Genomic DNA, 144,179 nt, shown 5'->3' with positions numbered 1-144,179 from the left:
AGACTAAAAAGCTGTTTTTCTTTCTGCAGCAAAATGAGAAGGAGAACTTGCTGAGGGAGAGAAACCACATTTTGTCAACTCTGGGTGAGACAAAACAAAATCTGACTGGACTTTGCCAGCAGGTGTGTAAGGAAGCAGCCTTGAGTCATGAGCAAATACAAATACTTGCAAAATATTCTTCCTCAGATTGTCCACTTTCATTTTTATTCCCCGAGAGAGAACGAACAGCTCCATCTGATAGTGAACTTGTGATACCATCATGTATGGAATTAGCAGATGGTCTTTCAGGTGTTACGTCTACAAATGAGCAGAGTTCTTGTTACCAGTGTGTGAAAAGTGTGTGTGATGCAACTTATAGTCAAGTACAAGAACTGCATCCAGTTTCTGTAACARCATTGGAGAAAACCTCACTTGTGGAACAATGTGGACAGAGTGGTGGTATCACAGACTTCTGTCAGCAAATGACTGACAAATGCACTACAGATGAGTAAATCTGTTCTCTTTCTATTGTCAGGCTCTCAACATTGCAACTTGGAGTGAGGATTGAGCATTATTGTAAAGTAACTTACTAAGTGATAGAAAAGATGAAACTTTATCTTTTGAAACTACATTAACAAGTACATGGTCATTATGTTACTTGGCAAGCTTTTGGGTTTGCTCTGTGTAGTTCTAGAAGATAATTTGTATGTGTCAGTCCTGGAGTTTTTCTGTGTGGGGATGCCAAGGACAGTTCAGGTAAGTTGACTGAAAGAATAAACTGTGTGCACAGATGTTCTTGTGAGGAAGCTTTCATTCAGGTACAGAGTAGACTTCACTCTGACTTATGCCACAATACCTAATGCAACCCTGCATCTCAAGGAAAAATCCTCTTAATAGATGTTTATGCACACTAACTTCTATATGTGGAGTTCTTACCTCTTCAGATTCCCCTCCCCACAGTAGACAAACCCTAAGAAGTGTATACAGCTCTGAAAATGTTTTTGCTGTCAGTGGGTTAGGATAACACAACATTATGAGGAGRCTCTGGCAAATGGGCTCTGGAACACTTCATTACTTTGCTGCTGTTCCCACCCCTGTAACAACTCCAATTTTACAGAATATATGCAATTTGCCTTAGCTCTCCAGTTCATAGTTAAGCTGTTTGGAATGGCTGAGGTGCAGAAGCCTACTCCCTTTGATTTTTGTGGAGGAGTGACAACAGACTGGGAAAGGCAAAAGTTTGAAACCAATGCAACTCTTTGCTCAGTGTGCATTGGATCCTCTGGCATCTAAATCCCAATGTGCTTGTTAAAATGCTGCTCATTGCTGTATAGTGACTTACAATCCTAGCACCTTCTAGCTCACTATTGTATGTGATGAGTTGGAGTCAAAGTATTGTGAAAGGCTAAGGGCAGATTTTTTTTCAAGGTATTTCAGGCACCAAATTCTTATTGACTTTAGTGCTTGGCTGTGTTTAAAGTAACCTACAAATGTATTTGTTCTCTGATCACTGGGACCAGTAAAGATATATTTCAGAATTTTAGTCTTCAGGATGCTTTTATGGATAAACTTGTAGTATATTTCAGATGGCTTGTGCTATAAGTATAAACATATTAAAAAAGTATAATAAGAATATGGGCTGGAGGGATTTCCTGCATTTACTTTGTGAGGAAGAAATTCAGCCACTAAAATAAGAGCAATGGAAAATAATCCCCGTTTGTAGATTTTACATTATAGTAGATGCATATTGTATACTGATGATGTTTTGTTATTTAGATGTTATTCTCTCATCAGAATTAAGTATTGAACCTCACAACAGAAAACTTTTTTGGTTTTGCTGGTTTACAAAACATGAAGAATTTTGTACAAGCCAGTGGAATTCTTCATCTCCTACCTCAGAATGTACATTAGCTTTTTGTGTCTTTGTGTGCATGTACAGTAGGCAGCAACTAGAGCAAAGGACTATTGTAAATACTGTTTTGCAGTTTTATCTTGCAATGAGATAAAAATTGCTAAAGAAACTTTTTGGTGAAGGTTTTTTTCTCTTTCTTCCTCTTTATAGATAACATAGCATTAATAAATATATTAAGAACATTAGGCCACTTATAAAAAGTAAATAAATAGATTGACAGATTTCGACAGTGCTTCTCATAACCAGCATGTAATACAAGTGACTACACTACCTCACCCATGGGATTGAAAGTTAATTCAAATCTCCAGTGATATCCTTGTATTTTCATCATATATTACTTTTTTAAGGGGAAAATTTATATTAATGGAGCATAGCTTGTATAAATCAGTGCTTACAGTAATTGAAGTTTAGAAGTAAATGCTGTATTACAAACTTCATGAGAGTTCTGTGGCTTTGGATGTATTTTCAGATAATTGAAGTGAAGTTCTTTTAAATAACTAGCATTTATCTATGTTGATCCTTTATAAGGTGTTACTCATGAACCTCTTTGTGTGTGTTCTCCAGCATCTGTGTATCCCCAGTTAACTTAATCCTTTTTCTCTCTCATACTGCCATGCTGGGCAGTATTTTGCTTCTAAGTCTGTTATATTATTTAAAAACAAACAAACAAAACCCAACATCATCTCCCCAACCCCCCTTCTATCCGTCCATATCTCTCTTAAAGTTGGTGATATTCTGAAATGACATGGATAATGACAGTAAATCATTGTCTGATCATACACATACTCTAAATGGAATTCCTTGGGTTAAATGCCCTTTGTTATAAAGGGGTGGAGCATATATTTAGAGAATAACTGGCTGGGGTCTTAAACATACCCAGTGGCTTTAAACCACTGACTTGCTTGGGTATGGATGATGGAAGACAGGTCAGTGATTACCAACTTTAGAAGCTAGAGTATCTACCAAAGAGCTGTGCTCCATTGCTGCAGTGTGATAATCATCCAGCGTCTGAATTCCATCCGGCAAACCTCGCAGGGCTTCCAGTGCAGAATTAATGGCTGTAATTTTGTGTTGGGGGTATGAGAATTTCGTATTGTGTATTTAAACCTATGATGAACTTGATGAAGTTTGATGGTCAGTGTTTGCCTAACCAGCTGCATCTAATTATTTTTAAAAATATTTATTTAATACAGTAGACCTACAAGTTGCATGTTGACTTCTGTAGGTGCAAACTTGCAAAAGTTAAGAATGAATGACAATTTTATGATACAGAATTCTCAGGTAAATGTTTTTTGGGGGGGGGGTCGGTAAAGAAATACTCGATTTTGAAATTGTAAAATACTTTGTTAAAGCATGTTTTAAAATACTTTGGACAGAATATCTTAAAGCCATAAGAGTATGATGGCATACAGATTGTAAAATAAACAGATAATTACAACAGTTCATTTTGTATCTTTCATAATCCAATATTTTTTAATTCTACAATAAAAACCACTATCCTTTCTGTAAAGGCTTTTCTTTTTTTGTACAAGTCTTTTTGCAGTGAAAATGTTTACTGGTGCATTACTCACTTATGTAGTACTGCTAAAACAGATTTCTGAAAATAATAGCAAAATTCCTTATAGCTTAAATTCCAGAATAATACACACATTAGCAAATATTACTGAATTGGAATAAAGGTCCCTAGGTTTATTTAATATTTGATGTGTTCTGGTCTGAGTGAGTTTTCTTTTCTGGCAAACTTTGAGCTTTTGATTTTGAGGGAGAGAAGAGGTGAATGGCTGATCAGTGGGATATTGTTGTGTTTTTTGGTTCCAGAAAAATTTTGAAATGATTATTACATGCACAGTATAGATCAGTGCACTAGGCTAAGCTTTATCATGGGGGAAGTTCTAATGATAGCTATGCTTATTAAACTTCTCAAGAAGTATTTCTGTAATTACAAGCTTGTTGGGTCCTGCTAATTGTTCAGAAAGATTGCAGAAGAATTAGCCTTTGAGAAACTACATTTAAGCTAATTTCCCTTTGACTGTAATACTGGCCTTTTGGTACAGTGATTTACCTTGTTTAGGGGCTTTTCGCTACAGGTCTTACTTCACTTAAAACCTTGTAACCTGTGCATTTGACTCCTAAATCTGAAGTTACTTCATTCTACAGCAGACCCTTCATTAAAAGTGAAAAAATCTTTTTAGGGGAAAAAAGTTGGAAAGCAACTTGCTGCCTGTAATTGGTAGGGCAGTAGAAGCTATATTTCCCTTTCTCAAGGACAGTTTTGTCCTTGGAACTCTTAGTCACTTGCATTTAGTTTGTAGATGTTTTGTATACTTCTCAGTATCTCCTAGGTCTGGACTTGAAGAATCAAGCTGTTGGCTTTCACAAGAACATTGCTGTGGTTCCTCTTTGGGGAAAATTAAAATCTTGATGCAGGATTCTGTGATGTGTGTTTAAAGCTCCTCTTGAATATTCAGCAAAAGCTGCAACAATAGTGAAAAAAGTATGTATGGCAGGGATCAGGACTGTACAACTAGTTCTGTTTCTGGATTTTTTTTTTTTAAGGAAGCTAGAGTGCCAGTTGCCAGCATTTTTTCATTATGTGGGCACTTGGTTTTTATCTAAAAATGACAGAGCTGAGTGAAGACAGAAAATTGTTCAAAGTGAAGTAGCAAAGCTTCTTCTAAAGCTGAAAAAGGCAAAAATGCACCTACTTTAACTGAAACTGCTTTTAGAACAAACTTCTTTAAATTGCTACTGTTCTGACAAAAGTTTCAATGTAAACAAAACAGTTGACTTGTACAAGTCAAAGTCAATTTTTGTCCCTTTCTGGCATTGAAATATAAACTGGACCTTTATGCCTGTTAGATATTCCATTGATTGCATATTGATTTCTTTTTTGTTTGGTTTTGTTCTTCAAAAGAATTAGCCCTGAAAGTACACAGTTGGGATTCACAAGCATGTATAAAGGTGGATTTAAATTTTTTTTCAGTCCATTAAGATTTATTGTCAAATGAATTTTTGTGCGCAGGACTAAAAGAAGAAAGGAGAGGAAAATGAGCCTTTTTAGCAGGTATTTGAGTAAGAGAGACTTAGTGACTGACTGTTACAAAAGCCTCTGTAAGCACCTGTTATGTTTACCAGGTCTTTCAAGTAATTTATATACACATCACTAAAAAATAAGTGTGTATCCTGTTGACTTGCAGATATTTATCTGTCAACATGCAGACAAGCTAATTCTGCTGGAAAAGCAACTTTTTTTTTTTTTCTCCACCTTCAGATATCTGGAGTGGGGTAGGGAAAGCAGTGTTCACCTTGGAGACTGAAGCTTTAGAAATGAACAGGATGTTTAAACAAGCACTTATGTGGAAAAGGTGTTGTGTGAAGGTCCAGATGATGGCATTTATAGCTAGAAAATTTTTGCTTATTTTTATGTTGGACCAGGAAAGAGTGGAGGTGGAACCAGTCAGGAACAAATGTGAAAACACTTTTTTTAATTATTATTATTATTTTGTAAATAGTTTAGAGAAGAAATGTTATAGAAAAGTCAGTTTGACTTTTCTGTCCCTTCTCCACAGTCTGGAGGAAAAATTGAAGAAATAAAAACATGCTTATGGGAACACTCATCCAGAATGCAGTAGTATCTAAGGATACTAATAGGATCTACAGATACTATTTAAGAGCACAGATATGTGTAATAAAGAAGTAGCTTGCGTATATTGTAGTAATAGCAGGATATCATGCCAGATATTCTAGGCACAGTACAGGTAGTGCCTTTCCAAAAGAGATTTTGATCAAGGAATTTGAGATAACACAATAACGGGTTTTGCAGAATTCAAGACAAAACTAAAATGAGATTATAGTTCAGGACAGTGTTTCAGCTTGTTACCTACAAAACAGTAGATAGTCATTCTAGGCTACAAGGAAGGATAGCATGACTGTGGGGAAAATGGCTTTAGAGTATGACTAAATGTAAATCTGGTTTTGTGGCAGATTATATTGTCTAAATACTAAATTTACTTTTTCCAAAAAAGCCTGCCAATGTTGCTTCACATATAAAGGTGTTTTTAATGCAAGCAACTGTACTGAGTAGTCAATAATATGTAAAAAATATATATTTTGCTAGGAAAATATAAATATGTATATATAAAAAATATTTTTCCTAAACCCATCAGAAATGCTATTATCTCTGTTTTGAAAAGGTACATCATCCACAGTTTTAATTGCTTCTAGAGTCACCTGAACAGTGTCTGTATTAATGCCTTTATTAAGCATTGCTCTTGTTTCTTTTCTTCAGGTGTTTTCTCCTGTAAAGCATTGTTTCAGTTGAGTCTCCAAAAAACAGTAGGATTTGGGGTCTGCTTTTGAGAGGAAACTGAGGAGTGGGGCATCTCCATACTGTACTTTATTCTGGCAATGTCAAGCAGAGAAAACTACATTGCATGACTGATATTCACTGGGAAGTCTTGAGTTTGTATTTGTAAAGTTCACTAGAAGCTGAATATTGCAGATAATCTTGAACTATAGTTATCAGATAAATATATTCTTTGTATGCATGCAGTGGTTTCCTCCCCCTTTCAGTTTGTGAGAAGCTTTCTCTCAGCACTACAGATACTGAAGAGCTTCCATGTCTGTCTGTCTGTCTGTCTGTCTATATATGGATGTATAAAAGAGTGTAGATATAAATGAAAGTTATCAGCAAGGACTTGGAGATTCTGGCAGTAATTTAAGAGTTCTTGTAACTAGCACATTTTTGTTAACAAAAATCTGACTAATCAGTGATTTGATAACATTCCAAAATTAGAAGGTCAAAATGAACGTATTTGTAACGCCTGTAGCAGACATCAGAATAGTGTCACCTGCTTTTGGAACTTTAGTCAGAATCAAATTAAACAAGGGGCCTTTCTGTGTTCTCTTTGCCTTTTAATGAACAATTAAAGTAAATAAAACCAGAAGGTGTCAGGTTCCAGAAGAAAAAATTCTATAGCTTAAAGGATTTCTATGTCAAAAAAGGTTTTTCCATTATTTTCTTAACAGGAAGCAGGGTTTCTACTTTGTTTTTATCAAATTTATCCCACTTTCACTTCTCTAAAACTGAAAACTTTCTCCAAAAACATACAATTTTACTATAAGCCACCTTGAGAATAGAAAAAATCTTGGTTCACGTTTGGGATGTGAAGATTTTATTTCTGTAACTTTTTCCTGCATGTTGCTCATACCTGCCTTGGAAGTGAGCACTAAAGAGCTTTTTATATGTATAATTAAGACTCATAGATCTCTGCTTCATACAGTTAAATAAAAGTTGATTTCTGAGAGTGCTGATGTCCTGTTGGTTGTTCTTATAGTTGTCCACACTGTGAAAATAGATACTTGGCTTTATTCAAAAAAATCTAGTGATATTTGAGGAGCGGGAAGGGCAGCAAACTAGGAGGCTCTAGTCTGAACTAGGACTTCTTAAGGAGGTCCCACTGATGTTTTAAATACGGCCCTGAATCTTTGTCACTGAGCTAGGATGTGGACATACAAATTTGAGACTGTGCATTTCTGTTGCTCACTTGCTCTCTAGGAAAGTCTGGATCACTTTCATTCTACAAATGCTATGGCATTACAATTTGAACTGCACAATATTTTCTTCTTTAAACTATAGATGGCAGCATAATACTGCATACTGCCTGCATTACTAGATGCATCAAAGTGAGAACAAATCAATCAAGTTACCGATTGTCTGTTGGTTTTTAAAAAAAAAAATAGTGGAAAAGTGAGTTTTCTTCAGGGAGATCACTTAGAATGTGAATTTCAATATGTTGCAAATTATATTTAATACTTAGCTTTTTCATTTCAACAGATTACTGATTCAAATGTAGCATACAGTTTACTCGTGTTGTTACATTGTAGTCAGATATGAATTCCAAAATGCATATATTCTGCCTGTAACTTTTCACTCTTGAAGTGTATAGTATCTTATGGACTTGAGGATAGAAATGAGAAGAATAGTAAAAACAACTAACAAAATATTTCAAGGTTTTTGGCTTTGTAAATGTCCTTAAGTGGAAGAGTACATTAAAGTTTGCCTTAGGCCCTGGCAAGCATTTTAGCACCTTTTTAATGTTAAATAAGCCATTAGTTCAGTGAGTTCATCTTCTAAAAGAGAAGAGTTCTTCAAATTCTGTGCCAGCATTGGGCCTTTTAAATGTAAACAGGGACAGAAACTATTTTCTGAATAGTGTAATTTGCTGTATGAGACTGGATCTAAGATTGTAGCTGAGAAATTGTGATCTTGCCAGTTTGAACATACTACACAGTGATGCACTGGGAGATAACTTCCACTAGCAAAGCTGAGAAGGAAGATTCTGTTCTGTCTTCCCCCTTCTTGGTGGACTATCTTCTTCCTGGATGCTGCTCTGAAAAAAAAACAAACAAACTGTTTTTGAACAAGCTAAATCATGCCAGATAATAACATGTATTTGGTATTTTAAAAAATTATAATAATACAAGGCAAGCTTTGGAAGAAGAGATTTGCTTCTGCACGTTTTACATAACATCAGCTGCAGTTTTTGGTTGATGCTATGTAACATGTCCACAAAAAAGGGAAAGAGAAAGAATTAGTTGAGATAAAATACATGCATGTGTTTAATTCTTTTGCTGGGAAACTATGGTAGTATCATTTACATTGATTTCAGTACTTCAGTCATAGGCTAAATCTTTGTGTAGTACTTAAATATTATGTACATATGCAATTAGAATCAGTAGCACATAGATATTAACAGTAACTTCTTCCATGTCCTTCCCCCCTCCATGAGCTTAAAAAAAAAAAAGCCAACATTATAATACTTGTTAGATCATGTGTACTTGGCAAAACTTTGTGTCATAATATTACCAAAAGTACAGTTACCTTGGTATATAACTTCTATAAACACAGTTATAGAAGTGCTTTGGAATCTTGAATGGCTTAAAAATAGCTAGTTAAACTGGAAAGCAATATTTTGTTTGAAAAATACCTGGAAATGTCTTTGTTCTCAATGTATTTAAATGCAAATATTAAAAGCCAGAATGTAAAAATGTTATAAAAAGATCCCTACTTCAAAGCTGCAAGATTCCTCTCTAGAGAGAGTTAGGAGAAACTTCTAGGTATTTCAAATGTGTTCTCCTAGGAACAGAAAATGATCTGTATATATTACCCCTCTCAAAAATAGTTTAAAAAAAATTATTTATTTGATCTGTCAAAAGTTATTTCTGCCCCATCTTAAAGGGTTATGTTTCATCCCAGAGAGGGTATTTAACACTGGACTATAAAACTCTGAAAATACAGGCTTACACTGAAACACTGAAACTAAGCAATAAAATAAGACAGCACATTAATCCTTTTTTCCTGTTACATAGATCTGAAGATCTAGTATCTGATCCTAGAAATATTCTTTGTTGATTGGATTCAGTTATGGAGCTCCCAACAGAAAGAAATAAACTAGGGGGAGGAAAACTCAATATTACACCTGGGGCACTTGTTGTGCCTCTGTACAAGTGTTCAGGATTTCTTTTTGAATGCAATTGTTCCAATACTTTTGGAGATAATTTTGTGGCTGAAAGTTTGCTTGCAGGCTGAAAAACGTAGAAAGTCAATCAATTAAAAAAAAAAAAAAAAAAAACTTGGCCCAAACTCAGTTGCTGTGGATTGCTGGGTGTTTCTGTTTGTTTCCTGAAGGAACTGTGACTTGAGGCTGAGGCTCAGAGATGCAACAGCTGCTGTTTGGGACTGCAATTTTTGTGGGTACATATTACAGGTTTTTGATAGATGAATTCTTCCAGCTTTTCCAGTGAAAACACCTTGTAGAGAAGGATGATCTCTCATACCCTTGCAGAGAATGTCAAACTGTAGAACTTGGCTTTTCATAGTCATCTTTTACAGGTTTCAAGCCTACAGGTTGAGAACAGACATTTTAGAAAGTGCCGACTGCATTGCAGCAATACATGCTAAGTTTATATCCTAAAAAGACGCTTCTTGTACTTTGTTCTCCCATTATAAAGCAAGTTGCAGCAGCTGGAGACCTAGTCACTCCAGCTGAGGAATTTATGAATGCTTGCAAAAATATTTTAAAAGTCAAATTATTCTTAAGCAATGGTGTTTTTTAACTTCTTAGATCCCAAGTCGGAGTGAGCAATACTGATGGGTAAGTTTGACTCTCGGTACTACAACAAGTTTTATGTTCAGAATCACTGATGGGATACGAACAGAACATAGACCTTGCTTCAATGTTGTTAGCTAGACAGGAAGAAAAAGCCCTTTGCACAAGTTTCCTCTTTTTATATCCTCTTTGCCTTTCCTCCCAATTTGTAGCTAGTCATATGATTAAAAAATCATAATTCTGTGTGTGCTGCAGCACTGTTCTATCTCATCATCACAAATCTAGTCCATGCATTAGCTGGATCCAAGACGATACTTTCCTCGTTCACTAAAATATGAACTGTGATTTGTTTTTTCTTAAACTGGGTAACTGGAGTGAATTGGGACAGTATTATGCAAGACTTGGTCTTGTGTTCTTCCTGATTTTCTTCTGCTATTTTTTTTTAAAATGATGGCTTAGGCATTTTAGTTTTTTACTACTGTAACCTCTCTAAGCTGTAAATTAGACTATTTTTACAAAATAGCCAGGGATCTAAATGTATAAACTACTGTGGCAGGGGAAATTACACATACAGCTTAAGAGCTACCGTTTGTTTCCAAATGCATCCCCAGGCTTCCTCTCCTTTGCAATGGTGACAAGTTTTCTGCATAATTTGAAGCTGTGGAAGCCAGCAGTAGTTGCTGTGACCAAAATTCTTGCGCTGCTTTGCAATCTCTGCCTGCCTAGGCCAGGTCTGTTCTGCAATGGTGTGAAGTTGTTGTCACCCCTCATCTGTCCTCTGAAGTGTATGATGTATGGKTTTTTTATTTATTATTTTATTTTCCCCCTTTTCCCCCTCCCCTAGGGAGATGCTAGCATGAAAATTAAGGTCAGGAAGCTTGTTTAGCTCTGCTCTGAGGCTTGAACTGTCTCTGTGGCTAAGTAGTATAGCTCTGCAACTGTTGCGGATCTGACACAGGAGGGCACAAAAATATAGGCTATAACAAGCCTTTATAACAATAATTATACACTGCAAGATAAGTATTAAGATAAACTGGAAGTATTTTACCAACTGGCAAGTATGTCCATGGTTGAGATGTGCTGAATGAACTGAGGCTAGCTTAAAGCGCTCAGTGTATTATGTCTTTTGGAATTCTTTGTTTTTCCAGGGGTAAAGAAATTCAGGAATGGTGCTCACTGTGGGAACAGTAATTGCAACAAATAGTTTGACTGCTGCACAGAAATATTCCTGTCTGACTGGATGTCTAGTAAACATCAAGGGAAAATACCTGTGATTGTGATTAATTATGCTACTACCATCAGTGGTGCTGATGGAGGGATTCAGTTGCACAAATATAGGCGTTTAGTGCCATTTCAGGTGCATGGATATTCTGTAAGTCATACCTGTTAAGCTCATACAATGTCTTGTATACTTGAAGGCATTACTGGTATACTTGAAATGGAGGAATGATTGAAAGAGGGTTTTTAGAGCACTGGATACCAAAGCCCCCTTTAGATACTGAAGAGAAAGCCACCAGTTAACTAAGAAAAGTTGGGAAGGATAACTTTAGGTGATAGTACTGAAAGCCTTGGCAGCTCTCAACCCTCCAGTCTTTTCAGCGAAGAAGTTCTGGAAGTGAATATAGGTAATACAGTTTTAGGTGTTAGTGGTTTGGGGGTTGTTTTGTTTTGTTTTTTCCTCCTTTCAGGAATCAGCTTAACCTAGGCAAAGGGAACTTCAGAATTTAGATGCACAATTAAAAGAAGAGGTTTTGGAGCACTGGACAACAAAGCATCCCTTAGGTATTTTAAGTGAAAGCCACTAGTTAACCCAGCAGAGTTGAGAATTATAATACTGGTGAAACAAATATTCAGGAGTCAGTAAGTATATTAGAAAAATCAAAACAAATTTGTGAGGAGAAATAAGAATTCTTAATAAAAAAAAGTGAAGCAGAAAATAATGGTGCAATTAGGGGAGTCTCCAAAATGCTCACAGGAAATAGTTCTTCCTGTGTTTAATTTGACACTGACTGTTTTGGTTTTGCATTTTAAAGGCTATTTTAAGGCTAGCCTTGAGACCAAGCTTCTTGAGCTTGGAAGCAGGTCTCAGTTGCTACTGGCTAATGCCTTCTGGAGTGCTTTGGTCCAAGCATGTATACACAGGCCTAGTAAGCTAATACACTGTTAGCTTAGTATCAGGCCAAGTGGAATTGCTAGGCATGTTCAGGCAACCATTTGTGTTAGATGGATGAGGTAAGTGGATCTGGAAGTCTGCTGAGCTTCTAGTCACCCTGAGACTGTTCCTCAAGAGCCTTGTAAACATAATCATGAAAACTAAAAAATTACTAAAAATCACAGGGAGACATTTTTATGTAGTTGAAGTATTTGTTTTAGCAACTGCGGATGTCAAATATCTTGAGGGTATTGGACAATGGGATGCAACCTAATGTGCAGAGCAGATTACTTTGTCTCCTAGTTGTATATTTCTCAGATATCCTTCAAATAATACTACATTGAATTAAATACATAGTCTTGCTTCAGGTGGAGATTTTGGGTAGTAAGATAATGCAAAAGTATTTTAGATATTAACAAACAAATTTTTAACACCAGTGTTGCAGAACCAGTATTAGCCCAGTTATATGTGTTGGCAAACTGAGCCTATAAACAGCCTAATTCAGTAGTTAAGGCTTTGCTGGTGCCTAGACAGTGCCCACCTACCTGATAAACCTCAGAGTTCATCATCTGGGCCTAGAAGCTGTGCTGAAGTTCTGAGTCTAAGCTTGACACACACACACACACACCCCTTTGCCTTCCCTATCTACAATTTATTTGGCTGATTTCAAGCAGAGCAAGGCTCTAGGGAGCAGTCCCGTAGCTCTCTGTTCTTGACTTCCTCCTACTCTCTGGCTATGTATGGAGTCATGTGTAGAGGAAGAGACAAAGATACAAAGAAGAAGGTACATGTGGAGGGTCATGACAGGGTTAAACTRGTGGAAAGTTGCAAGCAGCAAGCAACAGGAGCCTCAGACAAATGTACCCAAGGACACCGGTGCAGGTGGGAATGATACATCCTGAGAAAGTACAGAGAAACTAGCAGAAGCCAGTGGGAACCAAGGTTAWGGGCAAGACAGCCTTTCCAAACAAGTAGCAGAGTACAAGGCGTGACCGCTGCGTGCGTGATCGGTGCAATGAYTGGCTMCCTGTGACATAATCTGYAYGATGATTGGCCTAGCAAAGTGTGTCTGTGAAACCACTGAAGCAGCTAACTTTTTAAATATGATCAGAAATAAACAATAAATGTCTCAGGACTCAACTCCCCCTGAGTCTGTGCCATTCATCCRCCACAGGTACATATAATTTGATCTATTTTAATGCAAACTTTCAGGTAAGAAACAGGTAGAGAGAAGGAGAGCTCCTGCAGTTGCTTGAAATGAGTGAGTGCAATCCTTTAGGGTAATTGTAAACATCAATGAAAGCCTAATACATGTATTCAAAGAACTGTTTGGTTTGCAGTTTAAAGGGAATTGAGCAAAATGTTTTCTCGCTCATTCCTCCCTCCTCTTTGTAAAGAAACTATTTAATAAAATAAGATCCCCAAGAAAGCATTGGAGTGGCAGTGGTAACATAAAAGTGTAGGTGAGAAAGAAGCTATAGCCAGGAAGCATTGCTGGGTATTGAAATGGTTGTAATAGTAGAACCTGAATTCCAGAAAATGTCCTGTTTCAAAAACCAGGTGAGAGACCCCTGCAAAATCTGACTGTAGAGCAAGGATGGAGATGGCCAGTATTTGACTGGTTTGTTACTGGGTAGGCACCTCCTTTTCCTTCTGCAAGTTCCAGATTCTAACTAGACTGCTCCATTTTGCTCAAGCACACTGGAGCAACTGCATGTGTTTGCACTGATTTGTGTTGGTACAGCAACTGAACTTTTTCTCCTCTTTTTTGTGAAGGTGATGATGCTGAGAAAATAGAAGGTACTGAAAATTTGGAATGACAGCTATACTTTCATCTGAATTCAGGGGTGGGGGAAAAAGCAGTAGAATAATAGCAGTGTCCAAACCACTAATAAATATGGGCTTTTAATACTAGATGATTTTTGGTCCTATTTGGGACTGTATGATCACATGATAATTTCCTGACTTCACTGATAATGCTTTCAGAAATCATAAGAAGGTTATGGAAACACTTTTGAATATTTCCAGAACACTTAAACTTCATTTCTCACGTAATCTGGGTAGAAAAGCAATTGTAACTTCTAAAAAGCTGAACAGCCAGCTTCTGTTTTTCTGAATTCCTTTTTCATTCCAGTATTAAATTTGAGGATTAAAGATCTTCCTTGTTATTCACACTGATTTTTCTTGTTCCTTTCAAAGACTAAAAGTTGTAAGGCTGTAGTAGTAGCAAGAAAAAAAAATGAAAATTTTGGTGACAGTAACAGACCTCTTGCTAAATTTGGAGAATCTGGGAGCAAAGGATTTCTGAATACAGCATTTTCTTTAATGAGGGATCTGGCTAAAACAGAATGATTTTCCTGTCTTGTTAACAATGTTTTAAAAGAAATGCACGAACGCATGCACCCTCTGATGGATTTTAATTCTACTATGGGGGGGGGGGTGTCAGATTTTTCCCTGTAGGTGAATATTGACGTACTTTCCCTCTTTTCCTAAGACTTTCCCACAGCTTTGAAATGACTCTCTCACTTGCTACTACTGTGAGAATGAGAAGGAAAAGAGGAAGCAAGCAGCTGTTTACCACAGGCAGGTTAGGGTCCTCTAATCTTCTATTTTATACATACAAGATTAAAGATCTGCTTTGAGTTTTGATTAAAAATGCAAAGTTAAAAGATTAAATACCAGCAGGCCAAATTAAAGAGATTTAAGTCAATCTCAGAACTCATCAAAGTACCAAATTTTTAAGCTGTCATTACAACACAGGATTAGTGCAAAGCTTCCCTGAATCCTGATTTGATGTCCTTCAGTCAACAATGTTACTCTTCCTGCAGTTCGTGCTCTCGCCATAAAACCAGCTACTGTCTTGTGTTTAGAGCTCATCTCACCTAGAACTGTCTTTTTTTTTTTTTTTTTTTTTTAATACCTGTGGCCCAGTTAACCTAGGAACTCAACTCTTTTTGTGACCTGCAGTTTATACTCCAGCAACAATATACTGTTCTATGTTATGCATTGTCACGAAAAGCAGTAAAGCTTAGTAAATTTGACTATTTTAGAAAAAGGTCTTAGTCACTCAGATGATTATATAGACTACTCCTGTGGGTCTGAAGGAGTAAATATTTCCCACTTCCTTTATGCATTTCAACCTATTGATTCCAAAGATAAAGGAAGAAGAAAAATGTAATGAATAAGTAGGATGAGATGAGGTTAATATGGTCATCATCAGGTACCTGAAAATTAGTGTTAAAAGTCTGTAATCGATTTTCAGACCTTTATGTAACCATGAATCATTTCAGCTAAAATTAGTGAAAATTTGGGACGGGGAGAGCGGAAGTCTGGAAAATGATTGCATTCAGGAATCTGCTAATGCAAGTAACTACTTTGGTAATAAATTTTACAAACTGTCATAAATGTTATTTAAAGCTCATGCTGTAATACATTAAAGTAAATGTTCCCCTGCTTTTCAGTATAATAATTTGGGTCCTTTCTATTTTTATTTATAGAATTTGGGATGTCTCAGCTGCATTAAAATTATGCTTTCCAGGATTGTAACCACAAAAGATAACTCATTAATGTTACTAAATGCTGTACTAATTAAAGCTTTAATTTGAAGTTATTCCCCCTTGCACAATAGTATGTTAAATGATCTGTTTCAAAATTTTCATCTTAAGACCTAGAGCTGCTTTTTTTTTAGTTAAGAACAGCCATACAGCTTTTTGAACAGACCYGCATTTTACTATTACTATCTACCCATAGAGAATGTCTTATCTAAAATATCAAACTGATATGCTAAATTCCCTCTTTTTTGAAAAATGCAAATTAATTTTAATATTCTTCATTGAAAAATATTAATATCTGTATATTAATAAGGACTCCTTGCTTTCTGATCTCACTCTGTGTTCCTTTCTGAGATTGTTGTATTTAGGTAAGTGACATTAAACAAGTGCTGCCATACAATTTGCTGTGAACATGCTATACTGTTGTCAGTACCTTGTATCTTTTAGAAATATTCTTCAAGATCATGGAAGAAAAGGAATAAACTTTTCACCTTTGAAAAAAGTTGTATATTTTTTTTCCTGTAGTATATTTCCATCACTTCTCTGGAAACTACCTACTGATCTCATTTGTAGTGGAAATACTACATACAACCTGGAAATACTTTGTCAGCAAACAAAGTCCGAATTGGCTAGGTTTTCTGCAAGAAATTTAATATGTGTCTTGACTAAAAATGGCAAAGACTGAATGCAGAAGAACAAGGACCATCATGAAAGAGGAAAAACATTTATTGTTTATGAAGTTCCTGGCATCCTACTTTTGGCAGACGTGCAATTATTTTTCTATCTGAATTTCTCTTGTTCATGGTTTCATTTATTGGTATTCAAGTTTCAGAGAGAAAAGGAAATACAAGAGTGTGATTTCCAACGCACAACAATCACGACAGGTAAGGTATTCACAACAAACTCCATCTCCTGAAAATGATATTGGCAAATACATCTCTGGAGTAAGCAGATACAGATTAGGTAGAGTTGTGAGCTGGTAAAGCTGAGGTGCAGCTTATTCCTACCATTCTGTGTGAATTTGCTCCTGCAGTTTTGTGGATTTTTAAATTTTAGAATATAAGCATAGCCATACTGTCTATACACAGGTCCATCTGACTCTGTGTCTAGTTTCTGACAGTGGCTAAATCACTTTGGAGAAATACAGTGTTGTCCTGCCCCTGATATTTTTTTCCCAGTGATCAGCAGGTTATGAACTTCCTGAGCCCAAGGTTGTATTTGGATTTTTTTCCTTAATGGTTTAGTGGCCCGCTTGTTTTTTAGACATAGGGTACATTTGGTGTCTCGAATATGCTAGTGAGCATCACAGCTAAGTATGTAGCCCCCCCCCCTTTTTTTTTTTAAATCTGCTGCCTGGTGAATTCTTTTGGTACCCTTAAGTTTTTGTATTATGAAAAAGTATGAATAACAGGTTTGCTATTCACCTTCTCCATACTATCCATGATTTTGTAGAGCACTCAAACTTTGTCCCTTTTTTCCATGCTGAGTTGCTCTCTAAAGCTGCTTTCATTATTCACTTCACCTTTGTCTCTTCACTGTACATTTGAAGTTCAGCTGTATCCATTTGCAGATGCAGTGATCACAACTGCATGTCTCGTTTAAGATGTATATTTATATATTGGTAAAGAATGATTTCTTCTTTCTTCTCTATTTCTAATCTTTTCTAACCTTTTGTTTGTTGTTTTGACCCACCACTGAGCACAGAAATATTTTCAAAGAACAATTCACAATGGCTCTGAATTTTTTTTCTTAGTGATACACAGCTAGTTTAGAGCCCCTTTGCATGAATACTTAATTAAGACAATTTCTTCTCTATATGCATCACTGTTTTAACAGCATCAAATTTAATCTGCCTGTTTTACCATCCAGACTGCTCAGTCTTCTCCTGCAAGTCTTCATAGTCCTTTTTAGTTTTATTTTTTACTGTGCTGAATCATTATCATCAGCAATCTTTATGGTTTATGCTGAACACACAAATCCTTACTGGACCCATGTAGGAATTTCCTCTACAGTGAAGGCTAATTATTTATTGCTGCCTTCTCTTTCCTGTCTCTTAACCCATTATTCATCCAGAACAGGACCTCTCTCTTACAAAGAACCTTGGTTAGGTAGTATTACAAAAACCCATTTTGGAATCCCAAATATGGTTCACTCSAAGCTCTTGTAGATTTGTAACTTCCCTCTTCAGGTCATGCTGTCCCTTCTCCATCATATCTGTTATGTGTCTTTTAATTCTTCTCCTATTATAATTTCAAACAATTTGATCTCTGCAAGCAGCAGAAGTACTAAACTGCTCCCTACATCTTCCCATAGCTGTTTTTAAAAGAGCCTTCCTTTTCTCTGATGCTCAAGCTGYAGGAGGCACACCATGCTTTTTAGTTCAAGAATTACTATGAGATCCTGAAGACCTGAATGAAACCATCTGGTCCTGATCAATTGTTACTATTAATTTTATCTATTTGTTTTACAGCTCTTATGTTGACGCTTCTGTTCAGCAATTTCTTGAGCTGATCGACTAGATGCTGAAATAGGCAACTCCATACCCTTCCTCATCCTGAAGGGAGATGGAAAGAATTGATCCAGCATTTCTGCTCTGGCTTTAACTTTCTTGCATATTTTTCTTGCATCTATTTCATCTTCTGGTTCTGCATACACATAGGTTGATTTTCCACTTAAAAGTTTGAAAAAATCTCTTGCTATTGGCTTTTCTGCCTTGGAAAAAAAATGTTTGCTGTGTTTTTCTTATTATGGCTTTATATTTAATTAGCTTGAATCAATGCTCTTTTCTACTTTCCTTGTTTGGACATGGCTTCACCTCTGGAAGGATGCCTTTTTACTGTTAATAACTTTCTTTACTCTGCCGTTTGACCACACCAGCATTTTCAGGAATCTTTTGAGGGTCATTTTTGATACATGGTATGCTTATATTCTCTAAGCCTCTGATATACAGTCTTCAGACACACTCAGATCACCTATAAGCATTTTGACCCTTTAGATGCTGCTTTTAGTTTTATGACATGTTCAAATACCTCTGCCAGGCCTGTATAGTTTCAGTGTGCACAGATAAAAATTTTGCATAACAACTGAAACAAGCAGATCAGCAAATATCAAGATTAGTCTGGGCGAGGTTAAATTCTGAACTTTTGGCAAGATCAAGATCACCCTGTTCTTTGGATTGGGTCCTGCCTGTTACCAGAAACACATGTTTATTAGACCCTGCAGCCCCTGCCCTGCTGAGCTCTGCAGAAACGCCCATGTGCCCAGCGGGGCAATGACTGGGCTCCTGCTGTGCTGTCCTGCTGAAGGTAAAGTTTTCCTTTAAAAATGGTTTTTAGGGATTTCTCGGTGAAGACCGAAGGCAGGGCTAGCTCTGCTCTTCCTTGGGCCTGCAAGCAGCGCATTTCCCATGGGGTGGCAAGCCTGGGGTTGCCTTCCCCCTGGCCGCGGGGGCCCCGAGCCCTGAGGTCCTATTTGCACCTTGTATGCAGACAGGCCCTGGGCATTGAGGAGAAGAGAGGACTGGGGAAGCATCTGCAGGCGCTGGGAAGGACAGACTGAGTCTGCACAGTGGGAAGCCTGTCAGTGTCCTGCATTTTTCCAGCCCTAAAATAGGCAGGTGTGATGTGATATATATTTTGACCATGAATGTGTTGAATGCAAATTGATGTCAGGAAGGAGACTGAGTGTCTCATGCTGTCATGGGAAAGGGGACCCAAGCTGAAGACCCTGCAGCTTAAATGTGGAAGGAAAACATTAGTCAAGACTTTACAAGTGCTTTAGTGACTCCTGGCTGTCCGAATTTTGGGTGGGCACTTCGCTYCCCCAGGCAGAAGGTGGCTCCTCCCTCATCTGTACAGGGCAGGGACTCAGCAACATCTGCACAGGATGCCCAAGAGGCCTCCTGCTGCTGGCTGGCCTCTGCACTGGTGCTTGGACATGGCAGCCTCTCTGCACTGCCTCACACTTATTAAAAGCAAAACAAACAAACAAAAGGGTCCAGGGCATTGCTTACTTCTTCACACTTTTTTTTTTTAAGACATGGAAAATTCAATGATTAAAAATGAAAATAAGAAATGGAATAATGCATGGAAGAAGGGAAAGTGATTTGACTATTTCTTGTATGTGTTCCTGAAATTACCTTTATATTTATTATACAAAATCTTTACTGCATCAATGGGATTCCTGCAGCTGCTTGAGAGCAGAATAGAAGGGAGTCACTTGATGTCTCTGCTTAGCCTTTTTGTTTGTCCTTAAACAATCAATGTCACTGCTGTGACAAGGACATTCAATTTAATGATCTGAAAATCAACGTAAATAGTTGAGGGGCCCCAGAGAAAACAAACTGTGTTTAGAAGCTAATTGACAAAGAACAGAATAAATTGATCAGTTAACTCTGAGCTTGCTTGTGAGGATCAAAAGCCTGAACTGCCTCCTGTGTAAGGAGTGGGCTAGTAGGCTGCAGCCTGGAGGTGACATGAGAAGTATGAYGGAGGTCCAACAGGGTCACAGCTAGCATAGAGAGGGGCCATGTGTTCAACATCTCTTCTATGGGCCATCAAATGAAGTTGGTAGGAACCAAGTTCAAAGCAAACAAGAAGCAGCTCTTCTCTTAGTGGATGGCTTGGACTTCTTGCCAGAAGGTATGTATAGGTGTTAAAACATTGCATATGTTCAAAGAGAGGATGAACAAGTGCTTGGAGAAGTAACTCTCAGTGGAAGTCTAATATACAGTCATGTCTAGCTTAGGAATTTTCCTAACTGAATAATGGGAAGGAGATTATTGAGAGAGTATTAGGGGAAGCAGCATGCTTGTTTGTCCACTCTTCTTACCCTGGCATCTGCTCATGACCCCTGCTGCAGACAGTACGTTAGGCTCTTGGTCTCACCTTATGTGGCTGCTTTTATGCTGTTATCATTTCTGGCGCACAAATCTGTGTAGGAACATTATCATGATGTTAGAATCTGATTTCTCATTTTTTACAGTGGAGCTTTGTTGAGTATTTCAAAATCATGTGAGGAGATGTTGGTAAGATTAAGGCATAATCATGAGAGATGCCATAAGACTACCTCAGTGAAGTCTGTACCAGCTGACACTCAGCATTGAGCAGGTAGTTAGAGGGTCATTTTCACCCTGAGTATTCCCAAGGCAGATAAAAATGCAGTGTGGTCCTTGGGCTCCTTTTTAGCATTTTGAGGGGAGGAGAGGAATAGTTACACCTATCTTGCAGTATGAAACAGGCTACAGCACTGTAACAGTTAAGGCCATCAGCTTTTGTTTCCTCGGGCATGTCTTTCAGAAGGACACTGAGTAAGCGAGCAAATACTTCAGGAAGAAGAATGTATCATATTCTTTCATTGACTGTTTTAATGGTTTTTAAATAATTTGAAAATAAACAATTTTATAAGTCAAATCAGGCTACTGGACCAGACCCTTACATTGATATTTGAGACTATCATCACCACCAACTACTGCAACACAAGTGGTTGGTTATACAAAGTGAAAAAGTTACTTCAAGCTGGACAAGGTTCTTAGGGAATGTGACAGATTACACATATATTTTCTCCAGCTTCCTGCTGTCCCAACCTGTGAAACACCTTATTCTGGGTTAAGTGAGAGAGATGTAGGTGCATTTTGGATTGTGAGCAATGAGGTGGTGCACCTGCCCCAGGGTTTCTGTGATGGGGAGAGGCTGCTGTCCCACGGTATGCCTCCTGCTCTGGCTATGTGCAACAAGGGGTCCCATTAAGGCTTAGGTTTGCTGGCTCCACTGTACAGTTCCTCTCCAACTTCTTGTTTCTGTTCATCTTGCATCTGGTTAGCAGATCCTATGGACCAGCTCATCAGCTCATGGAGCAGGAGGGCAATAGTGGTGCTCTCCTGAAAATCTGTGAGGCACCACTGTGGAAAAACATGAGACAGGAGGAAAGTGCATGTGTCCATGCTCAGTGCACAAGACCTGACCTGTATGCCTCCAAGCTGCAAAGGTCTGGATTGAAGCCGAATATATGACAAAATCAGGAGTGTTCAACAATTCAAATGGAGAAGGTATAAATGATGATGTAATTCTTTGACATAAAGAGATCTTTCTAAACTTTAAAATCACGAGTCCTTTTTATTAAGGAAATATTAAAAAAAAAGTTTGAACTTAAAGACTAGAGTAAGTTAAATCCTTTGAATTTAAAAAAGGTAGGGTCATGGCTATGTTGTGCGTTCAAAAATTACTAGAATTTATATAGCTCTTTTCAACCATACATCTTGATGCTTCTGAAACTCATATGGGTGAGCATTATGTGCTGCACTGGGTTGTTGCAAAGCTTCATCTACAGTATGAAATACAAAGACACAGAAGTTATAGCTTATGGTTCTGGAGAATAAACTTGGCCAGTGGGCCATGCATTGGTTGAGTGATGAAGGAAAAGTGATGAAAGTTACACTTTGAAAAAGGAATTTATTAAGTGTAGTTCTTATTACTACTATATTTTTGATGTTAGAAAAATATAATAAAGTTCTTAATTATATTTTATTATTTTAATAATTATATGATACATAACAGTCAGCTGTCAAACTGAAGTGTCAGTTCAGTTCTTTCAAGTGTATTGGAGCCCACAACCTTACTGGGCACTAGAGGTCTCTTATTTACTCTTTTTCAAAAGCCCACCAGTTCATTTGTATTCTGAATACAACACTCACCATGTTGCACTTGCTTGCTAGATTGCTGCTTGTATTAGAGGTACATCATGTACCACAGACAAAAAAATATTAACACCAATTAAAAGTCTTAGTTATTGAATATTGCTCCTTCCTATCCAAGCAGCAGTACAGCTTTACTAGCAGGAACAAATCATGGAAATATGATTTATTTTTCTTTAAAAAACAAACAAAAAAAGGACAAGGCAGCTTTCTGTTATCTTTATGTCTTTGGGAAGAGGAGTCTGAAATTTTCCTTAATTGGCAGCATAGTGTTGAGAATTTGAGCTTGGATAGACTGTTTTAGGTAATTAATTGAGTATGAAGCTATTATTTTCAGTACAATGTTAGTAAAAGAATAATTGAAGAGGTTATAAATCATATATTTCATCTTAAATATGACTCCATTTAGTTTTTGTATATGGAAAAGCTAGGGAGTTCAAAATGTGGCAATACAAAGGAGAAATACACACTGGCAATAAATCCTCAAGCATTTTGAGGTATGCATTTGCTATGACTTTTATGATGCATTTGACATTTTCCTTCTGCACAGCAACAGTTTGTTAGAGCCTTTACCACAAGAAAGACAGTCAGTGGGAGGTTATCAGATGCTAGGAGTGCTACCGCAGAAAGATATCATCTGCAGATATTGCTTACATTTCTTTCCTTTGTCTATGTTTTTCTCCTCTCTTGTCCCTGGGGAAAGATAGAAAATGGATTAAAATTAGTTGAGCTAATGAGTTTTGGAGAAAATGGTGAGCTATACATTTTCCATAGATCTGCAAATGAAATACATGCTTGCTACAGTGGAGCAGAGGGACTCTGAAGATAGAAATGCTTGGATGCAAATTTCTCTTTGATTATCACAGGATAAACTTCTTGCCTCTCATCTAAGGGCACCTTCCATTGTGATATCTGATAAATTCCTTACAAACATTAACGACTAAAGCAGCAAAATTAAATAGCCGCGCTGAAGAGACAATTTAGTCTCTTTTACAGAGGGAGTATCCAAGGCACCCTAACCAGGTAAATTGTCCAAGGCATCTTTGGCAAGGGTAGGGTTACAGTCTAGGTCCCTTGTCAGCAAGCACTGCCTACCCTGTTTCCCAGCACACATTTTTCCTTTCTAATAGTTTGGATTGTCTGGCTGAGCATCTATGCTGAAAACCTCTTTAAGCACAATTCCCTGAAGCAGCCCAGCCCAGCCCAGCCCAGCCCAAGCGCAGGCTCTGTCCTCATGCAGGCTCCATCCATGGAGGTTTCTAAGACTTGCCTGGACCCGGCCCTGAGCAGCCTGGTCTGATCCCAGAGCTGGCCCTACTTTGGGCAGGAGGTTGGGCTGGAGACCCACCCTGGGTTTCCTCCCCACCTGAATTGTCTATGGTGCTACAAGATCTTTGCTGAGTCATGGTGGAGGCTGTCCCCACACCTGCCTGCGGTGGGGTAGAGCTGGCTGGGCACAGCGGGCTGCAGGCACCAAGTGATGGTTGCTGCCTCTCGGCCAGCACTGGTGCTCTTCTCTCTGGTTCCCAGGTTTGGGGACAAAGTGGAAAGAAGAGATGAGGTGACTCCTGAGGCAAGTTCTTCCTCAGGTGTGGCTGACATAGCTGATAAGCAAAGTTCAGGGCAGGGCAACCTGGGCTGATTTTTCAGCACAGGCTTGCATTTATCCTCTGTCCCCATTTATTGGTCTATAAAAGGCTGATAAATTATACTTACATACTTTAGAAGTGATGAGTCATTATTGAATTGCTATATAATGTAACTTTAATGTGGCATTGAAAAAGAGGGGCAGAGATTTACTCAGAATAAATGCTAAGTAGGAATTTTGTCTCATTCCACAAATATTTGTGTTTCTGCCTACTTTTACCTTTCTACCTCGGAGCTGGTTGAAGCTGAGAAAATGAGAGCTCCCAGCCAAAGCATCCACAGACCCTAGAGTCTGCTAGGTAGACTGATGGTGCCATCTTAAATCCTGCCCAGAAAAGGGCCCTGCATTGGAGGTGTGGGACCGATTGCATGTGGACCACGGGGTCATGCCACCCATACGTCACTGGTCCCGAGGCTCAGCAGTGCGGCGTGTCCACAGACGAGCAGACATCTCTGAGCTCCACTGAACACCTCGCCTCCCAGGTTGTTGGCTTCTTTGCAGTAGGGGTACTTACTCTGTTAGAGAAGAAATGGCCTGAAGGACTAAGAGGCTGGCATAGCCTGCAGCACATGGAAATCATGAAGTGGGAGAGGTTCAGTGGAGAGACCAATATAGATTTAAATAAAATCATTTTCTCTTTTCTTAACATCACAAATGCTACTAAATCTCCACCCGGTGCTACTAATGAAAGATAACTGATCAATAAGCCAAGACTGTGCCGCAGGATGCTGAAGTCTGCACTTTGTTATTTGTAGTACCTTGAGTGCTAACTTTAGAGGCTTGTATTCTTGACTCACTGCATTTGTAACTGTATTACAAGTCTCTTCACGTTTTTGCAGTTAAATTAAATGACTATTATTTCCTCCTCCTCCCTCCCCCACCCAACTGTTGTTGTTTAATTAACCATAACGTACTGCTCTTCAGTGGGTGTTTGTTTATGGCTAGATAAATGTCAGCAATATGCTGTAGTGTAAAGTCTTTTTACTGGGAATAGTCAGGTTTTTTAACAACTATTACATCTGTAAATAGGAAAAGTTGCCCTAAAATGTATTTCTCTAATGACTTTTCTTAATATTTTAATTATTCTTTTAAAAGAAACATAACGTTCAAATTGGATGTGAAACTTTAATCCCACACTGAAACCATATGTAACAGGAAAAGAAGATTATATGGATTTCATATAGCATTTTATTGAGAKGTTTACATCCCTAGAAATTCCAATCACATCTGCATTTCTCAGCTTTCTTTTTTCCCTCTTTTCTATTCTTTTTAAGCCTCCAGGAAGACATAAGTAAAATAACGCAATGACCAGCAAAAGATAAGGAACAGAGATGGAGAGTGATTCCTTTGATTTCTGATGCCTGTGTTTAGTTCCTCCAAGGTAAGTTTAGTATTTTGAACAATAAAGAGTTTACTTTGCCAAAAGTGCCATTAGGGCACATCCAAAAGCTGGTCTCTAAATGTTTTGTAATTGCTTTTCTAAAATCATCTTTATTTTCATACGGTTTCATATAACAAACATCTGATTTCACATTGTATGTGTCGAATGAAATGGATAGTCAATGGATATTTGGGATACAGTTTTGATATTCTAGTATCTGCCCTTTCTTGGTGGAAAGAGTACAAAGGGCTAGGTTTGGGGGGATTTCTCCCCCCACTTTGTAAAGACCTGGGACACAAATCCTGAGGTTACAGCTCAGTCCAGTGCCTAGAACAGAGATACTTCTGCTTAAAAAAAAAAAAAAAAAAAAAGCACAAGAGAGAAGGGTTGAAAACCTCAGCAAAGACAAAATGGGATTTAATGGTCAAGGACACTGAACTACATTTTACCCTGCACTAAATCAATAGACTTTCCTTTTCAGGCTTTCCAAAGTGCTCTTGACAGTCTTTTTCAATCACATACGCTAAGCCTGCCTCCTGTGGGCCCCACAGCCTGTTTATGGCCAGGCTGAAAGCTGGATTAAAATGTATGGTCCTATCCTGAAAAGTACCTCCAGATACAGTAGATTTGTCAGCCTAAATCCAAAGCTAGATCAGCTTGCCTGCATTAATGACAGTGCACTTCTATCCCTGCCAGTACTTGAAAATCAGCTAAGGTGTGAGCATGTGCCAAGTATTTTGCCCAGTATGCAGACTTGGGTGGAAAGCTCTTTGCTCCTTTATGAAGGAAACACATTTGATGCAAAAGACACTAGTATACTAAGTATAGGACTTTGCAAGACTGCTTTTGTCTTAGCTTACTAAAGAGCTGAATTTTCAAGGTTGGGTTTGTTCCCATTTAGGAATGAAGGCAATTGCTATGTCTCCTTACAGGCTTTCAGTGTGCTTCACTGTTGGTCTATCTGCCTTGGCAGTATTGAAGAGCTGAGGAATATGGGCACCAAAATCAATTTGTCTGAACAAAACTTCTCTAATTGTGCTGTAACGTTTACTCAAACTCATTCCCCGTCATGAGAACACTCTGAATGCTTTTCTACCTTGCAGAGCAGCCACAGTGCAGAAGCCCTTATCCAGTATCATGCTGTACTGCACTATGTGGCCAGGCTGCCACCAAGCTGGTCAGGGACCCCCATGCTGCATTGAATTATGTAGTCTAGATCAGCTTCTGTCTTTCTAAATGACTACTATATTTTATAGGTATTTTATATTTTACTTACATGTAGCACTGTTCCACGAGCTGTAGACTAAATCTGGAAGATTTATTGCCTGAATTGTCTTACTTGGAACTCTATACTGAGATTCAATATCTATGTCTTATTTTTGGTAGAAAGCTCCCAGGCCCCATTTTATCACTAGAAGCTATAGGCAGACGTCTTGGGGGATAAATTCCTCTTAAAACATAAAATGCAAATGGAGAAAAACAAACAGAACACCAAAACCCAATGTGATCACCATCAGACAACACAGGAAGAAATCATAACTTGCCCAATGTCACACACAAAGCTTGTGGCTGAGCTGGCTTTTGAAGTCAGATCTGCTATGTGCTTTTCAAAATATCTTCTTTCTTTGCTTTTTTCATTCACATGGTGGAAATCTGTGTGTTTTGAGCCTGGAGAAGAAAACCATATTTCCAATTTATCTTATAATGGTGTAGWGTCGTAAAGTACAAGCTATTTGCTGCACACACATTTATTTTTACTGGTTCTGAAAAATTTGGCATGTACCACATTATAGTTATAATAGCTGCTGAGAAAGATCATGGACCTAGAACTTTATGAAAAGGCAGAAAGGCAAGAGCTGGCATGCAATACACAATAATTTCCATTGGGAAATTAACTGGTGTCTACTGCTTATTTCTAGTGAAAAAAACTATTTCAGGCCAGGGAGGGTTGTTTAGCCCTGCTTCATAATTTTTGTTATTGCATGAAAAAGCTGGTTTGAGACTAAGGAAGTATCAGCTCTAGTTATTTAAGTTCTTTCACACACATATACATGTTTATATAAAAATGGCAAGTATATTTGTGTGCATAATATGTCTTCACTCAAGAATTCCATCTCTAGAATCAGGCTATGTTTTTTCCTAAGCGGATACACAAAACGCACCYGAAAACATAGCCTGAGTTTGGGTGAAGAAGTTCTGTCCAAGAGGAGAGAAGCAATCTATGCTGCTCTCATGCTCAGAAATGTTGGCCAATTGTTCTGCTACAGAGCAACTGCCTGAAATTAATTAATTTGCCTGGGATTGCTACCAGCAGTCTGGCTGGGGGGTGTCCGCCTTGCCATACCTCTGTGCCAGCCAAGTGGTCAGGCTGCACATGAGGCRGTCAGGCTGCCATACGTGTCCTCCAAGCTTGCATGGATTTGCTCTACACAAAATATGTGCTAAATGAGTTTCACTGCAAACAAATCAGCTGCACTGCCCAGGTATCAGTCACAATTTAACTGCACAATAGATTTGTGATGCTCACCTCTCCTGGGCACTTTGGATCTATAATGTGCTTATTGCACTGAACACGTGCACACATCACACATTTTGGCCTGGAAAATCATGAACAGAAAGGAGGTATCTCTGCATCCACCTCTGAGTGATTATAGTATATAGGAGGTGTGTAAGTACTGCAGATGGCCTCTAGATGACAGCAAGCTTATAAATGTGTTTCATGTTGCAAGTACAGGACATTTCACCCATAGTTTGTCCCAGGGGGTTGCTGAGCCACACCRAGCAGAGCCCACAGTGCCGGCCGCTGCTCCCAGGGCTCAGGAACTGCAGGCTCTACTTCTGTCTTATGACAGTATGATAGTACAGTTCTCAGTAATTTCCACAAGTAATGTACATTGGTATGACATTTAATTTTGCAGCTCTGTATGTGGCCTTCAGAAGACTCTCTTCCTCTCTATTCTCCATTATGGTTTTTGGTGTGTTTTTCCCCACTAAGAAACAGTTTCTTAAGAACTGTGGTCAGATACCGAAACTTAGTGAGCATGTTAAATGCTCGCTTAGGGAGCATGTCATTTTTTCCCAGGGTTTTAGAGAATGGCTTGCTCCAAGGTTGGATCTTGAGCTCTCTGCTAATTATGTTAATCTGAGGTTCAGGAAAACTTTTGGGCTCTGTCAATCATAAGGGGTAACACAAAAGCCTTTGCATGTCAGAGTCGAGAGGTAAGCAGCACTGATGGGAGCTTTTCTGGGAAGTGCACTTTGCAAGGTAAGTTTTTCTACCACAAAAGTGTTGGATGGCAAAGTCCAGTTTTCTGGATGGGCGCAGATTGGTTCTGAGGTTGGAAAAAGCTGGAGCAAGTGCTACCAAAGGCATCTAAAACGGTCTTCACCCAACAGGTTAGGACAAACTTAAAATCAGTCCCTTTGCACCACTAAATTTAAGTGGTGCCATGTAAGCTGGTAAGGACTGAACAGACAACCTGTGAGAGGATGTCATTAGCCCAAGTGCCTGGGGTGGCAGGAGCGCTTGGTGACAGTGAACCCCAAATTAGTGGAAAGCAAAGGCGAGGGAAGGGGGTTTGGAGTACTAGGGGGGCCGGGTTTCTACCCTGCAACAGATGGTGCATAGCCTCTCTACTCCTGCCCCTCGCATGCTGAAAGGGACAACAAAACTGTTTTTCACAGGAGGGTTGTGGCAGGAGCCGGTTTGGGGATTAAACTCCTCTCTGACCCACCCCATCCCAAATCAGGGGAGAAAAAATCTCCAGTGCTCCCAGTTCTACTTTTTTTTTTTTTTTCATTTTTTTCTTACCAAATTAAGAATTTCTTATGCACAAAGCATTTTGCTTTGCTGTGGGATACACTTGTACTCCTTTACAAAAGTCATTTCAGCTACCTTTCTAAAATCATTTTAAAAACAAGGCAAACAAATAGTTTGGAAGATGTCTGAATATCTTGAATTTTTGAAATTCCCTTCCCTATATTTGCCAAAGTTAGAGATCAATTCATTTGAACCCAAATTGCTTTTTTGATGACCAAACTCCACACTCCAAAATGGGGAGTGATCCATTAAAGAGATTCAGATGACAGGATAAGGAGTGTCCTATAAATAATGGAGACAGGTGGGTCTTTAAGAGAGACATTGACTTCCAAATTTGGAAGCAGAGCTTCAATCACTGAATAACACGATCACTTCCTCTTTTCCCAGCATCTTTGTATCCATCAACAGAAGACTTATCATGCCAAATGGTGAAATGTTCTCTCATGTGCTGCTCAATTTTAACATAAAGGACTCCTCATTAATACTCTGGGAGGAGGACTGGTGTTGTTCTGGCTATCACAAGCTAAGGACATTAGTGAGGCATGGTTTGGGAGTAGAGATAATATCTTCTATTAGACCAACTGGTACTGTGGGGAAAAAATAAAAATATTTTCTGGTGCATGTACTGGCCTTTGCTGAAATGAAAAGAGTAAATTTCAAAGCTAAATACAAACTGGGAACAATTGCTTTAACTGTCTGTACTGATGGTTAGGCTGTCTGAGAGGGACGGTGAATAGTAGTTCTGGGGCAAGAGGGGATTTTAGTACCAGGAAAGGCAGCTCAGGAAAGCAGAGGAGGAAGGAGTTATCACTTGCAGACCATGGAGGCGCTGACGAGTGACTGTGCTACACTATAATATTCTCTGAAATCACAGGGGTAGAGCAGACTCTGAAGGAACGAAATACGTTTTTACAGGTATCTTACAAGATATTACTGAATTTCATTGTTATCAAATTGATGTTTTATGAACATTTTTGGATTTGTTTTTCTTCAGTCTTCCTCTGTGTTCCCTCATCTTTCCCTTCGCCTCTGTCTTACTGCTTGAGGTACAGCAAGATGAGTGATGCCTTACACATTCTCCCCATTTTTTTAAAAAGTTTTCTTCCCCTCCCGCTCCTTCCCTTCCTATATCTCTTTAAAAATTCTCCTTCCTCAGAAAAGGTGTTGGCACAAGGGAGAAGCTTGGAAGAAAGAAAGACAGAACGTTTTAAAAGGAATTTTCTTTGAAAATGATTTTTTTTTCTTAAACAGCTGGAAAAATATTTAATCAGAGAAGTTGCCTCTAATAGCTAAGCTAGTGCTGCTGCAATAGTAGAAATACGGGAGGAAAGGTACCAAGAGCAAAGAAAAGCACCTGAATGTTTTGAACTACGTATGCCCATAATGTCCATGCGTCTCAAAGCTGATGCCATATTCCTGCACAGATCATGCACACTTGGGGTTATTTTCTTCATACACCTCTCTTTTTGAGGCTGTTCTTTTATCAGTAGTCAAACATATCATAAAACTCATGTGAAATTCTTCCTCAAACAAGACGGTTTGTTCAAGCACCACTTGTGCACCCCTAGTCCCTGCTGCCGCAGAGCTGCCCCTGCCGGGTGGGCAGGCTGGACTTGGCGCATCCCTCCGCAGTGCAAAGCCTGGAGCTGTTGGGACTGCAGCACCGGCAGCACGTCTTCATCCTGCACGCGGGCCCCCGTGTGTGCTGTGGTCATTCGTCTTCGCTACTGGCAGGGGAAGTCCATTCATTCTTCAGGCGCGGCGCTCTGCAAGTATGCTCACTCTGGCTTTGTGTGCATAGTCTGTCTTGCTGAATGGGTGCTTTATTATTTTAAGTGAGGTGATCTGCTAACAGGTGCCATATTCTTCAAGAGGGATTCACATCTTCCATCACTCCAGAAGAAGAGGGTGCTACTTAATGTGAATAAGAGTGACAATATATGACTTTCCAGACTTGTCGTGTTCATCTAATTGTTTATAGAAGCATCAATCTAAACTAGAAGACTACTCTTCACTGATGGAAACAGCAGAACTATGCCTTCATACAGACTTTAGTGTGTAACTATTACCTTTGGGCATGTTAGTTATGCTTTTGTCCCTATTAGAGGATTTAAATGAGGTGAAGACAGATGAGTTTGATGGTTTGGATGTTCCTATGAGACTTTGCTGTTCTTAACTTTGGTTCTTGGCTCTGCCACGGATGTCTTATGTGACCTTGATCAAGTTGCTTAATATCTCTGAAATGGGTTACTCTGTATAAATTAGTGATAATGGATTTCTCTCTGCTTTCATTTGTTTCTATTTACATTTCATGGAAAGTGTCATCTGCTTATTTGGTTCTATATTTTACTCATGAGCAGCACTTAGCATAATGTGACCTGACTTCAGCTGAAGCCTTTAGTAGTCTTGTATTGCTATTACAACTGGGGTCCAATGAGTTTGATTTAAGTGATATAGCAAATAACCAGTGATTGAAAATCTGRTATGAGCGACAACCACATTTTAATTCTTTTTGAGAAGGATTTTTTTTGCACACCTATTTTAATAGTTATAAATTCATGCTTCTGTCCAAGCTGGAGCTGTCTGCAGGTTCAAAGTGCCAAATTTCTAAGAGGCTATTATCAATCACCATCTTTCTGATCTAGCCAAAATCAGACAGGAAATCTCAGGAGGACCCTTATTTTCATGAAATTTGTAGATCAGTTTTTGAGTCTCTGAGAGGTTATGGGAAACTGCATGCCTATCAGTAACTATAAGAGATTGAGACTTATATGTCTGAGACTTATGTGTAACTGTAGAAATCCACAGTGCCCCATTTGCTATTTTAGGAATAGTTTAGGATCTTTCTTAAGTCATTTACTGAATTGCAGAATCATATACTTTTGTACTAGTTTTGTCTCATATGTTAATATTGCCAGGAAAACATCTTCAAAACCTCCACTTTTGTTTCTGCGTGATACTGTTGCAGACTTGTTTAGTTTCCTCAGTTGTTCAATAGTGAAGAGCTCAAAGATCAATTCTGTACATGGAGCTAGAGATGCAGAGCACAGGATCTGAGTGAAGGTGAAGAATTCTTGGTTTACACTGTTCAAAAGCTTACACTATGCATCTGGCCTTGTGCCTGCAATATGTTCTGCAGTCAAAATTACAGCTGAAATCTCTTCTTTGGGAAAGTGGAGATAGCGATCTCCAGGTATTCTTCTTAATAAGCAGCCTAAAGTTGTTGTTATCTTCTTCTGTTCTCATGGACCTTTCCTAGTTTATGGGAGCAGATTTCTGATCCAAGCACCCTATTCCTTTTCCTTCAGCTGCTATTGATCTAATCAACGGCAACAAAAAAGTCACAATTTCTTTCTTATTTTTATATCCTAGGGAAATCCCTTAGGAACCTCCTGATGTTCCTGCTTCTCCCCAGGACGGGACTGCCCTCAGACATTTAGGATTCTCTTTGACTGGAGGAATTAAGGATCAACATCTGTCAGGAATACGTGGATTCCTGCAGCCCTGCTTTGGTGCAGGGGAACTAATTGACCTCTCAGGACTCCTCCCAGTTCCATTTTCTTTGGTATGGGACTGGTCCTCACACACAACTTTACAATATGTCTTCAAAGAACAGAAAAGATCCTGCAAATAAATATCACATTACTGTGCTTTTTTCCCCCCATAATAACACCAGAAAGGTCAGATTTGAATGGAAAATCCCCATGCAACCTTTAACTACCATGTTGCTGTTGATACATTAATCTTCTATTTTTCTAAAAGATCACAACAAAGGGAAAACCAGCAGTAAAGCAGGTGTACGACAGTTGCATGAGGAAACTCGGACAGATGTTTCACCAATAGCAGAAATTTGAGCTCTTGCACAGCAGAGAGGAAAAGAGAGTCTGACCATGCAGGAATGTTCCATGGATAGGAAATGTGCGTTTATGCTCGGAATTGCCCAGAAGTGTATGGAACCACTGAAGTAAGGATAGCAGGCTTGGGTCAATAAAGGTAAACCCAAATGTGTAGAAGACAAATGCACACAAATTCAAAGCAACCCTTTTTCTCCTTATAACCAGGGTTATTCTATTTCTTCAGATGGTATAGCTAGGAGTCAGTCTGGCAGACACTTCAGAATAGATTGTCCCCATCTGTTTTTTCAACTCAGTGGCTAAAACTAAGCTCAGAAACCCTCTAATTTCTATTTCTAGTTTCAAATGAAAAATAATATTTGACATTGACTATTATGATGTGTTGCTACCTGCAGAGGTGATGGATTTCTTAAATAACTGAAGAAGTCCAGTCATTCATTAAAAAAACACTCTGGCAAAATTGAATAAACATTGATCATCTATTAATATTAAGAATGACACGTCTTGCTGTTTCTTTGGCTCTGGAGCAGCGTCACCTTTTATTAACATTTTGAAATATCACTGCAGAATGGATGATGCTCCAATTTCTACCTGAAAAATCCACCATAATCTTTCTGCAGAGAACCTCAGAAATGAGGAAAACAGAAAAAGAAAGGATGTATAGATATCAGACAAGACTTACGCAGTAAGTTCAGAACTCATTTTAACTCACTTTATATGCATTTTGTATAAATCAAAGGTCACATTTTAAGTCTATGTTAAATCACCAAATAACTCCTTTCAAAATGTCAGCAATTCATTTCATAAATAGTCTGACAAATAAAATTAATCAATTGTAAATGGCATGCAGAGTCTCAAGTAAACTGCAGAAATTGTTAACCTCAGCTATATGCAGATAATATTTTTTATGGAAAGTCACTTCATACTCTTGCCTTGGCTGATTTAGACTGGGCATAGCTATGTGATAAATCATTTCAGAATGTGGATTATACTGAAAAGTCATATTTGATGTTATTAGCATAACTGTACCATTTGTAGCTATACCCAATAGTTCCTTGCTGTTTAAAATCAGTTTCTTCACAGATCCATGCTACTAATTTAGTGAATACATAGGGTGAAACCTTTAAAAATGAAGTGTTCAGATAATGACCATAACACTGAATTTTTCCCCATTTTTCTCTGTATGCAGAATAGCATGTAAGGACTTTTGTGGGTTCTCTGGTTCTTTCAAAATATAGACCTTGTGCTCTTAGCAAAACCAGTTCTCCTCTCATTTGCACTGAGATTAGTGGTTTTACAAACTGACCCCTTTCCTTCTTTCCTGTCTCCTGCATGTGTGTCTGCTCCTTTCTTCTTCATTTTCTCACTGCATCAGTTTTGTCTCAGTCACTTTGTTTTCATTCAGTCAGCTTTCTTAGTAGTCAGTTCCCCTTACGTGCAGACATACGACTTTCCCTTCCCACACGATCCATTCCCTCCTCCGTTTTCTGCCCTCCTTCTCCTGTTGAAGTTGTCTCTTCACTCCTTGTCCCTCATTCACCATCCTTTTAAGCTTGGTCAGGACTGTGGCTTCTTCTCTGGCTCTTTCCCTCTTTCCCCACACCTTGTTGGCAGCCCAGGTCTCTGCCCTTTGGCTGTTCGGTGACCCCAGTTCTGCCATTTTTCTGAAGTGGCTCTTCCACCTACATCATCCCCCCTGGAGAGGGGGAGCTCACTGGGGCCCCAGGAACTCCCGCCTATGACAACACTTTGGGGGCAGCAGCTCTCCCCAGGGGGGTCCCAGAGCTGCAAACTACCCCGCGAGGCAGCTACAGGCTAGGGAGACATGTAAAGGGAAACCTGGCTACCCAACAGCCTCAAGGAAGTAGGATGAAGGTTGGCTGGAAAATATAGCATTTAGCCATCTTTTTCCAACACCTCCTCTCACATTGCTTTTCCCCTTACCGTTTTTTTTCTGAGAGAGAAAAAGGCGTAAGAGTAGGCCTGAAGCTAAGTAATAGTTGAAAATGCATATTAGTTTCTGATGTGATGGACATGTAAAGCATCATCCCCTTGGTACACTTGTGATGCTTGTTTCTTGTCTGACAGATTTTCTGCTTAGTAATGCTGACTCTCCTAACATCTTCCTTTGCTTTGCCATTATGTCCAGTGCTTTGGCTCTCCACTTAATGGCAACCTCATTTCTGGTAATTTTGAGGAAAACTCTCTTGACCTCCACTGAATTTTAGAGTCATCATATCTTTTCAGTCCATTTTTCCTGTCACACTTGTGCCTCACTGATGCCCTCTGAACTTCTGCTATGCTTTTGGCATGCCACTTCTTACCCCTAATTTACAATCGTTAGTCAATCATCAGCAGGAGCCAATTTAACTTCAGCCCATTACTCTGTGATGTAAGTTAGGGTCAAAGTATCTGTTAATGTAGGTTGAGATACTGTTCAYCTATTGACCATGAGAACTTGCAGTGGGTTACAAGCATTGTACCACTGCACACAACTGCATAAAGCATGTTCGAGCACAGCTGGGGCAAGGTGTTTTGTGCACCTCTGGCCCTGCACTGGCCCCGTTGCCATTGCAGACCCTACCACTGGGCTTTGAGCCGAGAGCTGAGGTGCTGTGTAAGCAACTGTGTTTTAGGTATGATCAATTCACTTCTATAATGATGCTTTAGAGTAATGGACATTAAACAAAGTAGAAGCAGAGGGGGCCAGGGAGGCCACGTGGTATAGCAATTTTCCAGGGGGCTGCATGCAATCCCAGGCCACCAAGGAAAAGTTTGTCTTAGTTGTATACCAGGGCATGCTGCAACCTCAGAAAACATTTATTTTAAGAAAGGTGTGTTTAGGGACCATTTGTCTTCCCCAAGGCAGGTTCACTTTGTCCAAGGCATTCCTAAGAGGAGTCTGACCTGTTCAGCTTAAGGCATTTTACATCCTCTCCAGGCAACCTTTTCCAGGGACTCACAGCCTGTGTCATTAATATTTTTCTGCTTGCTGTAGTCTGAATCCATTCCTTCTTGTTCCTGTGCCAGCAGACAAAGAACAGTTTAGTATTTCTTCTCTGTAGCAACCTTTTATGTATTTGAAAATCGTCGGTTTTTTTTCCCCTCAGTCATTGATAGACTAAGTAACTTCACTTCTTTCATCTGGCCACATAGGTCATGCTTTTGGATCCCCAAATGTTTTCACTGCTCTCCTCTAAATTCTACCCCCTTTAATCTTAAAGTATAGTACCCAAAGTTGGGTACAGTGCTCCAGCTGCAGTCTTACCAGTTCAGAGCGCACTAACTAGAAAGGTGGCAACACATTCCTTGCACAGGCACTGCCATATATCCRGCCTGGTGCATTTGCTTTCTTTCTCAGCAGTATGAATGCTGGCTGTTATAACTCTTTGATCCTCTTCTGCAGCACTATTGCACACTCATTTGTTCTCTGTCTCGCACTTAGGCAGCTGACTGTTCATATATTAGGGTGATGCTTTACACCATTTGTCCTTACTGCATTGCCTCCTACCTGTGTCAGAAAAAAATGCCAATCTGGCAAATTCATTTTAAATGAAGGGATTTTGAATAAAATCATTCTGAACTCCAAAGTATTTGTTGCTACCCTGAAGTTGGTATACAATAAGTTTATTGTCTTCCAGCATTCAAATTATTTATGGAGCTTGTGAATTGATATGAAAATACTGAATGTCTGTTTTGACATTCAGTTCACATTTCCAACAAACTAGTCCCTTGGGACTGAAAACGATATACAAACAATCTTGTATAAGATATAGAAGCCATTAGGTATATGACTGAGCTTGTTCTTAAATAACTAAAAATAATGTGTCCCATCAGCGTTTTGCCTGCTATGCAGCTGTGGCATACAAAAGTGGTTCAGTAATGCATGTCATCTTGCCAGGATAGTGCTGATGAACTTAAAAATTCACTTTTTGGTGTAAGTTTACCATCTTTCTTACAGTCACTGCTTGTCATTATAAAAAATTTTGGATCTGTTAACAGCTACTTTTGTCTCCAACCTTTTTCACAGAACAGCTAAATATGTCCCATCCAGACAGTCTGCACAATGTAAAAACAATTTATATTTCACTTATCAGGCTTAACCATCCGCCTCCCTGAAATCTATCGAATTTCAATCATATAGATGTCTTTCAAGTAATTAAAGTTGCTTAAACCAGGATGGAAATCGGTACTGGGTGGGGAGGGCATGTGTCTATCCTGCATAATAGAGTCAAATACAGAAGTGAACAAGTTAAACTGGTGCCTCTGCATAATGCCATGCAGTTTAGATATATTAGATCTGGCAGTAGTGTAAGTATTGGAAATTGTGGTGCAAGTTTGTTCTCCAGTAGCATGGGCATCTTTGTCTAGTTTCCCTACTGAACACTGTAAGGTTGCTTTAATAGGTCCATACCTTCACAGGAAAGTCCAAGAACAAAAGCCTATTCAGCATCACTACCCTCTACGCTGCAGTAGGGAAGTACTCTAAACTTCTGTTATGAATGTCTGCTTTCATTATGGTGTTTGCTGTAGTGGTAGACCAGTGTGGGCATGTTTTTCTAACTTCTAAGTTTTTAAAAAATCAGGTGTGAGGTGGATGTATTGGAGATAAAGTGGTAAGTACCTGCAGAGATAAAGCTGAAAGCAATGTAAATAATTAATGTTTTCCTCCTGTTGAATGTCTCTTGCTTAGCATTAGGTCTCATTAAAATCAATAGAAGGAATACAGAACAACAGGAGTTTTATTTACCTAATTTAGCCCTTAGATAATTGCCAAACAGGTCATGCTAATTAGGTGTTGCTTTAAGATGATTTTATTTTGATTATGGCAGTTGTCACTAAGTGTTGTTGTCAGGGATTGCCTTCCAATTCACTTTGCTTAGTAGGCAAGCAAGTCTTAACTCTTGAAATACCACTGTGGTAGCTTTTGGGTTTACAGCCAAGTTTTGTGCAGGTTTGTGGAGATATAGTTACTTTGCATGCTAAGAACAGAAATTGGAAAAGGTAATTAGCCACCAACAATTGTACAAGTTTGCTGTCTTTAATTAAACAGTTGTTCATTCAGATAAAGCTTTATATCTGACTTTCTATCACCCCACTCTCTGAGTGCCCTTTAAATGGATTGCATTTATTGTGCTCCAGATATACACTGAGAAGAGTAGCTAACTTAGATATCTGGTGGATAGCACAGATTACCTTGCAGGGTCCCATCTCTGACTGAGGTAAAATTTTTTATGTGAAGACAGGTGAGTAATACTTTGGGAAGAGAAGGGATAGTGATAGCCTGCTGGAAAAGCTTTTCTGAAGCTTTAAAGAGTCCCTAGAGATGCTCAGACTCTGATTTAATTAACATGGGAAGATTATTTAATTCGTCATGAACCTGGGTTTTAATTTTTGCAAATTCAAGTAATTTCCTATTTACTTTGAATGGAAACTCAGGGAATCACAGAATCACAGAAAAGTTCAAGTTGGAAGGCATCTCTGGGGATCATCTGGTCCAACCCTCCTGCTCCAGCAGAGTCACTTAGAGCAGGTTGTCCAGGACCATGTCCAGACAGCTTTTGAATATCTCCAAGGATGGAGACTCCACAGCCTCTCTGGGAAACCTGTTCCAGTGTTCAGCCACCCTCACAGTAAAAAAGTATTTTCTTATGTTCAGATGGGACTGCCTGTATTTCAGTTTGTGCCCATTGCCCTGTCACTGGGCGCCATTGAGAAGAGTCTGGCCTCATCTTCTTTGCACCCTCCCATCAGATATTTATACGCATAGATCAAATCCCCCTCGGTCTTCTCTTCTCCAGGCTGAACAGTCGCAGCTCCTTCAGCCTTTCTTCATATAAGACATACTCCAGTCATCTCTGTGGCCCTTCGCTGGACTCGCTCCAGTAGCTCCATGTCTCTTTTGTACTGGGGAGCCCAGCACTGGACCCAGCGCTCCAGATGTGTCTCACCAGAGCTGAGTAGAGGGGAAGGATCCCTCCCTCGCCCTGCTGGCCACGTTCTGCCTACTGCAGCCCAGGATGCTGTTGGCCTTCTTTGCTGCAAGAGTGCATTGCTGGATCATGGTCAACTTGTTGTCCACCAGGACCTCCAGGGCCTTCTCTCCAGAGCTGTTCTAGAGCCACTCGGCTCCCAACCTGTACTGGGCACCTCCCAGGTGCAGGATTTTACACTTTCTTTGTTGAATTTCATGAGGTTCCTCTCTGCCTATTTCTCCAGCCTGTTGAGGTCCCTCTGAAGGGCAGGGCAACCATCTGGTAATCAGCCACTCCTCCCAGTTTTGTATCCTCTGCAAACTTTCTAAGGGTGCGTTTGGTCCCACCAACCAAGTCATTAATGAAGTGAGTAAACAGTATTGGAAGCAGAAAACGAGTGTGTCTGCAAGGAAAGCTGTTACCTCTGGGGACTTAAGTGGCAACATCTTTTTGACAAGAGAAATATCTGTCAAATGCTTGTGAAACTTGATCCTTGTACTTCTTATTTCCTCTCAAAAAAAAAATAAAACTACTTGTTTGCTGCTGTTGTTGAGATGCAGATTTATTGGTCTGCACGATGTTTGTTGAAAATAAATGGCAGTCTACTCAACACCTCTGAGTAGGAAATCCTCTGGGAGGATTTTCAGGGTGCAGATTTTCTCCCTGTCTTTCTGTCCCCATTGAATGAGGGAGTGAAACCCAGCCTCTGCATTCTGAATAGGCCATTAATCTAACCTGCAATCTGACTGAATGAAATAGGGTAAATCCCTGTTGGATAACAAAATGCTAGATTGGCATTTAGGAAACGTTGTGATTAGAGAGATTAACTGCTAAAGACATCATTCTTTCAGATATAAAGCTTCCATTTTCGTTTAGAGCTGGTAGTCCCCGAAAAACTACTGCACTAGCAATTAGGAAACTGTAAATGTGCTGACCTGCAGAAGGGTGACTGAAGCTTAAGAAAACTGGTACCAGTATTTCTTGCTGTTTGCTTGCTAGTCAACCCTTTTTTCTTCCACCTCTCTCTGGACATTTAGGGCTGTGCTTTCTCAAGAGATGCTGTTTCCTTTGGGGAGAAGGGAATTCAGTGCTGGCTACAACAAGCAACAAGAGTTCCTCTTTTGGCTTTATCATTTCATTAAGTATGGGGCAACTGCTCTTAAGCGAGGATGTGGCTGTAAAAATGAAAGGGTTCCCCTCAATTTTCTGAGCTGCAGTGCTGGAAATCTACAGTGGCTGTTAAAGGTTACAGTGGTCTCCCCTTGTGGCTTTTGCAAAAGCTATACTTTAAAAAAATTTGTTAAAATATCTTACACACTTTAATAGGTACTGTTTAGTTACCTGGTTAGTTTAATTCAATATGGAAAAAATACTTAGTTTTTGCTTTGAGATGACAAGCAGAAGCCTTACAAAACATACTATAAATATTTTTGCAAACATTTCTACATCACTTTCCAAGTGTCAGGCGAGAGTTCAGCAGTCTACTGCTCAAAGAAAAAGTGCATAAAATCTGAAAATGCAGTAACTATCAAATGAAAGGGAAATATTAATAATTTGCAGAAACTGAACTGAAAACTTTTGAGGATATGTGTGTTTATATCAATTTCCTTTTTTCCTCAGAATAAAAACAATTAAAAATGAAAACAGGGAATGCAGAACAGGAAAAGACTTCATAGGGAATGTATTAGGGATACATTTAACAAGCAGCATTAAATGTGATCTCTCACATTGCTTCCTTTCCAGAGAAAGTGTAGATATGTAATTAGAATGAAATTTAATCAAATCAGACTCAGAGGTGTCTTTTGGGGGTTAAAAAAGTCCTGATTTAAGCAACTGCTTTTGAATATTTTACTAGGACCTAACTGTATATTTGGGTATCTAAATTCTTTAAACAGAGTGGTTCATACTTGATTTAACAAAAAGAGACCTTTGCTAGACTATCTTTCGTGGCTCTAACCCACCAGAACTACGACAACTTTTCCTCTACRTTGACCTAATGTTTGTACTGAGTGACTAAAGCATTCTGGACATCACACTGAGTAGTTTCTCTAGTCAGTATTTTCAGCTGCCTGATGCTTTGTGCATGACTAAAAGCCTGTGAGAGGAAGTTTCAACCCTGTCTGTGGAAAATTCCTTACAAATTTGCCAAAGTTGCTCTTTGGGAACTAAGGAGGTGAYTAAGGTCACTACCAGCTTTCCAGAACAAAGCTTTGAAATTCTTTCTTATATCCATTGTCATTCTGCAACAAATGGGAACGTATCTGACTTTACATGGCTTTTCTCCCTCTGGTTACACCGCTTCACAAGGTTAAAACATCATCCACAGTGCTGTTTTCTGATCCTGCCTCACTGATATTTCAGATCAGAATATTTCTTTAGTGTTGTAGTTCCCAGTAAGAAATGGTAGGCAGCTCTAGGGTGCAAATTTATGTTTTCTCTTAGGATATGCAGATAAATTACTTGAAAACATCTGAACACTGCTGCAACAGTTATTTTTTCTCACAATTAGCAGAAACCATGGAATGTTTTCACTGAGAGAACATGCAAGACAGGTTTTGGTAGAACAACTGATCACCAAAAGCACAAGAAATGGGCATGGCAGCTTTGCATGCTACTGCTCTGTAGAAAACTCAATACTAAAGAAGAAGAAGAAAGAAGGAAGAAGGAAGAAAAGAAGAAGAGGAAGAAGAAGAAGAAAAAGAAGATTAAAAAACTTGATCTCTTACAATGTCTCCTTTACTATATCTTTTATAACTGGGAGATTCTGATGTCACTTTTGGACAAAACACAAAAGGAGATAAAATGGGTCAGCTGAGGATTAATTGGGTAATTTAAACTGTTTACCACTCTGAATGACAACTCACCAAGCTAGATCTCAGTTGGAAGTAGAGGACAGACTCAGTAACCTTGTAAATGTTTCCCACAATGTTCAGCAAAGCTCAGTAGCATCTCGGCTTTTAGCACTTTGCCCATCCCTAGTAACTCTCCTTACAGTTTTCAAGGTGAGGAGTCCTCCCTGCTTTAAGTATTCTGGGGCTATTAATAACAAAATACCATATCTGTAACAGATGCTCAAGTGCACTTTTGGACAGAGGTGTTACAGACACAGAACTGTCGCAGCAGCATCCCATCACAACTCAGGCATTGCGTGCCTGCAGTTTCTGGCAGTGCATTGCTCTAAAATATGGGAAACCACCACTATCAGCCAAGCCTTGTCCCTCCCTGTTGAGTTTCACCCCACTACCATTAGTCTGGTTTGTGCCACAAGGACACAAGGCTGCATGGAGAGAGGTGCAGCTGCCCTGGTCTGGTTGAGGGGGGAAAAGATACCTCTCCAGGCAGTACCCTCAGTGCTTCCCCCCTGCCTACAGGCTCTGTGTGCCTACAGGCACCTGTGGGACAGCCAGTGCTCCTAGGCCTGGAGCCACCTTCCCCAGGTGTTTCACTCAACTCTTGATCCCCTGCTCAGCAGGACAGCCCAGTGGGGGACACCGTGCTCCTCTCAGCCACACAAAGGCATGTAAGGTTTCTCTCCGTGGGAGTCCTTGTGGGCAAGGCTGGCCCTGCTCTTGCTCCTGGGGAGGCAGAATCTGGAGGATTGGCTGGGGAAGGGGAAGGGAGTTGCAGACATGTTGCTGTCCCTGACTGCTGGTGGTGCAGTGCTCCATGGATGGGTTGGCAGCTGGCTGAGCTCACCTGGGACCACTCAACTTGTTCCCCTGTCAGGGGGCTTGCAGTTGGAGAACCAGAAAAGAGACCAGCAGGCACTTTTTTTTTGAGTTGCAGTTTGCATAAAGCTGGTTTGCTGCCAGCATTTCCCCAAAGTGGGTAAGGCTTCTGGGTGCTGCCTTTTCAGAGGGTCCCTGTCCTCAGCCACAGTGAGGGAGGAAGAGCTCCAGACTTCATGGAAACCTGGCCCCTGTAAAATGTTGAAACTCCTTTTTTTGTTTTTAAAAATCTTGGCTAAAGATGTGTACTGCATGAAGCAATGTGCGTCTTTTTAAAGCAAAAAACCTAACAGCTTCCAAACAGCACTTTATCTTAAACCACTAGGGAGCTGAGAAATGTTGCAGGCTGCTGCACACTGTATGCATTTCAGAGAGGATGAGCACAGCATTATCTAGTTCAGGTGTTTTCTGTAATTGTGATTTATTAGGACAACTCACAGTGTTGGGTGACTAGCACCTGTGTGCTCCCACTGGGTTGGTGTTAGTGCTCTCAGCTGTGATATGAAACATATGGCTACACTGGCTAGTTCAAGATTTTTCTCTGCTTTGTAGTCTTTTTTCTGGGTATTTTTTGGCCTCTGCAGCATTGAAGGTGTAGTTACAAACAGCCTTTAAAGGATCTGGAGGCATGATCAGTGTGCCAATTTTATCCATCCTCCCAGGGCAGAGTTATCCWCATGCTCCATGCAGTACGTGGAAGTCAGTGTGGGTCACATGGGCTCGGGTTGCACTCGCAGAGCTTAGCTTACCCAGGGAACAGTTCCTCCTCAATTGAGAGGTGAAAGGAGAACTATGGAGGGCTGCCTTGCCACAGGTTGACAGCTGTAAAAGGTGCATAACAGACAGGCAACGTCTAATGCTGCCTCCAGTGTGGATGGAGGAGTGAGGTGGCCTCCCCGCTGTTCTTGCCTACCGCATTCACATTTGTTTCCCATATTTTCCCTTATGTTCCTGTATCTTCCCTTCCTTCAGATCACAAACCAAGCAAGAAGCATCTAGGCCTTGGCTGCTTGCTTTTGGACTCTGAAATGATCCCGTGGGGTAATGGTCTCTGAGGTGCTCGTAGGATGGTTATGTCTATGTGCCACGTGCCATGGGTGAACTTCCCAATGTGCTAAAAACCAGCAGGTAACGGCGACAGGTGATGCAGCTCAGCAGTGTCAAGGGACATCCAGGGGGGTTCAGGGTCTTTGCAACTTTTGCATTCATGCCTCAGGGTCAGGCCAGCAATCTGGTCTGTCTCAGCTCTCAGTTTGTCAGAATTGGGGCCGATATTTGTTGAGGACGGCTCTGCATTGCTGGCTCTGAAGATCTCATGCTGCATGTGCCTGTGCTAGAACTGGGCCATAAATGGAGACCACAGGTGGATTATTTCCCAAATGTTGCTGTCAGCCTTTGGGCCTCATCTCCTTGGCTGGGTGACTCCCATCAAAATCTAGAACTGCAAGGGAGGACTTTTAACCCTGGTAGCCATGTAACTTCTGTGCTAAAGACAAAATTGGGGAGCTGGGGGAGATTACAGGAGACAGGTCTTAACAACAAATGGGAATGTGGCTAAAAGCAGAATTAATCAGCAGGCAAAAAAATATGCATCTTTATCAATCGATGAGGCTAAAAAAAYTGCAGTCATTTGACAGCTGTAAGTGATGTATCTCTAAATAATGGAAATTTTGATCACTGAGAAATCCTGACTCCTGCAAGCTTGACAGAGAGTAATTAAGAGACAAGCTCAGCAGTCAATAAATGCCCCATGGGATTACAGGTTCACAGTAGATCCATAAGATGCAGTCCTTTGACAAAGGGCCTAAGAGGTATTAAGCTAATCCTCATTTGTTTTGCAGTAGCTTATCAGTCATAATATGGGGCTGGGCCCTGTGCACATGGCATAAACAGTCACTTACGTATTTCCAGTATTCTGTGTTTTCCACTGAGCCGGTCTTCCAACTTTCTCAAGAAAGTTAACGGATTGTAAATAATCTTTACTAAACCCACAGACTGGTGGCGGGTAGCTGCACAGGAAAGATCACCCAACACTAAAACAAGGCCGCTTCTGGAATGAAATGCATTAAAGCYGTTGAACAGCATCAGTCAATATTGTATTTCTCTTTTATAAACAATTAGAATGCATGCCTGCTGCTGCCAGGATAGAGATCTAATGAGAACATTTGCTTTCTTAATAGATAATCTCTAATCAGGCTTCACTTGCACTGCATATTGCCATGCAGAAAGAAAGGCAGGAAGAAAAATTTGTTGGGATATGGTGAAAAGGTCACGGTAATCATATTTGCTGCTGTGTCGATATGTAAGATTGCCCTGTGCTTAGCCCTCCTCCCTCAAGACAATGAAGCTTTCCCAGTCATGGAGTGAATTTACAAGTAGCATCCAAAGCTAAGGAAAATGTTTCTAGCAGTACAGGTTTGTCTGAAGGAGGGAAGGTGCTTTAGAAAAGGGTCTCTTTTTTGTTTTAAACACATCTACGTATACAGAATATTAAGAGTAGTATGGCTATGCATATAGCAGACACACCGAACTGTATGTGCATGGACATGTGAAGTTCGATTCTGCTAGTGCGGCGTATGAGCAGCCTAACCGGCGATATAAGCACGTTGTGAGGAGGGTAGACAAGGTCACAGCTCTGAACCACAAAAGCACTTGGCTGAATGCTTAAATACCAGTGGGTTTTTAAATGCATGCCTAAGTGTTTGCCTTAACTACAGTTTTAACTAGCTGAAATATTACAAAATATTCTATCGAATCAAGGTGGGAGACACAACAGTCTTAAACTCCTGTGCAGGCATAACACCGTTCCGTCGGTGCTCAGAGCGGTGCTCATGGCTCACGTTTGAGGGGCATTTAGGGGGTGTGTCAAGAGCAGGGAAACGGCATCCACGGGGCAGTGGGTCACCGCTAGCCTGAKGCAAAAGTGAGAGGACCTGGTGTGAAATAATCACCATTTTAACTGGATTCATGGCACAATTGCTTGTAATTATGTCACAAAACTGAGAGGAAAGTCGTGGCCCTGAGAGTGGATGTCCTTTAAGTTCCTTCATAGAGTCATATTAATCTTTTCTGTACTTTCTTAAAAGGAGACCAGTTAGTATGAGATTCACAGGCCACCAAAGCAGTGGCTTTATACTGCTTAATACAATAGTGACTGACAAAAAAACGGCTTGGAGGGACAGGTTGACCTGATAGGGCTAATTCCTTTCTGGACTGCTAAAAATGTCAAGGGAGAAAACAGAGCAATGGGTTAGGTTAGTGGTCTGTAACTGCTTGGGGGTTTTGGAGAACCTGCATTTGATAGGGTGGCTCACACCTCAGCTTCACCCGGTCTTTGGGGGAAATTTGTAATTGAGAGGGAAGCGGGATTTTATAACCTGTTATCAACCTGTCTTCTGGGATCTGGAAGGGAAGGGCAAAGCCAGACCCAACGGTGTGTGTCACTTCATGAAATCATACCAGGTTAGCTCCTTTACACTAAGTATAGCATGTCAAGCTGCCAGCCAAGTTTGTCACCAAAACTCCCTGATATACTGCAACTCTTTCAAGCTGCTAACAACAAAAAAGGGAAATTAAAAGAAGGACCTAATATGCTTTATTTATTGTTTTCCCACTAGCATATATTTCTTCCCAGACAGTGAAGAGAGCTTTTTTTCCTCCAGCACCTTGTTATAAGTGACAGGCTGTAAATACTGTCAGGAAAGTTTAAATACAAAAAGCAGCTAAACAAAGCACTGTCTCTTAGTTTCAGGAAAGCATTAGTAGATTTGGAAAAAATGAACTTGGAATTCTCTATACTCAAGGTCTAAGCCACACAAGAGTGTTCCTTTAAAAAAAATGAATGGGCCTGATCATAAATCTTGTATCACTTTAAACCTATTCATTTAAAAATATCTTAGCTGAAGGCTGTGGATGGCAGAGTGATAGAGTTATTCAGATTGAAAAATAATAACCTGCTTTTCAATCATAATCTTAGAACATTAATGGTGGTCTGAATGGCCTGTTTGTAACCTGAGGATGACATAAATAAATGAAACACCTTGGGAAGAACGAAGGGACTTTATTATAAGATTCTCTATGAGCTCTCAGGGCCAGGGGTTGTTTTTCTTAATTATTGCTTAGCAACACCACATGTTACTGCAGTGTGTAACAGAGCAAGCTTTCCAAAAGCAAGCACTCATTTTAGAGCACTCTGCTACAGTCACTTTAAAAGAGACTGTTCTTCTTCCTTTCCCAGAGGCTCAATACCCTGAATGTTATGAGAGAAACTCATGGAGGATAGATACAGTCCAGAAAAAATGCTGGAAAACAGCAAAAATAATTCCAATCTTTAAAGGAAGGAAAAGAAGAATCTAGAGAGTTACAGGCCAGCCAGTTTAGATTCCCTTGCCTGACAAGCACTGGCATAAATTACCTATTTGCAAGTAGATGGTAGGGAATGAGTAAGAGCTGATACGAATCTGTCAGGAACAGGTCTTGTGAATCTGACAAAGTTCCTTCTAGAATAGTGTAACAGGCCTTGCTGGTGAGGGAAGGGGTCCTCCATCCTGAGTTTAATAAGCCTTTGTCTGGTATGACATTTCCATAAACAAGCTGGGGCAAAGGCTAGGTGGCCTTTACTGTAAGGTAGCTGAAAGTGCAAAGCTGTCCTGTCAGCATCTTTTGATAGTGTCCTCTGATAGTGAATCACTATCAAAATGGGGCGGGGGGTTGTACAAGGGTCTGTCCACAATCTGGGTCTCCTTTATGAATGTTTTTTAGTGAGTGCATTTGCTAAATTTGCAGGTATCATTAAGCTGGTTAAGGTAACAAGCACGATTGGGGAAAAACTGTAGAAACTGGAAAAAAAAACAGATGCAATTCCAAATGGGCACAGCCCTRAATGTAGGCTGGACTTATCAGTTGCCTGTATCATGGCAGGATTACTCACATTACCTATTATAGTCAAGGTATATAGCAGACTTCATAACAGGGTGCATGAACAGCAGTATTGCCTTCAAGGCATATGAAGCAGTTTTTCTGTGCAACTCAACATGGGTAAGACTTCAGGTGAAATATCACATTTGGTTTGGGCATCATGTTTTAAGAAAGATACAGAGCAATTACAGAGAGCCTGGGAGAAAGCAACAGTAATGGCGAGAGCTTTAGAAAACTTGACCCCTGTGGAAAGCTAAATGAATTGAGGTCTCTTCTAGCCTGTAATAATATCAAAATATATCACTTCTGAAGCAGAGCTTTTGGAAGTAATACCATTCATTTCAGATTGACCTTGCCATGCAGTGCAGTGTAAAAGCTCACTGGGGGCTGCACAAAGTGGTGGTGTGGGGAAAGAGGTATTTGTCCACTCAAAGATTTTCACATAACTTTCTGCTTTTGCAGAAGAAATGGCCATAAGGCCAAGGCAGAGGTGGTGGCAGTGCCGCCCCCAGGCTGCTGGGCTTGGGGGCAGCCTAGGGCAGGTCGCTTGCTCCCCTCCGCAGCCCCGTGCTGGGCACCCCCGGGGGCTCTGCAAGGGCAGCTCCCCCACCCACTCGCTGCCCGTGAAGTGCATGCATGGAAATGCTGTCATTGCGCCCGTTTTCTTTCGCAGGCAACCTCCAAACTAAGCAGCTGGCGCTAATAAAAGCCACACGAACAGTAGGGCTAATTGCAGGGACAACATAGCAGAATAAATGTGTATGCTTCATGTTATTGCAATTTAAAGGAACTGCTTGTTGGGGGTAGAGGTCGGGGGAATCTGCTACTAATGCATCACTGTTCAAACAGTGAGTTCTTCATTAGACTTACTTCTTCCTTTGTTATTAAAACACCTTGCTCAAGCAAACGTTCCAACACCAAAGCACTGGCTCTGTTTTTGACAAATGTGCTCTAGTGTTGTCTTTGTGGTCAAGCTTTGTTATAAATCGAACTTTCTTGGCTCTAATTTTGAAGCAATTTTCATTTTGAAGTCAGGAAATGTTTTATTGGTATCAGGAGCTGGAGGATACAGCAGGGTGACAGTCAGTGTCCCCCTATTCACTGATCATTACTTTTGTGATTTTGGTTTTTCATTTTGAAGATCTAGCACCTGGAGCCATGTTATTACATAAGAATCTCTTTTTTTTTTTAATGAAAAAGAGAAGAAAAGGAAAAGCAAGTTTCTCACAGAYAAGAACTTGAAGTGTTCCTTACAGTCTCAGAAAAAGGAAGGTAAGTAAAAATAACTCATTGCTTAATATCTTCATATTTAATATATTTTGTAGTCATCATTTATGAGCTCATTGTATGAATTTTTATTTTGGCAGTCTGGATCACGGTTTCTAAACCACTGTGCTCAGTAGAACTGCAATTTTYGCTTTGAAAGAAAAAAATAAATATGCTACTCCCAGATTATTGGAAAAAAGAACCCTGTCTCTTATTTATTTATTTATTTAGAAAGCACATACAGCAATGCATGGGGAGGGGAAGAGAGATGCAAAACAGGTGAGCATACAAATCCATTTCAAAAGAAATAGTGAGACACTTCCCAGATGATTAGTAGTACATCAGTCTATGTAAGCATTTAAACTGTTGTACCTCTAGATTAAAAAAAGAAACCACAGAGCATTTCTGAAGAACAAGGTAAATGTCTGTATTTCAGAAATCCCACCACAATCAACTTGTAGGCAGCAATGTTTTCATTTTGTTTTTATTCCTGATATTTCCTCAAAGGGGTCTTTCTTGCTCACGCTATGGTTTCTTTCCTCAGTGTCCTCCTCTGGTGACAAGTAAGGATACTTGTGAATGATGATCTCCCCTTCGTTCTCGACCTTTTCTTTAACTTCTTCTGATGCTTGAGTGAAATTCCAAGCTCCTCCATTATAGCATTGAAAGAAAGACACTGGTGGAACACGGAAATTGCATTAAACACCTTTCGGGGAGAGTTCAGCCATACCCCCTGCACAAACTGTGGCTTTTATAATAAACAAGGACCTGAAATCTTTATGTCAGGTTTAGGAGGCTTCCCTGTTGAATTTTGCCAGCTTTGAATCAACCCCCTAATGTATAGTACGTGGAGTTTGCAAAAGTGGTTTCGCCTAACTTGCCTTCCACTGAAATCAGTTTAACTTTGGCTTAACCAAAGTTGATTATGAATCTTTCTGAAATTCTACCCAAACACATTTATGATGTTTGTGGTGACTTCAAATCATAAAACATACCCTTTTTCAGTAGGTAAGTTTCCTCCTGACCTTCAAAAAAACAATCTTCATTTTTAAAACATGTGTACTTTATCCAAAAATTTGCTAATACTAAAGACAACAAAACCATCCTTGAAGATTTCTTTGTGTTTTTGTTATTCTCCCCTCATGAAATTAACAGGCATTTCTAAAATATAGCACATTTCTCAGTGCTTGTCTTTCTTTAGAAAGAAACTTTTTCAAATATTGTGTGTCTAAGAAAGGAGAGAAATTACCACAAGAATGAGGTAGCTGAATAGCCTAGAAGGAAAGCAGAAATCTTTTTTTTTTTTTTTCCCAGTGAACACAACATTAACAAAGACATTTCAGGTAAGTGGAAAAAACCTTTAAAATCTACAGCTATAATAATTATATATAACACAAAAAAAAACACAAAGAGGCTTTAAGTGGAAATATCTAGCAATGGAAAAAAATGTTCCATACAAATATATATAAATAGATTATTTATATATAAAATGAAGTGAGGGTAGAGGTGGGAAACACAACTTTAACTACCTTACCTTAATCATGTTGAATAAGCCCTTCCTACCAGACTCCTTCTAGAATTCCAAAACTGATCTTTTTTAAAAAAACTGGTTAAAATAACAGTCTCTTCAAATGACAGCAACAGTACACAAATATGTTTCTTTATAACAAATAAAAATTCCCTTCTAGAATGATACCAATTGCAAGATGAGCAGTACTCAGTTCTTAACCAGTCAGTTGTGATCTCAGAGTGATACAGGGCTAAAAAAAGTAAAGTTGTATATGTTATTGGAAGAGGAGAAAATCCAAATTTTCCTGGTAGCCAGCTATTCCAGAGACATATTTTCAAATGCAGGAGCCAGCATGAGGGTAACCTGGATCAAGGTTAAACCATTTGTCTAAGGTAGAAAATGAATTCCAGAGTATTGAATTCCACACTTTGTGCTTCTTCCTATCCAGCATAAAACCTCTGTATGAAGTACTTAGCCCTGAGTCTGCAAATGAGCTCAAGAGATCAGGGAATCAGTGTGTGTGCATTTTCAATGTAGACTGTCTTGCATATGTCATCATGTCCATTTGTGGGACTGGCTGAACACAGAGTAGGATCCTGTAGTATGTTAAATATATAGTTTACAACGCTCTTTCTTTGCGAGGCTTAATTTTTGTTTGTCCTATGAAACACTGAATGTCTTAAGCATGTAAAAATTAAATTGCTATTAATTCGTGGCAGACCAAAAAAGCAATAGATACAGGCCAGAACAGCATACTTTTTTTTTTTTTCCAGTTACTGTTTAGTAGTAGCCAGGACTTCGTGGTGCAATTATCATTTAAATAGACCCTTTGACGAAGTAATGTAGGAATTTCAGCATTACTGGAGTGAGAATCAATGGTCTCTGCTGGAGCACCATGCCCTCCGGCAGCAACAGGTGAGGCAGGTATCATCCTAATACACAAGTCATTTCTATATTGCTTGAGCAAGGCTTTTTTAGAGAGTAGCACCACGTATTTCCAAACTAATAAAAGTATATGCTCTAACTGGCTGACTTAACATGGATAATTTCTCTCTACTATCTTAGTTTTAATTGAGCTTTTAAAATCTAGATTACGAAGTGATTCCAGAACTCCATGGCAAATAAGGGCAGGACCATATTAGCCATTTATAGACTTGGTAAAGCTTATTTTAATTTTCTTTCCCTGTTGTTCTCACTAACCTGTATGTTGTGTATGTGTTTAATAAAAGCCATCAGTCACTGCAGCGGGCATGTAGGGATGACTTCTTCTGCAGATGCAACAGTACATTCTGCTGCCTTGTCTTAATATGCTTGCATTTGAATTTTCCAAACTGATTCATATTATTCAGACTACGGAGTTATCATTATGTCCTCTTAATTTCATGCCAACAAAATAGTCCCATGAAGATCATCTTACATATATCTTACATCATATTTGAAAGATATTGCTGACGTTAAGTATGTGTAGTTTTTAACATCTGACTACTTGATTTGTGAAGTGCCCAACTGGTTCCACTTCCAAGGCTGTTCTGCCTTTTTTTGTCATTAGTTTCTAGATGTAAGCTGTTTTTAAAGAAATGTTACCAAAAATACTTCAAGCTATTCTTAGGAGTAGCTTTGAACTCTAGATCTTGTCTCTCAGAAGTAAACTTTTGCCTAATTGGTCATCAATATCATTTTCATCTAAAACTGAGTATAAAATCATTACTGCTTCTGTTCAGGGTCTCTCCAGTAAACTGATCATGTTTATTCACCCAGTAAAGTATATATAGAGATATATATTTCCAATTCAAAATCTAGAAGGTCTCTGCCTCTTAGAAGCTRTCTATTAGCCCAACCTGGCAACACAAAGCCCCAGTGGGTTGATCTATGGAAAAGAGAGGTCAAAATACACATGTTCAAAACCTCTGAGAATGGGCTCTACCATCATACAAAAACAATGGTTGGGGAGAGGAGGAGAGTTTACAGTGATAATGCCCTGAGTCTTATGGCTCTAGTTTCTGGCTTTATAAAAGCATGAAAGCAGTTTTACTTCTAGGGTTATGCTCCATTTGCATTTTGAAGAAAACAAACCACCACAGGCATGAGATTTGCCAGTCTGAAGCAATGAATTACATATAGAGTTAAGGCCTTGGACTGACCCTTCAAAGATATTCCAAAGGTTATGGACATAACTACAACTCTGATGATACATTTTATGCATATCCCTACATTTGACACTTTGGAGAAAACCAGCTGGAGGTGGCAAAGGGCGTTAAAACCCTGAGAGATACGGGGCTTTCTCTGTCTGTGTCTCTGCCTTCACACAGAGTTTCAGATAGTCTAAAAGTGCAATCCGAGAAGATACTTTGAACATTCAGGGGTTTGGCTAATCACTCAGAAGGGCAGTTACACATGAACTTTCTTATGAGACCAAAGAAACATAGCACAAAATCCATTTTATCTCCAAGCTTGTGCATACACCACACTTCACTGGTTCAAGGCCCCATAACAACAGAAAACATTTCAGTAAAGYGCGCTCATTCCAGTGTGTGTTGTGCAAAGCGGGATCAGGAAACTGAATACCCAGTCAAAAATTGGAACTGCCCTGAAACTTTCAAGAAGTAGAAAACTGTCAGCGATACAGAGCAAGTACAAACTCAGTCAGAATGCTAACTTACTTACTTAGGGTGTACAGGAAAAATGATGGACAAGAAATACGTTGCGGGAACTCCCAAGACACAATTCTGAACAGTAATGTGTGTGGAGTACAATTACAATATCCTTTAAAAAGGGTATTGTAAAATTAAAATTTCATTTAAAAGGATAATATACTGTTCTATTAATATCATACTCAGATAACCAAACTGAAAAGGTTTCTTCAAAAAACTATTTTTTTACATGCTGTAAGTCCACTTTTGAGGTATCACTGAGAATGAAACCTAAGAGCAAAGTAATACATTTAACATTGTGCTTTTAATCAGCTCAACTTTCTCATTCTAGTAGTGTTGAAATGCTGCAGTATGTGTCCTGTGAGGCTAAAAGGGAACGTCATCCTTTAAAAATATAATAAGTTTGGGTCTGCTTGGGATTGGAGACTCTTCTCTTTGCCCTTTGGTCATTTCAGCAGGCCTTAAAAGCTTGCTCACGGACCTCTCAAATCCTTCCTTACACTCCATACAGAAGACTGTGCTAAACTTTAGGATAGTTATAGATTTAGAATTTGAAAAATGGCAAAAAAAATAAAATAGAGGCAAGACTGAAAAAAGCATCTGTGGTCAGGCTTTATCAGTCTGTTGCTCATGTTGCCAGGCTACCTTTGAGGACAAGAATTTCAATTGCATTTTATTAACACCTAGCAAAAAAACAAACAATCGAAAAAGAACAGTGTGCTGTGTTGGACCTGAGAACTATGAAAATCAGTGAATCAGATTTTATTCTGGAAGAAAACCTGACCAGCTCAGGCACAGACAAGGAACTGCAGAAATCAGGATTTTTTCCTCTGCAGTGCTCTCATTACTGTAATAGGACCCATAGTTGGGACACTGACATATGCCTTCTGCTGAGAGCAAAGTCATTTGTTGTGCCTAGCATGCTGAAGATAAAAGGTCCAGAATAATTTCTCCGAGTAAGCAAACTGCTGTTGCAACACATTAAGAATCTGTTTGTGTATTCTGTCAAACAGAATAGATATCAATGGATATCAAACTGTGTCTGAGGACATCACTAATTGAAGCATTTTAAACTGTCAGACTCTATTGAACAACTGAACAGTGAGCACCAAAATAGTATCACAGTAATCCATGTTTACTGTTCCTCAGTTTCCTGTTTGCCAGAAAAAAAAAAACAAAAAAAACCCAGTAAATTTACTTGCCAGCCTCACAAACCATCTAAACTCTGATGAGACTGCTCAGTGAAGGCAAAACATCATCATCATCATGTGTTGGTCATTTTGTGCGAATGCAGAACTCAGTCCCACACCCCTGAGAAAGGACTCGGTTTGTCTGTCCTGGACCTAGTTGCAAGGCTGCAGGTTATGAAGACATGGTGGTAGCCATCTGTGTTTGTGAACAGAGCCACTTCTACAGCCAAATTTCAAAGTTTACCTGTCTTAGAAGCTTAGAGCGCTGATAAGTGGAAAATCTTCAAATGCTTTTACACTTCTTCCTAAAGCCTATAATGTCTATGCACTAGAGGTGCCCCCTCCCAGTGCCAAGCATTTCATGGGAGATGCTGGGGGCTGTGCCTTCCCCTAGCCTCACCGTTAACCTGAAGGCACCTACCTTCTCCAGGAGGCACTAAGAGCCCTGTGAAAACAGTCGCTGTGTTTACAAGCATACGTGTATGAGGGCTGGGGTGATATGCCTGCTCTTCACAGCATCAGCTGCTGGCGTAACTACTAAGTGGCAAATAAGACTTTTTAATAAACCTTTTTGAAGCTAGGTATGACGTTCCATTAGGGAACATTAGGAGCTGCTTTGCAATTCCCACAGGTAAGCTGCAGTCTGTGATGTTGTCTTTGGGGATAACTAGGCATGAAGGAAAGATCACTCTTACCAAGAATGTGGCTATTTCCCTGACAGATATGAAAATGTTTATCCCAAAAGTGACAGTAATGAAAATGTTTGTCCAAAAAGTGACAGAAACTTTCTGGATTCTGTGTTCATCTAAACAGTGATTAGGAAACTGGTAGAAGCTGTGACCCAGAGGATTTCTTGAGTAGAACAATGATGAAGATAAGCACATTAGTAATTTTCCTTCTCCTCTGAGAGCTCAGAGAAGCTGGCTTTAATTAGCTTTTAGTTTCTTCAGCTGGGAAAAGGCAGACAAAAGTGCTTTCTTAAGTCAGGGATAAAGAAGATCTAATGCAGGTCTTTGCTGTTAAGAAGGTTCATCTCATAAAGAATCAAAGCTTTCAAGGCCCTATCAAAACAAGCTAAAACTCAATTTTGAGCAAGACAATTTCTTGCAGTGTCTGGAGTGGGACATAAACACTCATGTACGCAGATAAACACTAGCAGAGGAGAACTGGTATAGCCCAGCTGTGAGCAGTACATCTTAGTCACAAAAAATACTTAAGCCTACAAAGCTACTGAAATTACTGTCAGCCTAAATGACATTGACCAAAAATTGTAAAATAAATAGAGGGAAAACACAGATCACTGTATGTGAAAGACCCTACTGACTTTTTTCAGGAGTCAGGTGCAAACGAAACAATTCAAGAGAAGACCAGAGCCTCGCTGGAGCGCTTCAGCAATTGTGTGTGAAGGCATCCACTAGAACGAGTTTTCTAATTGCAGTAGAGTCCAGAAATGGCTCCTCAATAAAACAGATCATTAACTTGTGTCACGAGGAGGAACTGCAGTGTGCAAGAAAACATAAAGTAGGTGTGAAGGGTGGGAAATGAACTGGTGAAACTGGAGGAAAGCTGGGATGTAATGAAATGCAACAGGTAAAAGGTAATCAGGTTTTGAAAATGAGGCTGTTTGCCTTGGTTCATGACATCCTATGAGATGGCATTTGTATACATTTTGTGCATCTCAAATTACAGTCATATATTTTCCAGTGGCAACAATGGATCCAGTCTGTTGTCTCCTTCCCTGGCAGTCCCCAGATCAGCTGAGGACTAGAGTAAATCAAGCCAATATCCTTCCAGTATATAAGAAACATCCCACACCAACTTCCTACACAAAAGCTTCTTCATGTGTTTTAATATGCACAACAATTCCAAGGCTTTACAGTTCAATATAAACTGATATCCTGATTTTTACTGGCAGTTATGTCATAAAGGATCTTCTAAGTTAGAAAGCTTACAACAAGTTAGAAAGAAAACAGTGAACACCAAAAATTGCTCAAGCCAAGTCTATGGAGTTATGTTGTGAAAGGTAGAGTATATAGTGGGGGGTGCCTGAGGGTGCTTTTCTTGAATAGGTTCTTAAATGTTAATGGTTACATGGCATAAAATTTAATTGATAGATATGATTTTGTGGTATGATAGTTACTTGGAGGCTTTGTCTAATGAATTTTAAATGGATGAATTAAAATTCATTAAATATTGACACTGGGAATAAGATATGCCAGCTAAAAATATCTGGCTGTTTATAATAGGGGTTCAGAAAGTTAATGGAGCCCTGCAGGTTATTTTCTGAGGTTTATAAAGAACTGCCTGGCCCACTTGCTGAATGCTTTTGCAGAGACCAAGGAAAATATTTCTCCATGCTTTTAGTAATAAGACTGCTGTGGTTTTGCTCACGTTTGGTTGAAGATGAAAAGGAGGTAAATAATGTTTCTTACCTGAAAATGCTGAATTGCCACATGATATGATAAGATGACAATTGTACATAGACTGTCGTAAATCTTAAAATCTGTTACAGTCTATTACACTCACTCTTTGCTGTAGGTGTAATTACTTTCTGTGATATGCATCTAAACTGTCCAGATTTCCAGGACTTCGGCAATCTATATTAGATAATCTTATTTGCTGCTGAAGCAAGAGGCCTTTTGAAATCATTAACTATGTGTTGGTAAGCACAACTTTTCTCATTAGGTGCACTGTTTAAGTTTAATGCTTCCCATTGAACACACCTTTTTTCTTTCCTGACTATACAGTGTGAATTGAGGGCTGTGTTCGAATCCCTCGCTCCTCTCGGATTAACTTGCCACAGTCTAACTCCGTAGATAAGGTAGTGCCAGAGGTGGAGTTGGACGGATGGGTTTGCTTACACTGTAGTCCGTAAAAGAAACAAAAGGCCTTGCATGCGAGAAAAAAAAAAATGGAGAAAATAAATAAATGAAAGAAGTATAAAATGAAGAATTAAAATTAAATATTAGGAATTAAAAACAAACAAACATGAGAATGAGATTCAAAAGCTGTTTAAATCAAAAGAAATTCTATTTATGAAAACATATGAGTTATAGATCGTATTCAACTCAGGCTTCAGATTAGCTTTGCAATAATATACACTGTATAGCATTTTCCATCTAAGCTTCTTATACCACTTGAATAAAAATAAAACAAATTGAGAGAAATCAGGAAGTCATCACAGAATCACCAGTATGACTTCCTTCAATCATTTCCACATGAAAATTTGGTGATAGTGATGCCTGATGTTGCCACATTAACTCACTTAAAGATTTTCATTATGATGAGACAGCCTATAATCAACAACACATCACTATGACACAGTAGTAGAGTGTCAACATACACAGAAACTGCATATGTATATATGTATCCCTGAATACCACATTATTCACCCAATGTATTGCTCAGTAAATTAACAATCTCCTCATAAAGCTTTAGGTCTATTTTAATGTTGATTTCAGAAATACATTGCCCTTCCCAGTCTCCTGAAAAGCTCCTAAAACCTTCTGTTCTATTAGCATTTATACTAAATATTTTAATTAACTGCATTAGGTCTCCAAAGCTTATCTGAATAAAAAAACTCCCAAGTCATGAATAAAACTAAGATCTTGATACATTCTTTATGCATTTAGTGCTAAAACTGTTCTATAGGGTTGAAGTACTAAACAGAAAGCTAGTAATACATGCAAAATACATCCATCATTTTTCTCTGACTTATTCCAAAGCAGGGACACCTTGATTAATAAGGTCTGCAGAACTGCTCCACATGAGCTGTGTCTGTTGTTCGTACATGGTGCCATTGACTGTAATGACGGTTTGCTCCGTCACCGGTGCCTGCCCATGTGAAGGAGTCTGCACAGTCAAGAGCTGGCCTCTTCTGCAGCATACGGCAAGGGCCAAGTCCACTGACACTGGCATTAGCTCTCGTTGTCACCCCGGGGCTCCCAAAGTAAGTGACATTCAGAAAAAGGAGATGCTGGGTAGGAGTCACCTCACTTCCTTTTAGTGGTCCGAACAGCAAGTGTGCAGTCTACACTTACTTACTGTGAGCCCTTCCTGGCAACAAGGCGATTACTGCAGGGTGATTCATCTCATCCAAAAGGAGAAGTTTAAAAGTAAGACGTTGTCCTCCCAAGCCCTACAGCCCAGGCTGCCTGCTTTTACTGGGGTGCCAGCACCACTGCTGTATGTGGTGTGAACTGCACCTCTGAGACCAAGTTCAAAATACTCTCCTTCTCCTCCCACTCATCCCCACTGTCTTTTTGAAGTTATTTTTTTCCACCAGTCATTTCTGGCATTTATGTCATCAGCCTTGTAGGACTACAGCTTAGATGGTTAGAGTGAATTGCCCACTGAAAAGCTCCTGCCTTTCCTATCTAAGTGTAAAGTGAGCTTAAGCAACTTTCTTAGAAGTAGACGCTTAATAACTAAAAAGCCTGAAGTTAGGTGATACAAACCCACCTCTTGGTGATTGCCTCAGGGGCCATTGATCCTGCAATACACAGTGCACAAATGCACTACAATAAGTCCTGTTAAAGTGGACAGGATCTGAGCTGATATAGTAGTTGAGCCAAACAGGACCAGATCAGAGTCCAGGACATGGCCAGAAGCAAAACAGTACCAGGGAAGGCAGCCAGAGTAAGAGGGTCTGAGGACAACTTCATGAACTGACTCAGAGTTACTGCTCATGTCTTGTTTCTTTTACAGTGTATTCGGTGGTTCAATAAACTGCTGTTTACTCTCTATTTTAATGATTGACTCTATTTCACAAAGTGCTGTAGTATTCAGGGCATGATTTATACGCAGCGCTTTCTTTGTTTTCCCTATGCCCTTTTAAATTGTTCATTACGCTTCAGTGGAGTTATATCCGGAATTTCTTTGGGTCCATAATCTTATTCTACCGTAGCATCTATCACCTTTCAGCAGGTCTCCCTGCTTTGAAGTGTACGCTTCAGCATTGCGTATGCAAACACCTGGCTGAAAGAAATGCTTTCTAGAGCAAGAGAAAATTTACACTTGGGGATTTAGAAATATATTCCTGCTGTTATTCAAAGGGTTGGTGCTAAGACCACATAGAGAAATCCAGTTCTGCATGTATTCCTTTCCAAGGTAATTTATACTTGAAGTCATAAAGATCAAGCAGAAACTGTTTGAGAAATTAATTTGTCTTGTTCTGCAATGCTATGCTAAACAGCACTAATTGGATTGTGGATGAGGTACTTCCCTATTCTTATTAATAAATTATTTGTCTTTAGTGCCAGGGACTCATGGCAAGAGATCAGCAATACAAAATCTTCAGTCTGGCAAAAAGACTTATAATGCAGTCACCTCCGCATCGACAAACCTTAGCCTCCCAGAAACATAAGCAAACTCAAAACGGATGACTCACCTGCTCAATATCGCTGTTTTTCCTTGATTTATATATAAATTCACCAATAGCTACAAACACGGAAAGAACAAGCCCTGCAGCAAGCACTATAAAGATGCCCCCAATATTCTCCACCCCGAGAGCGCTGGCCTCTTTGCTGTCCTCCTCAGGGCAGCCATTGCCTCGCCACCACTTTTCCTTCATCATGTGCAGCTTTCCCTCCTCCTGGAGCTGGAGAATGGCAATGGTGATTTTGTCTCTGTACGGAGACCCTGCAAGGCGAGAGCAAGACCTTTCAGTGTCAGTTGCAGAAAACTGAATGTGGGAAGGGAACATGCTGCTGACATCTGAAGCAGAAGTGCACCCTTATCACAAGACTGATTATTCCTGCTACAAAGTCTTGGTTTCTATTCAGCTGGAAAGGGGGAAGAGATCTGCTGGTGTCTGCCCTGGGGACTGGAAAGCAGAAGGCTCCTTTGGTGTGGTTATTTGTTTGGGAATTCATTATAATTTCTAGGGTGTCCTACTGAGGTTTATTTAAGCCTTGGCAGTGGATTTTTTCGCTAATAATTCTTCCATATCATGTCTGAATATTGCTTTGAGCATCCTTTGAGATCTTCAGCTTTGCATCTCCCCTATTTACTTCAACATCTGTTTATTTTTCCTACTGCATGTAAAAATGAGTAATTGTCTAAGAAAACCCACAGTAGTCAAATACATGCTCTTCTCATTTATACCTTCATATGCCCACTACTCCACTTCGGCTACCTTAAAACTTGTAAGTACACAAGCCGGCCTGGTCTTTTTTTGTGTGCCTTGCAATAACATTGGCAGTGCAAGCTGAAAATAGCAACTATTTCTTGTTATTTTTTTATTTTCAGACCAACAACTTGGTGAAGGATGCATCTTCAGGCTGAACAGCATTAATGGGCCTGCACAGTATCTGGCAAACAGTGGGGTCAAGGTTGGGCAGTTCAATCTGTTGAGGTTTGCCTCTCGTGCACTCTGTTCTGGCTGTCCCTCTTCCAAAATTTCTGCTGCCTATGATTCAGTTCAGCCAACAGCTTTTGCAGAAGCAAAAGGTTGAAGCCCCAAAGGGGAGCAGGGCAGAGGCTTACCCCTCGCCCCACTTCTGGAGCAGTGCATGGCTAAAGGAAATTGCTACCAATTAGCTTTTGCCATGGTGCCGGAAGCTGAAGTTAGCAATCCTGTTATTAATTATAATTGACAAGCAGAAGTTGTTTCTGGCATTGTGAGAGAGACTTTTCTTTATGGAGCAAGGATTTTAGGATAGCAAGCAGGAGAGGGTTACAAGAAAGGCTGTGTGGCACTAGGGGCATGTATGTGCTCCCAAACCCTGCCGTGCTGGACTTTCTGTGGTTGGAAGCTTTTAATGTCCGGGCTGCAATGCCCCCAGCTGTGGCCAAGCCTTTCTCTGTGTAGCTAACTACCTTCCTCTACTTTAGCACATTAACGAGACCACTTTCTTAAGCTGTGATTCCACAAAATCACATTTTGCTGCAAATTAAAGCCTTTACAATTCTCAGTCTGATCAAGGTAAACAAGCTTTAAGGCAGAATGTGGGCCAGAATTTCGGTGATAGCTTGGTGCACAGAGATGGGGACACTTAGGGAAATCTCACTAGGAACCACTTTTGTATCTTTATGCATCTAAATAGCCTTGGAAAATTGGCTTCACAGCTTCATTTTTCTTTCTTATGTGGCTGTGCAGGACACTATTAAAAATAATTGTACCATGAATACAAGTCCCCCTCTCTGCTTTCTATTTCCTTAGCCTGCAGCATTGTCTGAGGAGAACCAATGTGGAAAACATTCCCGTTCTTCATTTGTCGTGCCAACACGCAGCTATTTTTCAGTGTATCCTACTGCCAGCATTAGGACATGCTGTGACCACAGATGCCAAGAGACATGTGTCAGACTATAAAAAGTCCATCTGGGAAGCCAGCAATCAGCAGCCACTGCTTTAGGTAGCCAGCTTTGAAAGGAAAATATGCCTGCTGTAAGAACAGATGATTTCTATGCATGCTATTAAAGAACCAAAACCAAACACAATAGAAAACAAAACAGAAATACTTTCAAAATTGTCTTTACCCAGAAAAGTGAATTATTACTACTGACAACAGCAATGCTTCCTAGAAGGAAAAAGCAGAATTGTTTCCACCATAGGAGAGGTTTGTCCTCATGATAGCTGGAGTTTGTTAGTCTGTAGGACCCATCTATTCTGCCTTGTCTGAAACGACATAGCTGTTAAGTAAAGTGAAGCAGCCTGAGTCACAGAGCAGGATTTGTGTGGATGTTCATTCTTTCTTGTGATGTTTATGCTGCCAGCAGGATTATCACAATTCATCTTGAAGGTAACAGGTACATCTGTATTTCCATGAGTACTTTTAAAGTTTGTGAAGTGTGCCTGGAGCATTGGATTGGTGATGTTTTATTGGTGAGCACTAAAACTGCGCACAAATCCATCTCAACACCTCTTTGAATATTCCATATAACATTTATGACCTCTGAGCTATTAACAGTCTACCTCTCAGGCCAAGAAATACATCTATCCACTTTCCTAGCAGTCTCCCAAGGAAATGGTAGTAGCATTAGTGTTACAATTACTCGCATCAGCACTGGCAGTGATAGTAGAATTCATACCTGTCTTGACACCTATAATAATGTTGCTTTCTTCAGCTGGATTCCTCCCAGGGTGACATTTTGCATAGATTTTTTACCTAGAGGTGCCTCTTTTACAGCAGTACTTTCCGAGTGCAGCAAGCACATGATCAAGCATCACTGCAGATTTTTCAATAGTACCATTCTTTGCCAATAATCTAACGCAAAACCCTCCATTCTGTGACCCATGGGCTCAATAACAAACATAAATAAAAAACATAATGTTTGTTGAAACACCTAAACCCCCTTCATCCTGCCTCAGCACAATGAAAGAGAGAGTTATCCTATATCTGCAATTTTTAACTTGCAGAGGTTGCTCAGATAAATAAAGTGATAAATTTTTTGTATTCATAGAAGAACTTCCAAAAAATCTCCTTCCTGCTTTTCTGGGAGCTAAGTGGTGATTGCATTCAGCTCATTCACTGGAAATTTTGGAGTGCAAGGCATACTTTTTGCTGTTGCAAATCATAGCCGGGGGGGTTGTGCATTTTCCTGAAGGAACAAATGCAGACCAGTTGAAGACTTGCTGAAACTTTGGTTTTAAGGATTTCAGACAAGTCTTTTTTTTTTCTATACAGATTCTGCACTGTAATAGTCTTGAATGCTACCAGGAAACAACAGAGCCTTTGGGGTCCATGTGAATAGTGGCAGGACCTCAATAGCTTATCTTTCTTACAGAATAAACCTTGAAAAAATTTAAGATGCCTGATGTCRCTGAAATGATTTATTCCAAAGTGCTTGGAGATATCTATTTCCCTGAATTTAGCCAGTTTTCCTTAAGAAGAAAAAATTAAGGCATATTTATCATACAAGAAACATCTTATAAATATATCTCACAGCTGTATTTCCAATGGATGCACTCTCTCTGAGGATTACCATCTGTTCCAATTACTTCTTCATTGTTCTTGGTTTAAAGTGTGGCAGCTTTATAACTGCATTGAAACTCTTGCCATGCATTTGTTTTATATGGGGAGATTTTAGCTTTTGTTTCATTTTCCTCAGAGAGAGAAGGCTGTTCTCACATAGGCAGTGAAAAAATATACTTAAAATATTATCTGTATGACAGTCTGTCTAAGGTACTCAGAAGCATGAAGAATCACGGTTCTAAGTGCAGTGGTGTTCTTCCTCCCTTATTTAGATCTGGTCTACAAAGCAAATAATCGACCAGATACTTCATCTGTTATATCTGTGTAAACACCAGTTAATTCCCCTGAAGCCAGAAGAATTCCATAGCTATTAATTGAGAGAAAGTTGTGGCATAGTAAGTGCATATGTAAGCAGTATGGAGAAGTATATTAAACAAGAAAAAGCTCTGGCTACCCAGTACTGATTATTCAGAAGAACCCATCTTCAAAGCAGAAAAAAAAAAAAAAGACACTCTAATTGTCTATGATTAGCAAAATGTTGAAAAGGACATTGGCCATGTTAAAAAAGGTCTACTGGAAAGAGCTCACAGTGACTGGGAGTCTTAAGAGTCTACTTAGCTCACAACACTGAAATCCCTGATGCAGGCACAGAACCTTGCAATTTTCATGTGCAACACTTATGCATTGCTCTGGAGTCATTAAGTATGACAGAAATTGGTCTCGTTTCATGCAACTTTCTTTGAGATGCATATGTTGGACATAATATTTATTCTGCCCAATTCCATTTTCCCTGAGACACTACTTGACTTCTCAAACTCAACTGAATTTCAGTAGAAGACCTTGCACCTCAAGTAGCACAGAAGGATACCCAGTTTGTTATGACTGGGATGCTCCAGAAGGCAAGCAAATCACTTGACTTCTTTCTGCAGATGTAGTCTGCACCGTAATACTCCCTCTTGTTTACAGAGATTGCTTGCAGATGAAGGGGGCTGACTGAGTGGAGGCAAGAAGAGATGTTTTGCCTAAAATGAGGCTCCTAGGGTCTGTTTTGATAAGAAAGGGGTCTGAAAGACTAAGCAATGATTCAGAGCATCTTACCAATAGGGGTTCCCACACCGTAGCCTTTTGAATCGATGAGCCCCCCAATCTGGGTGAGATTGCAGTTTCTCTGAGTCACATACTCTATGCTGGTTGACTCCATTAGCAGCGCATAGTCCGTCGTGAGCACACGCTGGATTCCCTCGTCGTTGTTCTTCACCAGCGCTGTCTGCTGCCGGCTGCTCATGAACGCCCACATCTTCTCGTATGTTGATATTTTGGATTTCTAAGGAGGGAAAATGAGGACATAGAATCACTCCAGCACCCAGATTACACTCGTAAAATATTCCTCAGCCTTTTGTTGTGAATGGTGCCAATAGCATCTCTTGAATGAAAGGGAATTGGTAGAAGGGTTTTCCTTCCCACGGCATTGCTCTCCTCTTACTGTGCTTTGTGCTGAGGACTGTCTTTTCCTGCATTCTTTGTGGTGCCAGGAACTTCATTACTGGCATGTCTGTGAAGTGCTTTGAAGTTTTTTGGGCTAGTGCTGTTACATGGATTACAGCAAATGACTACACATAACCCAGCTAAATTAGTGCAGCTGGATACTGTTGCACTCAGAAGCAGTGTTTCTGTCTTTCAGGGCGAATGCACGATTCCAAAAGCCTGACGACAAATAAAGTACTGGCTCTTCTGTGTTGATATCATTTGCCTAGAAGTCATGTACTTCAAGGATAAAGCTTGAGACAGAAAGCCAAGTGGCTTCTTAGTAAACTTCTGCTTTCCGCTGCAATCAGACTTAAGGACCTAATCCTTCTCCCACAGAAGTTAAGGGGGATTTTTGGCACTGACTTCAGCAGGAGCGTGCTTGTGGCCTGCGCTAATGGCCAGCCGCACAGGGAAGAGGGATGCTAGAAATCCCAGCCACCTCCAGGCAGTATTGAACGTCCCTTCCTCCCCCTTTCCTTCCCTGTGCTGTGGGTGCCCCCGCAGGTGCCAGGCTCCCTGCAGGGAAAGGCAGCTGCCGGTGCTGCCTCGCTCTCACCTCTGCCTTTGTTGGGGGATAAGAAAAGAAAAACTGAACCTCTTCGGGGGGGGGACTTTCTGAGGTATCTGCAGACTACAAAAACGCCAAGTGCTYACACATGCTTAATCAACATGATTAAACCTCTTTCCTCCTTGTATGCTGTCAAACGACATTAAACACACAGTATTACTTCCAAATTAAATATCAAGTTAGACCTATAGAAAGTTGGACCATTAGAAATTGTTAATACAAACGATTTCATCAAGGCTGCATAGCCAACTGTTACTGAACTAGTCTGGCTGCAGCCTGGCATGAGCCAGGCATACACATACTGACTATTTGGTGTAAATATGACTCCATGATCCTCCACCCACTTACATTGTCCCAGGTCTGGGACAGTATACTCTCACTTCCTTCACAGGCCTATCTATCTTTAGTTTATAGCCACCATAGCCAATTTTAGGCTCACTGTGTGGAGACCATATGTGCTTATTAAGCACTGGTCTCTGTGGGATTCCTCTGAGAAACTGATTTTCTGGTTCTTTGAGCTTTAAATGTTAATATGCTTTACCTGTGAATTCAATATCTGTGATATTGTGATATGTGATTCAATATCTAAATGAGTTTCTCCTAAATTTCACCTAAGTTTGTTAAGCCACAGGATGCCACTAAACTTTTAGGCTAGTTAAACCTTTTTTTACTAGCAGAAGCCATTTTTACTGCTCAGCTGGAAAATTTTTTTTGAAATTGATGGTAAGTGTGTGCAGTAGATTGACTCTGATATTGGATTTACTGGAAGGATGTATTCCTTATTCAGATGAGTTTGAAAGAAAGGTCTCAGCTTCTTGACTTGCCAACCCTCATTTTTTTCAGGATAGATGTTGTGTTAATTTATGACCTTTGGATTCTCATTGATTTCAGTGGAACTGTGTCTGCACATCAGAAGGTAGAATCTGGCAAGAGTTGATATTAAGATCTATTATCACAGAGGGGCGAGAAAGCAATGGAAGATTTATAGGCATGTTGGAAACAGAGCTGGCCAGCAGTCTGGAAAAATATGCATGTATCAGAATCTCTGGATGTGAAAGATCTTGCCTTCAGTTAGATTTTGCCCAAATTTGCACACACATGGCAAAAGCTTCCTGAGTTCCTGCTGGCTGGCCTGCCTGGAAGCCCATCACCTCACTGGAGGGCTCCTTCTGTGTCTGTGTCCTATTTTCAGGGTGTTTTCATCTGTTGTAGTCAGATCTGTCAGGTCAGCAACTCTGGGATTTGCATATAGGGAGGAGGCTGACTCTGAGGTTCCCTCAAAGTCAGGACTCCATTTTCTTTCATAAATAATTTCAGTTGCTTTTGTTTTTATTCCCACTGCTACCTGGCTAGAAGGCATAGTCACTGCAGAACCTTTCTTGAAAATATTACCTCTTTAGCAATAGTTTTTTCTGGGGACACAATGCACAGTACGGTTACTAGCACTAAGTCATTCAAAATTAGTGAAAAAATACAGCAGTTAGTATATGCATTATAAATGAGACTAAATAAAAAGGGTTATGTGAACTTGAACAAATGCAAATAAAGTTTGATGAAAAGTGGTGTAAGTATCTTGCTTTTTTCATATGGTTCCTAACGTGCATCCCATCCAATAGGTACCTCTGTAATATTATCTTTCAGGGGCTTCCTTTTGCTATTTTAAGAAGAAAGATCTAGCCCGAAGCTCTTCAGAGTTTGCTTCTTCCTAGAATCTTTTTCTGCACTTGATGTCTTCATAAATCCTTTTGCCATGTGTGTCTCATAGACCTGAAAATTAGAGCTATCTGGTCTCTTCATCTCACGTACTATATGACAGGCACTCTGTCGTTCTTCTCCCCTCCACAGTGATGAACTCCCAGAATATAGTGGTTCTGCCTTAAAAAAAGTATTGGTGTGAAAGAGTCTGTTGTTTCTCTTGGCTTTTCTTGTTTTAAATACTAAGGGTAGCTCTCAGATAAATCAAATCCCCGTGCAACATGGGAAGCACTTTAAAAAATGACCTTTCTTCTGTGCAACCCAACCCTGCACTAAACACCTACAGGACATTTTCACTGCTGTTACACCTGGCCTCACTGATTACTCCATTTCCGTCTCATTCCCCATCACATCAGCACTCCCAGGAGGCAGGACTGTGCTCCTGCTCTCCCACCAGAGCAGCCGGCAGTGGCAGCATGAAAAGCACCTTTTCCCCAGCTTCGCTCCTCCAGCCTGTTAATCCCAGGGGCACAACAGTGAGGGGAGATGCCTCGGAAGGAGGATGCTCCCGGGGTCCATTATGGCTTGGGATAGCCCTACGGAAACTGGCCATGCAAAGTCAACTGGCCACACAAAGTCAGCGCTTCGCACCTCCTCACAAAGTATCACACATTTCAAGCCTCTTCCCTAGACCTGTTCTAGCAAGGCTGTTTTTTCCCAAGCTGTATCATAATGCACATGCAACAAGGGAACTGGACTGGGGTTACCCGGAAACCCTTACTCCTGCCATTTCCTAAGGCCAAGTATTTAGTTTTACATCCTCCAGTTCTTTCAATGGTCTGTGTGTGTGTGCGTGTGATTGCTTAGTTTAAGAAGTGCATATAGTACTTTTTGAATACAAAGGAGGCAAATTTATGACCTCAGAGAATACAGAGTCTTCATTTTCTAGTCCTCTATTGTACTTATTGTTCAGAGGTCTGCTCTGTGATTTCTTTGAAGTTTTGGGGTGTATGGTAACCAGCATAAAGAAATCTCAATCTTGAGGACCTTGAAGGGCTTCTGTAATATAAATAATAACACTTTTTATATAACGCTGTGTGTGTCTCACTGGTTTACAAGTGTGATAAATTGTATTTTTCATGAATCTTTCACTATGTCACCTTCACTCTGCCAGCAAATCCATCTCCATCCTGTACAAAAACTAGGGTCCTTTCTCTTGTGTTTGTGTACACATGTATTTCAGGCACAAGTAAGTTAGTGTGTATAGCATATAAGTATTTAATTACTTTATCTGAATCATTATTGTTATAATTTTAAGAGGCTTAGGCTCACATTCTTTTAAGCTTAAACATTTTACCCTCTAAGTATTAATGGTACAAAAAAATCAGTGCAAAGCTGGAAACAGCTTTAGAAATTTGTTCTGACCTCCTCATGCTGAAATTATGAAGTTATTTCCTCTGGCAGATCATGGAAAAAACAGATTTTGAAGATTTCTTTTTATTGAAAAATTGGCCTTTGGCATAATAATCATGGTGACAGTCTTCGGCCAGTGAAGAAATATTAGACCAAGGGAATTTCCTAGGGTCTGTCAGAAGGCAGCACATGCTGCTTCCTACTCCATTAGGTATTCCTTATCAAAATACTGTACTTGCTTCATACAGTTTCTGGGAATATCTCAAGACAGGTTTCCTAGCATACTGTAAAGGAAATGTCATCTTATCATTTCAAAAACTGACTCTAATGAGGCTCTGAAAAATCCTGTAGTTTACAGGAGAGCCATTACGCGGGAAGTTCACCCTTGACAACTCCACCAGGAGCCCACTATCAGCTATATTAAATTATTGAATTGTCCTTGATAAAGATTACTAGTTGTGAGAGATGACCCAAATACTTAAGCCAAAATCTTTTTTGTGCATGTAGAAGCACTGTATCTCATGTGGAAATACAAGGGCTGGTGGCTAGTGCAGGGCAGGGGGGCTCAGGCAGGAGCAGCAGCTCCTGAGGCTCCCACATGTTTTGTTAAGAACCTGTTTGAGGTGTCAAACTGTCAGCACTAGGGGGTGAAATTGCTCACTCATGCGCACACGTGCAGGAGTGTTATTTCGCCTCACATACTGCTTCACCAGGGTGCCTCATCCTCTTCAAAGGCACTGCATATCTGACTGTCTATAAACACAATTCTTAGATGCTACAGTGAAAAGCACGATACCAGTCCATTCAATGCTTAACTTCCCTGCTGAGACTACCAATGAAGCTGCTAATTAATTCCAATTGTCACAGGATTTTTGTACATATATCCTATATTTGTAGCTTGTTGTCTTTTGCATTGACATTTTTTGAGAGAAACCCATTCTGTGTGTAATTAATACTAATAGTGCAAAAAAAGAATGCAGTTATTTACAAAGCAATTAGCCACAGAAAATGTTCTTTTACTTACAGATGTGTTTATGTGTGTATGTATGTGGCTTGTATATTAATACTAACAACCTTTATAATTTTGACCATATAACATTTTTAAAAAAGGACAAACAAACTTGTATTTTGACTGCCTGCAGTATTTTTCCAGTGCAAACATGACCTTCAGAGGTGATCTTAGCCAATTGCTTGTAAGAACCTGAGATTCTGCCCTGAGAAACAACTTGGAGAAGAATGTCCTCAGGTCCATGCCCTGATTCCCTTCAGATTCTCCTGTCAAAAGCATGGATTTTCCCCTTTCAGCAAAGTCAATAGCAGGCTAACCCTCACTCTGAAGGGATCTTTGTACTAGAGGCTGAATTAACACAGGTCTGCACTGATTTGGAGCTCTTAAATTCCCTTGTATAGATGGTGCACTCTCAAAGTCCAGACTGCAGCTGCTTCTGAAGCCTTCCACATTAAGGGAAGGCAGCTTCCACAGGCTTCAGCAGCACAGCACCAGATTGTTTTTCGATCCATCTTGGGGGAAAATCTCCCATCTTTTACACCAATAGTCCCTAAGGACCCTCTACAGATTTGGGCAATGATTTATTTACCTACTACGCTAATCCTTTCAACTGTTGTTATTCTGTCTCGCGACTGATCACTGGAAGGCCACAAGTCCAAGAGCGTGAAGCTGGCTGGCACCATCTTACCTTGAAGAAGGTCATCGTTGATCCGTCTCTAACAGCCCCATACTCTATCTTGGTTTGCTTTGCCAAATCGTCTGCTGAGTCGATGGGGGATTCCATCCTCTCTACGGTCAGGAAGGCGGCCAAGTTGGCAGTATAGGATGAGATTATGATTAAGGTGAAAAACCACCATATTCCTCCAACTATTCTCGTGGAAAGAGCTTTGGGCATCAGCTCTGATCCTGTTACAATATCATCAAAACAATCTTATTAAAACGATGCTGAAAGATGCTTGGTTCTGATACCACAGACTATTTTTAGGCACAGAATGCTTTTATGAGCCATAGCATAAGAAAATGATTTAAACAATAATCTCACAGATGCACAGCAAACATTTATAATGGTAACACACTATGAAGGGGATGTATGCTATGATACATGACAAATGGAGTTATCCTTGGGTCTTAACCCTTTACATCTCTGAGCTAATGCTGTTTCAGACATTAACCTCTTACATCCCTAGCAAGCTGTATTGGCCAATTATCTGTTTCCTTAATTCCTTTTTACAGGTGCTATAGTCAGGTTTTTAACAACAGATCTTTAGCAGAATACTATTCCACCTACAAGCAACCTAGAAGAAATGCCTTACAAGAGAAACTTGCCCTGTGTTTTTTATCCACATACCTAAGTAGAAACAGGCCAATCAATATGGTTCCAGTGAATTTAATAGGACAGTGTGAGCCTGAGGACAAAACCCAGAACATGTCTTACTACAAACACATGATTTACATTTTAAAATTCAGAGAGTGAATGGAAGTATCCTTTGGGCCTCTACAGGGCTATGTAATGTTTTGAACAGTATATTTAACACACTAATTATTGCTGAAAGGCTTTTAGCAGATCTGCCTGATGAATACCAAGGTGATCTGCCGTTGTCATGAAACCCCACAAACAGCATGACCCAAGCTCAGGTATTAAGCACATTAAAAAATGGTTTGTAAATAGCTCAGAAGAACTGAATTTAAGCAAGATAGGTACCTCTATTTCTTATCTGATGCAAGTTTTATGCTGTCTTATCTAGAGGCCACTCCAATGAACTGTGAACTTAGTTCATTATGTGAGGTTTAAGGACCTGGCTCTGCAAAACACTTAGACATCCACTTGAAAGCCTTTGACTTCAAAAGTTAAGCATTTGCATAATTATTTTGTTGAAGAAAGATGGACTTAAAAAAGTACTTAAGTGCTTGTAAATGGAGATCTCAGCATGTAAAACTTTTAATTTAATAAATGTATTTCTATTACTGGAAAACTGTATTGACATATTATCTCTCCTCAGCTGTTTAATGATTTCTGTAAGAAATTTAAACGTGTAAGAAGTTTAAATGTGTTACAGAGAATTTCTTAAGATTTTGCAAAAACTCTGAATATGACTTCTCGGGCAAAGAATGAAAGGGTAAGAACTTTCCAAGCAACAAGAAAACAGATTTACCTTAGCTTTTTATAAATATAAAGACATGTCTCTTAAAGGTCAGAGCTAATCATAGCCCAAGGCTTGGAGTAGGCTGAGAGTTTCCAAACTGCGAGAGCAGATGCTCTGCCTGTGCAGCCATACTGCAGTACTGATTTCAAATTAGGCAGCAGTCTAAAAGCAAAGAGTTTCACCTAAATTTTTAGAGCCTGAATCTACCCATTTTAAGAGCTTGAGCTCTGTCTGGATTTATGCTTACGGTCTGTTGTGTGTTTCTTGGTTTTCAGATTAAATTACTTTTAGAACAACAACACCTTTTTGTTGTTTTTATTGTTGTTTTCAGGAAAAGTGTGTATTTGTTTATTTTTGAGCTGGCATTGACCTGCAAAAGCTGGCTTCTAAGACTGCTGATTCAAGTCCTCCTGAAAGTGCTATTTTCTGAAAGCTTAGATAGCTATAGGAATATAAATTCTGCACTCCGACTTTGATGCAATATCTAACTCTGATGCATACAGCCAACTAACGCAGCCAGCTACATCGCAGAGATCTTAGCAAGCCACCACAAAATCTGCCAGTGCAGGCTTGTAGCCATACATGAGAGTAGACAGAGAAGCCCCATTTACTGAATTTGTGGGGTGAGATTCCAAATCTCCTGGGATTTCCTTTAGCAAAAAGTCATTGTGAAAAAGAGGCAGAACACCTTCAGTTCAGTTAAGTTCAAGACACCATAGTCTATTAGTTATGCAATAAGCTATGGTTTTGCTTTTGGAAGGTGCTGAGCACGCTCTGCTCCCTGTTGACACAAGAGGGCCTAGCACTGCTTTTGATCAGTCCCATGATTATTTCCATGTTCACTGTTTTAGGGCCCTGATTCCAGCAAAAAGCATTAGTACATGCTGCTTTTCCACTGACTTCACCCTAAGTCCTCTCCTGAACTGGGTACTTCATCTGTTGGCTGAACTGGGGGCTCTGATAGATACCTTGCCTTTCTGGAAATAATAGCTTCTCTGCATGCCTTTGATGAAATATGTGCCCTATTTGGATGCTTTAAAAGTATGCATAACACATCTGAGACTTTCAAGTAAAAAAAAGGGGGAAATGTTACTAGCAAGATTCAGGGTCAGAGACAATACTTGCTGAAGTCTCTCTAGTGCCTTTTTATGGCAGACATGACAGCCAATCCTGATCCAGACTTTGCTCACGCTCTGTAGAAAAGAGAAAGTCTGATCATCACATTTTAAAATTTAATAAACAAGTGGCTTCCAATCAAGCATAACAAGCAGCTGCTGTCAACAAGAAAGAGTATAACAATAGATGCAGTGTTTCACAACCATTCAGCTCATGTTCAAACTCCATATGTTAATGATGATGCACTTAAAATCACACGCACCACAAGTTTGTACATGCAAACATTTGTGTTGCCTTACAAATGTTTTTCCTTCCTTTCTTTCTTTCTTTCTTTCTTTCTTTCTTTCTTTCTTTTTTTTAAGCTTCTTGAAAGACAAGCAGAGTCTGGTTGGGGCTGACTGTCATGTACCCAAGGTAGTGGTAACGAACAGGCACTGCATCCCACAGTTTGCTGTGGATGATGGTAAACTCCAAAAAAGGCAGTAGATTAAAACACAAAACCTTGGGGGACTTTCACACACAAGACAGTCACAGTTATATACACACACCTGCCTGATACTGTAAAACCTCAGCCTGTTTTTTACTGATTTATTGGAAGAAGAAAACCCCCAACCCCCCCAACAAACAAAACAGAACACCTCTTCCGCCCCCCACCTCCTTCAAAGTCATTTCTATGAGGAGGTTCTATATCCTATGAATACCTTAGTGCACCAATAAAAGCAAGTGCTTTTATTAGTGTTATACTAGTTACAATATGAACTTTATTCTCTACCGTATCTAGGAAAACTCCCTCTAATGTTTCTTTTACAGCTACTCATGTCTGTTAAAGAGTGGAAGAATAAACTGTACCTGGAAGAACGTAGACATGATTTTATATTCCTTTCTTAAATGATTGGGAATTTAATACCAAGGTACTGCTGGACTTTCCACCGGATTGCCTTTTTTGTTGTTGTTGTGGGGTGGGTTTTTTGTTCAGCTTTGATTCAACTTGAAATGTTTGTCAGAAAATATTTTCACCCCTCTCAGTGGCCCCTGGTTTTGGTGAATAGTGATTTAATGGGAAACCTTAGAACATACATGTCATAACCATGTGTGTTTAGTACACATATCTGCTTGACTTCCCATACTGAGTGAGCTTCACTGCCCTTCCTTGTCAAGTGAGTATAATGTCAGCAGTTTCCAAAATCATCAGCAACAGGGACTTGTGACTGTGTTAAATTAATGCTTCTAAGGTTGGATGCATTTACAAGAGGATGGGACTCATACCTGCAGAAAAGCCATAAAAAAAAGGTTTGGTTTTGCTTTTAAATAAAGTGTTTGACAAGTGCCAACAAGCTCACAATACTTCTGAAGAAATAGCATCCTTTTGTTTGGCTGTTAAAATAATTTTTCTGGAGTAGCTAAGGCTGTTATTATTTCTACTGGCATGAAGCCCAATTGGGAAGACATTTTCCTATTGCCAAACCTCTTATGCCAATAAACTCAGCTTCAGCAAAAATAACTTTATATTCCTCATGCTGCTATTTTATATTTCAACTCCAGAAACTCCTGTGTTCACTTTCCTTTCTCTCATATGTTTCCCCTCCTTCCTCCTGCTGTATTTAATAGATTCCCCTCCTCTGCCTTCTCCCAGTTCCAGTGATATGCAGTTTTCTTCCTTTCCTGTATCCCTTAATTTCTGAGATCAGGTTTTACAGTATACGTTGTAGCTACAGAGGTGGAGTTTACCAGCACAGAAGCCCTTGAGCAGACTGTGGGACGTGTGCAATAATGAAGTGTAACCGGTGTACCTTGCTGCATGAGAGCTCCAACTCCAAACCAGAAACTATTTAGTAAAGTAAAATTGTTTTCCACCACATCTGAGTCTGGGTTGCACGGGTGGGGATTATACCACTCATATGGTGTAAACCTGTGGCAGTTAACAGAAACAGTCTGTAAACATCGAATAGAGTACACACAGCGCCAGCAAACCTGCTGAACAATGCACAAAATGAGGAGATTAATGAAGGAAATAGGAAAAAGAAAACCTCAGCTGAAAGGCTGTCCGCAGGACGTCTAGCAGCTACCTTATGCAAGCTGTGGAGCAGGACTGCAATGTCAGGAGCGGTTTTCAGTCTTGATCCTAGCACAGGGCCTACTTCCTTAGTCCTATTCCACTTCAATTATAATCCTCAATGGTAAGATTACTAGAAAGCCCCAAATCCTCCCCGGTTTCACGGCCCGCACCACTAACAATCACACGTGTGCCAGGGTGGGGGGAAAACTGGAGACTACATAGCTGTTCCTTGGTAAAGCATTTAGAAAGTAATGACAGAGTAAAACCACTCGAAAGGCAGTGACTTTCAAGCTGCCTGTAGTTGAGCCTCTCAATACCGAACGCATTCCCCCTTGGTGAGGCTACAACAGCAGTAAAATAAAAGGTTGCTGATAGTCTGAAGGCGCTCTGGTGCAATTGCAAGGCCTGAAAGCCACAGGGCCATGTCTTCAGCACTGTGTGCAGAGAATTGCCTTTAATGGAAAAGTTCTGCTCTACTCCTTATGTGCCTTATTGCAAATGTAAAATATACCTCTTCTGGGCTGCAAAATACTTGGCAGAGTTACTTTAAAGACTGTTCCTCCCCAAGGTATCTTGCCTGCTGTTGCTTCCCACTGCTGCATGGTGTGCTACATACTTTCTCATGAAGTTTATGAATATAGCTTTAATTGACAATGTCATGCCAATACATTTTAATTACTGTTTCAACAATATAATTATTGAATTTATGCACAGTTGCAAGCAGAGTGCCTTGCTAAGCTGAAGTAATGAACTCTGCTAGTAATGAACCCACTAATTGAAACAATATGTAGCTTAGGATGCCATTAGTTGAACGGTATTATCATTACTAGTACAACAGTGGTTAAAAATTGCAACAAAAGAAGCAGTTTTCAGATTCAAGATACAATAGTTCTGCATACATCAGTTAGAGAAAAACAATCGCTGAGTTACATGTTTCAGAAACTCTTTCAAACTGGGCTAGAATCATGAAAGCAACTGTTCTGGAGCAATGAGATTGTTGCTAACTAGGTTTGTGCACACTTGGGGAAAATCACCTTTAACAAGAGACACAAAATTAAGACATGTACGCTGCCTGAACTTCCAACAGCCGTAAAAGTGAAGATGCCTTATGCTGAGCGTTCACCCGCAGAGCATTAGAGTATTAATATGGGATAGTAATAGGATGCACAAAGTGATAACTGCATGTGATCTGACTGGGAAGCCCAAGACTGAGATCTCACATCATTTTAGACAACAACCACATTCAGTAGGGTAGACTAAAATGTGTCCATCACTGAAACAACAAAACAGCAGTTACTAGAAAATGGCAATGAAATTCAGGCAGCAAAACTCTGCCAGACTGGGAAGATTTTTAGAGCACTGGATATATATTTTAATGAGGTCCTAGGGCATACTTTTCTTTTTCACCTTAAAATGAAAGCAGATTTTCTCCTTGTGTCCCTACTGCTGTGCAGAGCTCTGAGAAGGGTCTGGGGCTATGATTCTGCTCTATTTCACTGCTCAGGCTGTCTGTCTTCTGGCTGTTTTTCCCTGGATTTTGCTCTACTAGAAGCTTCAGCATTAGCTGTGCTGAGAGTTCAGGTGTAGATGAGATGCTCAAGGTCACCTAAGCACCTTGTTAAATAGACTCTGTGTGACGTTGGTCACCCTATACCACTAATGGTTGCCTCTGCTACCTAGCTCTACCAGCATCGATACCAACTGCACAGTTGATATGACAGGAGCAATAAAGGGAAATTTTTGGCAGCAAACGACTTGTTCATTCACTGCCGATGTACTTGGGAAAAGAGCTTTGTCAGTCTGTAACTCTAAGCAGTGAAAAAACTGCACTGCTTGAGCTTAAAAATATTGTAACAATGACAGAGCTACATAAGGCTCAAAGAGAAATAAGGAATGATTCAGCTGCTGAAAAATCTGGAGAAATAACAGGAAAATTAGCCCAGGCCATGCAAATTATTCCCAAGTATTTGTCTTCTGTGAACTGATGTCAAAGTTCCATTAACTATTTAATTTACTAGGCAGGGTTAAAACGTGGTCATTTCCTGAGTTTTACTTCCAGCTAACAAAAAGATTCTTAAAACCAGTCTAGGCAATATTTGCCAAAACATTTGGCATCCTACAGAAATCAGGATGGATCTAGAGATGTGAACAGGCCTAGATGTGGCATTAAGAATGTCTTAACTTTATGGAGTAAATTAAAATTTATAAAGACTGGCGTAAATTAAAATGACATGTGAACACAGTTTTGTATACTCCTTCAGCCTAAATAGTTGCTATTTAATTAGGCACTGATTTTAGGCATCAGTTCCAAAAAAGCAATTATGTCAGGAAAATTTAAACATACTGGAAAGTATATTAACTGTTTTGATGAACTAGTGCATTCTTCTCTTTTCCTAAAATTGGTGGCTTAAGAGAGTAATATACAAGCTTTATATATTTAAGTTGTTAGCCATTGGGTTTTATGCTATGCATTAGGAGTGTATGTGGGTCTATACCTTTAATAACATTTAAGCCCTTCAGCTGATTTCAGCCAGATTTGACAAATAGGTATAGGCCTCAAGGGTTATTATGCTCCTGAAAGTTTTGTGAAAAATTGTAGTAGTAGACCCCACTAAGAGAGAAGCTGCAGGATGAGCTCACAGCTTGTTACATATCAGATAATCCGCATGGGAAAGATCTCCTATAAATCCTTCAGCTGCAGGGAAAAAAAACAAACAAAAAAACAGACTTCAGCTGATGATCACAATCCACTACAAGACACAAATCTGCAGGGAAATCAGGCTTCATTAGTTATGCTGCTCACAGAACTACTGTTTTTTAGAAAGATTTAGGAAACAAAACATAGCATAGTTACATAGGCCAACACAATGGATTTACCAAAAGGCTATGCCGTGATTTGGAGCAGTATTTAACAGCCAAGAGAGGAAAGCAAACAGGTTGCACAGCTGATGATTTGTGAGCACTGTGCATTTGTCTTTTGTTTGTTCTTGGCCACATATCTGAGTGTAGGCAGCTCTGCAAGCAGACAGAGGACCCTGATACTTATTTATTTTTCCAGACTTGATGCTGTTTTTTTAAAAGAATAGAAGGGCTGAGGGTAACTTGGGCTTTGCTTTCCCCACTGCTTGTTCTGAGGGGGAGAGGACTGTGGGATGTTTTTAGTCTTGGCACACAACTGCAGAAAAGTCAATCTGTCACAGTCAAGCAGATTTAATATTAGTCATGAAAGAGATCATGATTTGAGTACAGTACAAGTTATTATTTATGGTACAGTGAACTACTGCAAGAGCTTGTGGAAGTCATGACTAATTGTCCCATAGCTGCCAGGGATGGATGAACTCTCTCTTTTACCTAGGGCCAACACTAATAAGTTACCCCGTACCGTCTCCTCCTCTAATCCCCTCCTCCTTCCTCGCACCCTCAGCAATTTAACGGAAAAAGCAAATCCCACAGATTTCTGTGCATCACAGCAGCTTGCCTTCAGCAGCGGTACAGAAACAAGCAAACAAACAAAGTGTTCACATAGGTTGTCCACCTGGATCAGGGATTGTTCAGTGGACCACTGAGAAATGTATATCCATGGCCAATCCCTCTCAGCAGAACTGCCTGTGTGAACACAGGTTTTGCAGGGCTGCATCTCTTGATTAAAAGAAAACAATGAATTGGAGGAAGAGCTCCATTTGACTTGGCTCAGACACAGGTGAAAGTCAGGCAGAATGTATTATATTGTCAGAATTAATGATTCAGATTACTATTCTTTTATGATATTTGCATGAGGGGTTTGTATACGCTGGAATTGCTGACTCTTTAAAGTTGAATGTCATCATCAGCAATAAGAGCTGTATCACTTCCATGTTATCTTTACTGTGATGTGAATGTGTAGAATTCCAGTGATACATCACTTCAGGTCTTATATTTTATAATATAAATGCTTTGTTAGCCTATTTCCCCATGTACTTCACTAATGTGGAATATATCATTGTTGCATATGCAGAACAATATATAATAGAATTGGGGAAAGGCTAAGATCCTTAATCAGGGATCCTCAATAAAATGAAACAAACCTGAATCTCTGTGAAACATTTAAAAAAAATTGCTTTAAATTATGAAAAGGAAAAAATGAAAGATAGGATGAGATTCAATAAACAGAGTTGGAAATGAAATTCCAAAGGCACTACTTGAAGAAAGTAACAATAACTATGCCTTGCTTTCAGAGTCCAGGTTTATCAAAGAGTATATTACAAAGTATGCCTCAGATAACCAATTATTTCCTCTGTCGAGTTTCTAAATTCACTTTATTTCTTGCTTGATTTGCTCTTCTTCAAAGCCCTAGAGCAACTGACTCCCAAACTGTGGTCCATGGTCCCTGAGGTTATGGTAAGTGGCTTGTAGCTGGTCTGTGAAACCATACCAGCTGCCTAGAGGTTTTAAGGTAAAGTTCAGTGATAAGGGAGTAGAGTCCTCTGCAGGCCACCTGGAGGTGTGACTGTGGTCCATTGGTCCAGAAACTTTGTGGCTCGCCTGCCTTTGAGTACATTATGAGCTTTGGCCTCATTTGGAAAAGCAGTGAATACGTGCTTACTTCATGCTGTTTTTTGAAGAGGGACTTGGCCTGGAACCTGCCACTGACAGGGAGTGAGCACCTCAGGACAGCACCAGGAGAGCACCTTGGGTATACATCACCTTGCAGATTGCCCCTTCAGGTTCCCAGGCATGGTATCTTGTGTTTTCAAAGGGAAATGAACTGAGCTAATTTCCATCCTTCAGCAAAAATATGTTCACATCAGCTTACTTACCTTTTAGCTGTACGCACTTTTAGTGGAAAAGAGAAGTGCTTACACACAAGCAATATGAGCTGCTTTTCAACATGTAGTCAGCTGAAGAAGTATTGCATACTGACAAAGAGAGGCTGAAACATTTCATCAGACATTTTTCTCCATTCAGCCCTTAAGAACAGTAAAATCCCTTCACAGTGTGATATATAAAAATGATGTTCATGTGAAAATACCAAGAGCCTTTCCTGAATGTAATGCTTTAGGACTGGATAAAACCCTTAGGATATTATTATACTCTCTCTGCTTCACAGAGCCCATGCAGCACCTATAAGATGAGAGGTAATTAATATGGATGCATCTGAAACCACATCTTTGACTTACCTTGCAATGACAAAGAGGACACAACTCACTCCAAGGCAGGCTAGGAGAACATACATCCAAATATCAGGAGAAAGAGGGTTTAAAAAAGAGAAAACACCAGGGTTTGTGCCATTGGGCTTCCGGTACAAGATACTGATTCCCAGCGTCATGAAGGGTTTGGAAAAATCTATTACTTTCTCTCTTACGTAGGTAATAGTAAGAGGAGCAACAGCCAGATCAGCTTTCTGGAAACACAAATGGGAGAATACTCATGCTTTTTCATATTCAGCAAACGCACTACTATTCCTTCCTTTTTTTTCCCCTGAGTATTAAAAACTAAACCAACCTTGATAATAAACCTGAAATGTCTGACAAAATTTACCATTGCTAAGGTGTTAGTGGCTACATGAAATTCTGTGTCCTTTATTTCCAGTAGATGGGCACTCGTGACTGTCCTGTGAGCGTGAAGGGCATGGCTGGCGTGGGGTTCATGTGCTGTACCACAGGGCAGGCTGTGCATGAGGAGTGGCAGAGCACTGGGTGAGGGACTATGTTCACGAATCAGAGGTTGCTGTGTGGCAGGGGGAGCTGGCAGTCCAGCCTTCGTCATCAGACTGTAGCCTAGGGGTGGGCAGGACAGGTGCTACCTTAGCGTCTGCTTCCCTGCTATGGTAGGAGTTTCCCCCCAACACCCAGGAGCTGTCACTTCAGGTGTACCGACATGATCTACTCTGACAAGTTCCACTAAAAAGAGACCAGTAGCTCTAAAAAAATGTAAACTAATGTAAACATTTCATTTGGGCTGGCTTCATATAAAACACCACAGGTGAAAGCAGAATAAAGAGAGAATGATTCAATCTTACATGGTCTATGAGTTCTTTGACCATCCCATTCCACTCTCCTTTGTCATTCTGGGCTCCATATTTACCATCAGAAACTAGTTTGACCTCATAGATGAAGCCTAAAATATTTGACAGCTCCTTCAGTAAATCCAGGCAATAACCCTCGAATCTGTCATTTCCATACAAAGGCTTGTCAGACTTCTTGTACATAACGTAGGGGTCTTCCTATAGAAAAAGACATAGCAGACATAGCAATAGAAATGAGGTTTGCTTCAGATTACATCAGTTTCTGAATATTATGTGAATAGTTTATTAATGGGTTGCAATTAGATGCATACCAGTAATTTACTGCGTCTGTTAAAAGCTGTTTTAGGTGTGTTAACAAATTGATTGAGTCAATTAGTGATAAGCATAAAGGCCCTAATTTTCAGTGGAACAGACCATTCATATCTCCCATGAGTTTTAATTAAAGTAGTGCTTAGCAGCTCCCAAATCAGATCCAAGAATCTGTACTCTACATTGTCCCACCCTAAGGGACAGAAAAGGATATTGAAGAAGAAGAATAAATAACAGAAAAAAGAATCATAAAGTGAACTTAAAATTTGTTATTCTGCAAGAAATAAATCTTTATTGAAAAATCTTCTAATGTGTAATATAGCTGTGGGCTGAGCAGGAATACACATGAGAGAATTAAGAACAGCATAGGCAGATTGGTTTTGTGTGCAAAGTACTTTGCTGCTTTTCTTTTTATAGGGCTTTGGATAGACAAAGTTCTGGGCAAGCAGGTTTCTGCAGTTTAATGTGTCAGAAGACCTCTGGCAATAGAAAATGAGGGTAAAAGGAGCCTTGAGTTCTTTCCCTCCTCCTGAGGAATCAGATATACAGAATAGTTGAAAAGAATGACATTACTGGCCAGGGAGAAAGTATGAGGCACAGCAACTGGTGGATACCCAGTTCCATATTTTCCATTCATCATCGTAAGGACTTACCCCAGTCTGTCTGTCTACTGTTTGCTACTTTCTTCCACATCCCTTCACTTTCAGTAAAAAGAAAGGATGTATACATACTAACTATCAAGCTGAGTATTTGTAAGCGTTAACTTTTCTGGGCAGAGGGGTATGTAGAGTTCCTCTTTGAAATACAGAAATAATCACTATTTTGGAGATACAGTTTCCTGAAAGTCTTTATTTAGCAGCTGGGTATTTTGATTGCATATTACAGAYGGATGACTAGGTATATTAATTCTGAGTCTATATCCAAAAATTTGCTAGGAAGCAGAGTAGTTTAACAAAACATTCATTAGTATAACGAAAAAGAGCAATGGAGCGCAGCATGGAGGTGACAAGGAAAGCTGCTAAGAACCAGCACAATATTTGCAATCTACAGCATCGCACGTGAAGTCAACATGATGCAGTAAGACTTACCAAAATGGTTGTGACAATAAGTGTCCGGTTAGCCAAAGAATCGGTGATATTGGTCGATCTGTCCTTATTGTTGTCCGTCATGTTAAGGCCACTGTATGAGTTCCAAACCCCAATCTACACAGAATAAAGCAGGTGAATAGCTGCCAGGTGTCAGCAAGCAGGCTGAGTGAAATGAAACATTTCTTTAAATGCTCACAGCCTAGAAAGTGTACATTAGCTTTGCTCACCACAGAAAGAGACACCAGCAATGCAAAATGCTAGAGAAGTGAAACAGCTGTAGTTCTGAATAAGGAAGCAACATCAAATGGTTGATTGTAACATTTAGAAAACACAGGGAACATACTACTCTTTCAAAAGCAAGTTGAAATGACTTAGCTGTAAGAGTATATATTAGCCAATTTTTTACAGAAATGGAACATATTGACTTTGTTTCTTGCTAAAAATGTCAAATGTCTATTTTTATTAATTTTTTTATTTTTGTAAACGGTAGAGTTGAAACATATGGCAAGACCTCTGTCTTCCAATACAACAGATTAAAAGCTTGGATAAATATGTTGAAGCAGATTGATGGCTGCACTGGCCTTTTGCTTCTGCTGTGCCTTCAGCAGGTTTAGCAAAGATTGTTCTGTCATTTCTTGACTACAACATATGACAAAACTCTCAAGGTGATACCATTTCACTCACTGATCAGTATTTGCTCAGTAAATACAAGTGGCCAAAGGCAAATAGGATTTTTGATTCCTTCCTAGTTCAAAGATAGTGATAGTAAAGAACTTCAATATTTAATGCCCTATCGAATCCTCAAGGGAAAGATCTTCATAATTCCCATGGATTTGGATCTACACCTTATGATGGCAGAAATTATAACCGTAATTTATTCAGATAAATATTAACTTAACATAAATTCAGTCCTAAAGCATGCTGAGATTTTACTTCTGAAGTCTTTTAAGATTTGTGTTTGTATCGTCTCAAAAGAAGGTCTTATGTGGCTCTACAGTAATGAAATGGGCATTAGTTCCTGTTCAGGCAGTAGTTTTTGCCAGGTGAGCTGTTGTGCGGTAACTTGTTAGGTGCTGTAATGTTATTACATGCCATAGATAAGTCATCCTCCAGATTTAGTGGCACCAGCTGACACCACTATTGTCCTCAGCAGCCTCACTGTCCTCGCGTGAGAAGGAAYCACTTACACAGCTGCCAACAGAAAAGGTCGCTGATCCCTCCTTAAACGGCTTTAGGCAAAATCAGCCTGGTGAAGCTCACACCCACTCTGTCAGCGGGTTAGGGCAATCCCACTGATTTTGCCTGAAGCAAGTTTGGAAGTGCTCAGATGATCCCCACCCCTTGATGAACTGGGAGGCTGGTTATCCTGAGTAGAAGAGCAATGAGAAGTGCCTCTCAAGGGAAGGAGGGAGGAAGGGGGGAAGTGACCTTTCAAAGGGGCACAGCTGCTTGCAGTGTGAAGCCTGTCCACCACGGGCTCCCTGCTAAGCAGGGGGAGAGCTCAGCTTGTCCTGGTGGGTGACACCACGCTAAATGGCGGCATGCAAAGTAAGACAGTAACTCGCAGAGCCCTTCCTCCTGCTGAAGGCAAAGGGAGCTGCTCCCTAGCAAGGAAGGATCAAGCTCACGCTGAGGGCTGCTATTCTACAGGCCTGGTTTTGTACGTAAGATTAAATGCCATTGTCTCTCATTAGCCTGGAAATGAGACTTCAATGATAGCTGACTTCACTGCCAGCGGAGGGCATTGAGCATCTCACAGGACTGGACCTTAAGTGACATTGGAGTACGGCAGTTTCAAGCTGGAGCTTTTCTTACCTACCCTCTGTTGAGCAGCCATATAGAAAGGACACGTGTGAGGACTGTTTGGGGGGTGTTCCTGAAATTAGGAAAACCTGATGTATGAAGCCCGATGTGCCCACAACCAAGTGAAAGTGCAGCTCCACAGGGAGAGCAAACTCACTGGATCGGCACTCCAGGGTTTATAAAGGCTAGAAAAAAAGTCTTGCCAAGTATCAAACAAAAGCAATAAAGCCTGATTACTTCTGCCTTCTCCTTTGTTACTAAGAAACCATACATTTTGCAAGGCCAATCACAAGGTTTACTTGAACTGCCTGGAAAGATTTTCTTTTAACCTTGAACAAATTAATCAACATCTTACAATTTTGGGTGTAAAGTTAACCGAGAAAGAAGTATAAAACCCTTCTAGATGAAACTGCATGTTCAAATCTAATCAAGACTTTTGTAATGATCCACACCCCAAAATATCTTTCATATTGATGCTGTTTGGAAAGCAAAACACATGTAAACTACGGGCATATAAAACAGCACCTAATATCTCCTCACAGTAGGAGAAGGCACCATCGGATGGATTTGCATAGCATGTAGCTGAGGGCTGGTGTGAAAAACAAACAAACAAGCAAAAAAACCCAGCAGCCAAAGAACTGGCTCAGACAGTGAGGTTTGTGCTGAACGCTTGCGAAAGGCACCAGAGAGATGGCTCGGGGGGCCGACACTGTCCATCCACAAAGCAGCCCGCGCCTCTGTGCTGCTCTGCTGGCAGGTTTCAGCTCTGCCCAAGGAGGGATCAACTCTCAGATCCTCCCTGCTGAGACGGCTAGCAAAGATGTCAAGCAAACTTGAGACAAAACCTGCTGACCTGTCCTGTGCACTGAAGGTCTCTATCAGCTGTCAGCTGCTCAGTCATTTCAGATCCAAACAGGACTGCTTTTTCGGTTGTTAACTGAGGCAGAGAGGCCCCTGTTTTTGTACTGATCCCAGTATATTATTTTGTGCCTGCTAAGTATGGATTTGGGGTAATAATTGTATTCTTTGAAACGATCTTTGGGTCCGTGTCCCTGGGTGCCATTGCTTTTGCCTTTCACTAACATATTTTCCAAATAAGGTGTGTGTAATGGATATAGTAATGCCAATTCTTCTTTTTTTTCAGGCATTTTTCAGTCATTCCCTTTGTTTCCAAAAATAGATCAGGTTGGGAAACTGATCTGGAAAGTATTCACAGAACAAATTGTTGGATATTAAAATAGCCCATGCTGGGAATATAGTAAATAACCAGTGTCCTTGAATTTGTACCAGGGTGGCTGAGTTAATCGAAAGCTGTTCTGCTGACTGTTACTGACTGGATACGCTTTTAGCTGTTGGCGTGGGGAAGAGGAGAACAACCATGAAGAACATGGAATGACACAGTCACAGTGCATACAAAATACACCAGGAGACCACTCTATGCCTGAATAAAGGAATGACACTGCAGGTCAGCCTTGGTTAGGACGATGAAAAAGGTCGGAAGGGCGTTGGGAGAATGAGGCCAAGGTAGTTACATCACTATGGTGAATCCGAGGGACTTATTGCAGTTTAGTGACAAGTTTGAGAGGTATCATATGCCCTTCTCAGTATGCCTGTGTTCTGAACCAATTGTAATTTGGTTTAAATCAATTCAGCATAACTTGAAATGCCTAGAGTCAAAAGCCAGATTGGTTCAATAAAGTTATGCGTGTCAGGTAGGATGATCTATTCACCAGTAATGAGGAAAACGGAATCCTTTGTGCCTTAGCCTGATTCACTGAAGATTAAAACAAGGTTATTGAGTAAATGCTTTATAAGAAAAGGAGAACAGTTCTATAGGATGCTTTAAGCTAGTCTATTGTGTAGCATTAAAGTTGCTCTCAAAACAACACAAAAACAAAACCTTTTTAAAGTGTGTGTATGTGTGTGAAATAACAAGATCTGTGCAAAATATATAGGAAAATATAACTCTAAGTATTGTAAGAATTTTTTAACTTGTGAATAAAAAACACTCTAAAAGTGGTAAATGCAGTTGCTACCTTCCCCATACAGAAAGGAAATTGGTGTGTTATGGAAAACCGTGGATTGTATTTCCAGTGGGGATCAACACATGGAACTGTGAGAGTCTTAACTGGGTCTCAATGCCTGAGCACTGCCTACACAGTATGCATTTTGTGGGAGGGGAAAAAATGCTGCATGCTTCAAACAGTCCTCACTGCTAATGCTAATACTTATTGGAAATGGTAGAAATTTACCACTGCTGGTAAATCTTAGGTGAATCAGGAAGGTTAAGAGCTGAGAAAACATCTGCTTTTGCTACAGCCAAGAGCCTCTACTCAAAGAGGAGAAAGGCATAACTACTAAGAAATAAAATAATAATAACAAAGATTTTGGTGAAAATGCTGAATCCTGCAAGGTCTTTTAGCTATTTGGACTTACAAGTCTTAAGTAGGGATGAAATGCATTCTACCACAAAAGTTCACCCTCTCAGGTGGACTGTTGTCTCTAAACTGCAATTTGAGAACCACTATCCAAACCCAAAGGATGAGTCTGAAGACCCAACCCAAAGGTTTTTTGCATCACCTGTCTGTGTACAAACCTTCTTCCACACTTTATATAAATGATTAGAAACCTCGCCAGCAGCCTTGGTATAGAGAAAAATAAACAGAGTGCTTCATTAAAAATGAAAAGCGAACCAGTCTGGAGAGCGGTGTGGAAGCAATTATGTTTAAAGTCTCAATTAACCCATCAGCAATTATCATTCGGAGTCAAGCCAGTGCAAACACAAGGAACAAAGTTGTCTTCAGCTGACACCCGCGGGGGATGTCAAGGGTTTTCGGACGCCCACGGTTCCCACGTCCCACCTCCCCAGGTGGACAAGGTCCCGCCGTGCAAGGTGGAGAGCCCAGTGGAGGGTCTGATGGGGCTGGAGGGTGAGTGCCCGTCACCCACCTCCCATCCCCACAGTCTGCAGCATCCAGGTCTGGCTGGTGTTGTCACGTTTCCAATGACAAGGTGCTGTCACAAAGCGCGGCCAGAAGTATCTTTGGGTTTGGGGTCCCCTTGGTTATTGCTGCAAGTCAAGAAACGCTCCCTGCTTTATCCCTTGGAGCACCCAAGCCCTGCTTCTTCAAGAGCTGCGCAGTCTCTTAGAGCTCTAAAAAGGATCCCTGAAAACCAGTCAGTTCTGCATCTTCAGGATATTTTATAAATGATAAAATAAGGCAAATATGACCTTTTCGCATGGATTTTTTTTTCCTGAGACATGCTTTCCAGAATATCCTGGTGGAAAGTGAATTTTGTCTTTTGTTTGAATGCAGTGTCAGTTTCTGAAACTGTATTGTACAGAACTGTCTGTTCTCAAATGGAGATACTGCAACTAATTTAATTTAGTCTCCTATAGTTTCACCATTTCAGTGCAACTTATAATAAGCAGTTAGGGATTTGAGTGAAAAAGAACAGATCTAATATCCAAAACACTAAGAATTTTTAGCATCTCAGTTCTTTTTGAGGCTATTGCCTAAGCACCTGCTTTCCTCTATCCCTCATGTCACATCCATTAAGAGCAGTACATGTAAGATAAGTTCAGGTTTTTTATATATATATAGAAACTTACCACACTAAGTTACAGTGGCAAGAGCAGAAGATAATGCGTTTGCACTTAAAATAATTATTACTGTTCAGGTAATTATTGTCTGCCCCAAATTCCTATCCAATATCCCAAATGCAAGATATGCACTGTAAAATAATAATAAAAAAATCTTAGTAGCTCTCTTTTAACTTTAAACTAAATAATCTTGGGAATAATCTTGTTTTTTATCCCAACCACAGGAAAGTCAAGTTGAGGAGAATGGACTTTGCTACTCCACTGCCAAATTAGCTTTTTGTCATTGTTTTTCAAAAGATCTGATTTAAATAAGCATGAACTGCCTGACTGCTCACAGCAGGACAACATTCCTACAAGCTGGTTACCTTTTCTGTTCCTTCCTCCTTGAGACTAATAATATCCAAATCAAAATCCTTCCGTAAGCCATCAGTTTTGTTGAAGGTAATGCGCCCCGTTAGGCCATCCCACCGTGCCTGTGCAAACAAAAAAGCACACTTCCCTGTAATGATTAGTAGGTACTAGCTCAAAACCATACCAAATATTACACTTTAAATTAACCACAGCATTGAATTACTCTTCTTCTAAATACCTTTTAAAAAGTATGCTTCGTTACACAAATAAAAAATACCTTATTAAAGACTTTATTACATAGTTTCTCTTCAATATGTTTTATATTTTAAGGTCAGGCACAAGTTTGTGATAGTGTATATATGTTCATTTGTATGTGTGTTATACTGTATATAAACACGTATACCGAAGACAGAGAAAGACAGAATAAAATACATATTGCATGTGCCAAGAGACAGGGCAGTTTTGCCTCACATAACAATTCAGCAGTAATTTAAAGAACCAATCTATTTTGTCCAGGCTTTGGGTCTGAGGCTCAGAGTAGCACAGCCTAAATCCACCAACCTCACTGTTTTAAACTCTGGTTTTACACCAGCCTAGGACCCTTTAGGTTTTCCACAATAAAGGGGTAAAGAATGTAAGCTGGTGATGAATGGGACTTCTTCCATGAACTAAACCAGCTAACCATCCCAAACCACCAAAGCTTCCTAAAATACTTATTATGCATTTCCTAGTCTCATGTGACAGCTACTGCCTCTGTTCCTCAGGGTCCAGAAATCCAGATTTTTCCTAGAAGAGATAAATATAGGAACAGCTTTTGTCATTCTTGCTTGGTTTCTTAGATTATGGTTAAATCTCTCCCACCAGCATTGGACTACTAATATCCTTGGGCTTTGCTGCAAATCCCAGCCAAATTGTTTCACTAATCCCTCCTCAGTTTGTATCACCAGCGAAGAAAACGCAAGTGCCCGAGTAAGCAAATGGTGCGTATCGCTCCTAATAGGAGCACTGCCACTGCCTGCGCTACCAGATGTTGGGATGGCTCTAAAAAGCCAGCTTTCAGCAAAAATTCACCCAGCCACAGAGAGCTAATGAAATCATTGGAAGGTACATGCAAATCTTACATATGTGTTTGAAGTACAGCATAGGAGTTGCATAGGATCGGTTTTGGTCCAGGCAACATTTTACTGTTCTACCCTAATTAAAGGAAAATGCCTTTTCCTTGTTGTAAACATTGGCATCAGGAATAAGTTAAATTGGTGCACTTTGGACATCAGTCTGCATAGCCATGACAGTGCCCTGTGTTGTGGGATACTTCCTCGGTGTGGCAGGATCGACATCCAGGATTAACAACTTCTACAATTTAAGTTTTCTGTATCTTGCAGTCCTTCCCAGTGAGCTTGGTTTCTTTTAAAGGAGACCCATCTGTCTCTCATATAGCCCCGATCTTGTCCCCAAAGCTGAAACTTACCTATAAAGGAAAGGATTTGATGGCTTTCAAACTGCAGATGATTTTTATAATCTATTTTGGGGAACTCCCACATTTGATTAAATTCTTCAAAGGTGCAAGAAAGGCTGGCGATAAATGATGACGTAGTTTCTTCATGTGTGTCAGCTGTGTAATTTTAAAATTATATGCTTTTCTACTAGGCATTATTATTTGCTCCATTGAATTTGTTGCAGACAAGTGACTTAACGAAAGCTGCATTTAAGATCAACAGATTTACACAGTGGCATCTCGCCTTCCTGTTAAATCTAAATTCTAGCTCTGAATCTGCAGGCAGGATTTAACCTCAGATGATGGGTTGTTATCACCATGTGTCTCAGGCAGATCTGGTGTGCCTAGAATTTTGTGGAAATAAAGCAGGATTTCTAAGCATGTCTAAGTAACATAAGAACACAAAAGCGCAAATGCAACCAACTTTCTATGAGACTTTCTACCTAAATCATATAGGAACATATGAAAATCTCAGCTGTAATATAATGAAGCACTTATATTCTAGTATGCTGGTATAATTAAGAAAGCAGTAGGGGACATGTATGAATACATTTTGTTATATTATACCTCTTTTCCAGTCTGTCTTTTGATTACTCTGACATGACCCCCATGTCTTATTCATAAAGATGGAACATTTTAAAAACGTTATCTTTAGAGTTCAATTCCTCCTCAGAGGGCAATTTGCTTCTGTGAAATGCTCGCATTTATTGATTGCATATCACATGCTCAGCTTCTCTGCTAACGTGATATGATCTTGAATAAAGGAACTAACACATTAATTTTGGAAATGGTATCAGGAGTCCAAATCTCAATCCCTGTCAAAAAGATTTATATGCTGAAATGCTAGCTCACTTTTGAAAATAAGCCTTGTTGCTTCTATCCCCTATACTGAAAAAATAGAAACAATGATGTTACAAGCTGCATAACTGTATGCTTAAATTTCAAGGTATTAGAAAAATGCATATAGCCTTTGTCTAACTTACATCTCACTTTAGGCCATCAAATAATGACACAAATTTGACCTAAATTATGAACAAGCCACATGGAGCGTTTCTCAGAAGAGTTCATCTTAAATGTTGAAGATGTTCTTCAGAGCCAATTTCTGAGGTACAGGCTTCAAATAGTATTGCTATTCTGAATAAAAATAAACATTTGGTTTAAGTCCAGTGATTGTAATTTTATTTCTGACCTCAAGACACTTGTGGTGCATGTGCATAGCATGTCGAGGCAGACAGCTGACATTCCTGACCACAGATGAGAGTTTTTCTCAGAAAATAATGGCAGGAATGAGCTAAGAACTTACAGTAATATCCTAGCTTTTTTGAAACCTATGATAAGACTCCCAAGCTTTTAATATGATTTGGGTCCCAAAGCACAATTGCCACCTGCATGCAAAGAAAGTGAAATGTATCATCACTCAGAAATCATATCTGTATATAACTTCTAGATGCCTGTCAGGTAAATCAAGGGTGCGAGTGCCTGTTAGGCATCGTGTTCAGGCAAACAAAATAGGCAGCAGTTGCACAGTTCTCAAATGCAATTAACAAACAGAAATGAAGCAGAACTTCCTGAATAGTGCAAAACCACATGACTATTTAACACAGCAATGAGATTTCATGCTTTTATATGCAAGATTTATAGCAATTTAAATGTCTCTAGTGACACTCCATGTTAAATGTTACAGGATATAATAAAAGTTGAATTGGAGCCTAATCATGTAATTCATCAAAAGAAATTGCTTTTTTGCACTCTGTCCTTGCTTTGATATTAGAAGAACTTAGGGCACAATTTGAAACTCTTATGAAGTTTATGTATTTTCTATTTTGCTTGTATAATTTTGAATATAGCTTGCAGTTTAATTAAAAAATGTAACTTTCAGTAGCTTCTGTCTGTAACGTCCTTTGTTTGTCTTAGATCTCATTTATGCAAGGTTGCAGGCTGCATCTGACAACAGACCCATGACGAAACATTATTCTTTCACCAATTTGGTTTGTAGCAGTAGGACAATGCAGTGGTTAGCTGAGTTTTAAAATAAGCTGCCACAGTCTCCAATACTGTGTTTTATCAGATAATTAGTATTTTTGTTTCTAAGTGTTACATATTTGATGACTTCCCTGTGTTCATTAAACAAAAGGGGGAATTAACCAAATGTGTTGGTTTCAACTGATAGTTGAGAATTAAACCATGTAGGACCAGCAGCTATTCAGACCCTTTCTTACTAAACATTGCAAGGGCAGTAAATAGAACAGAAGACCAATAAGCCTTCAGCCATCTCTGAAGGTCGTCAGGTATGTGATAAGGCAAAAACATCCAAAGCGGCACAACTAAAACTGTGAAACTTTACATTTTTTTACTGCTTTTAAAGGTTAAGACTGTGGGTAACTTACAAATAATGCCTGAGGCTGAATATTCCAATTACATTACTGGTTTCTATACAAATGTATTGGTGGAAAATTATAACAACTGGAAAATGAAGCTGATTCAACTTCTAAGAGCAAACACACCAGACCACATCATTACTATCTATTCCCTTGATGGTCATATAGTCTTTATATCAATTTCCACTTCATCATCTTGAATCAATTACTATATAAGCCTCAATTTAAGCCAAAGTCAATTAACAGCTTAATTACAGGATCAATGATTTCAGCTGCAATCAAACTTGCCAAGGTAATGCAATAGGTAAATTTGATATATTCTTATCTCCAACAAACCCCATTTTTATTTTCAGATTTGTATGAGCAAGATATAGCTAGATCAAGAAATCATAATGCATAGCATATATAATGCATTGGTTGAATAAATATTCAGCTTTATGATATATATCCTCAATGGTATATACCACTGCCAATTTTGTGTATAGTGTATTGCACACAAAAATATCAACCTTTCTCAGACAAATAGCTTGCTTTTTATTGTTTATTTTTTTTCTTACTCAATATAAGTTTATCCAAATATATTAGTTAGCTGTTACTACACAGTTTGCTTACTATGCTGTATAGTAAATATATAGTATGGTATGTATAATATATTTTCTCTCATATAGTACATTGTCTCTTTCTCTGAGTCTAGTATTACAGACACTGAATACTTGTGTTTCAGATTACAGAACTTAAATTTTTCAAGGTCCTGTTTGAAGTGTTCTAATGACATGGTAATCTAAATATGTGAAGGCATACTTTTATTTTAACTTTTTAAACTATTACGTTTAATAATGTTTTTCATAATGGCTAGACACTTCTGCTCCTCTATTAATATTCCATTTATTCCAATAACCTGTGCCATAAACAGTTCTTCTGAAATTGTTCTTTGGGCTTCCATATGTAATTAATCAAGCAATCTCATTTTGGAGTTTCAAGCTCAAGTCTTAACCCTGAACTAATCCCACTGTTCAAAAAATAAGGTCCCACATTTCAAAGATATGTCCAGAGATGATGTTAGAGAAAAGCATCTGAAACATGCATATGCACTCTCCAAATTCAATAAAACCGTAACTATATCACTTATTAAATATGTGTGCATAATACATCTACTTCGAAATGTGTAAGGACAAATTATTACAACTATTTACGCATTTTAAAAGTACATAGGAAAAAGAAGGATTTGATAAAACTTCTGAGTGAAAAGCCAGGTAGAAAAGCTGTTTTAGCACAGTATTATTGCAGAACATGAATTGTTCTAGCATTCAGTTCCAAAGAAACTGTACAATATCAGGTTCAAACTCGACTCTGTGCAAAATGTTCTGACATCTGAAGTGTGAGTTATTGTATAATACTGAGGTATAGTAAACAGATGATAAACAACATCTTATGTGAAGACTATTTTTGGTTATAAGTGCAATGCTAAATGATAGTATTCTTCATTCAAAAGCCTTGCAGATCCATCTAGGTACATGAAAAGACTACTGTAATTGACTTGAGAAATTCATGCAATAGACAATGGGCCTTATTTATTTTAAACAGCCTCTGTATTTTGCAAAATTGATTTTTTTTATCTTTCTCTCTTGCTTTTTTTTTTTTTCCCTCCCTCTCTTGTGGGTTATGTGCAACTTGCATTTTAAAACCTTATCCTAAACGCATGCAACCAGTAGAGGTTTTTTCTATAGGTTTTATGGGGACTTAGAACAGAAATTGGCTAGTACAGCTTTTCAGTATTGGAGAAATACATTCAGAACTAGACTGAATTCTTGTAAAAGATGTGGATATCATCCCGTCTACTCAGTTTTGTCAATGGGATTATCTTAGCCTTTGTTAGGTTGCTTTCCCAAGCATCTTAAAGGTAACCTACAAAGGCAAGTAATTGGACTACAAAATTTTTTGCTTTTTTGACGATGAAAGGCCAAGAATATTTGTGTTTTGCAGTCTTGGTGTTATTGTCTGCATATTTATTCTTAGAAATTACTGTGCAAAACTGAACATCAGTTATTGATTTCATGTACGTTTCTAGTTAACCTCAATTGTGAAGTAAAAGGTACTAACTTAAACTACCATGAGGTCATTGTTTCTCTTCCGTTTCATACGATTAATAAAATAATAAAAGCTATTGGCAATCATCTGCCCTGGAATTCAGGAAATATAGTTATATTCAACTCACCAAATTATGTTGGCTTGTTTATTGTGGCACAGTGGCAGGGACAAACTAGCATCTTAGACTTTTTGGATCCGTGCAGCCTCCAGAATGAATGCATTAAGTGTTTGGACTGAAATTAGGAAGTCCATTTTGCTTCTGTGCTGGTCTACCAAAAAGAACAGCTTGAAAGCACATTGGTCTTGTCTTGAAGACTGACTTTACATTATAATTTCCTTCAACCACATTTTACCCTAGATAAACATTAGCAGCCTAAAGCGATTGAGAGCGATGTCACCTCTGCAAGTCCTGGAGCATCTCCAGGCCATTCCAGGTACAGAATTCATCATCTTTTAAAGAATGGTGGCAGATGAGTACCTTTGGGGATCCCAAATGGCACATGAAGTGTATGGGAATGACAGCAGTGTTCTTCAGGGCCCCGTGCGGGCAGTGTGCCAGCCTGCCAGGACTTAAGTTAGGCATGCTGTCAGTCACTGCTGCCTAGATAGAGTCAAATAATGTTCTCCCGCAATCATTGTATCATTTTCCTTATCTTTTTTTCTTTTCCTTCCCATCCCTTCCTCAAGTTCATCAAGGAGAATCAACTCACTGACAGAATGTGAGGAAATTTATTCCTGATTCATGCTATTTAATCAGCATTACCTGTTTATAAAGAAAGAAAGCAAACATTTACTTTAGTTTTGAACTGATAATCCAAAATGTCCGATGAGAGCTATGGTGCTAACTACCATACAAATGCAGAGCTGGACAATGATCTCTTCTCCATTGGGTCCTAGACTTATTAACAGAGCACAGTTCTGAAGGTTACAGAATTATTGACAATGACTAATACACATATACAGAGGACCTCCATTGTGTTGCTTGATGGCAGGTGACAAGAGTGAGCTCTTTTTCTCATGTTTTTCTCATGCTTGCCCAGTCTAAATTTTTTCCTTCTCAACTATAAACTCAGTTATCTGACAGATCTGTAAAATGTAGGCATACCTGCTGTACCCACATCCCCACTTCTCTACAACAAAATCTTCCAACACAGTAGGTAAACAATACCACAATAAACTAACCAAAATACTAATGTCCAAGGAAAGGTATCCTTTAATTTTCATTTGGTTTTCTTTCTTTTAGAAAAGAAAATTCCTGCTTTATCAGAATTGCTGTTGCTTCTAGTTACAGTGGAAATCATAATAAATGTGGCTTGAGCCACACATCAACTTATCAACTTTTATAATTAATTCTCTTATTAAAAGGGATTCTCAGGGATTAAGGAGTATAGTGAGTTAGTGCATGACTTTTCCATTATCCTGGTTCAAATCCAAAATAACAGATGTAATCAAATGAATTTCAGCATCCATCAGTACTGGGTTTTATCCACCCCACCAAAAATCATGACACTTCATAGTCCCTTTGCTTGGAAGAGGTCCAGGACTGCTGCAGTCCAGGCATGATACTAAACAGTACTGAAATGGAAAAGAGGAGGTATGGGTGAGACTTGTTCCTAGGTATTGGTTTAGGCAGCTGTTGTAAGACTGAGCACACACCCCTGTTTTGAAACGAGTGAGAGAAATGGTGTGTAAACAGGGAAGGGGAATTTCTTAGGAAAGTCACAGGCCGTTCTTTGAACTGCTCAGGAGTGCTCATTTCCAGAGCAGTGGTTGGGCTTAATGATGTTCAGGGTAGTAATGAAAGGCTTTTAGTGTGACAAATCTGACAAATGATCCCTAACTACTTGAGGATGACTGTTTACGTGGATTCATTTCAAAGCACATGTTTGAAATGCCTTTGAAGAGATTTTCCTTGAAAACTTGCTCCTCATTCTTTGTTTCAATACCAGAGATGAGAGAGTGAGTGTGAAGAAGCAGAAGGAAAGGTTAACCTTGCCAGCTATTCCTCCTGGTAAGAGCAGTGGGTGTGTTACCACACACAAATCTGACTATCACTGAAGTGGCTAGGTGGAATTACTGTTGATTGGGAACCAGGAAAACATAACTATATGCTGTTGTGTATGGAGCAATATTGGGATCCCATTGTAATAGATACACTGCAAGCATAGATGGTATTGCACACAAATCCTGTTTCACACAGCTACCTGCCTAAATACACTGACTAGGCAAAAGTTGTCAATCATCTTTTACAGACTGAAATCATGGCATTTCCAGATATCCGATTTCATCAGCAATATTAGGCCCTGCCACATGTTTTGGAGTGACCTGGTAGCTACAAGTTCAGTTAGGGAACAGCTTGACCATGTCAGTGTGATGAAAGTATCTACAAAGCAATGGCCGGTTTTGCCCTCTCAGGTAACCTAGGCAAAGTCTTTGGAATTGGTCTGAAGTGATTTGCTCATGGTTACACAAAGTCCATGACAGAGCCAAGAACCAAACCTAGAACCTCGGTGTTCCCATTCAGCATCTTGAGCAAGAAATATCCTCCCTGACTGAGCTATTGTCCTTTTACAATAACATTGACTTAGTGAACAACAGGGATGACAAGGAGCCTATGGGGGCTTTATGTGGTGCAAAGCATTGTGTGATTTCCACCTGAGATAATGGGACCAAAATGCTGGCAAATCTGTGAATGAGTGAGTTAGGGGGCTGAGTGACTGAGGAATAGACTGTTTCCGTGACAGCACACTGCTCCAAAATTTAAATGATCTGCATTTAATAGTTAGCTTGTAAGGTCTTTGGAATAAGAACTGCACACAGTGAATGCCTCAATTGGTGTTCGCACTAGGGCTCCTGGGAGCTTTTCCAATGCAAATAAAGAATCATACATCCAGTTTAGGCCATGCAGTAATACTTAATCATTTACTCCACCCTGACATTTCTATTTATCCCTTTCAGTATGCCGGGAGATACACAATATGCCCTAAAAAATTGTTCTTGTGTAGCAAATATCAAAATATTCTGCATATATACAGATAAAAACAGTTTATAGTAATGTGTGCTCACTTTTTTATAAATCTACTTTCTAGGTAATACTTGAGAAAGTAAAGATTAAATGCAAGAGAGTATAAATAATCTTTTTGTTAGATTCATTGTTTTGATTTTTAGGTATTTCAGTATCAAAACTTTACAGATAATTCTTATTAGTTCAATACATACTTATTGTTACTGTGCAAGTTATAGAACCATTATTTTACAATTTCATTGTGCATAGATCAGTGCATAAATTTTAAATTAAGTGATTTTTCTATGCCAATATTTGATTTCAGAATATGAATCTCTGTTAGCATTAAGATTGGCCATATATTATCTTCATGGAAAGCTGACCTTTATTTTCTAATAAATCATCATGGGATGCAAGTCTAGCAGTTATTTCATTTGCTTTTTTAATTAACAGTTTCCAGCACAAAGCAACAGACAGTAGTAGGTTTATGTCAGAAATGTATCCGTTACTTTATGGGCGGGAAGTAAGTTTTTAAAAAGTAAAATAAGATAAATGTTCATTTTAATGATAGTGGATTAAATCCTAATATCAAACTATCTGGTAAGACAAGTCCTACCAAAATAAATAACTGCTTGTCTTTGAATTAACTAAATTTTGCAGCATCACAGCCCAGAAAATAATTGCAGTCAGTATCTATACAGATGCTATACATCAGCTCAACACTGAAATGCAATGACAAAGATGCAGCATAACAGATGCTATTTTGTTTTGGAGATGAAATATGGTCACCCTTCCCCAGTCATCTGTACACAGATTTTTGGGTAGCAGAAAGATCCAGTGACTGGTCTGATCCATAAAGACCTTTACTCAGATGACAGGGGACATGGTCAGTTCTTGGGTCTTCTGACATCCAGTCTTGTATTCTTTATTTCTTCTTTTGTCCTACTCTGTATATTTCAGGGCCCATAAAATTTTTCAACATGTTGTTTTTTGGTGGTAACACAGGGTTGTGCAAACAAAAGAAATATTCTGTTCTCTTACAAAATGTTTTGTGCTCCTTTGCTACGCAGTTTGGAGATATGTACTGCCAATTTTAATGGAAAAACTTGAGTAATATCAGCCCAAAGGATTGCTTTCTCTTCTGTCTTTTTAAGCTTATTTTAAATTCATGCTGTTATGTAATGAAAAACTTTCAGTTCCTTCTTCCAATGACATTCTATGTTTGCTTTAGATTTAGTTAGTGATCATGAAGAATCTCCTGAAAATTACATCTTGTAATATGATATCATTTAATCGATTTCTAGCATTCTTGCCCTTCTCTCAACAGGTTAGTCAGTTCATCAGACTTGGGAAAATCAATCCAGAAGTGGCCGTGTCATCTTCAGTTCACCAAGTCTGGCTTCTACTCCCTGCACACCAGCTTTCAAGGAGATCCGGCAATCCCGAGGATGCTTTCTTCCTCCTCCAGTACCAACAGAAAAACAAACTGACTATATCTCACCTGCGTTGGTGGATAAGAATGAGAGCAGGATTTTTTTCTCCCCATGATGCACAGTTGTCATCCCTCTAAACTGATGGGTAAACATCAAACAGTTCAAAGATTTGAAGCAGATAAACTTTCAAACATTCATGTGTTGAAAAAACCCAATATCCCAGAGTTGCAAGACAGCATTAAAATGTGAGAAAACAGGCTTACTACTACTTTCTTATTGTGGACCAACCAGGTCTAGAACAAATATGTATATAACAGATATCTCAAGACAGAAGTTTCTAAACTGTTTGTAAAATCTCAGCTCAGATATGCAGCTGGTTTTGGAGGCAAGCAGGGGCTAACAAGTGACTAACTCAGAAAAACATGTCCTGATAACTTACACGCTTGTGACACAAGTCAGCCCAGCTCTTAAGCCCATGGACAGGTTTCACTCCACAGAGCAAGGCTATCATTTGCTTAAATTTCTTGGATTTGGTAGAAAGGATTCCAGGGGTGATAATCTTCCACATATGATGTAAGGGTTTTTTTTCTTTTGTAAAGAAGAAACAGGAAATAAATATGTTTATAACCAATATAACCAGAATATGGAGCACCATGCTGTAAACTGTCATCTTGGTTTCAAAAAGCAGGCCATATAACAACTTAAGATGATGGAGTGCCTTGTTGCAAAATTTCAGTTCTTGATGCTGAGTCAGTGGCTGCCCTCTTGTAATGGGAAGGACTAGATACATTACTATTATTTATTACTTGTACTGTTGAAGCAGAGTCCCATCCACAGACCAAAATCACACAAAGCCAGATGCTTTACAAACTGTAGGATATGTCCAGCATCTCCAGTAGTCTTTCTTTATACAAATAACCTGAAGTAATTAATTAGCTCTTTTCAGGTCTTTGAAAAATGAAAATTGTGTAATAATTTAAGCAGGCTTCTTCAGGGACTTCTTTGTTGCAGGCTAGACTCATTCTATGAGACACCCCATTTATTATTTTCACTAACTACAATCAGCTAGGAAAGGGTTGAAAAAACTCTTTAATTCTAAGGGAAGAGATTGTTGAGCTTGAAGGCATTTGAGCTAGATTGGCTTTCCACGGGAAGACAGGGACATCTTCTCCTGGAAGAAATACAGATAGGTTGAGCCAAAGGCTTCAAAGATACAGTGTCATGGTGGTCCCTGTATGATGAAATCTACCCTTTTTGTTGCTTTCTATGGTCATTAGTCTACATGAAGAAATGATTCAGAACAGGAGGATTCCCAAGGTCATTAATTTTTTTTTTTTTTTTTTTTTTTTTTTTTAATAATACAGTACCACCAAAGGAAGCCTGGTTTCAATTACTTGATGAAGAATCTAGATGTATTGCTCTCATGCACAGGTCTCTGCTGGCTAGATGTGCTTGAAATGTATCTTGTCATAGCACAATATAAACTGAAATTTAAATGTAAATGCTTCAAATTTCTTTGAATCCTTGTACATATTTATGAGTTTCTGATTCTGACTGAGACTTTAATAAAGTCACTCCAAAAACTGTGCCTCTCTATCTTCTGAAATACTTTTCTGTAGAGTCATTTTTTTAATTGTTACTGGATTTTGAATGAGGGAAGCTGACAATGTTTTAGATGATAAATGAATAATGGGGAAATCATTATTTTGGGCTTTTCTCATGGTTTAAAGGGGACGTGATGAAGGAATCTGTTCAATTGTAAACACCTGTTTCATGTTTATTCACATTTTACTGTTAGAAAGAGTGGAATCATGCTTTTTCTCTTTATTGCCTTTCTGAAGAAATAGAATGACCTCCTCTTTCTTTCAGGGCATGAGTAAGATGTACTCCCTGCGAACTCTTCCAAAAGGGCTAAAAGATTAAAATATCATTTAGATATCAATGACATTAGGTCACTGAGAGAGACAAGCTTCTGACAAGGATTTACTTTTCATTAGAAAGATCTCCATGAACTATTGTAGAAGAGTCTTGATCCCAAACCGTGTGTTTTATGTAATATCCCGCTTTGTGGGAACTAGCCGATGACCTCTCTGACCTCAGAACAGTCCGCAGGGCTGGGGGAGCTTCAGTCAGGCTCACTTTTCCCTGCAATTTTCAGGATTGTTTCTGTCATCAGTATTAGCTCATGAGCTCTTTAGAGCATAGAAGATTACTCTTTTTTGTTGTTGTAATTGATTATTATTGTAGCCTCAGACACTTCTACTAAAGCTTTTCTCTGTCAGTACTGCCAATAGCCCTTTAAGTCCTGGTCATGAAGAAAACTGGGCAGTGGACCTGGTACCACCATTACCTGGTATATGTGCCTGAAGTCTTAAGGCCCATGGAGGAGAATTCTCACATTAAACTAGCCATCTTTTACATTTATATACTCTGAAAACCCAGAAACTGAGTCTGACAGGCATGCATTCAGACCAATATAAACCAAAGGTGATAATTTGCCCTCAGATATCCACTTGCCCGTTACTTTCAGGAAGAAGCTAATTCATGTGTACCTGAGGACCAGATATGGCCTGAACCTTGACTTCCCTAAAGGACATTGACAGGCTGGAAAAAATTAATTTGCCATCTGCTGAGTGAAGAGAAAAACAGTGTACCAGCTGCTATACCAGTCAAAGGATTTCCACCTTATCCTCTGCTCATGTCCAGGAGAGTTCTGAGGTCCTGTCTGTTACCATCAGGAGTGTAGCCTTTTATATTATGTGCTCACAAAGCAAATTAGATGACACAAGTTTTTATTGCCACTAAAATAAAAAGCAAAGAAAAATGAGGAGCCGCTGAAGTACCTGCTAAGCTCTACCACCTGCAGTGCTCATTGCATGCAACCTCTTTGTCTGAACATTGCTGATTCAGATTACAGTACAGAATGCTTGTCTTCAGACCAGCCTATAAAATGGCTTCACAGATTGCCAGTACCATATGACCAAACAGTAAAATTAAATTGCAATTTTGTGGGCCCAAACTATCACCCTGCCTGCTTGACTTTTTTTTTTTCTTCCTCTCTGTCTATTCACTTGATTCCTAATTTATACAATTCATCCATCCTCGTTGAGCCAAGCAGCTTCTAACATGAATTAGGGAGGTCCAACTGTATTTGCTATTTAATTTCCAGTACCTGTTATAGCCTTCCTGGGAACTGTAATACTGTCTTATTAAAGCTTATCATGTAATTTTAATAATCATCTTTTTTGGCTAGCACAGGAACAAGAAGATAAGACTCTTGGAGTGTTTAAATCAGTGTTTTACTGACCRTGAAAGACATTATCTGTGAAACAATCAGTAATTAGCTCACATATCTCATTCCATGCAAGAGAACCCAGCTGTACATGATAAACGTGAACTGTATAACTGTTTAACATTAAGCTTTGAATTGGATCTGCTGAGACACATCTAGTGCTTTTGGTCAAAGATTTCTTCTGGCTTAGGATTCAGGACCTTTATACTACACACTCAACATCACCCAACATAGGTAGTACACCACTGTAGAATTATGCAAGTGTGTTTACCAAACACAAAGTCATTTGCTAATTTTTAATTTCATTGCAATTGTTTTTAAACTGCACTAGAAGTGATATGAGTAGCAGTGCTACCTCCTTTTAGTTTGAGTTTGAGAAGTGCAGAAGCAAAGGTTCCTACTTAGTTCAAATCAGAAGAGAGGGAGAAATTCATCTTTATTACAAACATTTCTTAGATAGTTTTCTCTTGTCTTATTGTTTCTTCTACAGTATTCCTACCTCCTCCCAGAAGGGGAGCTGGATACAGCATGGCTGAGATTTGTGCAAGAGAACTAATATTTGCAAATGCTGCCTCCCTGTTTCCTGTGAGTGTTGCCATGACTGTGTTACAGCGAGAGAAGTATATCAGAATTTCCTTAATTCGTAAGTCAGGTCCCTGAGTACTGGGGTTACCGTTGTCTTTCTTTATACTTTCAAAGAGAGAAGCTTATAAGGAAACCTTAAAATCCATAAAATACCTGTGTGGAGAAACAGAAGAACAGATGCCCAAAAGGCAAAATAATATTCTGATAAAACCAAAAACAAAGAACAGTTTCAGTAATCTGTAATGTCTTCAGGTGCAGATTAATCATCACATCATAGCTCGCCTATGGCAATTCTAAAAAATTTACTCAGATTTGGAGAAGGTGACAACAGCTCTTCTACGTGTTATGTAAGCACCCCTTGCCTTTCAGCTTGCTCCTTAAGATATTCCTGGATTCAGCTGTATGCCCTGTCGTACTAGCTACCATTTATTTTATACCTCAGCCTACAGATTCTGTTCCACTTACACAAGTGCTAATAAATGTGGCTTTGATAGGAATCACACTGTCATGAACAAGATCAGAACTGGGGGAAAAGACAAAATATATATAGGAAACTCCATATAATTTCTGATTTCTATTTCCACACTCTTGCCTAAAGGAGAAAAGTTTCCATTTGAGATTCATAATAAAGAGTGAATTTTTGGAAGAGTGAAAGCATTTCAGCTAAAATGCATACTTTTCAGAATGTGTATGGCTCAAGCTATCTCAGTGATGCATTCTGATGAGATAGTGCACGACTTTCTGATGCAGTTTGAGACTTTAGAAATAGTGGCTGCAATATTTTCTAGATGTTGTTTTGTTGTGTGTAATGATCAAACAACTTGGAAAATAATCAAGATAAAGTGGTCAGACAAGTATAGAGCTACAGACTCACTTTTCTTTCACTTCCTAGAATGTCTGTTGCTAGTTATTTCATATTTTTAGAAATTATATACATATATCATAATAAACATTAGTCGAGCAAAAAGTTTGGGAAGTCTTGCAGTGCTGAAAATTTGTTAATCTGAAATTTTATTATGCTTAAGGTTTAGCGCTTTCTTTTTTTTGGAAGTCCAGATAAAGTTGCCACCAATAGGAAGGTCACAGCCTTGTGCCTGTAAACCACTTCTCTGCCAAAGGAAGAAGGTAAGGAAAAAAATGGATATTTGAGTGCCAGAGTCAGAGCAGAGCATATGACAAAGAGCAGGGAGTATTACCATGAGCCAAAGCAGTAAAGAACAAAGGAAGGGTTATGCTAGCCATAAGTAGATGGTCTACACTTGCCTCTTTGATCAGATTCATAAATCTGGGTCCAAAACGCCATGGCTTGTGTCTGTGGCACTGCAGGGAGCTGACAGTCATTTGGGAGGCACGCTGGGAGGCCACTGCTACCATGTAAACAGCATCGTACATCAGAGCTGCTTCAGTCTGCATGAAAAAACAGAAAGGCTTTCTTTAATGCACATCTTTGTGCCCCGTTCCTGCTTTCCTCTACCAAGAACCATCCCCAGGCTGTTCTGTGGCGCTTGCAGGATTGCTTTCCTCCCCAGTGGCTAGGCAGGTCCTATTTTCCAGGGAAATCAAACCCACTGAGCACCTATTCATCATGGCTAAGTGTCTGCTGCTCTTGAGGACCATGGCTTTTGGCACAAATGGGTGGAGTGGCCCCACCAGGCTTTGGCTGGGGCAGCTCCCTGCTGAACCTCGCATGCCGTTGTAGCAGGAGGTGACTTGTCCTTTTAAGGTGGCTATTTTGAGATGGACTCATAGATCTAACTTCCAGTAGCCTGTGGCTGGGCAGATAATTACAGCCCTAAGATACCTAAATATTATTAAAATTCAGATGGATGCTGGTTGTGTGTCCATGTTTTTTTGGAATGGGTTTGTTTGTTTAAAACCATGCCCAATAAGCTTCATATTGAGAGACAGCACGCCCTTTTATCATCGTGAAGTTTTGGAAAATGTCACCTTTACCTGTGCTGTGCTTCAGTGCTCTCATGAGTAAGACGGGAATGGCCATGTTTCACTCAATGTACAGGGATGTTGTAAAATGAAGTGCTTACATTTCTTGTAAAGCTACTGAATAATTAAGCAGTATACTGGGTCCTTAAAATAAAACAAGTATTAACGCAGCAGATGAGAAACTGGACTCATTTATATGAACTGGAAAATTAATCCATTTTTTATTCCTTTCCCATGCAGTCCCTTTGGGAAATTAATAGATTTGATTCTTTGTCTGTTTCATTTACCTAAGTAAATTACAACAGCATCAGTCTTATCAGCATTGGAGGTTTTTGCTGATAATCAAATGTGATCTGAATTTATCAGCTAATCTTAATATACTGCAGATGAGGAATCGCTCTTGACACGCTGGTCAGGATCTGCACAAAACAATGTTCCCACTATCAGAGCAAATTGAAAATGTTATAAATGGTGAGACAAGCAGAAGAAGACAATAACAGCTGTTCTGAGTGTTAAGTATCTTAAAACAGATTCTTGTTCCAAACAGATGCGATGACTGATCCAAAATCCCTCATAGTCAGTGGAAAGATTCCCATTAATGTCTACAGACTTCGGATCAGTTTCTGTGTTAGGCTGGGGATGTGTCCATTCAGGACTGAATTTTACTTGTTGCACTGGTATCCCAGGCTTAGACACTCTGGAGATATCTAGTCAAAATGCTCAGTGCAGATCTCATTTTGCACCTGATAATATGGTGCATCCAACATTGTTTATATGTCAGCAGTATTGCCACACTTGGATGGTCGTATCTCAGGCTGGTATAACTTGGTATTCCCTCATCCTGTTGTGCAGCAATTGAGAGGCTGTGTTACCTCCCTTAGCCTTTTATTTCTCCTCTCAATGTGGGTCTGTTTTAGGGCTTGGGGTCGCGTGGAGGGAACAAAAGGTCACCTCATTTTCTGAAGTGAACTACCTATAGGATTATGGCTGCGCTTATGCATAAGAAGAAAAACACCAAGAGTTAGTTCTGGAATTTCTTTCTGATTTTGGTATCCTATTTAAATTGTTGCAGAGAAATCCGAAGATCTCATTAGAAGCTATACCTCTGTATATGATTTGGGCATAAAGTGGGATATGAACTCAAAACTCTGGTTGTGCAAAACAGGTCATGCCCTGCCAGTCTCCCATAGGTTGAGATCAGGGCAAATTATACAACATGAACCAGGAAGGAGAGATCCTGCATTAACAATAGGATGTGTTATCCTGATTTCCTGATAATGTGCAGTTTGTCATAGCCTTATTGTCTACTGAAATATAGCAGTATTTCAGCTCTCCATCAAATTGAATAAGCAGAACTTGTTATGAATATTTAAATGATCAAAACTGACCGGGAAGATGTCCTCCTTGATGCTCACGCTGTTTCAGAGCATCAAAGATGCTAAGAGGTTATGGACATGCAAAGGAGGTGATAAGAGTCTAGTAAGAACTTTGTTTTTCTTAAAAACCCCAGTCTTACAGTCAGGTGAATGAAGGTGAATAGCTATGTATGAAGAGCTACCCTGGCGTGCCTCAGTTATTTACATCAGAAGTTCCCCGAGAGAGTTTCCCCCACTGCTTTGCATATCACTGAGCACACTGGGACTGTCCAAATAAGCTACTTTTTCCAAAATGCTAGAGATAACAGACATAATGTGTTTCTCCTCAGGGTGTTAGGATGTTTCAAAATTTCCCCTGCAATCATCTGCAATAAAATCTATTTCATATCACCTCTAACACTACTCAGTACATAAGACACATTATCTTATATTGCAAAAAAATGGCAGCCCTCCACTCCTCCAATACTGAATGGAGTCACCCAGTTCATGTAATTGTTTCCATTTTTTCCTTTCGTTCTTGGGGGAGTGGTGGGAGGAAATCCTAATTTCCTGGCTTGAAGATACCTTTCATTTATCTTTAAATTATATCTTAAAAGCCAGATTTGCTGTAGATGATGAAAATGAAGAGCAAAGACACTTTTCCAATTTAAAAATGCTATTACTTGTCTACATGTACAATATCTTTCCCTGCAGGTTATAAATCCTATACCTGCTCTGGAAGTTTTTATTTCCTGTTATGTTCTTCACTCCATCCAGAACATTATCAGAGAAACGAGGCAGCAGTCTATACATTTGACAATAAAAAGATGAATAGTGTTAGCTGGATGGCAGCCTGACAGAGAATTTTGTTACTCATCTCATCAGCTGCCTGTGTTTGGTCACATAGGTAAGTACAACATTGGTTAACAGAGCATATATACTTGTATGTAGAAGCAGGTAAGAGGAAGTCTGTCTTTGTGGGTGCTGCTTCAGCATTTGCATAATGAAACAAAACACTAATGGGATCATTTCACACAGGCTGGCACGGCATTGCAAAGTGCACAGTAGGCGCCAGTTATCACTGTATCGCTGTAGTTATTCACTTACTGTCATCATGCCATCAAGGAGGCCGGTTTCCGGTTTCGGCGGTGCCTGCAAACGCTCCATAGACCATTTCTCAATGACTGATGAAACTTGTGGGTTTTCAATGTTGAGCAGGCGAAACCCTGTCATATTTACTCCGCTGTATCTGTAGGGTTCCAGGTCCAATGCAAATAGATCCTAAATCATCATTAAGAAAGCAAACAAAACCAGATGTAGCATTTTTAAAGCAAAATTTGGGGAAGTTGCAATTAAGCCAAAAATTGCATTTGGTTTTCAAACCAAAGCTTAAGTATGTTTTTTTTCCCTCATGAACCCTCTGCTTGTCCACAAAGACTAGTCATAAATACTTTGGTTATAAATTGGAATAAACCAAAGCTGTGGGAAATTAATGACAAACCAAATATCTGCTTTGTTGGAATATAAAGATCAGTTCCCCATAACAACATTATTTTGCAACCAAGCTGCGTAACAGAATCTTATTTTAATTTATATCAGTCCTCTAATAATGTTACAGCTCTGACAACCCAACTTGACGGATTAATTGGGCAATGTTAAGCTTACTTCTCAACTCTAGGAAGGGAAATTCCAAGAGACGTCAAGAGTGGTGCATTTTGACTATTTATGATCCTGACTTTTCTCCTGCCTTGACTGCTTCAGGTAACGTGTTGCCAGGATGTCTAATGGACATGTCAGGCCAGTGCACAGTAACTCCACATGCTTTACTTGCTTGACGTTTACAGGGCAGGAAAATAATGGATGTTTTCAATGATATAATTGCATGACACATTCCACAGCTGTATTTGTCAGGCAGTGGAAATATGATAACAGCTTTTTGAAGCCTGAAGTCTTCTTTTCAAAACAATTTTCTGCCAATCCCAGCAGACCAGTAAAATGACAGATATGTGGGTCATGGCGTAATACCACGATTACCTTCAAAATGTCAACATTTACAATACTACGATGCCTAGATACCACCAACACTGGTTGCTATAATATACACTCCACACTACCTCATGCATATGGTTGTTGATTTGCTGCTATTGTATAAAAGTGTAATGCCCACAGTAAATTTAAATTTTTACATTTTTTCTTTATGTTAAAATGTGCTCTCTCTTCTTTTCTGTCTTTCTGGTACAGAATGCAAATGTATCTCAAGAATAGATTGAGCTATAATTATATACAGTATATATATTTAAATATAGGAATAATGTGTATGAAATAGTTATTCATACATTTGTGCCATAAAAGAAAATTTAGGGCTTGTCTGTTACTATACACCTTAAAATTTTGCAAGTGATGCTACACATATGTGGTTTTGGTTTTATGAGTAAATAAAACACTTTAGCTATGAACATTATTTGTCAGCCACCTACTATTACAAAGCACATATCTTAGATACAGCAGCCTCTGACTTATTGTCAAAGCACCCCGACTGTCTTCTTTTTGTGTTGGGCTCAACAAAACCAGTTTAGCGGGACTAGGTCAATGCAATGGAGCATGGCGGTCTTCAACTTGCTAAAAATTAGATGATGTTTTGGAGTTAGGTAGGGACTTCTGAGTGTGAGATTACACACTTTGCTGGACGGTGGCCTCATCACACCGTTTGCAGAACTGCATGGGGCCCCTGGCCCAGAGCATTTGAACTCAAAATGATTCATGAATTATTTTGTTTTATTCTGATCCACCTACACTGATAGCTTCTCCCTACGTGTTGTACTGCAAGTGATTTTTATTGTATTAAATGGTTAGCCATCCTCACAAAATAGTGACTCCTGATATACTAATGCTTGCTCATTCTCCAGGGGTTTTCCTGAATAATGGCAACCCAAATCTCAGAGGAAAAGTGAAAGTTTTTAGTTGTCTTTTCTGCAACAGAGAAAATTCACTCCCAAACTTTAGTGTTTCTTACCAGTGTTGTAAAAAAGTAGTGGTAGTATTCGGTCATCATTCCCATGGAGAGAATCTGTTGAAAGAGATTAAAATGTGAAAGTACTTTACACTGGATGCTTTCAGTTTACTGCACAGTCTTCTGAAAAGCAAGAACTAATTTGGAACAATGTTACAGGTTATAAAAACTTTAGTACAATAAAATCTACATTTTTCTCCAGGAGTGAAAAATAACATATTTTAGTTAAATGATGTTTTTATCACTTCTGCTCAGGAAAGAGATTAAAGATTGTAAAACTTCGAGGACAAGAAAAATGACTAGAGATAACGAGAAGCTGATTTTTTAAAAAGTGAAATTGTTTAGTCTGCGGTTGAAAAGTGTTAAAAAGGAATTTACTAGCAGACAAAAGAATTTATAGAGAAAAGTACTTAGACTTTTTTTTTATTCTGCATTATCATGTGAGAACAAGACACTTGGTGAGTGCTCACTGAAGTAAAGCAGAAAAAACAACTAGAAGAAAGCTTCTTTAAATGCCTTTTCTTCCACCTGGGGAATTCAGTTCTGCAGGAGGTTGTCAAAACAAGCAGTAAGAAAGGATTTCTCGAATCTCCTCAAATATTATTCTGCAGAGGCACACCTTTTGAAGCTGTGCAAGTTAAGGTGGTGTTTCTAGGGTAAGGATGACATTTAAACACATACTGACTTGGCCACTTTTGGCAGGAAGGGGAGTTGTTCTCCTCCCACCCCTCAGGTTAGGTGGGGGCCTGACAGGACCTTCTAGAGTAAGAAGTGTTTTTCCTTCAGGGCATATCTGAAAATTGGTGGTGTACCACTTGGAAATGCCCATGTAAAACTCCCCTGATGGTGTGTAAGGGGATGTTCTTTAGTCTCAGACCAGCATCACCTCCCCGTGTCACCGTGTCCACATGCACCATTGCTGTGATTCAAATATTTTTGCCCTTCCTGGGACAGTGTGATCAGGACGAGGAACTGTGAGCTAGGCAACTAGTGACAAATTTATTATCAACACAGTAACACAGACAAAGATGAAATGTTATTCAGTCTTGATCACAGTAAAGTAAGCACGTGTTACAAATAATATTTTAAAACAGCTGTATCAACGTCTGAATAGCTATTTGAAGGTAAGGGGAAATAATAATATTTAACTGGCCAGAATTCTTCTATGTGGCAAAAGCCTCTGTAAAAGCCTTGTTTGATAGTGGAGGGCAATTCCTCTCATGAAAAAGGAAGGAGCCTAAACTTTCTAAGCTGCAGTAGATAATAAGAACAGCTCAGTGTTAATCACAAACAACCAATCCATTTCCAACTGCAAAAAATCAAGCCAGAAGGCAAATATTTTATTGAAGCACTTCATTGAATTTACATGTCAAAATTGCCTTTTTTATTTCTTATTTTATTAGTCCTCTTCTATTGAATTTCTTAGAATTATTTTATTACCTTTAAAAATGAGCAATCTAACAATGCTAGGGACTGATGTTCCTTATTTATGCACAGAAAATGATATATAGTACCATGAATGCAAACTTTTGCCTGCTGTCTTTCCCAGGTGACTTGATTAGACTCAGTTCTGCTCCCTGAAGTAGTTGAGTCTCTGTGCCCAAGGTCCCTCCTACAGGAAGGAGGTGCCAGTAAGGATTTTTATGACACAGGTTTTCTTTTTCTTTAGGTACTGAAATAACCCAATTATTTCTTTTGGGGCTCAGGTCAGGCACTAGGTGATAATGATACAAATGTGGTTTAAAGCCAGGTAAAACTCCTTATGTCTAAATAAATTTGGTCCTCTACAGGAAGTTCACAGCTGATTCATTGTTTTACATTAATTTGAAACCAAGTGCATATTAATAATGTAAAAAGGAAGGCTACAAATATCCAGAGGTAAATTATTGATTCATTACAGTTTTAGTTCTAGTTTGAGATAGAAAACCTAATATCAAGTTTATGATGACTATACCATTGCACTTATATCAGAAGGTACAAAATGCAATCTGCCTGCCTGCAAATTGTAAGACAATGAAGAACCAGGACAATGCTAAGCTACACAATGCTTTGAAATACGACTTCCCCTCTAAAACATGACAGTGGCATGCATTTGTTAGCTTTCCCCCTTATGTGTGTCACAGCACTGTTTCTGGAGTTGAGTGACAAAAATTAGTCTGCGCAGTTTTAAATTCCTTTTAACTTCACAGAAGAAAAAGGGGGAAGAAAAAAAGAGAATTTCAGTACAGGGCAAAGGTAACCCATTAGAACTGCTAACCAGCTCTGCTAATATACTAATGCTTAGATTCTTGCTCTTTTTGTAGTGAAAGTTTTTTTGTATTAAATGGAGGATCACATGCAGAACATATTTAGATCCCAACCAGTGCAAACACCTTGTATCCAGTTACTGAACCACCCTTTTGGAAGGTGGGAGAAATGCTTCCCAATCTTCTCAGGTGGAGGAAGAAACCGAACTCGCTCCTTTTATGTCTCAGGTGTGAACTCTGGCCTCTGAATAAGAGCGACATGGCAACTCTTTTGTAAGTCTAGTCCTGACACTAGTATTTATGCTAGCTACTATTATTGTTCAAATTTAGCCTGAATGATTGAATAGTCTTAAGATGACCAAAACCGTTGGGTTTTTTTGTTTGTTTGTTTTTTTTGGCAAATATACCATAAACTGAAAAATGTACCCCCTCTTTAATTAGGACAGACATCACTTTACTAATAAACCAAATGTGTTTGCTGCTATGGTCATTGAAAATCCACCTGCATTGCAATAAGAGCTGAGATTGTACTGTTTGTAAAGATACATTACATTTGAATGATTATGAAACATGTAACCTGGGCATTTGGGAAGTATTATATAGCTTGTGCTGCTGTAGCTATACTGCTACTAGGTAACTGGCTAGTTATTCCAAGCTAGTCCAGTTATTACTTTCCTCACAAATCCAAGGGTAGAAGGCTGAATGGAGTGTCTGACTCCTGAACATATTTTTGATTAAAACTTTTTATGAGAATACTGATTCCCCAAAAAAACACTATAAACAGAGCTGTCAGGACACACATGTGCCTGTGACTAACAACAATTTGAAAAGCCATGCTACAGGGTTGTATCTGAAAACAAAACAGAACCATAAACCCTGAAACCCCAGGGCAATTGGGTATAAAAAGTGAGGTTCAGCAAGCAATGTTATCTGCTATGACCAAGACCCAGGGTTCACTATGGCTATGGGTGGGAAGACTGCTATGGGATTGCAATGGACCTTGCATGCCAGGGCTGCACAAGAGACACTGGATGGAACTCCTTCAAAGTAAGTATTGCAGCAGCCCAAGATCACTTAATCAATATGTCACTTTTTGTATTTTCAGTATTAATGACAACTCAAATAAGATGTGAAACTACAGCTAGCTGGGAGGGAACTCTTAAGTAGCAAGCATACAGGAATAATGTCCTCCTCTGGCTCAGGAATAAGAGTTGATGCTAGTGCTGTCCCAGGCTGGGCCCTCATCTTCCACCAAGCTCTACCCTCTCACTTAGCGCTGGCTACAGGAAAGGCCTTAACTAGCCATCCTCCCATCTAACGGTCATTAAGGATTTAGTTAATTAAACTGAATTAACATTAGTTAACGGTTATATAGCATTTAGACATTGCTGTGGCTTGTGAATTAGATCTGTAGATTGACCTAAATAGGGTGCTTTCTATTCATGGTTCTGAAAGATTGTGTTACAGTAACTTTTATTTCTGTTTTATGGTTACATGGCTCCTGAGCAAAAGTCCTAATGAAGGTATGGATATGATGACAGTATCAAATAGCCAGTCTGAAGAATGGTATTAGAAAAACAGGAGAGGAGGACAAGTTAAAGCAAAACGAATTGTTGTGCTGAAGACCACAAAGTATCATCTTAATGACTCAGATGCTCCTAGTAGTATAAATAGAGGAGTAACAACACTTGCACGCTCTCAGCAGCAAGGACTTGTCTTCTGCTCTGTGTTTGCAAGATAGCAGCTAGAGGGACTACAGCTTCTAGGAACTATCGTGAGATAGACAACAATAAAGACTCCATTCAGCCTGGGACATCTCTGAAGTACATAGCAAAGCAGCTGCATAGGCTCTTCCCACAGAGGGAGTACCCTCCCCACAAGTGAAAATGAGTGTAGCAGTCCAGAAGATAGAAGGAAAGGCAACAGGATTCATTTATCTGCCCATAAGAAACTAGAGTGAGATTTCATTTCACATTCCTATTTAAATAACTTTGCATATAACTATTTAAATAATTATGCATATGATATAAATGTCCCATTTAAATAATAACAGCTTTTACTTACTGTGGATCTTAGATGAATGTAAACTAGTGGAACCAGAATGAAATACTCTGCATGCTCCTTGCTGATCTGCTACCTTCCCAGSCCTGTACAAAATCTGTTCTTCAGCAAAACCCAGATATGACATACTGTGGGCTGATTATGGGTTATCATGGGAATGAGATGAAAAGACTTCCATCTCTAATCATCCATTTCAGTCAAGCTCAAGTCAGATGTTTAGCCTTGCTTTTAGCAAACCTATATTTTAGCTGTGGATCATAAATGTCAGTGTGAATCTGAATGAGTTTCAGTGGACAAAATATAGATGGCAAGTGGACAGAGAGTGGATCAACGATACTATCTTTCATGTATGTAAATCTCTTTGGGGCCTCATTCCTGGCTCGCTTCTACCCTGCATTTGTTTACCTTGTAAAAATTATCTCCACATTGAGAGCTAGTGTCAGTCTTCCCTCAAGACAGGCTGAAAGTAGAATGATGGTGAAACATATTAGCGGGAACTGCATCAAATCCTTTGCTTGCTTTCACTTTGCATTCTCCTCACTTGTGCTATTATTTAATTTCATCAGCATTAAAGGAATGCATCTCATTATCCAATTAATTAGTACCTCCAGTGTTTCCTAAGATCAGCAAGATAAGCTATAATGAATAAAAGCCCTTCCCCCTCCCTGCCTTTCAAGTGTGCAATATAAACGAAGATGATCATATTGTGCTTCCAGCACTTCCCTGGACTTCATTCAGATAGCTTTACCTGGCCGTAACTTAGTTCACTGGAAGTCTTCAGTGTAGCCTGCACCCCACTCAGTCACAACAGTGGTCTAGCTGGTAGAGAGTTCCTCCAACAGGGACATGTGCCATGTCAAAAAGCAGGATATATTTGGTAATTGCCTAGCTAGTATTGGACTCCAGCTGGAAACCAGGGCCATAGCAATAGGACAGGACAAACTTATCTGCCCAGAGCCGCAGTCTGCTGTGGTTGACTCCTTCTGCTTCCTGAAGAGATCCCATAGAGCTAGGGCAGCAGCATTGCCCTTCAAAATCCAGCATGGACATAGTCTCATAGTACCGAGACTGAAAGCACTCTTTCAGATTGAAAGTCTGCTTGCATTTACACCACCAAGTGAGTCGTCAAAGGAAGCAAAGAACAGCTATATGTGCAAGAAGTAGCATGGCACTGCACTGTGAGCATATATGTACCTACTCTAACTTTCATCTAGACAGCACAGGTAACAAGAGCAGAGAAGTAGAGATCTCCACGTGGACTAGCTAAGATACAACCAGTACCCCAAAAAACTGTATTCTGACTAATAGCCTATGCTGCTGTATCTTCCAGTCTCAGAATAAAGCTACTGAGGCTATGGACACCTTTACTTCTATGGAGACCTACATTTAGATTTGGGAACCCAAGTGCACAGCCAAATTTCTGGGTTAATATGTGCATGTGCCTGGACTCTGGCTGCGTAATAGGCTGAGGTCTGGGATTGCATTCCCTGCCCCAACCCACTTGTTTCTAAGGAAAGGAAATCTGTGTTCATAGGCCAAACAGGAGTCCTGGCTCACTTCAGAAAGTACTTCATCGGGATGATGGGGAAGCCAACACTCTGGGCAGTTTCACTGTACTCTCTGGCAGCCTGAGTGTCCCTCTAAGCACTCAGTCAGTGTGTGTTGCTCAACTCTTACCTCCTCCCAGGAGGCACACAAAACTGACTACAGTTCGCAATAACTAGCTCACCTCACTCTGGGGAGGTGAGACTGTCATGATGCAGGTTAAAAAAAAAAAAAAAGGATGTAGTAATTTATATCTTCCCTATTGAAATGATGCAGGCCATCAGGGCTCTTGTGAGAGCCGTAGTAAGATTCACTTTCTGTGCCCATTGTCTTCATCAATGCCTTCACCCATGGGCTAGGATTTCCCCTTGCTGCCTTTCAGCAAGAACCAGGTGGCCAGAAGAGGACATCTCCCCAGTGGGACCTCTTTATAAATTCAAGAGGAGAGAAGAGAACCAGTGAAATGAGTATCTCTCTGCTTCTCACTTTTAGGTCTGGGAAAATCTGCCTCAGGAATTTCCCCAGCAGTAGTGAGAACAGAGCAAATCCTGTCTTTTTTTAGCAGTGGGCTTCACCCCCTCCTCCATCAGGCTACTTGAGGGAGCATACTCAAGAACCAATATTTTATCTTCACACATTTATTATTATACTTAGAATGTATACTACAGTGACACTTCATTTTAGCACTCTTGTAAGAACAGAATTAGTTATTTTGCTGCTCTTTCTGTCACACAGTGAAAGTGAACATAAAAGTCTTTATAAAATGCTTTATTAGTGTCCTAAATCTGACTAAAATATTGTATATTCCATAAAAAATATTTTAAAGGTGTGGGGAGAGAAGTGGATAATTTAAGGTTAGTAGCTACATAGTTTATGAGAGATGAGTTTGCCTACCAGTAAAATCTCTATCAATCACTGGTGAGTTAGAAGAATAAATTGCAATTTAAGCTCTTCAAGTAAGTCTTTCATACAAAAAGGCAGTATCAAACCAAATACAGTGTGTGCAGGATATATTGGAAGACTTGCACACAAAACTAATTACAATTTGCAATAACTAGATTTAACTGAATTGTGGAATTGACTGCCTACAGTCTAGACAGAGCACTAAATTGCTGTCTGCCAAATATTTTAAGTGAGTGTTGTGACCACCATGCTTTTCCCCAAGAAAGTGTTTCCAGCTTCCTTTTGCAAGGGACCCCATCCTGCTGCTTTTAGGTATATTTGGAGGGTACCTGATCAGCTCACCTCTGCTGGGGATGTCTATTTTTTAAGCTCAGAAAGGAGAGAGATGTTAGGCACCCTCTGCTGAAGTCAAACAGGGAGGCTCCTAGAGAGTTTAAGCACATACTGAGCAGGGACTTTGGAGATCACACTATCTCACTAATGAGCTACAACTGTACTTAACTCCTACTTTCGGCATCTAAGTCTCTAGTAGATTGTGCTCCTTGATGGCAGATTTGTTCAGTCTTGAGTTTTAAAACTCCAGCAGCCAAATCTCTTGCCTTCAGAGAAAACAGGATTGGCATTTTCAGGCAGACCATGGGAGTGACAGACCAGTTGCAACTTTTTGCATAAGCTTGGCAGATGCAGCACGTCACGGTTGTGAGGTCTGCTGGTGTAACCTCTAGGTTCAAGTAATTTCAGACTATTCTGAYGCCTGTGGAACAGGCCACTTTGGTCAGCATAAACCACTGTTTTCAGGTGGTTATGTAGCCGCCTGGGACAGGCCACAGAGCTGGTAAACTCCCTTAGAGCTCCAGTCCCATAAGGTTACCAACTCCCTTAAGGAACTATTGGAGAGAAAACTCAAAGCAACCATTGGAAAAGCCAGTAATTAATAATCATAATTTCTTCCTACTCTTTCCTGGTCTGAGTGATGAGAGAGCCAGGCCTCATTAGGCTGCTTGGGGACTGCGAAAGGCTGGGCTCTCTGCAGCGTGTCAGAGAGAAGGAAAATATATGAGTTAAGGGAATAGGTTATTCAGCTGCATGCGGGCATTATATTTTGTTTAAATTAGCTTATTGATTTGCCTGTTCTTGTTGTGCACAAGGCAGAAGTGTGGTATTGCATTTGGAGCTATAAATAAACAAAAGATGGTCTCATTTAAGAGAAGAAATCTGTCTTTTGTGCTGTTTTGTAAACAAAAGCTCTAGGCAGGCCAGTGAACTGGTCACCTCTCCTAGTCCTGCATCTTGGCAAAGCAGCTGGTCAGGGTAGATCTGTACTCCCAAACCAAACTCCATATGCTGATTCTTTTAGGACATAATTTCTGAGGTATTTATCCTTTAGCTCCCATAAAGAGCTTTCTGGCATCCCTTCCCCCTCCTCCCCGAGGAACCAAGCTGTGATACAGCCGGTGCCCCCTGAGCTCTGGCGTGATTTGCACCTGCTTGGAGAGCCATTGCTGCCAACACCTTGGCATGCAGCAGCAGGTACGATTTGCAGAAGCCAGGCAGCTTTTCTGCCTTGCCTCTGCTTGCAGCTCAGAGGAAGGACAGCGGCTGCCAGCAGAAACGTTGCTGCAGGTATGCCTGACCGCCCCGCAGCAGGGAAGTGCAGGGGGAGCAGGTCAGACCTGTCCTTTTGCCTCTTCTCCAGCCTAGGTGAGGCTTGAAGGAGGCGAGAGATGCTGCACCTGCCTGCTGGGGGTGTCCAAAGGAGATGGAGCAGCTCCCAGTATGGAGGTGGTACCTTGTGACTTGGAGGGGGAAATGCAGCTCTAGTGCAGCTCCTGTGTGACCCCACTGCTGCTAGATTATTGTTAATACAGTAGACAGATAAGAAATTGTTGCTATTAGGATTGATTTATACAATTGTTGGCTCTGGTTCCTGCTCCTATTGGAAGTCCTACATAGTTTCATAATGATTTGTATTTTTCCATCATATCTATTGGATAGTTTACAAAGTCTCTAGATCAAGAATATTCTCTATTGACATTGCAGAGTTTTCTTAGAATAATTTTTGTAGTATTCTGTTTAATGTCTTCTTTTCATCCAGGGATGAATTATATAGGGATTTCTGTGTGTGATGATGAGAATATGAACCATGGTACTTCAGGTAGCTAACCTGCAATCAGATGAGTCATACCTGCAAATTCAGAGCCCTCCACACCTCTCAATTTAACAGCTGCCTTTGGCAATGAGGAACTTCAACACCTGAGTTACTGCTGTCAGCATCTAGATACAGCCACAGGACTATCTTCTATAAAAGCCATTTTCCCCTTCTCTCTAGCCTGTATTTTTGTCGCTTCCTTTCCCACAGCTCTGACCCACAGGTGTGCTTCTCTTAATTTCCTTCCACACTGCTATTTGCCGTTCTTCTCTGAGCTTTTAAGGTGTTGGAGAGTATTTTCTGTATCTGCAGCTTGTCAGTTCTCTCCTGTGATCCATTTCCCGCACAAACTGTTCTGCCACTTTGCCCTGTCTTAGTGCATCTTTTAGCACTACCTCTTCTTCTTTTGACACTAAGGTTACTTTATTTTTTTTTTATATATATTCAGCCTGGCATATTTGAAGCCCTGTGCCTCCTGCAGTGTGCCAGACATCTGCACTTTCTTCTTGCAAATCCTTGAAAATTCATGTTGTCAGTTAAACTCTGCCCCTGCAAACCTCATTTTGGAGCAGCTTGTTCTTGCTGTCATGTTTTAATGCTTTTGGACAGACCTACTTGGGAGCAGAGTCAGGGGACAGCAGCCCTCCTGCTCCCCATTGTAAGTGCTGTTTCTTACAGTGTGTTCCCATCACATGAGAGAACAGCTGTGATTGTGTACCCTCCCCCGGCTCTTTCCTCACATTCCCAGCACTATGCCTGCAGCTGGCCCTGTCATAGCTTAAATGTATAGCCTGCACTGAGAAAACCCTAAAATCTAGTACAAGCCAACTTTTCTGACAGCAATAAATCTAACCCTGCCAGCTCACGGGAGCTTGTGTGCCTGCTCTCAGCTGTATTGCCTCTGATTTAGGACACCATGCTGCAAGTCTGTATTAACAGGACTGCGATTCTCCGGAGTGGAAAGGATGGTTTAAGGCTCTGCAGACTAATGCATCCAGTTAGCTGTCTTATTTACAGTACAGTATAGTATGCTACTCTTCATAACTTAAATATTTCAGCACAACATTCTGGGATGGGAACATTGGCTTTTAACCTCTTGGAGATGGCTCATTGCTGTGCATTTGGATCAGTGGACCCTCTCCTAATGGGCTGTGGTCAGCGTTTCCTGTTAGACTGTCTGACAGTTAAAAACAAAACAGAAAAACACACCACCACCACCACCCACACACTATTGCAGCAAAAAGGAAAACACTGTTCACTGTGCATTACTTGCTTGGTGTTATTGTTTATAGGTCAATGAACTGTGGGAGCCAGTGCTTTAGACTTTGATTGTCTAGAAGTATATAGTAAGTGACGAGAGTAAACTCTAATTTACACCACTCTTTCTGTGCCCCTGGTAGTGTCCCAGCCCATTAATGTCAGGCTTTGTAGCATTTGTCCTTGCCTTGTGTGGCTGTCCAAGTCTCACATTTAGGTCAGCGCTATGTCAGCCCTTGAACAATAGCCTCTTTTCCTGTTTTAAAGTATACTTCTTTCCTCTGATGCTATCATCATTCCATCTTCTTGCTGCATCAGAGTTGATGAGGTAGTACCAGCAGACCAAATCTTACTTTGCTACAGTGATGTGAATGCAGAGTTATTCTCTTGTCTGCAGTGGATGTGCAGGCTCTGTAGAGGGAATAGCTTTGTTTGAGCTACTGCCCAAGGACACCAAAATGGGTCCCTTTCTTTTTTGTGGGGGAAGACATAAAAAGTTTATTGATTGAAACAGGACAAACTAAAATAAATGCGACAAGCTTCCCAGCCACGCGGAACCTGAAGTATTAAAAAGAGTTACATATTTCCTTTTGCTGTATAAGTACAGTCCTTATAGCTCGGTAAAGCCCTGAAACCTTGTTGAGTGCTCAGAGGTTGCACATTGTTCTGTAACAAGCACTGTTTCTGTTATTTGAAAGTCTAGAGCCAATGAATTCAAACTTCTGTCCCTGATATTAAAAAGTCTATGACTTATGGCCAATATCAACAAATTCACTTTTAGCGTTTCCCAGCAAGGGAAAACCAGATAGGCTGACAGCTTTCAGGATACATAAAGAGTCGTGAGCTTTTTTGCTCCCTCCCCCTTACCTGCTTAAGGATTTCCGCTGCTGTTTCATGTGAGCAATCAAATATCACGTAGAACTCCTTGCCCTTCTTCATCTCCTTGAGTAAAGGCCTGGCGTCTTTATTCCCGGAGGGCAGCTGGCGGATTTTGATTTTAATGTTGTATCGAGAAGGGGCTTTGATGAGCTCTTGCAGGCGAATTAGACCTGAAAAATGGTACACAGGTATTCAACTAACCATTCTGTGCAATGAGTATTTATTGCCATATAAACTTATCTCTTATCATTCCCAATATATTTCACCTATCTAAAGGTTAAGCTGTTAACTTCATATTTGTCAACCTACCAGCTGGTATTGTTGTACCACTTTCTTTTCACAGTTATATTTAGCTTGAGCAAGTAAATACTCTGAAATATATTTTGAATTGATTGTCTACAGAAGCTGTTTGTATCAATGCGATATTGATAAGGTACTTTTCAAAAAAGATATAATTGTTCTTTTCTGGCAGCTAATTATTACTTCAATGGTGTGGGAACAAGAGAGAATTCAGGGAGAAAGATAAGGGGGCACACGGGAAAAACAGTACATGGCAGCCAAAGCACATCACCCTTTTGCAGCATGAGTAACGAACTAGCTGGTGAAGGCCAGACAGCTTGTTCCAGCTGCACGGCGGAGGAGGGAGCGATATGGAGATATCACGGTCCGCCCCTGACCACAAAGGGTTGCATCCCAAAAAATAATTGCTGCTCACAGACTAACTGTTGACCTATAGTACCCCCAGCCTCATTATCCCTGCTTACCATATTAAAAATCACGCCCTTTGCTGCATAACGATATGTAAATAAGGGGGGAGGCATACCCCCAACAACCGCGCAAATGGCAATCTGGCCAATGAAGTATGTCTGCCGCACTTCCACATCCCACCTTCAGCAACTATAAAACAGAGGATAGCTCACTAAAGTTTTTGGAAGGGAAGAAAACTGAACCGCCGACCTGTTCACTGGAGATTGCTGACGAGCGAGCCTCCTTCTCCCTCCCCCAAACAGGGACGCCTCTTTGGTAAGACTTGCGCCTCCGACAAACGTCGGACGTTACCCGGGAAAATATATTGTTATTGAAAGCGCTTAATTGTTAGTTTGAGCTCATAGAAAGAAAATTTGTAGCAGCAAGTGCATTTATCAACGGCAATTCCGAACCTGTTGTATCTGTCGCTTTAATAAAACCTTATTCTTTTTACTTTGCGAAACTGACCCAGGGAAAGTCCTCAAACAGGGGGGCTCTGGCAGGCAAACGTAAATTATAAAGATAAGGAAGGGCCTTCCGTCCCTCCCTTTCACGCGACAAATGGTAAACAACAAGAACTTGGAATCAAGGAAACTTCCTTAACTCTTCTGCCAAATTTCAGGCGCAAGCAGAGGAGGGGAGACAAAAGGAGAAAAACCTTTAATGGGCAGCATGTCTACTGTTGCTCACTTAAAAGCCAGTGGTTAGCCTGAGAGGCGCTTACCAATAATTATTCTTAATAGGCATCCATATGGCTCTCATTGTCCTCATCTCAGCATACATTGTAATATTCCAGAGAGGGGAGCATTAATTTTTTCCTATCATCATTTCAGAAACAAAAAGCCCTAGGACACAGTGAAATTAAATGACTTGCATAAGGTCACCCAGCAAGTCTGAGATCTTGTAAAGAATTGAAATATTTTAAGATACAATTCTATATCTGTAAACACAAGAACATGATTTCTAGGACTAAGTTCTAAGCTGGTACAAATCTGCATGGCTTATTTGAAGTCAGTGGAGCTCAACCACTGGAAGAATTGTCCAAGTATTTAAACACTGTGCAATTCTACCAGGTAATTCAGCACTCCTGTGTAATTCGTACTGCCTCCAAAAACAAAGAAAAATAGTTAAGAGTTCTTTGAGGTGTGTGATTACACACACCTCTCTCTCTCTCCTCATCCACAAACTTGATTTTCTCACAGAAAAACTCATGATCTCCTGCTGAGTGAAAGCAAAAGGCTGCCTTAAAAATGTGCATAAGGAGAGAGAAAGAATATGAGCAAGAAGCACTTATTAAACAAAAATCAAACAAATGATTAATATGAAAAAACTCTTTGCTCTCCTGCTGGGAGTGGGTACATATTTGTCTTGTGCCTGAACGTCCTTGGCTGAATGATCCAATAGTACGTATAAGGCAACATGAAACATCGTTATTTCTTCTGAGGAGAGCGGGTGATTGCTATGTTGTGGACTGTTGGCTTTCACTCAAGTACTGGCAATGGGCTCTGAAAAAAATAATCTTTCTCTCTGCCTGCAATGCCAGGTCCATTCTTTGCAGGTTTTTAAGTTTCAACAATCGATATAGAATATTAAGCATTTTGAGTATTCAAATGTAAATTGCATACACTTTGAGATAGAAGCCTGGCTGGAAGGCAGCATGTGTAAATATGAAACAATTCAAGCTCATTATTATGAAGATGGGGCACATGCTTCCAACACTGACTAACAAGTGGGAGAGTTTATGTAGTCTGTCTGTAGAATGGTAACTTGGCTGTCTCATGCATCCAGGTGTTCAGCTGTGGACTGCAATGCTTCAGCCACTATACGGAGGAGTGACTCTAAGAGGAAAAACTGGGATTAGTGGAGGAAAAGAGTCCAGCATGTAGGGAATACCTTATCCACAGCCTCACACTGATTACTGTGATTTCTCTTTCCTGCAGCAAAAAGTAGTTAACTGCAAGTGTTGGCAAACTGTAGGAGCAGAAACAAGATTTAGTGAAGAAAAAGGTCTCTTCCTCCCCAACTTCTTCTTGGAGGAAGAAAATACCATGTATTTTAGAACATCTACTGCAGTCCCTTGAGATTTGGACCCTACCTTTCCCATCACATCCTACTGCCTTGTCAAATGAAGGCAAAGTCTGGCTATCATGCTCTGAAGAAATCAAAGAAACATTTAGGTGTGAAAGGAGCTGCAGCTATTTTTTTTTTTTTTGGAGGACTAGACAAAACCCTCAACCAGCTGGCTGCCAGCATAATCAATAACATGGGGAAATAACCATCAGTGTCCTCCTCTTCCTCTTCATACTGCTCAACAACCCCTTGAACATGATACCACCAAGTTTTGATCTGATACCCATCTTTGTTTAAAAATGCCAAGCCCTTGGTCCGACCGCCTGGGGAGAACAGGCCTGGGGAAGCACAGCACTTACAGCTGTCACCCCTCGCTTGCACAGTGGGATCACTTCAAGCTGGGCTGGATGGGCAGGAGGCGCTGCTGTCCCCCCAGGGCATCAGGAAGTGGCAGCTCAGCCGGGGCTCAGGAGGGCAGAGTCTGGGCATGGTCCCGCTCTTGGCAAAAGGGCTCATGTTGCTGGAACAGCAGGGAAGGAAGGGGAGTTTTGCAGGGCTGTGCTGAAACTCGAGTAAGAAAAATGTCATTCTTCAGTCTGTCCAGGTGGACGTTGTGGTGGTTGAGGGGCACTTTGAGGGGCCTGGGGAGAGCTTTAGCCTGTCCTATTGATAGGAAAGGCTCGGTTTAGGATTCATAAGCAAAATCTTTAAGGATGGAAACCACACTTTTAACACTAACTTTTTTGCCCTGCTCTCTGTATTCTGCTGTCATTTATTCAGGCAGCAAAACACCTTTCCGTTGGAAACAGGATTGAGAATTTTCTGKGATATCAAGAAGTTTCTTCTTGTCTCTAACTTCAAGTGATTTAGCAAAATTTGGGGTTGCATTTTTATCACCAACTTGCCTTTTAGTGGTTTGAGCAAGAGAAATGGTTTGTTTTGACATGAGTAAAATGTTTCAGTATGGGAAAGTCTTTGAATATTTCATATTACTTCATAACATCTAGAATGACTACACGTTATGTATGCCATATTTAGGAATTCATATGTAGATAGCATAGACACAATCTTCCAAAAAGCATATTAACATACACATTGGTGGTAAGTGTGGTAGTGTGTGTGGGTAGGATGTGTTTCCCCCATCCTCCATTTAACTTTTTTTTTTTTAAGCATAGTTAATTCAATCAAGTTTAAAATTTGAAGAAATAGTTCTACTGCTACCAGGGAAAATACTCCTTTTTATTAGAAAACTGGGCTAGGATTAGCAAAGTTAGATGTCTCTTATTACTGTGCAAGGCACAAGAAAGCCAGTTCAGTAAGAACTCAGATTCTGCACAACGCAAACAAATTGAACTGATGTGAGGAAAAGATTGGGTTCCTCTGATTATTAAACAAATGCTAGGAGAGCTGGCTAACAAGTGAGGGAAATTAGAGATTCTTTCAGAAGATGAGGAATTTGCTGTAGTTGCCCTTCTCAGAATCTGCTAAGTTAAAATTATTGAATTCAGGGAAGATGGAGTAGATGAGAGGCAGTGTCAAACATGCATGAAGGCAATGTTATTGCTTTTGAGTTGTTGGTAACTAAGACAAAGTCATGTGTCTGTTACAGATCAATGTGCCAAATAACAAAGTGCAAAAGTGAGATATTGGAAGGGATCTATCACAAACCACTAAACTAAACCAAAGAACAGGATGTGTATCCAGTTCTAGCATGTGGAAAGATAAAGCATAGTTTATGGTACCTAAATCTGGGAGATGCTCACTGGATGTGTCATACGGACAAAGCCTTGCAATAGTCTGTCTTTAAAACTACAGGAGACAATTTTTTCCTTAAATAGAGGTATTATGCTTGATATAAATTCACTCTTTTTGAACACTGTGAAGAAATATAGAGAGGAATTAATCCACAGAATGAAGGCTGATTATGGCATGGAGACTCTGAGCATAACATGGATTATGCTCAATATAGAAAAACCAAGGACAGTCTCCACCACAAAAATGAATATATTTAGGAGTCTTATTTTTCCTTAGTGTTAGGAAGCTATAGGCAACAATGACTGGGATGAGAAATTCAGAGAGAGAAATCTGTGAGATCTTTAAATAAAGATTTATTCTGTAGCCAGAAAGCCATTAATGCACAGTCAAGAAAGATGACTTTGGCTGGAAAGTCTGTCTTTCAATGGCATACTAAAGACAGCAATTAGAAACAAAAGTGGAGGCTATAGTGTGCTTTATTATTCTTATTTATATAGATAGCTAAGGGACAAGAGGGTAAAAATCTGATTGGGACAGCTCAGGAAAACCCAGAGGAATTTGCTAATGTATTTCAGGAAGAAAATACAACTTCTAGAAGTGATATAGGTCCATTGGGAGGAGTTAGTAAAGTTGTTTAATGTGATGCATAAAAGACAGAACCTGCTAACATTTCTGTATTTGATAAGATGCAGGAAGAGTAAGTGCTTTCTATTCTACATTTAATTGAGGAGGGTGTTAAGCACTATCTATTATTTGCAGTTTTTTTCAATTTGCTCACATAAAATTTGCTTATCATCAAGAGTCCTGTTAGAGTCCACTGAGTAGATTACTATCACTCAAAAATTAAAGTGATACATATTGGAACTTTGAATAAATTCTAAAAGATTTAAAACAGATTTAAATTTTCTAAAAGAAAAAAGTGGTAATGTTTTGTCAATATCAAAAAGGGTATGTGAGATGATGTGGAATACCTTATCCCAGGGCAGCGCTGAATGAACTAAGAGCATAGCTGACATGGTAGTAAAATGCTGAAGAATGAAAACTTGGGACTACAATTAAGAGACATGTTGAACTGTCAAGGGAAGATTATGTATGTTTGGTGTTACAAATTCAGTTAACACAAGTAACTTCCTAGATGTAAAAAACTTGCCCCCGGAAGGTGTCCATCTTCACATATCATATGACCTGCTCATGAAAAATGTGGAACTGTAAGATAATAATTTGTCAGACCGCAGAAAGAAGATGTCAATGAGAAAACCTTATTAAACAGCTGAGATCTGTGATGGCTGGCCCATTCAGATTAGGCCATTCAGCCATTTGCAGTGCTCTTGTCCCTGTATTCACTCTAAAATCATTGACTGGAAAAAAGCTGTGGCTGAAAAATGTTTGGATTACAAAAACTGACAGGATGGTAAATAATGATCAAGATAAGGAGGCTAGGTGCAAGTGCTTTGGATCATTTGGAAACCTGAACTCACTCAAAAGAACTGATTTTTTAATATTGCCAAGTCCAAAGTTGTAACTGCATTTCTGTTCATAGATGTGTCCATGTAGGAGTGAAAGCCATAACTACGGTGGCGGTGGGGAATCTCAGCTTGGCAAACAAGCACAGTAAGCGGCCTCTGTGCTGGAGCCGACAATGATGGCACGCAGGCTTGGAGCAGTGCTGTAGCATGAAGGATGAGAACAGTATTTTCACATTTAATCTTCAAAGTAGTCCCTGCACCTGGGGCGGGATTAATCTGCAACCTGGCTAACCTAGACAGAGGTCACTGGAAGTTGTCTGTTATAGCTATGGGCTCATTGTTCACTTAAAAATGAAGTTCCTCTTAACATTAAATTAGTCATTAAGGAAAAAATAGTTTAATGTGGTCTTTTTTTCTTCTTATAATGTAACAACTTCAAACATGAGAGATGAGGAATAAAAAGAAGACTCAGAGATTAACGGACTCACTTTAACCCAAAATCCAAAGACTACTTATATTGATCAAAGTTGACCTGTTTGCTTTCCATATTCCAATTTAATAAGATGCTTGATTATTAATTTACATTCTAAATATCTCTGCAAATGAAGTCTCTCTAATATCAATCATTTTGTAACTGAATAAGTTCACAGCACTTAGTGTTTTTGAATGCTAATTTGATAATACGTTGCTAATTTGAAAAAGATTTCTACTTGTTTAATCCACAAATCTATTTTGAGATGAAGCACTAGCAGTCCAACAAAAATCCTGCTGAGCTAGACATCTTAATGGAAATGCAAGAAGACTGCTGCAGTTAACCCAGTCTGGCTTGCTCTTTTTCTTCTACCTCCAGCCCTCTGGTATATTCTGTTAGTCCAAGGTGAACAGAATATTGGCACTGAGAGCTGCCTCTTGGATCCAAGATGAGAACTGTGCTTCTTTTGTGCTCTCAACAGTGCAGAAATAAAAATAACATTTTCACCTTAGAACTGAGATTGATTTTTTTAGTAGAATCCTGTCTTTCAGACATGGTTTTACAACATGACTTTTATTAAACATGCTTTGTTTTACACACCTTCTTTAAAGGCTTAGATGGATGCTTTGATGACTCACCCAGCATTGTTTTATGCCAGTATCAAAAGATCAATTCAAATGTTACCTGCACACCTGTAGAGCTGTAAAAGGCACTACTGCCTTTCTGTGGGCAATGGGAAGACAAAGGGCAACACAAGTCTCAGAGATGGACTGACAGCACAGTGCTTACTTTGCACCAAGGACTGCTAATGAACACCATGGTTTCCAAGAAAACCTTTTCTGCTGCATAGAGTGTGCCCTTAAATGTAACTTTGTGCCCTGTAAAAATATCATTTGATCAGCCTCGCTTAGAGTTTCCTGTTCTTTGACGGGAGAGCTACAGATCTCTGTGAGCTTTAAATGGATTGTTTATATGCAAAACTTTTCTTGTGAAGACAGATTACGGATGCTTAATCCATAGCTGAGTCTTCACTGTAGGAGAGATTATGGTCTCTGCAATCATGCTTATGCTAAATTTTGGTATTTAATCCTACCAGACAGGTCTGCTTCTGAGAACAGTTTAGAAATGTCATTCTATGAATGACCAGAATAGCTAATATATTTCTCAGAAGCAGAATCCTTTTCCACTCCAGTGAGGGAAATAGCACTGGCTGAAATATTGTGGTTGTTGGTACAATTTACGGTATCAACTACAAGGGTAGTAAAGCCTAGGTATGTAAAAATACGCAATGGTGGCTTGGGTTGCCTTATAACATCAATACTCTTCCTCAATCTCAATGTGTTAAAAAAAAGTCCTAGTCTCTCATATGGTTTGAAATCACTTGCTCCCAGGAATTAGTTCATTTTTCACAGTTTTTTGTTCTGTGAATAGAAAGGGATTTGCTACTGATGTTGATCATCCAGGTGTGTCACTGGACAGCTATGACTACTGCGTACCCCAGGAAGAGGTTCTTGTCACAAAGAATGAATAATCTTTAAGAGTCCCAGGCTGGAAACATCTACAGGAAATAAAACCTTCAGACACAACTTTCAGGTATCCAGCTGACAATGAGACTGACTCTTTCTGAGACAGTTTCAAGGAACGAGACAGTCTCTACAATAAAAATGCTGCAGTTTGAACTTTCATTTTGTAAATGTTTTCCTTTGAGATCAATCACTTGCTGAGAGAAGGAATCCATGATCAGTCCCACATGAGAATGTTTATCAGTTTGAAGCTGTGTTATCGGCTCCACAGAAAGGAAGCATAATGGGATTCAATACCAAGAATTCAGGTGCTACATCCTGGGGCCTCCTAAAATTCTGATGAAATGAATAGCTTTTCAAAAGGCATAAGATTAGAAGGATATCTGCACCTTAAGAGATCTTTTTCTTCTGTATCCTAGGGAAAGGTGCAGAAAGTATACCAAACTGAACTATCACATGCACTGTCTTTCACAGAATTTATTTATACATATTCAGAAATAAAAGTAAATGACTTGCAATGCGCCAGTACTACATACCTGTGCTGTCTTCATATACTACTGTTACTATTTTCCAGTTGTAATATAGTACAAGATCCAAAACTGCTCTGCTGATGGCTGCATAGTCTGGATAGAGGTTAATATAAAATGCATCTTTGTTATCCACTGTAGGGTGCTTCCATCGGGTCTGTATATGTGGGACTTCAAGTGCGTTGCATATGGACTGCACTGCGCTGACCGAGGAGCTGTGGGATGGTCCAAACAGAGCAGCTACACCAAGAGCAAGCTGATCACATGCTGGGGAAGGGAGAGAAGCTGTTAGTCTGCAAAAGCAGGTAACCTCTGTGATGTTTACCAAAAAAATGTATTCTCCATATATCCCCACCATTTCAAAGTGAGAACGGGTAACCAAGTTGCTCCTAAATGTACTGAAAGACTTGAAAATGGTACCTGAAAATGGTTTTACTGATTAGCATTGTATCTTAGAACCACCTTGCAAAAAAAAAAAAARAAAGAAAATTCTCTGCTCATTACCTTCAAATCACACTGATTCATCCTACATTGCCTTTCTCAGAGTGGCATTATTCTGGAGAAACCAGGAGCTTTCTGACTACRGGCTTGCCAAAGGGATGTCACATGAATTAAGTTTCATAGCAGAATGTCAGGGAATATGTTCATGGAGTTGCAATAGACACTAAAAAGATTCCCTTTGTGACTGGCAAATTATTACCAATGTGAGTTGCTTTAACTTCAGGTTATTGAAGTACTATAGATTGTAAAGGGCACTGTGATTCATGGTACTTCATAATCTGTGTTTACAAAACAAGGGGTAAAACCCAGAGCCCTCAGTAAAACACAGAGAAATGAAGAGCCAACATACACTGGTATTTTAATACCTTTCCAAATCAGTCAGATGTTAGTATCTATTATCAATAAACAGTATAATGCACGTTGGGCCAAAGGTTTCTTTCTCCTTGTACCTACACTCTAGCCATTGTAGTTAATATTTCTAGCAAAAGAATCCTTCCTTTAAGTTACATTTCATTTGTCTCTCCCTCCCATGTCTTCTCAGGCTAACTGACCTAAGACAAAGTAATATTAATTACTTTTGCACTTTAGTAAAATCTACTTCAAATGTTTCTAATAAGGTCTTTATGAACTGGGACAAAGCCTTGCACTGAGTTGCTATGCTGTACTCTTTGTGACATAGCTCTTTGTGGGAAATCTTGAAATTACTGTAATTGGCTGAAATACTAAGTATCCAAGCATTTACAATGATCTGAGCTTTTAAAAATTAATATTTAGCTCTGTGAAAGTAATAGAATGTGACAGAAAATCAATTACTTTCTGTTGTCAGCCTAAAAATGAGTGTTTTACAGACAGCATAAAATGCACAGGATTTCAAGGTTTAATTCAGAAGCCTTCTTAAAGGATCACAGAAATATAAAATCCTGCCTCAGTCTGGATTATATGGATTATAAATCCAGCATATCTGACTTTTTATAGCATATAATTCCAGCAAATATTTGATATTTGAAGAACAATGCAGTAAATATAATTAAAATCTATCATTTTTGTTTGAAACTGTCCTCCTTTTTTTTACTTTAGTAAGAAACTTAATTGCTACGAGAAAAATTTAATAACTTAGATATTTGGAAGGCAGCAGCTCACCAGTGTTCTAGCGGAATTCATGATGTGAAGCATGTTTATTTTCCAACCTTCATTTGCCTTATAGCAAGCATATCTTGCACCATTTACAGTAATGGATATTATAATGAACTGCAAAGAACATCTGCAATGTCTTAGAGATTTATGGGTCTTTTCCCAGTTTTGTTTGTGTCAGATTATGTGCACAGCCCATAATCCCAGGAACCAGACTGCTATATATAAAATGTTAGCAAACTTCAAGTTCACCTCCTGGAGGTGAAGAAATGCACTGTACTTTAAGGATAGTTGTGAATTCTCCCCCCCCCCTTTTTTTTTGGTCTGCAAGTAAATTAGATGCAAGTAAATTGGACCATAATTTTCCCTCTGGGGGATATAAAAGAACAGGCAAAAATTCCAATCTTGTCCACTCCAGTTCTTACACTTATTTATAACAGAATAATTGTAGTTCTGTCTCTAACCCGCTGAAGTGTTAATATTTCAGGACAGAGAGACTACTGGCCTCTGTGCTTTGAAGTGCAATAGAAATCATTTGTTATGAATAATGGATATCTGTGCATGTGTGCTAATTATGGGTTGTGACATCCCACCGTGCTCCCTGTTAGTCAGTGAACATTTTCCTCAGAATTCCAGGTGGCAAATCTATTTTTTGGAAAGAAAAGTCAGTTGGACTTGCCACCTTCCATCTGGGGCTCTTAGCATGCAGACAGGATGTAGGTGTTTTATCAGAAACTAGATGACAAGTCCAAGTTCAGCCTGGTTCTTAGTTCAAATAACTTTGAAAGGTAAGTTTTAGTTTACCATTTATATGAATACATGTTACGATTGGAGCAAAAGCAGGAGATGAGGCTGGGAAGAAGCAGTATAGAACATGTATGTTACTGAAACAGTAATTGAGATAATTACCTCTTCTTGAGGCTTCAAAACTATCAAAAAGGTTAATTCTCTGGATGTCATAGGTTAACGTGGTGTTAGGCATCAGTGTTCTGTTTCTATTAATGTTGGTGACTGCAAACTTGAAAGCCAATTCTTCAACATTAACAGGTTCATTTTCCACAGTTTCGAATATCCCTCCTGTTGAAACAGAGATAAATGAGAAATACTATTCACCTCTTCATCACTGTACATAAAAAGAGAAAAATAGATTATGAGCAATAATAAACTGAGTGTTCATAAAGGAAAACACTTAAAATCACTGTTAAAAGCACTAAAGCAAAAGCATATTGGATCATTAGTTTTTATCTACAATGTCACTGTAGGTTAACTCAATATTATGAATGCTGCTTAGACAAACATCTGTGAGATGATGCATGTTTATTATTCAGGCCTTTTAAAGTAAATTTAAATGCTTGTGAAAACTTTTACTGAGTTCCCAAGTAAGAAAAGTAGTGATATTCATTGATGTTGTTCCCCCTGGCCCAATCTAATTTATATTTGGAGATGAAACTTGGATGTGTTGGAGATGTTTTCTGAAGTGTTTCTACAAATCTTGGTAGTACACATTCCACAATCAGAAGTGACTTAGCAGCTTGATTTCTGATTGCTTTCGAGTAGAAATGAGCTGAAAGTTTCCATTGAAGGGCTTTGTCTTAGAAGAGCTTTGTCTTTTATTTAAAACCTGGGCAATGCTCTTGGCCATTTCTCAGTTTGCTGAGGGACAGGTGAACATTTTTCATTTTTCAAAGCTCATTGCTGAATGAGTTTGTATCCCAAACAGCTGGATTTGGTGATACAGAACACAGCTGAGCCAATTCACTGCTCCCACAGAATATTTCACCTCTGCGCTGTATCAAGGGAGGTAGTGTCTCCAGTGGTGTAATGTCCACCAGTACCATCATGGCACTGGTTTGAAAGTCTCCATACAAGGACAGTGCTGTCTCTAAGTGCAATGACTCTCAACTTGCTGCCATATTTCTAAACTCTCCTTTCAACCTCTGCTTTGATCTGTGTGAATAAAGCAGTGTCCCAGCCCGTTCTGTGCTGAAGGCTGGACATGCACAGCTATGTGCAGTTCTAGTGGGGCAACTGCTCTTTTCTCTGAGTTCTGCTGAATTTGCCAGAGCTTATTTTCTGTCTTTTAAACTGAAATTGCATATGCTTCTTGCTTCTTTCTAAACAGATGATGCGAGTCTGAGCTCTTCTTTAACCTGGAAGCTAGTTTTCCAAAAGAGGACGTGTAAAGAACCAATTTTAATTTTGGGATCATTATGAAATGCTTTGGCATATATTTTGAGATGGGGAAGGTGGCTGTGTTTCAAGTCAACAGGCTGTCCCACTTATACTGGGATGTCTACTCCCTCTAGCCTCTAGAGACTTTATTATGCCAACAACACATTCAGACTGTCTAGGAGCACTGGGATTTGATGAATGCATAACAAACACAGCTAATTTGAAAAAAAATAGCTCCTTTAAACAGCAATCTCCAGCTTCAGTACTTGATTTTGCAAGTATAATTTACTCATTTAGTGCAAGTCACTAGAGAATACTTTGGATTTCTCAGTTACATATTTTCGCATTTCCCCATGTGAAATTCAAGCCCTACATATCACTTTATATTTTCTGAGTATCAAAACGTATTCAGCTAATGTACCGCAACCTCTTGCAATTTTGATGTCACCAATACAGGAACAGTGCAGTCATTAGCTGACAATCAGGAAATGGAAACACAGTGGAATTAAAACCTGTTTTGAATTTTAACTCAGCAATGAAAACACTGGAAGCCATCAAACCCAAACTGGTAATGTAATCTACTTCTCTAGCTACTCTTGAATATGCTGCATTAGATTATCTCTCAAACCCACATATAACAATACCTTATCATGACTTAAGCAACTTGCTCATTTACTATATGTACTTCAGACTTGCATTTTAGTTACATAGGTCATTCAGATCCTAAAATTCCTCATGACAATGATTATACCAACAAGTTTATCTCTCTTTTGGTTAAAAAAAATTTACCTTCCCTCTTTTCATCTGAGGAAGACAAGTATTTTCAGTCAGCCATAATACCAGCTTGGTCTTGGGCCAGCAAGATACAGCTGTTGCATTTTGTTTGGTTGCCTACTAGAATTAGCAGAACATCTATTCAGAAGCCACTGAATATAGCTGGAGGTAACTTTTGGTAAGACAGGGTGACCACCTTCTCTCTCCACTTCCAGTAGGACGAGTCTCTTACCCTTTGATCCGGGCAAAAATCTTCTCCATCTTGGAAACTATTATTGTGCTATGCCTGTATTACTTTTTGTTTTTCTGAAACTTGCACTTAAAATAACTTTTCTCAATCACCCTTGAGGTAGTCTTCATGTCCTATGCATGTCTTCAAACACAAGTGCTTTCTCATTTTAAGACTAGAACTTTTTACAGACATCTGATTAGTTACCTGTTAAATGGAGATTAATCTTAATTGATGTATATACAGGAGCTTTTTATACTTGATTAGCAGAATTTTGCTTGGTCTCCTAATAAAAAGAGTAGAACCTCACTGGGCAGAGAGAAGAACTGGAGAGAAAGGAAATGTGATGGAAAGAGGGAAAGTTTCAAGTGGATGTGTTTGCTAAGCAAACTAATCTAAACTACATATGCACCATTGCATACACTTCAAATGTATTCAGATAGCTCTCTGTGAAATTCATCTGTCTAATCGATATTTTGGTACCATTTCAATATATTTTCTATTTTTTTTTTTTTTGTATATGTTAGCATAGTGATAAAGCCTTTAAAAATAAGTTTGGTTACATGCCACATGCTTTAATTTGCTGGTGAGACACTCTGGATAGGTCTGTGTTAGAACAGGACAGGTGGTCAAGAGGTCCTTAATTTTATATGTGAAGTTTAGTTCAGCTAACTGGAGATGCTAAGTAGAGCACTGTTTAGTGTCTCTGAAAGCTAGTGCTCCTCCAGCCCTAGGCTGGTGAACAGTTATGAGACCACTAAAGTCATTCTTCAGAGGTCTCAAAATGTTCATTTGGTTGTATTTTCTCCCAATTAAACCCTAAAATAAGCACAAGGAGTGGTGATATGCTGCCTATGAACAAAGCCCACAAGACAGTTTATGGAGGAAATTGCTACTTACTTTAAGTGAAGATGGTATAGTTGCATTGTGAAAAGTTTGATTTGCTACATATTTGAACTTGATTTTTGCCTTGGAACCTATGTGTGTAAAATGAGTTGAATTTGTTTACAAATCAGCATCACTGTAAGTTCACAAACAAAGCAGCAGAAGAAATCAGGCTGTTCTGAGCTATTATGTTTTCATCCATGTACACTTAATGAAATCTAGCAACTTAGTAAACAGTTTCCCTTCTCCCATGTTCTACTGATGACTTACAGTCAAGCTTAGAATTTATTGTAAGGTCCAGGTTAAAAGAGAAACAGCAGATTAAGCAACAAGTTTGATGAAGAGCTAGTTTGTCAGATGATTCATTTAAAGAAAGTAATTACTGTACAACATTTTAAAAACAAATTAACCAAAGGATTCTACAAGGGAAGGTTAAAAAAAAAAAAAATCAATGTTAACTCCAGATACAAATAATGCTCTTGGAACGAGGCTATTATCGCTAAGCATGAAAGCAGTCAATGGCTTTCAGGATAGGCTGGTAGAAGCACGTACATGGGGCAAAATTAAATTTTTGAGCCGTCATTTTCCCTTTTTTCTCTCCCTTCCTTCCCAGTTATGCAGCCAGATAGCATATACTCTGTGGTAGCTGTGGCTGACCTTTCCCAGAGGCTGCTTCACTGGCTTCAAAGGCTCAACAGCCTTTGCCGTGCTCTTTTTCCGCGTGCCCTGTCATTCTCAGGCTGCAGAGAGTGGCAACACCAGCCTCACGTTACATGATCCTAGCACATCGACCACACGCTCCCACATCACTGGGAGAATCCAGCGTTCATGTTCATTTGACAGATAAACCTGCTTCAGTGCACATATATGAGGAAACCTTTCACTTTCACTATTTACTCTGTAAAGTGACGTCTGAGAAGCTAAGGAAAAAAGCTGTATATGCCCCTCCTTTTAATTTAGCTGTGGAAAATAAGAGGAAAATGACTACTTGGCTAATGCTGCTCTGACAGAAGTGAGATCTGAGCCACACAAGTCACAGCTCTTCAGAGAGGAGTGAGGAATGCCAGTCAGACTGAAAATACGACAAGGCACCAGCACCATTCACCCTTTGAAGAAAAACATCCCTACAGTAAGTAAAATGTCAAGAACTTAAAAGCACACCTCAGTAGGCACACCTGGAAAAGCGGCTCCAGTCCTTTCGAGCACGCAAATGTTTTCATTTAAAGGGGTCATCAAGGACATGGAGAGTTTCAGAAAAGGTCATTGCTGAATCAATTTCCATACCCCTCAATGGGTCTTAGCATCTTGCTTCCAGACAAGGCAGAGCTGTTATTGGACAAATTCTCCATCCCCACTTTAAAACCAGTCATAAACAACAACCGCTAAAAATTGTTGACCTTTCTGATGGCAGTTATCGACCTGTCTCCTTGGGCTTTTTGGTCAGGTTTTCTCGACGCAAAATATCCCTCACTAACATATTGCAACTGTGATACAGGGGATCTAGTATATTCTTTTAGCACAAATATGTAGAATTGCCTGGGTAAATATGAAGGAATGGCCCCCAGCACCTGTGTCAGGTGTGCACCAAAGGCACAGAGCAGAGCTGGTGGCTGTTGTCACCTGGAGATTTTTTCTCCTACACCCTGTGACTAGGGAAGGGAAGACGGTTTTCTGTCAGTGGTATTGCTTTGATGCTTTCAAAGTCAAATGCTACCTTCCTGAAATGTTTTTAAAAGCCATATCCCCCTTGCAGAGAGATTTTCCTCACCTCCTCAATAACAACCACAGACGTGCCAAAAAGCAGTTATTTTTCAGATTTAGACCTTGCTCTGGGACACCTGTGTTCATTAGCTTGGTGGATGAACTTCAGATTTCCCAATTAGTTCTGTTAAATTTTTCTCCAGCTCACTCAGTTGCTGTGTGAGGAAACTCTATGGCAGGCGTATGTCCATGCTTATACCTTGGGCCAGCGGTCGGTATCTGCTGGCACTGGGTTTTCCATCAAGGAGTCTGCAGTGATAGCAGCTATTGAACTATTCTCCAGAAAATTTTTACTAATATTCTTTATCGTGAATGTAATTCTTTCTACTTTCCGACCAGTGGAACATGCTGGCAGTGTAGGGAAGTCATTTGCCTGTACTTTTAAAATACAGAAGAGTCGCTGAATACTGGATAGAATATTCAAGGATCATAAGTCAAGCCACCAAAACAATGAGGTTTTAAAAAAAGTACTTCTGGGATTTCTATTTGCTGACAGATTTTCAACCCTTAGTGTACCACCTTTTCCTATAGCTAGTAGTTCCAGGAACTTAAAGACAATAGCTCAGCTATTCATACATGTACATTACTCCAGGAGTAGGCATATTAATACTAAAACTAAGTATTTTGATATTATGACAGAAATTAACGTTAGAAACAGGAGAACTTAAAAATGCTGTATGTTGTTTACATTTCTTTTTCAGGTTATACCCTTCAAAAGAATATTATTTGAAAATTTGAAAAATGCTGACATGCATTAAAAATGCAAGAAATTTTAAAATGTCCTAAGAAGAATAGTAGAGGAAAAATATAGTTAAGATTTACAGCTAAGATTTGCCTTATAAGGGCACAGGTATTTTTCTTTTTACTAGTGCAAAATAGATTTTTTTGTGGTTTAAAGCTCTTTCCAGTGAAGGATAAAGACATATTTCTACCTAGTTGTTGTTCAGGTTTCCTTTTTTACTCAAGTAATATCCTAGTTGTATAGTCTGAACATGAGACTTGCACCATCCCATCTACTTGGAGAGATGTTTGCTGCACAGGATGATATGCTGAATAGTCCACTAGTGATATATAAGCACATGGCCCATTGAAAGTTGTCGCCCCAACACTGAAGCTTTGAGCCACTGATGGTTTTCAAAAGGCTTCCAGCACTACAACATGCAGGCAGTCTGCTAGCAGGATTTCCAGAAACATCTAAACATCTGTGTCCTGTAGGGATTTATGCTTTAAGAAGCCTCCCCTCCTTTCCACAGCACCATCTGAATGCCATGAGGTCAATGAGACCTCATTAAAAACCCCCCTGTCAGTCACTGAAGAGAAACTGGGATTTAAAATCCTAATGACTGTGCAGCTATGTGCCATTGGCTTCCTGAAAGAGAAGCTGTTGCTGATGTCAAGTTAATGTAGGAGATCCATAAAGCCAAATCAGCATACTGCTTGCCCTTGGTCCCTGCCTGTATGGATATGGACTCGCACCTCTCTGTTGCCTATACAGCCAGGAACACCTCTGACACTGTACAGGCTGGAAGAGTGGTAGGAGTAGAGCTGCTTGTCAGAAAATAAACAAGGACAGGGTGAAATAGTGTCTATGAAGAATTTTTCTGCAGATAATGTCCACCTACAGAGTTACTTTTAAGAAAGTGCTGCTGGGAGTGAAAGCACTTGTTAGTGGACCCCCCACCACCCCCAAGCATATTTTTCCATCCTTGCCTCTTACCAGGGAACATATTCTCTTATGCCACAAGGAATCTGACAGAGAGCCAGTGCAAGTGTGCTCATTATGGAGCTAAGTCTGAACACTGATCTTATAGGAAAAAAATAATCAAATGAATTATTACTTAGAGACTTACCTTTAGCAGACAGTATAACCGCATCTTTCTTTTTGAAGTTAGCTCACTGACTGTGTGAGGTTAGTCCAGAAATTGGCTATTACCTCTAGTTTATACATGGCTTAAAAACTCCTTTGTTATGTACACGAATAAAAAAAAAAGTTTCTCAGGAAGAATCGTTTACAATCACAGTCCTATAACATATAGTAATTGCATTTTACATTTACAAATCCACACTGAAGTGGGCTTATTCCCTTAGGTTCTAATGGAATTAAATGCCTGGGTTTTGCATTTGGCTCACAGAATATAAACTAAACACATTAGCATTCTTTGCAAGGGTGAATTTGGGCTTGCAACAGGGACCTCTGAGTTAGGCAGCTCTTATCATTCTCATTTTACAGACAGTGAAACTGAGAGCTTGAGTGACTTTTCTGCCATCACTCCCTCTTCAGTCTGTTCAAAAGCTGCTTTGGAAGTCTTCCATACGCTGCTTTCTGCTTTAGCCTATTCCCGCCCTTTTTCAAGCCCCTGTCCTTACTTCAGCGTTCGTCATCTTTACATTCATGGACTCACTCAGCTTGGTTCCTGTCCAGCATGCCTTTAATTTTATTCCTCATTGCGGTATTCTGCCAAATGTCCGTGCCATCTTATTGCCTACTCACAGGTTTATGCCAGATCCTGGATCTGGAACATTTTCCCTCTCTAACTCATCATCCTTTTGTGGGCTCCTCCTTTTAGGATGTGTTTCAAACATAACTCTAAGCCCATACCGTTTCTCCACTCCACCCTCATCACTTTCAGCAATCCAAGTCTAAAATAAAAAGAAGAAACAGCGGGCACAGAAAGGTGAATATCATGCTCTATTGCTCATCTGGATTACCTGCCTCCCCCATCCACATAGCTGTGTATATTTGCTCTCTGCTGTCTTTGTAGATCACATGCTTCTCCAGACTACAAAAAATTTGCAACCAAACAGAAAGTCTGGAGAAGGGCTGGGTTTGGGGGGGCAGGGATAACAGTTAAACTTTCCTTTCCAAGACTGTGTAGTAGAACCAGAAAACTCAAACCTGGGTCAGGTTCATGACCTGAAACCTGACAAAGAAATATGGAAGGGGCTAGAACTCAACTGTCAAATTCAGCAAAGATTTTTTTTTCTTTTTTTAAAGAGGATGAGATTTGTTTTTAACAGGGTCACTGAATATTTGACAAATTCAAGGTCCTAGGTTCAGAACTCTAGAGCTGAAATCCATTTCTGGGTATGTGTTTAGGACCTGATTGTACTCTGCTAGTTTCTATGGTGGCTTTGCTATCAGCTTTAAAAAGATGTGGGGTAAGGTTTGTCAGGCTTTGCAGCCTGACTCAAAATTTGCTTGATTTAGAGTGAACTCTCACAGGGACTCAGTCTTTATGTTATTTTCATGCAACATGGTTAGCGTTTAATTATACAATGATGAAACCCTGCTAGAAATCACATTTCAGTTTCAGCCCTAATGCAGACAGGTGCAAGTTCTTTGACTGCAGAAGAGCTGCAACCACTTATACTAGGTCTGAATATGTAATTCACAGCAAACAAGAGCTAGTTAAAGATTGAGTTGAGGAGTACAAAAGAGGGAAAGGATCTTAGAAAGAAAATATTTCTCCATCCAAAATGTCCTCTATGAGAGTCAGGGCCAGTTTGTTTTTTTACTATCTGCACACTAGCAAGGTACTGCTATGCTTTTCTCCTTTGGAAAGCCAAGAGATAAAAATGTGTATGTCTGTATGTATGTATATATATATATATATATATAAAGGCAGGCTTATTAAGATACAAAGATCTGCCTTTCCCAATGGGATCTATTTGAGTTCAGCTTGTGAGTTTGGAGATATTTCCCAAAGGCTCTATTGAAATGATTCACGCTATAGAATTGCTAAGTAATGAACTTTTTCTTTTTTTTACAGGGAAAAAGACTGGTTGACCTGATTTACGTATCTCTTGAAATGCAGTGGCAGTGCTAACCAGCCATTAAAGGATCATTTTAGAAGTTCAAACTCTGTATTTGGGGGAAGTTTAAAAAAAGATTGTCCTACTGCCTCTATTTTAGTGTTTTCACTTGATGCAGTGGCTAGCCAGGAGGCACTAAAAAGGCAGGATAATACAAATATTATTTTAACATTGTTTCCTGTTCTTCCTTCCACATAGCCATTGCCTACTTGGAACTAGCTATCTATGTATTGTGGCATTAATTTTCAAGAGAGAGGAAAACAGGACACGGAGAAAATTCGTTCTAATTACCCAGTTACACATGCAACGTTAGATGTTATCTGATGCTTTTCTGGCCATGCAGCAAGCAGAAGGGACTAAGAATTGTTTCTCTTCTATCCTGACCTCTTCTTGAAGCTAGAGATAGGCAGGTGAGACCTGTAGAGACTGTGCTCATAGAATTTATTTGGGACATTTTTACCAGGAGCAGTTCACCTTGAAAGGGCACTGGGCTAAAGGAGCATACACAGAGTTACGGCACCCTGCTTTCCCGCAGCACGTATGTACAGTCTGGCCTGCTTTGCTGAGCGCATCTGGTATGCTGTTAAAGTATGTGGCAAATCAAGCCTCCACCTTCAACAGAACCACATTTCGATCATGATTAAATAAAAAGCAGATGAGAAGAATGGTAGAAAAGTCATTTGAATGAATGCTAAAAGACTAATGGCCTTGAACTGTGGATATTGCTGGAAGATTTTTACTGATTTTAGTTGGATCCTTCTCAAAAAGTGTAGAATGCTTGAAAAATATAATAGGAATTGTTGCTGATGCAGAGTAACTGTACTTTACTTTTGAGGAAACTTTGAAGTAACTGCTCCAAATAGAGCAATAAAGACACTATCTAAAAAATTAGCGAGGAAAATTGAATTTGTGGTTTTTTACCTTCTACTTTTATGGAGGTGCCTGCGTAAAATAGGAGTATATGTGTGCAAAAAGTACTTTACCACATTCCTTTTCAGTTGCTACAAGATCTTGCACTTTGCAGAAAGTAGCAATCAATACAGTATGTGCAGCCATTTCACTTTTTTTTTCTTCACTCTGACAGTAGATGACCCATAGAAAGATGTATATTTTTATTTTACTGAAGCCCTGAGGAGATTACTCTAGCTGGAGAGCAGTCCTGAGCTTTGAGGAGGTAGGCTGGCTATAAAATAACTGTAAGTTTGCACACAAAATGAAACTACTTCAGGATTGGCATTTTTCTCATGCTGATAGACAGAAATAGAAAGACATTTCAAAAATTCTAGACCGTATTTTGAAATGTTCAGTATTCAGTAAACAGCATTTTTATGCTTATATATATCTGAAAGACTTCTTTAAAAATTATATTTTTTATGTGAATGCCCATTAAATACTATTATCTATAAGATGCTTAGAAACATAAGGTCTTTATTAAAGCTGAAGAAATCTGAGCTTATCCTGAAAAAGCATGGATAAACTCAGATCATAGACTATTCAAATGTGCATCCTTTCCAGAAAAAATGTGGGTGGGGGAGGGAGGTTAAAGTTGGTAGGGGCAGAAGCTTTAGACTCTAACTTTACCTAATTGCTTTTTTCTGCCTGAAATCCAGCTGTAACAATTCCCTTAGTGGCAGTGATACCTACCGATCTGGAAATGATTGACAAGGCTTTCTTTGCTGGGGGATGCCAAGAAGCCAACGCCAGCAGGCTACAGGAGAGATCTCCACTTGGAGATTCTTATGGACACTTTATGTTTTTGAGCATGTAAAAAAGTAATATGCTGTGGATCAAGAGTTTAAACATTAAGAGTCAAAGACTACATTAGCTTTTGCAGTCCCACACTTCAGATCAAGTAATAGTGAATTTTGACTTTGCTTTCTTTCTAATATGTAACAGTCAATTAGAGTAGACTTGTTTGAGTTTGAAATTGGCCCCCTTGCTCTGGAGAAAACTTAAAATAATTCAGCTAAAATTGAGTGGACTTCATCTGTGATAGTCAGCACTCTTTCCCTCTCCCATGCTGCCTGGAGTGCATCTAGGGCTTTCTTCACTAATGGTGCAGAAGTCCTGGGGCACAGGTGGAGCCCGTTGGGCCCATTGGCACAGGACAGTAAGTGCAGAGTCAGTGGGGTAGGACTAGTCAGAAAACAAGAAACCTGTTTCAGGTTCTGGTGCCTTTATCCAGAGAAAATGAGACCTCTCATACTTTTTTTTTCTTTGGTAAGACAATATAAGAGACTTCTGTAGCCTAGGGCAGCCAATAAACCAGGGGCTCAAACTGAGATATATGCCTCCTCTCTCCAGCTTTATTGGGAAATGCCAGCCTATACCCCAAAATCCACTGTCAATGTAATTTCAACAGAATGGATCCATTTCTGTGAAAACTATAACAAAAATTTTCCTGACCAACGTGAGCCCAGGACCTCTATGGTCTTCCACTGACTCTCTTCTGCCTTGGAAATCACATGCTGTATCCCTAACATCTACTAACTGAATCAGAAATCTTCCTGATTCAGTTTCTAAAGTACACCAGAGAGAATATTTGGGAACTTCTTGGCACCTTCCTTCTTTGGCCAGACCTCTAATGCTTGAAGATCCAGGTCCACAGCAGAATATGGAGGTGGGGGATCAGCATAGGAAAACTATTATTCCCCGCTCCTCCTCCTTTCCCAGCGCTTTCTCTCACTTGCACCATCACAAAGCGCAACCCGGGCTGGCTGCCCTCTTTTTCCTCAGTTCTGCTCAGCTTTGTTTAGCTGCAAATTGAGTTTGGCCCAAGAGCCTTTAAATAAGGCCGTTACTGAGAGGGAGAGTTGAGCCAAGTGTGCTTCCCTCCTGATCAGACTGAAGTAATGGCATTTGTTGTAACATCAGCTATGTTTTATAGCTAYTAAATAAAGGTAGATGCTCAGAACCCAGAAGACATGCATTAATAAAACATAGCCAGCTTGACATATTGCTTGCTGAGCTTGTCTTGGCTTACAGGGGAACTATGTAACATGTCTATTACAAAAAGATTATTCTGCAGAAGAGCCATTGAGCTCCTCTGATAACAAAACCCAACGAACCTCCACCCTGCATAGCCTCCCTGCCAACGGAGCATGTTCATGTTGCTGCTAGCCAAGTAGAAGAGTTTTCCCAGGCCTCTTCTGCTGCTCTTTTGCACAGCTGAGTCTGTTGCAATGCGACAGGAGGACTTGCAGACTTCTAGAAAGAGTGACAGAATACAGGTAAGAGTGCCACCAGCCACCTGGACCAGGTCAGCTAATACCATAAATTGTCACGAGATGCTTGTCATTGCTAACATCACATTTCAGATCTTAAGAGTCCGGGAGAATGAAAAGACAGATACTTAATTAATAAAGTATAAACCTCAGGTTTAAAATGTAATGAAACTTAAAAAAAAAGAAAGAAATGATTGATTTGATTTTTATTAAATGATCCTCTTCCTTAGTCTTTTTTTCTTATAGAGGAAGGACATAAAAACAAATGTCACCAGGTTTCCCACAGAATCAATCGTTTTGTTTGACCTGAAACTCTAAGCACAGTAGCTGGAATGGAATGTTTCACTGAAAGGCTCCCACATTTTGCAAGATGCAAGCAAGCTGAATTCAGCAGGTTTTTCTCAGGGTTTACCTATTATTCTTTAAACCCTATAGAAATACATTTTTCTTCCATCCTGGTGTATTATTGTGTTCCTCCCATTAACATTAATGCAGGTTCATTCTTAAACACTCAAGTATCAAACAGGAACATGCACAAAATGAGCTAACATTTTTCTAAACAAGATATTATTTATATTGCAGTATCAGCATAGAAGGTGCTCTAAAGAGAAACAGCAGGATACATTTTGAATCCTGGAATGTATAATGTCTAAGTAGGTGCATCTCAGATTATTCTTTTAAGGATGGGGGTTGCAGATTTTGCAACCATTTCACTCTTACAAGTAGTATTTAATCAGCATCTCTGCTTTGAGTTGCAATATTTCTTTATAATAATGACAGTTGGCTCTTGAAAAGACACTTAGTTGAGGTGCCTGTAATTTAAAGCTTTCTTGGTGATTATCAACCTGGAACATTTCTATTCCTCAACTGACTGAGAGCCATTTGTGTCTAAAAAATATCTTATTCACATCTTCATTTGTGAATGCTAACGTAACGAATGTAAACATAGCACATCTGCACCTAATCACAACTTCACATGAAGTGTTAAATTATGCGGCTTCAATAGAAATTTGGAATGGAATCCAAACTGGAGCTACTAACAACTATAGGAGCACTGTTTTCTGGGAACACTGCTTTTTTTACAGAAGAACATATATTTGTCAAAAACCCATATTCTCGCAAGAGTGATTTAAAAATACTTAGAATGCACAGAAGAAACCCAGAAATTCCGGCAGTATTAAACCTTCTGATGGAGAAGCATATGGTGCTGAAATTCCTGTGCATAATGGAGTCTAAATTAAAGGGGGTGTAAGAGCCTTAGTTCAGAAAATTCTTGCTTTGAGGGAACTTTCCATGTTATATCATCGCACTTCTTAAAACTTAGTATCCCTAAAGGTCCTTTGGAACAGAACTTTTCATTTCATTTTTACATGATTCTGTGGACTTCATAGGCTTCTACTGAAATCATTCTCAAAAGGTGTTAAAGCAGTGTCTTTTAGTAAGCCACCTTCCTGCCTTGCAGGCAAATTTCAGGATACCTGAGTCAGCAACATTATAATCAGATGAGACCCAAACATCACATATTTAACATTTGTACTTGGTGCATACATAAGAAATGTCTATTTCACCA

General features: G+C 39.5%; 2 protein-coding genes and 1 long non-coding RNA gene across 7 annotated transcripts in view; 2 read left to right on the top strand and 1 right to left on the bottom strand.

The window, feature by feature from the left end:
* Window positions 1–7,197, top strand: part of BACH1 (BTB domain and CNC homolog 1) — a 31,945-nt gene extending 24,748 nt beyond the window's left edge. Inside the window, exon 5 of one of the 2 annotated variants that reach the window (XM_026077614.1) lies at window positions 30–7,197. In XM_026077614.1, the coding sequence (XP_025933399.1) occupies window positions 30–491 (462 nt within the window). In that variant the 3' untranslated portion in view covers window positions 492–7,197. The other variant, XM_026077615.1, reaches the window with a different exon arrangement.
* Window positions 7,198–13,022: 5,825 nt separating this feature from the next.
* Window positions 13,023–39,611, top strand: LOC112971832. Of its 4 annotated transcripts, none has more exons than XR_003255473.1 (5): window positions 13,023–16,589; window positions 18,176–21,751; window positions 25,319–25,425; window positions 32,618–33,784; window positions 38,901–39,611. It is a non-coding gene; the product is annotated as an uncharacterized LOC112971832 (long non-coding RNA). The 4 variants fall into 4 exon arrangements; XR_003255475.1 differs by lacking the exon at window positions 38,901–39,611 and having other exon boundaries at window positions 32,618–33,238; window positions 33,667–34,317; XR_003255472.1 differs by lacking the exon at window positions 38,901–39,611 and having other exon boundaries at window positions 32,618–34,317.
* Window positions 39,612–49,171: 9,560 nt separating this feature from the next.
* GRIK1 (glutamate ionotropic receptor kainate type subunit 1) lies at window positions 49,172–130,748 on the bottom strand. Its single transcript, XM_026077616.1, has 15 exons — window positions 130,661–130,748; window positions 128,129–128,386; window positions 119,548–119,729; window positions 108,523–108,576; window positions 106,617–106,790; window positions 103,477–103,620; window positions 87,953–88,060; window positions 82,181–82,294; window positions 80,778–80,981; window positions 79,936–80,159; window positions 74,514–74,632; window positions 70,152–70,369; window positions 64,350–64,575; window positions 59,726–59,976; window positions 49,172–49,661 (listed from the first exon to the last, which is right to left on the bottom strand). The coding sequence occupies exons 1-15, from the start codon at window positions 130,731–130,733 to the stop codon at window positions 49,506–49,508; spliced, it is 2,505 nt and encodes an 834-aa protein (XP_025933401.1). The 5' UTR covers window positions 130,734–130,748; the 3' UTR covers window positions 49,172–49,505.
* Window positions 130,749–144,179: the final 13,431 nt, after the last annotated feature.

Source organism: Apteryx rowi, unplaced genomic scaffold (assembly GCF_003343035.1).
Source record: "Apteryx rowi isolate R43461 unplaced genomic scaffold, aptRow1 scaffold_46, whole genome shotgun sequence".
In the NCBI taxonomy this organism is placed as follows: Eukaryota; Metazoa; Chordata; class Aves; order Apterygiformes; family Apterygidae; genus Apteryx; species Apteryx rowi.
The sequence above is the reverse complement of the archived record's forward strand: the minus strand, read 5'-3'. Positions and strand labels throughout refer to the sequence as shown.

Coding starts and splice junctions, on each gene's coding strand:
- GRIK1 (XM_026077616.1), bottom strand. CDS start 130,733: ATGCCTAACACCACGTTAACCTATGACATCCAGAGAATTAACCTTTTT. Junction 80,982..82,180: donor TTATTGTCACAACCATTTTG/GTAAGTCTTACT, acceptor CTTTTTCTATAG/GAAGACCCCTACGTTATGTA. Junction 74,633..79,935: donor GTCCTCTTTGTCATTGCAAG/GTAAGTCAAAGA, acceptor TAACTGCCACAG/GTTTACACCATATGAGTGGT.